The sequence below is a fragment of the Morchella importuna genome (assembly GCF_003444635.1).
Source record: "Morchella importuna strain M04M26 chromosome Unknown Morimp01GS053, whole genome shotgun sequence".
Taxonomy (NCBI): Eukaryota; Fungi; Ascomycota; class Pezizomycetes; order Pezizales; family Morchellaceae; genus Morchella; species Morchella importuna.
In genome coordinates, this window is record NW_025763450.1 from 5,644 (window position 1) to 145,144 (window position 139,501).

General features: G+C 46.5%; 30 protein-coding genes across 30 annotated transcripts; 16 read left to right on the forward strand and 14 right to left on the reverse strand.

The window, feature by feature from the left end:
* Nucleotides 1–8,617: 8,617 nt before the first annotated feature.
* On the forward strand, nucleotides 8,618–10,867 carry LAJ45_10921 (uncharacterized protein; the record flags this gene model as incomplete). Its single annotated transcript, XM_046120436.1, has 1 exon — nucleotides 8,618–10,867. The coding sequence occupies one exon, from the start codon at nucleotides 8,618–8,620 to the stop codon at nucleotides 10,865–10,867; it is 2,250 nt and encodes a 749-aa protein (XP_045966315.1).
* A 10,155-nt stretch (nucleotides 10,868–21,022) lies between these two features.
* On the forward strand, nucleotides 21,023–21,823 carry LAJ45_10922 (uncharacterized protein; the record flags this gene model as incomplete). The annotated part of the gene is made up of 2 exons (XM_046120437.1): nucleotides 21,023–21,172; nucleotides 21,224–21,823. 2 exons carry the CDS (start codon nucleotides 21,023–21,025, stop codon nucleotides 21,821–21,823), a joined length of 750 nt encoding a protein of 249 aa, XP_045966316.1.
* A 2,528-nt stretch (nucleotides 21,824–24,351) lies between these two features.
* Nucleotides 24,352–25,053, reverse strand: LAJ45_10923 (uncharacterized protein; the record flags this gene model as incomplete). The annotated part of the gene is made up of 1 exon (XM_046120438.1): nucleotides 24,352–25,053. The coding sequence occupies one exon, from the start codon at nucleotides 25,051–25,053 to the stop codon at nucleotides 24,352–24,354; it is 702 nt and encodes a 233-aa protein (XP_045966317.1).
* Nucleotides 25,054–28,629: 3,576 nt separating this feature from the next.
* Nucleotides 28,630–29,440, forward strand: LAJ45_10924 (uncharacterized protein; the record flags this gene model as incomplete). The annotated part of the gene is made up of 2 exons (XM_046120439.1): nucleotides 28,630–28,790; nucleotides 28,921–29,440. The coding sequence occupies 2 exons, from the start codon at nucleotides 28,630–28,632 to the stop codon at nucleotides 29,438–29,440; spliced, it is 681 nt and encodes a 226-aa protein (XP_045966318.1).
* Nucleotides 29,441–33,629: 4,189 nt separating this feature from the next.
* On the forward strand, nucleotides 33,630–38,829 carry LAJ45_10925 (uncharacterized protein; the record flags this gene model as incomplete). The annotated part of the gene is made up of 6 exons (XM_046120440.1): nucleotides 33,630–33,893; nucleotides 33,956–34,168; nucleotides 34,253–35,249; nucleotides 35,330–38,294; nucleotides 38,362–38,430; nucleotides 38,715–38,829. 6 exons carry the CDS (start codon nucleotides 33,630–33,632, stop codon nucleotides 38,827–38,829), a joined length of 4,623 nt encoding a protein of 1,540 aa, XP_045966319.1.
* A 2,186-nt stretch (nucleotides 38,830–41,015) lies between these two features.
* Nucleotides 41,016–41,853, reverse strand: LAJ45_10926 (uncharacterized protein; the record flags this gene model as incomplete). Its single annotated transcript, XM_046120441.1, has 4 exons — nucleotides 41,016–41,036; nucleotides 41,107–41,187; nucleotides 41,244–41,331; nucleotides 41,426–41,853. The coding sequence occupies 4 exons, from the start codon at nucleotides 41,851–41,853 to the stop codon at nucleotides 41,016–41,018; spliced, it is 618 nt and encodes a 205-aa protein (XP_045966320.1).
* A 3,923-nt stretch (nucleotides 41,854–45,776) lies between these two features.
* LAJ45_10927 (uncharacterized protein) lies at nucleotides 45,777–48,542 on the forward strand (the record flags this gene model as incomplete). Its single annotated transcript, XM_046120442.1, has 4 exons — nucleotides 45,777–46,070; nucleotides 46,170–46,750; nucleotides 46,825–48,041; nucleotides 48,088–48,542. The coding sequence occupies 4 exons, from the start codon at nucleotides 45,777–45,779 to the stop codon at nucleotides 48,540–48,542; spliced, it is 2,547 nt and encodes an 848-aa protein (XP_045966321.1).
* A 1,444-nt stretch (nucleotides 48,543–49,986) lies between these two features.
* On the forward strand, nucleotides 49,987–50,496 carry LAJ45_10928 (uncharacterized protein; the record flags this gene model as incomplete). The annotated part of the gene is made up of 2 exons (XM_046120443.1): nucleotides 49,987–50,315; nucleotides 50,382–50,496. 2 exons carry the CDS (start codon nucleotides 49,987–49,989, stop codon nucleotides 50,494–50,496), a joined length of 444 nt encoding a protein of 147 aa, XP_045966322.1.
* A 383-nt stretch (nucleotides 50,497–50,879) lies between these two features.
* Nucleotides 50,880–52,743, forward strand: LAJ45_10929 (uncharacterized protein; the record flags this gene model as incomplete). The annotated part of the gene is made up of 3 exons (XM_046120444.1): nucleotides 50,880–51,130; nucleotides 51,194–51,839; nucleotides 51,907–52,743. 3 exons carry the CDS (start codon nucleotides 50,880–50,882, stop codon nucleotides 52,741–52,743), a joined length of 1,734 nt encoding a protein of 577 aa, XP_045966323.1.
* A 2,402-nt stretch (nucleotides 52,744–55,145) lies between these two features.
* Nucleotides 55,146–56,217, forward strand: LAJ45_10930 (uncharacterized protein; the record flags this gene model as incomplete). The annotated part of the gene is made up of 4 exons (XM_046120445.1): nucleotides 55,146–55,567; nucleotides 55,635–55,797; nucleotides 55,892–56,115; nucleotides 56,175–56,217. 4 exons carry the CDS (start codon nucleotides 55,146–55,148, stop codon nucleotides 56,215–56,217), a joined length of 852 nt encoding a protein of 283 aa, XP_045966324.1.
* A 4,549-nt stretch (nucleotides 56,218–60,766) lies between these two features.
* On the reverse strand, nucleotides 60,767–61,685 carry LAJ45_10931 (uncharacterized protein; the record flags this gene model as incomplete). Its single annotated transcript, XM_046120446.1, has 2 exons — nucleotides 60,767–60,867; nucleotides 61,157–61,685. 2 exons carry the CDS (start codon nucleotides 61,683–61,685, stop codon nucleotides 60,767–60,769), a joined length of 630 nt encoding a protein of 209 aa, XP_045966325.1.
* An 8,014-nt stretch (nucleotides 61,686–69,699) lies between these two features.
* LAJ45_10932 (uncharacterized protein) lies at nucleotides 69,700–70,574 on the forward strand (the record flags this gene model as incomplete). The annotated part of the gene is made up of 2 exons (XM_046120447.1): nucleotides 69,700–70,265; nucleotides 70,346–70,574. 2 exons carry the CDS (start codon nucleotides 69,700–69,702, stop codon nucleotides 70,572–70,574), a joined length of 795 nt encoding a protein of 264 aa, XP_045966326.1.
* Nucleotides 70,575–72,036: 1,462 nt separating this feature from the next.
* On the forward strand, nucleotides 72,037–72,323 carry LAJ45_10933 (uncharacterized protein; the record flags this gene model as incomplete). Its single annotated transcript, XM_046120448.1, has 2 exons — nucleotides 72,037–72,262; nucleotides 72,319–72,323. The coding sequence occupies 2 exons, from the start codon at nucleotides 72,037–72,039 to the stop codon at nucleotides 72,321–72,323; spliced, it is 231 nt and encodes a 76-aa protein (XP_045966327.1).
* Nucleotides 72,324–78,106: 5,783 nt separating this feature from the next.
* On the reverse strand, nucleotides 78,107–81,679 carry LAJ45_10934 (uncharacterized protein; the record flags this gene model as incomplete). Its single annotated transcript, XM_046120449.1, has 2 exons — nucleotides 78,107–81,281; nucleotides 81,372–81,679. 2 exons carry the CDS (start codon nucleotides 81,677–81,679, stop codon nucleotides 78,107–78,109), a joined length of 3,483 nt encoding a protein of 1,160 aa, XP_045966328.1.
* Nucleotides 81,680–83,364: 1,685 nt separating this feature from the next.
* On the forward strand, nucleotides 83,365–86,964 carry LAJ45_10935 (uncharacterized protein; the record flags this gene model as incomplete). Its single annotated transcript, XM_046120450.1, has 9 exons — nucleotides 83,365–84,140; nucleotides 84,223–84,583; nucleotides 84,633–84,872; nucleotides 84,936–85,055; nucleotides 85,111–85,264; nucleotides 85,312–85,471; nucleotides 85,535–86,093; nucleotides 86,144–86,581; nucleotides 86,671–86,964. 9 exons carry the CDS (start codon nucleotides 83,365–83,367, stop codon nucleotides 86,962–86,964), a joined length of 3,102 nt encoding a protein of 1,033 aa, XP_045966329.1.
* A 1,974-nt stretch (nucleotides 86,965–88,938) lies between these two features.
* LAJ45_10936 (uncharacterized protein) lies at nucleotides 88,939–89,625 on the forward strand (the record flags this gene model as incomplete). Its single annotated transcript, XM_046120451.1, has 2 exons — nucleotides 88,939–89,149; nucleotides 89,219–89,625. The coding sequence occupies 2 exons, from the start codon at nucleotides 88,939–88,941 to the stop codon at nucleotides 89,623–89,625; spliced, it is 618 nt and encodes a 205-aa protein (XP_045966330.1).
* Nucleotides 89,626–90,277: 652 nt separating this feature from the next.
* On the forward strand, nucleotides 90,278–90,733 carry LAJ45_10937 (uncharacterized protein; the record flags this gene model as incomplete). The annotated part of the gene is made up of 1 exon (XM_046120452.1): nucleotides 90,278–90,733. One exon carries the CDS (start codon nucleotides 90,278–90,280, stop codon nucleotides 90,731–90,733), a length of 456 nt encoding a protein of 151 aa, XP_045966331.1.
* A 395-nt stretch (nucleotides 90,734–91,128) lies between these two features.
* Nucleotides 91,129–92,151, reverse strand: LAJ45_10938 (uncharacterized protein; the record flags this gene model as incomplete). Its single annotated transcript, XM_046120453.1, has 5 exons — nucleotides 91,129–91,180; nucleotides 91,246–91,538; nucleotides 91,606–91,821; nucleotides 91,881–91,996; nucleotides 92,052–92,151. The coding sequence occupies 5 exons, from the start codon at nucleotides 92,149–92,151 to the stop codon at nucleotides 91,129–91,131; spliced, it is 777 nt and encodes a 258-aa protein (XP_045966332.1).
* A 1,416-nt stretch (nucleotides 92,152–93,567) lies between these two features.
* LAJ45_10939 (uncharacterized protein) lies at nucleotides 93,568–95,955 on the reverse strand (the record flags this gene model as incomplete). The annotated part of the gene is made up of 4 exons (XM_046120454.1): nucleotides 93,568–94,510; nucleotides 94,571–94,966; nucleotides 95,014–95,112; nucleotides 95,162–95,955. The coding sequence occupies 4 exons, from the start codon at nucleotides 95,953–95,955 to the stop codon at nucleotides 93,568–93,570; spliced, it is 2,232 nt and encodes a 743-aa protein (XP_045966333.1).
* Nucleotides 95,956–97,123: 1,168 nt separating this feature from the next.
* On the forward strand, nucleotides 97,124–97,558 carry LAJ45_10940 (uncharacterized protein; the record flags this gene model as incomplete). Its single annotated transcript, XM_046120455.1, has 2 exons — nucleotides 97,124–97,415; nucleotides 97,479–97,558. The coding sequence occupies 2 exons, from the start codon at nucleotides 97,124–97,126 to the stop codon at nucleotides 97,556–97,558; spliced, it is 372 nt and encodes a 123-aa protein (XP_045966334.1).
* Nucleotides 97,559–102,776: 5,218 nt separating this feature from the next.
* LAJ45_10942 (uncharacterized protein) lies at nucleotides 102,777–103,431 on the reverse strand (the record flags this gene model as incomplete). The annotated part of the gene is made up of 3 exons (XM_046120456.1): nucleotides 102,777–103,105; nucleotides 103,161–103,214; nucleotides 103,272–103,431. 3 exons carry the CDS (start codon nucleotides 103,429–103,431, stop codon nucleotides 102,777–102,779), a joined length of 543 nt encoding a protein of 180 aa, XP_045966335.1.
* Nucleotides 103,432–107,369: 3,938 nt separating this feature from the next.
* On the reverse strand, nucleotides 107,370–107,808 carry LAJ45_10943 (uncharacterized protein; the record flags this gene model as incomplete). Its single annotated transcript, XM_046120457.1, has 3 exons — nucleotides 107,370–107,439; nucleotides 107,504–107,629; nucleotides 107,759–107,808. The coding sequence occupies 3 exons, from the start codon at nucleotides 107,806–107,808 to the stop codon at nucleotides 107,370–107,372; spliced, it is 246 nt and encodes an 81-aa protein (XP_045966336.1).
* A 1,086-nt stretch (nucleotides 107,809–108,894) lies between these two features.
* LAJ45_10944 (uncharacterized protein) lies at nucleotides 108,895–109,542 on the forward strand (the record flags this gene model as incomplete). Its single annotated transcript, XM_046120458.1, has 3 exons — nucleotides 108,895–109,090; nucleotides 109,149–109,317; nucleotides 109,377–109,542. 3 exons carry the CDS (start codon nucleotides 108,895–108,897, stop codon nucleotides 109,540–109,542), a joined length of 531 nt encoding a protein of 176 aa, XP_045966337.1.
* Nucleotides 109,543–112,050: 2,508 nt separating this feature from the next.
* LAJ45_10945 (uncharacterized protein) lies at nucleotides 112,051–114,036 on the reverse strand (the record flags this gene model as incomplete). Its single annotated transcript, XM_046120459.1, has 8 exons — nucleotides 112,051–112,263; nucleotides 112,342–112,669; nucleotides 112,732–112,826; nucleotides 112,896–112,986; nucleotides 113,064–113,145; nucleotides 113,207–113,374; nucleotides 113,683–113,692; nucleotides 114,004–114,036. 8 exons carry the CDS (start codon nucleotides 114,034–114,036, stop codon nucleotides 112,051–112,053), a joined length of 1,020 nt encoding a protein of 339 aa, XP_045966338.1.
* Nucleotides 114,037–115,435: 1,399 nt separating this feature from the next.
* On the forward strand, nucleotides 115,436–116,741 carry LAJ45_10946 (uncharacterized protein; the record flags this gene model as incomplete). Its single annotated transcript, XM_046120460.1, has 3 exons — nucleotides 115,436–115,491; nucleotides 115,616–116,319; nucleotides 116,428–116,741. 3 exons carry the CDS (start codon nucleotides 115,436–115,438, stop codon nucleotides 116,739–116,741), a joined length of 1,074 nt encoding a protein of 357 aa, XP_045966339.1.
* A 294-nt stretch (nucleotides 116,742–117,035) lies between these two features.
* On the reverse strand, nucleotides 117,036–119,174 carry LAJ45_10947 (uncharacterized protein; the record flags this gene model as incomplete). Its single annotated transcript, XM_046120461.1, has 12 exons — nucleotides 117,036–117,078; nucleotides 117,144–117,429; nucleotides 117,492–117,766; nucleotides 117,833–118,035; nucleotides 118,100–118,124; nucleotides 118,308–118,352; nucleotides 118,433–118,471; nucleotides 118,535–118,569; nucleotides 118,626–118,675; nucleotides 118,747–118,850; nucleotides 118,910–118,916; nucleotides 119,159–119,174. The coding sequence occupies 12 exons, from the start codon at nucleotides 119,172–119,174 to the stop codon at nucleotides 117,036–117,038; spliced, it is 1,128 nt and encodes a 375-aa protein (XP_045966340.1).
* A 7,435-nt stretch (nucleotides 119,175–126,609) lies between these two features.
* LAJ45_10948 (uncharacterized protein) lies at nucleotides 126,610–127,628 on the reverse strand (the record flags this gene model as incomplete). The annotated part of the gene is made up of 3 exons (XM_046120462.1): nucleotides 126,610–127,179; nucleotides 127,246–127,378; nucleotides 127,543–127,628. The coding sequence occupies 3 exons, from the start codon at nucleotides 127,626–127,628 to the stop codon at nucleotides 126,610–126,612; spliced, it is 789 nt and encodes a 262-aa protein (XP_045966341.1).
* A 4,452-nt stretch (nucleotides 127,629–132,080) lies between these two features.
* LAJ45_10949 (uncharacterized protein) lies at nucleotides 132,081–132,929 on the reverse strand (the record flags this gene model as incomplete). Its single annotated transcript, XM_046120463.1, has 1 exon — nucleotides 132,081–132,929. The coding sequence occupies one exon, from the start codon at nucleotides 132,927–132,929 to the stop codon at nucleotides 132,081–132,083; it is 849 nt and encodes a 282-aa protein (XP_045966342.1).
* Nucleotides 132,930–134,963: 2,034 nt separating this feature from the next.
* LAJ45_10950 (uncharacterized protein) lies at nucleotides 134,964–135,608 on the reverse strand (the record flags this gene model as incomplete). Its single annotated transcript, XM_046120464.1, has 3 exons — nucleotides 134,964–135,058; nucleotides 135,141–135,385; nucleotides 135,460–135,608. The coding sequence occupies 3 exons, from the start codon at nucleotides 135,606–135,608 to the stop codon at nucleotides 134,964–134,966; spliced, it is 489 nt and encodes a 162-aa protein (XP_045966343.1).
* A 1,636-nt stretch (nucleotides 135,609–137,244) lies between these two features.
* On the reverse strand, nucleotides 137,245–138,127 carry LAJ45_10951 (uncharacterized protein; the record flags this gene model as incomplete). The annotated part of the gene is made up of 4 exons (XM_046120465.1): nucleotides 137,245–137,378; nucleotides 137,444–137,626; nucleotides 137,693–137,943; nucleotides 138,015–138,127. The coding sequence occupies 4 exons, from the start codon at nucleotides 138,125–138,127 to the stop codon at nucleotides 137,245–137,247; spliced, it is 681 nt and encodes a 226-aa protein (XP_045966344.1).
* Nucleotides 138,128–139,501: the final 1,374 nt, after the last annotated feature.

Sequence of the window (139,501 nt, forward strand, 5' to 3'; positions counted from 1 at the left end):
TCTGCGAATATAAAGAATGGTTCATTGTTCAGTTGGATTTGTTCAATGATAGTAGATTGAGTTGATTGAGCTTGTTAGTTTTCGGCGAAATGTGGGGGGACAAAAATTCCCGTGGGTAGGAATCTCACAAAGCAGTAGTTCAGGACGCTTTGTTGGGACATGACGGATATCCTGGATCGGTTGGTGCAGGAGAGACTTGTGAAAGTCTTCTTTTCCTGCCTGCAGTGCTCGGTGGTATAGAGGGGCATCAGGGGGTTGTGTAAGCCAGGTTATGAGTGATTTGCTACGGTTAGGAAGATTGTTTCCCTTTGTTAAACAAGTTGTTTGGGAGGGATAAGAGTTCACAATTCAGGGACCATAGTGTCAATATCTTGCCGTACAAATAAATATGCGATAAGATTTTAGTATATTCTGCGGTCTACTGACACACAGGATCGTGTTTGCAAAAAATTTTGTCGGTGTTGTTAGGCTTGTAAGTTGATAAAATCATATATCAGAATTTAGTTTATGAGTATATTTGAAAATTTTCTTTGGATTTCAGGGTTAGCGGCTCTCAGACAAAACTAAGATGTTTCAAAAGAATTCAGTTTGTGGGTCGGAAAAAATAATCCAGTAAGATACCAAAAGTTATTCATTGGCTTAAAATTTTGAACAACCCTAATAAGGGGATATGTAAAATCAGACTGCAACAATACACAATATGGAATGTCGGTCATGGATCGTCACTCACATATTGGGTTTCAAGTATTGCGAATATCCTGGTCCGAGATTGAAATCTGAATTACTGTTAGAAAACACACCCGGGCGGTAAGCTGAAGACCAGAATCCGAGTCGGTGCAATAAAACACACCGGAGTCGAGGAGTCACGGTGCGATTCGTCCGATGCGGTAACCCAGAGGTCGGAATCCGAAATTCATGTATTCCATCGAAGCGGAGGATGGGGAAACTCGGCATCGTTAAATTTCGAGCTCCGTCATGATCGTGGGCTTAGGGCGGTGCAATCGGTACCATGCAGGCATCGATCGTGGTACCCGACCGGTGAGTGATGGCGCCGGAAGTGCTCCAGGACAGGCCGCCAAGACTCACAGGGAGTTACCCTACCCAACAGCCCCCAACCAACACCTACGCCCCTGCCATCACGACCACGACCCCCGGTACCTACATACTTGACGATGTTGATGGACTCGGGGCGGCCTATTTAATCGGTAGGCAAGGAATCGGGAATTGTGGGGCGACGGTTCCCGGGCAACCTCGAAATCCGGTCCGAGATTGCCCTACCAGATTAACAAGAACATCATTTCCACCAACCGTCACACATGGATAGCAACGATACAGAATACAGATTGTCGGTCATATATCGTCAGTTACATATTGTTTTGGAAGTGTTCTAAATAGTGCGGTTTGGGATTGAAATCCGAATTAGTTTGAGAAAAGACATCTGTGGCATGTAGTACGATTCGGCTAATTATGTAAACAGGAGGTAAGAATCAGGATTGTTTCAACATGGTAACCTATAGGTCAGAATCCGAATCAGTTTAAGAAAACCCACAAGAGATGAGGAGTGGGATTCGCCCGATGTGGTCGCCAAGACACACAAGGAGTTACCCTACCCAACAGCCCCCAACCACCACCCACGCCCCTGCCATCACGTCCACGACCCCCGGTACGTACATATTTGACGATGGCGATGGACTCAGGGCGTCCTGTTCGACCCATAGCCACGGAATCGGGAATTGTAGGGCGACGGTTCTTGGCCAACCTCGAAATCCGGTCCGAGATTGCCCTACCAGAATTGCTATTTTCCAGTTTCTGCTGGCTTTCCTACGTCCTTCTCTATCCGGATCCTTCTGTGTTTTCCTAGCTTTCCTTTCCAAGTTGTTGAAGACTGCCTTGGTTGATTTGAGTTCTGGTGCTCATGAATCTTTTCATTGGAGGTGTCCTTTGCTGCAGGATATGATTTGGTCAACTAGGTTATCGACATGCTCTAGAATGAGATCCCTCGATTGGGTTGTGCGGCCTCTGCTTTCCTATGCTTCTGGGGGGAGGTGGAGGTTGGATATGTTTCCTTCTAGTTTCCTACAGTCTATCTGGTGCCAGGGGCGTTTGTGTATCTGGGGTGGTTTTGCTATTCATAGTTTGATTATTGTCTTGCCATGGTCAAATCCTGCTCCATGTCTGTCGATATTCCATCGGATGTCGTGATCTAAAGCCGGTCCTTTGACTATGCCTCCGGCTATGATTGTTGGTCTGTTGTTGTTGTTGGGGAAGTGGGTGAAATCTCCTGGTTTGTTTAACAAGTTGAGTTTTTGTCGGTCAATCCATCTCTTGTTTTTTTTTGGTTGGGATTTTTCTGCTCTGGTTGTATTATTGTATTCGTGGGATTGGTGGCCATACCATAACTGGTAGGGGCAGTTGAAATCCCTATTACTAGGCAGTTTTGGATTGTTATGTTGGTTCGGGATATTTCAGCAAAGGGGCCGCTTCTCCCTAGAGAGTATATGTTGAGGATTTGGGTTTTTTGTTCTTGTATTTTAACGGTAATGGAAGCTATGAATTTGTCATTTGTAAAGTGGTGTTTTGGTTTTAGGTTCGCGTGCTTTCTAACTTAGGTTGCACACTTTGTACCTTGATTGCTTGCTGTGAATAGGTAAACGAGTGAGGATTCCGGTGGGTGCCGACCTTGTTAATCCATGGTACTTGTAACAAAGAAATAGTATGTTGGTGTCCTGTTCTGCTTCCTCCACTACTGACTTGGTTGTGAGCTCATTTTTCTGGCAGTTCAGTTGCTGGGCGATAGCCGTGGTCGTTTGGTTGTGGCTCATTAGGAGTTCTCCATCGTGGGATCTTCTTGTAGGGGGTCTTCTGCCGAAATGATGATGGGTACTGGTAGTGGATTTGGGTATATGTCTAGTCCGAGTTTGCTTGTAATGCGTGCCTTGGCTCGTTCTGGGCTGTTGATGTCTGTTGCTTTATTAGGAGCTTTGCAGTGGTAGCAATGGATGGGGGTATGTGTGCATCGGAGGCCTCCAGTGCATTCTGTGCTTGGGTGGTCTTTGGTTTAGTGTTCTTCGGTGCAGTGACCACATCTGCAATTAAGATGAGAGCAGTGTTCTTGTCTGTATCCATATCACAAGCATTTAGAGCATTGGGTTTCCAGATTGGCTCTGAGGTAGTTGTCGATTTTGCAGTTTCTGTCGAAGAAGGTTAGGTAGCGGAGCCCAAGGTTATCTTTGGTGAATTGTCTGGGAAGAGCAATAATCATTGAGGAGTGAAACTTACCGATTTTGGCTTCTGGTCTGGATAGCCATTTTGGGATTTGCGCCAGTTCGCAAGTATTACCGTAGTTGTTACTGATTTCCGATATCAGAAGTTGGCCTGCGTTGAATGCTTCACTTATCATGGTGGGGATGCCGTTGAGCATAAATCTTGACCATTTGAAATTAATTCGAATGTTGACAAAACGCTCTTTTAGTTCATTTAGGTGGACTCGATTTCTTTCTTATATACGAGTACCTTTGTGGCTGGGGTTGCAAATTTCAATTCCAGAATGATGTTGTTTTTGTTTGTTTTCTAGGCGGCAATTAGTTGGCAATTGGGGCCCTCGATTTTTGCGTTGATTTTGGTTCTAATATCCGAGGGGTGAGCGGTGATTCTTTGTTTGTTTCGATTATGATTTCACGGTTTATTGTGGTGATTTCTGGCTTGAATAGAGGGTACACTTTGGGTTTGATGTTCCTTTTTTTGGTGACCGTTGTGAATTCCGTGTCTGTGTTTTTGGCGGCAGTGGCTGAATAGGATTTCTAGGCAGGAGGGTTCAAGTGGGTTGGGTGGGTTAGGTTTACTGGTGTTTTGTCTTTGTTTCCGGTAGGGGTTTTGGGGTTGAGTGCACGGTTGAGTACCTGGACGGTTGCAGGTATGGGTGCAGTGGCAGGGGCAGGGGTAGGTGCATGAGTGGTGGGTCGGTTGAGGGGGAGGGAGGTCTGGTGTTGCATTCTGTATAGTTTTTCGGATTGTTTGTCTTGGTTTTTAGTCATTTCAAATAGCTGTTTCCCTAGTATGTGGACCGTGTATTTGAGGGCCTTGTTTTGTTGTAGTAGGAGTTCATTACTACTGTTAATCTTGTTGTTGGTTTGGTCGATTGAGTGTTTAAGTTGTTTAATTGTGATGGTCAGTGCATTTCTCACGACACAGGAGATGTAGTTTAAGTCCAGTCTGGTGTGAGTTTCTTCTAGAACGATGCTCGGGTGAATGTAGTCGAATCTGGTACATATGGTTTGGTGTATTGGGCAGGTTCTGCAAAGCCCGAGAAAGGTTCGTTGTTGGTGATTTGGGTCTGTTCGATAACGGTGGACTTGGTTTGTTGTGGGTTTTAGGTGGGTTGGGTTTGAGTTTCGGTGAAGCGGGAGGCTGCTGGAGTGCCTGGGGGGGGAGTGCCCATGAATCAGTAGCTAATTGAGGTTTGTTAGGACATAAGTGATTTCTCTGAGCGGATTGGGGCGGGGGAGACCTCTGATGGAATTCATTTCTGCAGCGAAGTTTGTGGAGGTGGTGGGATGGGAGTTCGTTGGCAATGCCAGTTTTTGTTGTAGTAGTCGCGAGATTGTTTATTCTCGGTTGACGGGTATTTGGTGAAGAGTAGGAGTTCATAACTGAGAATCAGAGCATGAATAACTTCGTGTACGAACAGATATGCGATAAGATACCAAAAGCTTATGCGATCTATTGACATACAGGATAGTATTCGAGTAAACGTCTTCTTGGAAGTGCGAGCCAAAAGTATTGTTGTTCGAAAGTTTTGGTGTTGCGAAGGACAGAAGACGTTGCATATCAAAAGAAAGGAGAGAAAGAGAAAGAGCGATGAGGGCGAAGCCTTATTATACCAGGGAAACCCCAGCGATAACAAATCTATAATGGCTCATACCTTTTGCGATCTACAGAACCCAAAAGCACCTCATAGAATCTTTCTGACTAATCCAACTCTTCGTAACCCAGCGTATTAACTAATCGATACATGAAAATAATTGGTGATTATGATAACAGATGATAGATGGTGATATATGGTGACAGATATTGAATACTGATGGTAGCACTGACCATTTGGCTTACCAAATCACTATTTGAGCGGATTGTGTTTTGCACCCTTCAAATTACATTTTGCGAGAACTGTGGCGGCCATGAGGCGGTGCTTCAAAACGGAGCCTTAGAATGTAGAGGCCTTACAGGTGGTTAGTAACCACTACAACTCGTACTATCATTCCACAAGCAATTGGAATTCTATGATACCTCTCAGAATGCAACATGCCCATCTGTCCTCATACACCAAACGTTTGAAGTGGCTTCATTACAATATTCTGTATTCGTTTCTAGATCTTCACGCAAAGTCCTCCTTCTGTACTTGAATCAATAATTTACTTTACTTTGCTCCTACGTTTCAGTTCCGCCTCGTCTTTTTACTTGTTCAAGCTCTTATTCTAACCTTATATGGAATTTTCACTACCTGTCCCAACCCGATCGTATTTGGAGTATAACGTGACCCGGCCTTGCCCCGTTAAAGTGGGGCTAGTAGGAACCTCGTTTGCTCAAAATCCCACTTATTCTTCTGCTTGTGATTCATTTCAGAATTCAGTGCTAGATATAATCTCTTAACAGAGTAAAAACCTATCGACATGGGATGCTAGAAAATTAGGTCATCAATATCTTGTCTATTATGCTTCGACAAGATTTGAACCTACAATCTCGTACAAACTCACAAATTTCCTAATACACAGAGATGAGACTACTGCAATTGAACTCACTCATAAATTGAAGAAACAAATCAAAAAAGGGTGGTTACCCAGTACCGTTGCTAGGCAGGATCGAGTGTTAAATCAAGATCGAGTGATAACATATGACCACCATACTATTAGGCGGGACTAACTATAAGCGGCTAGTTTCCACATCAAGACTGCCAGTATGAAACATATAATTTGAGCACTTTGACTATACGCGCTGGCCGGGTCTGAGACGAGAATGAAGTGGTTCAGGTCCAGATAATCAAACAAGTGACGCATACGTCACTTCCGCCAAAGTGACTCCTCCGCATTATAGTCTGCATCTCCAATAAAGAATGAGGGGTGTTGTCTTTGGCTAGTTAGATATACTCCTCCCGATGTCTACGAACAGTGTGTTGACCACCATTTCTAATTCCACTACATTCTGCGCTCTTGTACCAAAGACCAACGTAACTCTCATCGATATGCGATGTGTCCGACAAGGAGATAGTGTAGTGGCGTTGGAGGATTGCAAGCGGCATTGGCTACCTGCCACACTCTGGCTGCGGGACTACATTCCAGTCACCCCACCGTGTAATGACGCCAAAGACAGACACCATGAGAAAGACTGGCCCGCCTGTGTCCAACGGCGGCGATGGTGCCGACAACGTCACAGGTCTGGTGATGGGAGTCCATTTTATAGAGACTCGAACCAAGACGGCAGCACGCTTGACGAAGTGTGCAGGCTAGCTATAGATGTTGGGTGCGGATCGTGTAACTTTATCAACCGCATTGTGTACAATGATGCGATTACTGCCGTTTTTCATGGACCTCCTAGATGGCGGCGGGCGAGCGGGTCCTTCGAGTATGTGGTTAACTCGTCGTGCACGGGGTTACGAAGATGGCCGGAATTATCTTCAGCCATCTGATTGATCTAAGTTCTAGAGGTTACTCGTCGCGCTCTTCAAAGACGCCCTTACGAGTGAGAGGAGCCGTGTAAACAATTGAGAGCAACAGCCAGAGATCTCGGAAATTTGAGTCCAACCCCGAAAAAGGCCTTGGGACCAGATCTAGACATATACACTTGGATAGACACACTTGCACCAGAAAGGACACGCCAATCCCACCCGGCCCGCAACTGGCGTCGCATCCACCAGATCATCGGCACTTGACCAGGTGGCCAACCCAGAAAGAAAAAAAATAACCCCAGACCATTTCACCCATGGGAGCCGAACACTCATCCACACATGGAAGCTACAAGGCCCCGGCCCCATCATGGTCTCCCGACCATACCCCCTTAATCCACCACCACATTCACATGTAGAGTACATAAGGTATGTATGTACAGTACGATGCCAGCCGTGAGGGTCAGGCGCAGCGTCGCAACGCCCCCCGAACCATCACGGGTACCAGCACAGCAACCACAATTGATCCTTTGGAGAGCTGAATTTTTGTATAGTTGTTAAATAGTAGATAAATAACAATAATTTGACATTGAATATCATGTGTACCAACCTGCCGTGAAAAGGTTGTGGAAATCTGGTTGCGCGCGCGGCGTTGCAACGCCGCGCCTGACCCTCACGACTGGCATCGTACTGTAGCTTTCATGTGGTGAGACAGGAACTTGTGTAACCGCAGATCAATACCCGATCCTTGTCCCAGTCTTGGCTAGGATTAACGGCGGCCGTTTGATCATTGGTTTTCCAGATCCATCAACGAACTCGACGCCTCTGAGTGACCATGACCAACACGCTACGTGAAAATATGAGAAAGAGTCTATATCGCCGCGAACGCCAAAATGTATATCTCTCAGTTTTCCTTGTGATGAACCCTTACCTAGTCTCGCGATGGGGACGAGCTTGGCACATGTTGGTTGAGACGGAATGGAGAGATGTGGAGTATTGTATCCCTACGTCTGGCAATGCTGCCTACCCTATAACATAGGAATTAGATTTGTATGGGAGATCTATTATTTGATAAGAGAGATAACGGGATCTGTTAGTAAATCCACATATCAAATTTGCTTTTTTGGGGGTGGGCAGCATTTTTTGCCAGACGAAGGGATAAATCAGGCCGTTAGAATATTATTATTATACCTTCCCTCTTGGGATGACAACAACAACAACGACAACCCAACAACAGCGGCGTTTAAACAAAGTTGAGCTCAGTCCAGTACTGAAGAGCGTCGCTTACATGTCTCAGTCAGATCAGCAGCTAGAATCCAACCAAGTCCAGAGATAAGCGGGATAGAGACTAAATGTTGTTGACGTTGGTGGTGATAAATCTTATAGGGTTTCTCTCTAGTACTTGTAGAAATAGGTGCTGGCTGGCCGGCCAATAGGACACCTCCAATGTTTCTACACCACAATAATCTTAAATACCACCCCCTGCTGTAAATTATACCAGGATGTGTATAGATATACTCTACTATATAGATCGTGTCTCATCTTGTATAACCGCGCCACCCACCGCCACCGCTCAATCTGATTCCTGGGCAAAGAGAGTATTATTGATCATATAATATAATACCAAGTGGGATGCCTGAAAAACCCCGCCCCAGTTATAAGTTTGGTACTGCCGCCTAATCCTATCTCCACTCTCCCCTCTCTCTCTCTGTCTCTCTCTCTCTCTCTCTCTCTCTCTCTCTGCTTCACGACCAACACAACCACACAGCACTCCCGCCATATCTACACAGACAGTCCCCACATTGCCTCCATCTGGTTTCTTTCAAATATATATATATATATCTTCACCCGCGCACCGGCCATCGAGGCGGAACAGTAATACCCATCTCTGACGGTCCGCCCCTCCCATCACCCGCCAACAGAAAAGTACTAACCTCCACAGCGGCTCTAAGGATACCCCCCATGACTACCCTCACCATCGGCGCTGTTGCCCTATCTGCCCTCACCGCCGGCATCTTCCTCCGTAGCCCCACTCAGGAGAACCCAACAGTCACAAAGATCAGGCGCCACTACGAGTACCAAGCGCGCCAGGCGGCCGAAGACCGTGACCGAGAGCGGTGCGCAGCGAAGCTGGAGGAATCGCGGAGAAACCTGCAGGCGATGGAGGCGGAGCGGAAGCGGCAGGAGGCGGAAATAGAACGTGCTAGGGCGAGGGCAACACTCCTGGAGCGTAGGAGAGTGAAGGAGGAGCAGGACGCGGCTGCGGAGCGTGCTAGAGCGGTCGAGGCAGAAAGGTCGCGGCAGGAGTCGGAGGCGGTACGTGCAAGGATAAGGGCGGCGCGGGAGACGGCCGCGGAACACAACAGGATAAAGGCGGAGCGAAAGGCAGTCGAGGAGCGTACGAGGGTAACAGCGGAGCGTGAGAAAGCTATAGCGGAGAGAAGGGCCATGGAGGAGAGAAGGGCCATGGAGGAGGAAACCCGGCTGAAAGAGGAGGAAGCACGGCGGAAAGAGGTGGATGCGAGGATTGCGCTCCATAAACTAGAAAGGGAGACGCGGGAGCTCACTAGGAGACTGCAGCAGCTCGAGAAGATGGAGAAGGAGCAGAAGGAGGCAAAAGACCAACGAGACAAGAAGAAGCAGCAGGAAGCGGGCAGCGCGGTGTTTGGCCCGCTGCTGTGGCCCACTCGGGCCGAGTTCCAGGACGCCATGCAGAGGACTCAGTACGACCGCAATAACTTCCACTTTGCCATCGTCGGTAGGGCTGGCTCTGGAAAGTCGTCGCTCATCAATGCCTTCCGAAACCTGCGCAACAAGGACCCCGGCGCCGCAAAGGCGGGCACGACTGAGACGACCCTCGAGATTGGCCGCTACCCGGATCCTGGGACCGCACCGCCGCGCCAGTGGATGGTTTGGTACGATGTCCCGGGTGCCGGCACCCAGCGCATCCCCCACCACGACTACTTTGTCCGTCAGGGGCTGTTTGTGTTTGACCTAGTGGTCCTCGCAATCGGGGATAGGTTCGAGGAGATTGACGTGCGCATCATCGAGGACTGCGCGAGGTTCCAGATCCCGACCTTCATCGTGCGGTCCAAGGCGGATATGCACATCCTCAACTCGATGAAGGAGTACGGCGGCTATGTGCGGGTCGAGGACAACCCCGCTCTGTATGCAAAGTGTCGGGATGACTTCATCTTGGAGACTCAGAGGACGGTGAGTGAGGGGCTGGCAAGACAGAAACTCCCGGATCAGGAGGTCTACATCGTATCGAGGGATGTGCTGCAGCGCACGTACAACGGCGCCCTCCAGCGTCTCAAGATGCCGGACTGGGTCCAGCGGGACGTGGAGGTTATCCACGAGAGGCACTTCTCCAAGAAACTGATCGCTGCGGCTGCTGGGCGGCGGTGTGAGGCCGGCAGCAGCAGCGGGGGAGGAGAGAAAGGGAAAGGGTACGGCGGCCAGGCAAGAGCGGAGTCCGGGTCCCGGGGCCCATCGCAGACATCAGTCGCCACTACGCTTAACAGGGTGAGGGATACAGGTACGGGAGGAGGAGGAGGAGGAGGAGTAGGAGGTGGAGGAGGATTCGCCGGCGGTAACGTTAACGGTAACGGTAACGCCGTAGCCCGCACCGAGCCCGCCGGGCCCTCAAACCCCCCCACCTCTCCCCGCGCGAACCGGCAGCGCAGCCAGGCACCGCCACGGACATCGACACCCGCACCGGCGCAAAACAGAACAGCCCCCGCGGCGAACGAGCGCAACCCAGTACAACAACAAGCACACGCTGCCAAAGAAACCCCCCAACAGGTGCGCAAGATGATATACCCACGCGAGCCCACCGATTCAAAGGAGCTCTACGACGAGATGGTTCGCAATGATCCTGAAATGGCGAATATGCTCGTTTACAAGCCCCGCATGTTCAGCCCGACCGCTGGGATGCTCACATTCTATCCTCTTGCGCCTATCCCGTACCAGGTAACTGCCTTTGGAGGGACCCTGCGTATTGGGAACTACGAGGTGCGGCATGGAGGAGGGAAAAGAGTGGGAGGGAAGGAAAAAGGAGGACCAGCAGCGGCAGGACAAAATCGGGGCAGTGATCCGCCGGCACTTCTAGATGATGTCTCAGAGAGCGGTGGGAGCGTCGACAGTAGCGCGTTAGAGATAAATGCCAAACGCGGTCAGATGAGGAAGGGAAAGGGTAAGGGAGGCTACTAGAATCAAAAATTCCGAAAGCTCCAGCGGCGGTACAAGCACCAATCGGCGCCACACCCCCCCCCCCCTCTCTAAAGCTACTGTTTTACGCATTTTGATGCGCTTTTTCGTCCTTTCGCTCTTACTTTTTGTTAGTGTTTTGTTTTTTATCTTGGTCTCATGATTACTTGTTCTCCTTTATTTCCGATTATTGTTGCTCAAACAAATGTGTAAGCTCAGTACATTGCTAACAGCCTACCCTACGGGGTGCGAGCTCGTCCGTTTCCCCTGTGTATTGCTTGAGTTCGCGACGCCCCCAATAATTAATGCAGTAAGGATTGGGATTTGGACATGCCCTACCAGCTTTGTCGACCCCGCGGCCCTGTGTGGAGCGGACTGGGATCATCCTTGGTAAGCTCGAGTGGTGAGCGGTGCGCTTGAGCAGTTGCTGGTGGAGGTATTCGGTTTTTATATTAGCAGCTTTGGGTTTTAGTTTTTTACGTAAATTTCATTTTTCGTTGGAATTCTTCAGGGCCTAGCAGGTCCTAGGATATGCATGATAGGGAAAAGGAGGGCGACATGACCGGGGAAGGTTATATGTGCGTACGGTGTAGTGAGATTTCCGGTTAGTGCATAGCACCTACGAATAGGAGAAAACATACTTGGAAAGCGAAACAATTTGCAGTTGGGCGGGGAAGCCGCAAAGATTATTCTCTAATCATTGGTTGCTTCCCGGGGGAGAAGGTTGTTCTGTGGTTAAAACTGCTTGTTCGAAACGTTGCAACTAAAATCAATGAAATTAAGTCTCTCGCTCAACTTCCAGTCACAAATAATCCAAAGTCCGAAATAGTTCAAGTCCGAAGTCCCAAAGTCCCAATCGCATGTGCTCACGAGTTGTCCCTGTTATGGGAACATAAAACACTATTCTAAGTTGAGGAATAGTAAGGAGAACGAGTGACAGATGGTGATTCGGGTGCAGTCGGGTAACAGAAAAATAAGCATAGAAAGGTACAAGTAGTTTCCAGCCTTCGGCCGGTACTATATGTATAAGAATCAGTCCAATATACAGGCAATATGCTTTGCGACTTATTTCTCTTTTGCCTGTCAGTTGGGGCTCTCAGGCCGCTGTTTGGTCCTCGATATAATGGGGGTGCTATGATGGGACACGACCATGACTTCAATCAGGTGAAACAAAAAAAAAGAAATGAACGGGTTATGAAGGGACTTGTTCTGTTGGAAATAAAGAGTTTGTTTGATAATTTTTCTAAGTCTAAAAACTTAATAACTTCAAGGGGTCTTCTCGCTAGTAAAGATCTGCTGATGATGAGAGGCCAACCTGGGGCAAAACTGAGTTATTTATAGAGGTCTGGCATCCTCAGTCTTGTTCAGGTTCTTTTTTCTGAGGGCATTCTCTCTATCATTATTCAGGGGCGCAGCGACTATTTCCTTTGATGGGAGAGAAGAGTTGCTACCACCCCTCGGACGAACTTCTGTCCGAGTCAAATCACGCAATTTCTCCCAAAAACTGGTCAGGATCCTAAGAACTAACAGAAAGGGCCGACCAGACAGCAATTGCTCATTGAAATTGTTTAGAATAGATTTGGGTATTTGTAAAGTGAAGTTTTGCTTGAGCAGCTTGGGTCGCACTTTACTCTCCAAAGATGCACCAGGCTGAAATAGTAGGATTCTAACGGTTTGACTCTCCGATGGTTATTTTAGGGGTCCAAAACGTGTTTTTTGGAATTAGACCTCCTATCATGTCCGGAGCACCACCTGGATGATTTCTGTAATGCTAAAGCATATTCTTCAGATATCTGTTGTGGAGTTATTGCACCTGAAAGATTGACTCCCAATGTAAAATAATTTGGGTTTGGAGTTATCTGTAACGGTGGTCTATGGACGTAGGGACTATGGTGCCAAGGAATACAACCGAGATGAGAACGTGGCAATAGGTACTCAAGACTATGGACTATGGAGTGGCTCTATCTAGTATGACGACTAGTTGAACCCTATGGCGAGGCGTAGAACAAAGTAGTATTCATGGAGTAGATACAGGAGGTTCCGTGCAGAGAAGAGGAAAGGAAGGAAAACATGAAAAGGCACGAGACAACACCCCCTTATATATCCAACTCCTAGTCCGTTGATGACTAATATCTTGCGTAACGGAAACCGAAAGAACATAGCAGAAAACCCATTACAAATCATAGTCCAACTACGCGATTCCTTCTCTTCACAACCAAATCTATTACCTTAGCCGAAATATAATATTGCCGTTACAGACTACGCCCCCCTCTAAGGCCTACCTCCTGGTAGGCTTAGGTTTCCGTGGATAGCGTTCATGGAACCGTCGAACAATATCAGGAGAATGCTCAAGGTCCGATAGCGGTTGCCAAGAGGCATCATTGTATCCAGTATATCGTACCAGGTACTCAAAGCCACCCCGTCGTTTCCTAGAGTCCACAATATCCTCGACTTCCCATTCTTCCTCCCCTTCGATCTCAACTGGAGGTGGTGGTGACTGTTGTTGTCCAAGTAATGGGTTACCCGCCTCAGGTGATAACAATGAAACGTGGAATACTGGATGGATCTTCATGGAGCGGGGAAGTTCTAGTTCATAAGCATAGGGGTTGACGATTCGTTTGATGCTGTAAGAACCAATCCGTTTCCAATCAAACTTTTTGGAGGGTCGCTTTGTTAGGATATGGTGGGTTGACAAGAAAACTTTATCTCCTATATGATAACGAGGTGCAGGAGAACGATTTAGGTTAGCCGACTCCTCTTGTATCCTTTGCACCCGAAACATTTCACTCTTCAGACACTCCACCATGTCCTTCATCTCCTTTGCAATACTGTTGGCTTGATCTTCCGCTGTCGTTTTACCATGTTCCAAGGGACCAAAAGTCATCCTGGGATTTCTTCCCGAGTTGGCATAGAAAGGAGAGACTTTTGTTGTTTCCGAGATATGGTTATTTGTTGCAAACTCAGCCATTGCGAACAGCCGGGCCCAATCGTCTTGCTGGTAGGAGACATAGCTTCGGAGGTATTGTTCCATTATGGCATTGATCCTTTCAGTTTGTCCATCAGTTTGGGGGTGAAATGCAGTGGAGAATCGTGGAGATATTTCCAGGCGTTTGCAAAGTGACTTCCAAAATTCCGCGACAAATTGCGTTCCTCTATCGGACACAACCGTATCAGGTAGTCCATGTAATTTCCAAACGTTATCGATATATAGCCTTGCTACTTCCTTCGAATCCACCTCTTTAGTTGTTGGTATTAGGTGTCGCATTTTGGTTAGTCTATCAACAACAACTAGAATCGCATTGTAACCATCACTCTCCGGAAGGTCGGTAACAAAATCCATTGAGACATCCGTCCATGGTCCATCGGGTATTGGCATGGGACGAAGTACCCCATAAGGCGCATTACGTGGTGCATTGCTACGGACACACATATTGCAATTCCTAACATATCGATCGACATCTTTTCGCATTTGTGGCCAATAATATTCCCGACTTAAGAGTTCCAAGGTCTTTGCTCTACCCGGATGGCCTGCCGATGGTTTGTCATGATGTTCTTTCAGGAGTCTCAGCCGGAGGTCATTGTCCCTTGGTACGTAGAGTGCGCCTCGATAAAGTAGCCGACCGTTGTTGTCTTCAGTACATTCGGCAAGTGAAATTTTATTTGAATGACGAACGTCACTTCGAAGCATAACGAGGATCTCGTTTGGGAAACTATCAACTTGGTAAGCTTTTGAAAATAACTCCTCCACAGTGGACATTCCTTCAGCGGATTCATTTGATAAAGAACCCGCGAACAAATTTAGCTTTGTATCCAAATTTTTTCGCTTCAGAACCACTTGGCTCTGGTGCGTCAGCCGTTCATCCCCCTCTTTAGGTAGATCACCTGATCTTGTAGTCAATGCATCTGGTTTCGCTCCTTGTTTTCCTGGTCGGAATTGTATAACGAAATCGAAACGTGAAAGGAATTCAGACCAACGAGCTTGTCGGCGGTTTAGCAATTTTGTCGTCATAAAATACTCTAGATTTCGATGGTCGCTGAAAACTTCAATAGGGAATTGTGCTCCTTCCAAATGATGTCGCCACTCTTCAAAACATCGCACAATTGCTTGAAGTTCCTTGTCATAAATTTCATAGTTGCATTCCGCAGGGGAATGTTTCTTGGAAAAGAAAGCGACCGGATGTAAAACCCCTTCATCATCATGTTGCGATAGAATCCCTGCTGAAACATAGTCGGATGCATCGGTTTCCACTACAATCTTTCGATTAGGATCGAAATGGACTAGTATAGGTGCCGTTGTGAACATCTTTTTCAAGGTTTGAAATGCTTCCTCCCTTTCACCTGTCCATTCGAATTTAACATTTTTCTTTGTTAGGGCTGTAAGCGGGGCGACAATCTTTGAATATCCCAAAATAAATCGTCGATAAAAATTTGCAAATCCTAGAAATACTTGAACATCATGAAGATTTGTCGGTGTAGACTATTCTAGAACATCAATAACTTTCTTTGGATCCATTTTGTTGCCATTTGGGGTAAGGATCAGGCCGAGATACTTCGTTTCTTGAACCATAAATTCACATTTTTCAGGTTTGAGATGAACATGATTCTCATCAAGTACTTTTAGAACCTTTCGAATGTGATCTTTGTGCTCTGTGAGGGATTCGGAGTAGATGAGAATGTCATCTAAATAGGCCGTCACGAATTGATCCAAATAGGGGCGTAGGATATCATTAATCCAATGTTGGAACGTAGCAGGAGCATTCGCTAATCCAAAGGGCATCACCGTATATTCAAAATGTCCGTACCGAGTCCGGAATGCCGTTTTCCATTCATCTCTTTCCGCTATTCTGATTTGATTGTACCCCCAACGTAAATCTAACTTGGTGTAGTACTTTGCTCTTGACAATTTGGCCAAAGTTTCCTTCAATAACGGTAATGGATAACGATTCTTAATCGTAATTGCATTAAGGCCCCGATAGTCGACACATAAACGAAGAGTTCCATCGGCTTTCTTGACGAATAGGATAGGTGCCCCCGCTGGTGATTCACTATGACGGATAATTCCCTTAGGTAGGTTCTCTTGGAGGTAGTCCCAAAGTGCCTTCAACTCTGTTTGGGATAGGGCATATATTGGTCCCCATGGTGGTTGTTTTCCTTCTTCTAATACTATCTTCATATCATGGAACGGTCGATGTGGCGGAAGCGCTGAAGCATCATATTCTTCAAACATGTGGACATAGCGGTGGAACTCCTTCGGTATTAGTTGTTTAATGTCGATGGTAGGTTTCTCGATTGCTGAGACGGTAACGGTATGAGTTTTTGGTAGGGGAGTCGATATACCATGAACTGTAATTGCGGTTCCACTGAGCGAGCAATATTGACGGCAGCTTCCAGAGTCGAAAATAAGCAAATTTTGCTTTGGTCGAATTGTAACATCATGACGTCGCATCCAAGGTATCCCCATCACAATCGGATAATGTCCCAACTTGGTCACAAAACATGACGCAGTCTCTCGATGGCCATGAATGTCTAGCGAGATATCCACAATATGGGTAATCTTTCCTGACTTGATAGGTCTGCCGTCTATAACGTCTACCTGTCGGGGTATTTTGAGTGGGGTCATGGTGAGATTGTTGTGGCGTGCAACAGATTCATCGATGAAAGCATATCCTGATGCTCCGGTATCAATAAGGGCGTAGGTGGGTACGAAAGTATTTTTATTCTGGGAAATTGAACAAGTTACTACAAATTGGTTCCCATCCATTTCCTCCTCATATACCGAAAACCCAGAAATATGCATCCTAGAAAAATCCTTAAATGGTCCCTGGGCTAAGCCACTTAGTGCAGGGACAAATCTTTTGCCGACTCGTTATCGCTTCCGTCAATTTCCTCCACCCTCAACGCCGCTCCCCTCATCACCGGTCTCCTTGGTTGATTTCCAGTTGTCCTTGTTTGGGGACAATCCCTAACCATATGTCTGACTCCTCCGCAATAGAAACATCGGCCCTCAGCTAAGCGGGCATTTCTTTCGGCGGGGGTGGGGCGACGACGTCCCCCGGACAGATCCATCGGTACATCACCTCTCGGGCGGAATGAGGGATGGTTCTCAGGGGCAGGTGCATTGATAGCTGGGGCGGCAGCGCGAGGAATCGGGGCAGAATTCCCTGGTGGGGGGCGAGGGGTCGGAGCAGCAGTAGCATTCCAAGGCTTTTTATTTCCTCGCTTAGCTTCTGCCGCTCGTCGTCGATTATCTAACCGTTGCAAAAGTGTCGCGCAGGCATCTACTGTCGCAGGAGTTTCATGGTGTATCATCGATTCATCGAGTTCCGCATTAATACCCTCCATCAAAGACTCAATCCGAGAGACTTCATCCATCCCTGACTCGGCAGCATACCGTTGGAATTCGGCGAAGTAATCAGCAAAGGTCCTGTTTCGTTGACGGATGTTCCTAAGGTTCCTCCTAGCTGTACGCATTCGATCAGGATCCCCAAAAGCAGTATCTAAGATTTCATAAAACCGTAACATGGAAGGCAAAGCGATGCCTTCTTCTCCGACGTATTGTAAGAACTGATTGGTGGCGACACCCTTCAATCGGCTGAATGCATAGGATAATTTGGACTGTACTGTGGGGAAGCGGTCGGCATTTCCCAATAGCTTGATTTTCATCTGTTGCTTGAATAGGTGTAGTCTTTCTCGATCGCGATCTCCCCTAAATACTTCAGGGTCTGGGAGTTTTTCCGACCGTTGGGTGACCACTGGAACAGGTGGAACTGGAGGTACCGGTGGGGCATTATCTTCTCCAATTGGTTCTTCATCAGGGGCAACCACCTCAACAGCGACTCGTTGGGCCCTGGCAGCGGCTAGATCTCGTTCGAACATCTCCCTTGCATTTCCAGCCTCCCTCTCCACCTCCTGTAAGTCCGTTGCATACTGAGCAAGGCCATGTTGTGCTCGTTGAAGAAGTGCATAGGCTTCTATTCTGACATTGCCATCCACCTCTGGATGTTCTTGAAAGAAGGTCTGAAGGGCATCGCTTAGCTGTTGATAATCAATAGGGAGATGTGCCGCCATGGTAGACTATGGTGTTGTATTGGTTGGCAATAGAGGACGGAACTTGGTGTAGCGGGGGCCTATGGACGTAGGGACTATTATGGCAAGGAATACAACCGAGGCGAAGACGTAGCAATAGGTATTCGATACTGTGGACTATGGAGTGGCTCTGACTAGTATGACTAACTAGTTAAGCCCTATGACGAGGTGTAGAACAAAGTAGTATTCGTGGAATAAGTACAAGAAGTTCCGTGAAGAGAAAAGAAAAGGGAAGGAAAACATGAAAAGGCACGAGACAACACCCCTTTATATATCCAGGCTCTAGTCCATTGATCACTCATACCTCGCGTAACGGAAACCCAAAGAACATAACAGAAACCCCATTACAAATCCTAATACAACTGCGGAATACCTTCCCTCCACAATCCAATCGATCATCCTAGCTAACAGATAATATTGCCGTTACACTTCTTCGTCGGCGTGGGTGGAGGGGCAGCCGATGGGGGAGAAGATTCGGCCCCGGCGATGGTGCCGTTATTGGCTGCAGCTTGTCTCTGTAGGACGAATCTGTGTAGGGAGGAGGAGACAAAAGCTGTGTGAGGGCTGCCGCAGTTAGAGCATTTGGATTGGGAGACATCGCAGCAATCCATTGTTGATGAGTTGTATCTTTGGCAGCTGGGGACGGGGCGTCGGTGTTTTGCTTTTGTATGGGAGAGAGTGCAGTAGGGGCAGGTCGGGAGTTCTTGTTTGCATCCTTTGATAACATGTCCAAGTTTGTAGCAGTGGGAGCATTGGGTTCCTGCTGAGGCTGACCACATGATGGCACAGTAGCGTAGCTGGGGCAAGAAGCGTATGGTTGTACCGATGTCGGCAGCTTCAGAGCGGGTAACAGTGATAACGATGGTGGAGGAGGTTTTGGCGTTGCGGATTGCGTCATTAGCGACGAGGAATCTGCACGATGAAGGGGTGATTCCTGTGGCTAGGCGGACGGCTTCAGGGAAAGCATCCTGTAGCGTGGATTTGTCACGAATGCGGTATAGGGGGACACCATGTACTGCGATGTCGGTGGTGTCTGGCACGGGGCGGAAGGAGGTGTAGGGGTTGTCGGGGGTGGGGATCTTTTGGTTGAGTATGGCAGTGAAGCTATCGTAGAAGGGAGCGAAGATGGTATTCGAGAGTGTCGGGGCGGCAAGGACAGTTACTGTTCCTTTGGCGTTGACGGTAACTGAGAGGGCGGTGGCAGGGGCGACGAGAGCCTGCCTTGCTAAGAACTATCCCAAAAGGATGGGGAGTTCAGCTGTGAGGCGGTCAGAGTCAGGGACGAGGGTGGGTGTGGCCTTAGTGCCGAAGAAGCGGTGTTTGTATGTCGGGGAAGGCATGTTCTTTGGTGGGGATCGTGTAGCCTTTCCGTTCCTTTTTCCGCGCTGTCTTTGCGGTCTGGTTGGGTGTGCAGGTGGTGTTACCGCTGATCTGGCGGCATTGGCGTAGGAGGAGGGTCTGGGGTTGAGGAGGGTAGGGTGGGGGGTGGTAGTTGCTCTTGGGGTTGGGGGGGAGCGGGGGAGGCAGCGGGAGCTGGGGCATTACGGAGCTGGGAGTTAATGCTATCGAGGCGGTTGAGGATGCGGGGGTCGGGCGAGCGCTGGTGGCGGCGGACCTCCTCTTGGAGGTCTTCGTGGTCCTGTTGGAGGGAGGCGGTGTCGCCTATCATAGTAGCGTTTTGTTTGGCGATGCCGCACAGGAGGGTGATGACGAGTCTGGTTTCGTCCGAGATGTTTGGGTGGCCAGGATGGCAATGGTGAGGGTGGAGAGGGCGGTGTTGTTGGCTACGCCTACAAGATCTTGGTCGAGAATACCAATACCAAGGGCGTCCAGGGCCTTGGTCATGTTGGGGGTGGGGCTTGGCATTTTCAAGCCTGAGTTTTACAGAGTTTTGGTGGGGAATGTTGGTTGCTACGCAAGGTTTTGGAGGTTATTTTCAAAAAATAAATAAATAGCGGAAGAGAAGGATGTACTGCTTTGGTTTAGTTGTGTATCATTATATCTTTTACTAAGTCCGCCAAGCATTAGGTGTGGCTAGTATTGCGGCAGTGCCTCTCTGGCCTGTCACGGACTAGGCTACCTATGCTTGGTGAGTTCATAAAACATGATGTACGATACAGTCGTTCACAGGGTGAGGACGAACACTGGGTGTAGACGAACAAGGATTTTCGGACAAATAGAAAGATCACTTGGGCAGCTTGGCTGTTTCTTGCCATATTGAGAACCCTGGTTCGTCTTTACCTTGTGTTCGTTCTCACCCATGAACGACTATACTTGTAGTTAGTAAACAATAAGACATCTTGAGCATCATATATGAACCGTGCCAAAACGCACAGTAGTGCGTAACATTGGCCCGACTCACCCGGAATCTTCTTAACCAATCATATTTCACCCTTTCATATTTCAAGATTTAGAAATTCGAACGTAGCCCCTCTCCCTACCCCCCATTCAGATTCTGAATCTGGAGCGTTGTCATCCAAATTTTATTACTCTAGATTTCATCCAAACCGCTTTGACCTGAGCGTGGTGTGAGATGTGGCGCATGACAACGGAGGTAGGCGCCACATCGAATGTGCTCAACGCATCACAAAACTGGAGGTACCCTCTGCCATCCTCCATCATCAACAGGCGGCTGATCGCTCCGTTACAAGATGCCGGATCCACTCTTACCTTTCGAAGATGAACGACTTCCGATAATCTCCCACCATGATTGTTGGCATCAGCATATCCAAGGTACGGATATGAATCAGAAGTGGAAAAATGTCAAGGTGTTGGATAGAGGAACATATGGCATGCTACGACTTGTAGAAGGAGATGATGGTAGTATTCGGCCAGTTAAAGAAATCTCTGTCACAACGCCAAACATAATCGGATGTCGAGAGTTGCATGCTTTAATCAACTTAAAACAGGTATCCTCCCTGTGACAGGATCTGAGCTCGGGAGACATCGGCGATTTATAGCCCTACCAGCTTGACGTAGATATAGACTGATATTTCTCCGGTTTGCCAGTATCCAGACCACTTTGTTCAATTTCACGGATGGTAGGATGATCATGACTCAATCTATTTCACAATGGAATACATTGAACAGGGAGATTTAATGGCCCTTGTCGAACGACAAAGGCTATCGGAAGAAGAAGGAAAAAGTATTGGGCAACAGCTTGTTGAAGGGTTGGACATTATGCCCAGCAACTATCTCTGTCATCGTGATCTCAAGCCGGTGGTGATACCTTTCAAGCCAAAGATCTATCGAAGAGTGCTAACCCAGTCATAGAATATCATTGTAGTCTCTTCATCTGCGGGGCTTCTACGTGTCAAGCTGGCTGACTTCGGCTCCGCAAAGTCCGCAGTTGGCACACGATTGCGGACAGAACTTGGTACAGAGGGGTATATTGCAACAGAGGTCCTCAACTATGGCGATTCAGATACCTCGACTTACACATTTAAAGCTGACCTCTGGTCGCTCGGTTGCGTACTTCTTTATGTGCTCACAAACAAGCTGCTGTTGAGAAGATACAGGCCGTATTTCCGGTATACTACTGGGGTTGTACCGTTTCCGCGTCAGGAGCTAGATGAAAATGATATTTGTGAACTGGGTATCCAGTTCATAACCGAACTTATGACTCCCGAGCCTGAGAAAAGGCTTAGCGCCAGTCAGGCATTGGTACATACCTGGTTTGTTGGAGGTGGGTCAAGAAGTGGAGGACTTGATGAGGAACTCCAGCGCAACATACAATGTGAATGTGAGTCTCTGTGGATCGCGTTGTTTATTGTGTTCTTGTTACCTAAGCTCACCATCGACTTCACAACTTGTAGTACCGGCGCTTTCCCGAAGCGAACCAGAAACGCCGGTATCTTTGCGCCCCCCAGATAGCCGGGTTCTTTTAACTACCAAATGCGGCAGAACTGGGTATGATAGGAATCCTGGCGGAAATGGATCCTCCCATAGTCTTCTTATCACAAGCGCAACGACAGCACCGGAGGGAACAGGAACAATTCCAGCGTCAAAAGAGGCCAAAGATAACACAGGGGAGAAAAGGGGACAAGAGGCCCCCGGCGGAGAAAAGCCAAGGTTGATAATTCTGCAATTTATCCTTTATCGTGTACGCCCCTCAAACCACTGAAAGACTAGCCCCTTACAGGAAAAAAAGGAGGCGGGAGACTCTACTAGTTCCGGGCATAAAAGATTTTTTTACTTTCCCACCAAAGCGAATTGGGTAAATGAATCAACTGATTCATTTCTGCAGGGCGTGTAGTGGAAATGCATGAGGGATTCATTTTCACAGCTAGAAATATATTTTTTCGATTCATTTACTTCTTTGTCTCTTTTTTAAGTTTTTTTCCGGTGCCTTTTTGATGTCTTTTCCCCCGCTAGTATACGGCGCCAGAAAAATCTTTTCTAGTATCTTTTCTTGTGCCTTTCCGGATGCTCTTCCTCTGCCTTTTCTTGACTGCGAGTATGAAATGGATAGTGCCTTTTTTAATGCCTTTTCCGATACCTATTCTGATAGTGCCTCAGCTCGGCCTGCCAGGACCAGGGAGGTCATTTCTAATCACTCCTTTGATGTGTTTTTTGATATCTTTTGTCGGGCTGCGCCGGGTATTAGAAGTGGCTTTCTTATGCCTTTTCTTTTGCCATTTCTTATAAGGAATCCTCCTACCTGTACCGGCGAGTAGCTTGCTGCTCTTGATGGTCTTTTGATACTGCCTTTTTACTGCTATTCTTAATGTCGTTCTTCGGGCTGCGCCTAGACTAGAAATCTCTTTTCTAATTCCTTTTTCAAATTCCTTTTTCTGATGCGTTTTCTGACGCCTTTTTAATACCTTTTCTAATGCCGTTTCGGATGCCGTCTCTGATGCCTCTCCACATGCTATGGTCAGGTATCAGGACTCCCCTCCCGATATCACCTCTGACGTATCGTCTGATGCAAGAGTTTGCTCCCGGACTACATTTCTAGCGTTGATTCACTCTAATACACCAAAGATACAGAGCGTAGTATATTACTTATCAATAGCGTAAGTGATAAGACGTGGACTGTCTAATCGCAGTACCCCAAGTTCAACCCCAAACCATCTTTTATTGCATTTCGAGTGAAAATCAGGATGATTTTAGCAGCATTTTTCGTGTGCATTTGACAGTGCTAAAGAAATCTCCTACTATATAAAAGGCTAGAACGAGAAAAATTTCGCAAATGGAGGCCGCTCATTGGCCAATTGTTGAAAGAAGTCCGGTCCACTACCTCCTTAGTGATCAAAGAACTGACTGTAGGGAAGCCCGGCCCGCTGCCTGTAGAGTGATCAAAGAACTGACTGTGGGGAACGCTCTCTTGCAGCCCGGCTCGCTACCTACCTGTTGAGTGATCAAAGAACTGACTGTAGGGAACGCTCTTGCAACCCGGCCCGCTACCTGAACCAATGCGATCGGTTTTGGGGTGGGACAGAACAGGGCCTCGTATAAAGATTTTATCGAACTAAAGGTTGCCCTGTTTGCACCCCCCAATCTAAAGACGCCCCATCACCGTTCGACTAGTGCTATGACCTTATTAAACAATTACGTACATATCTCATGCACCACAATTTTCTGGCGTGGAAAACAGTTCACGATGTGCATGTTGCACGTGAATTGCACTTGCAGCCATGACGATACATACTAGACTAAGCTAGTCGTCGCAAGATCTCGATCTCCTAACATCGGATCCGAGGAGTCTCCCACACTTCTACAATGGTAACGGCGGAGGGAGAAATTCTATTTTAAGAATACGTATATTAATATTTATGATGCACAGCAAGGAAGGGCCAATCATATGCTATCACTCGGTCATTGATCGTCACTCGCCGGTCGCTCCTCCCTGCAGGCGTGAATTAGAGGCCTACGATCGAAGCTGAAAGAATTTTCTTGGTGTAAAATAAGAAAATTTGTTTGATAATCGTGGTTGATGACAAGGGCAAGGAACCAGGTAGCTAGGCTAAAACATGTTGAGATTCCATTGGGCTAGAATCTACAACCCTTCCAAACTGCCCGTTACAGCTAATACATGTTCATACATATCGGCAGACTATAGACATGACTTTGGGGCATGTTTCCCATATCCGGCCGAGTCAGCACGATATTAAGATTTGGGGACTTGCAGTTGTAACTGTTAATTAAGGTAGGTAGCTTTTACCACATTTACGGAAAGTCTAATTTGGAAATAGAGGTTCATCTTATCGCAGTTTTTCAAGATAGAATTTATTTTGTCCTCAACTAAAGACAGAAATTCCGAAAACAGAGACAACAAGGAACGCGGAGAGCAGTGACATAAGCTAAAGATGGGGAGAAGCAACAGAGTCCTCCCCCCCCCACATTTTTCATCTTTCCACAAATTGCAAAGGCTCCGAAATTAGGGGAAACGTCCCCTACTCTTAAACACGAGTGTCCCTCAATGTTTGCTTGTCGATCTTGATTTTGATGTACTCCGTCCCGCTGAATACATAGACCTGATCGTCTTTGCCTGGTACAGGCATACACGCATCGACCGTAGAGAATCCCGCTTCCTTCAAGGTTGGCCAGTTCTCCTCAATATTTCCCTGCGCATGTCGACTCTCAACAAGGGTCTCGGGGTCAATTCTGCACCGAACGTAGTTCGCCCCACGGAACAAGTACCACTGGTTGGGATGTCCGGGGACCTCCATGGTTGCATCAACGGTCCTAAAGCCAGAGTCTGCCAGCACTGGCCATTGACTTTCAATTTCGTATGGACCGGTGTCATAAGGAGTGTCGGATAGTGAAGACATGTCTAGTTTGCACCGTAGGTATTTTCCGCCGGAGAAGAAGTATAGCTGATCTTCCTTTCCGGGTACACGCATCGCGGCATCAATGGTGGTAAAGCCGGCGTTCTTGATGGTAGACCAAGTCTGTATATCACGAGCGACGCGGTGCCCGGTCATGCTGTCTTTAAGCGTAGCTGCATCAACGTGAATTCGAATGTACTGCGAGCCGCGGAAGACATAGGACTGGTCGCTCTTTCCCGGGACAGGAGCAACGGCATCAACACGGGTGAATCCCGCCTCAGTGATTGAGGGCCACTGGTTTGCAATCTTCGTGGGAGGGTTGGTAGGGGCCATTTCGAGCGCGTCTATTGCAGGTTAATGAGATTCTCTTACATACTAGAATGTGAGCAGGGCTTACTCTAGGTTTTGAGGTGGTGGTATTCTGTGGTCTGAGCAGTGACAGAGAGTTTGCTTCGATGACTTTAATTTACGGTCTAGTTAGTTCTGATCATGCAGGTATATCGCTTTCATTGCAAATGTTTACTCACTCAAGGTAGAGCAGGGTGGAGAGGTAGGACAAGAACGAAATGATAAGATCAGGAGGGGGTAATTGTATACTCTGAAGATGATAGTAGAGAAGGCGGAGAAAAGAGCTGGGTGGTTTGACATTATCCTACACTGGTGGGCAGGTGCCCTTTTATAACCCCCAGAACGCAAAGTAGCGGCTTCCCCCGGGAGAGAATTCATGATAGAGGGGTGAGGGGTTGGGCGAGACCGAGGTATGACGAGCCAATTGTACAATCGCCCATGAACCGGAATTCCAACTTAAGACCTACATCAATTTGCTAGTAATCGCCATGTGAGTGGGAGGATCAATCTGTGCATGGTGCACCTGATAATAAATCGATTCCCCGAGTCATATCCAGCTAATATTCTTTTGTACGATCGCCACATGCATTTAGCATATCATGCATGCATCTGAGAATTTGGGGGAAATCAAAGAGAGAAAGAAATATGAGTGCGCCTCCTGGTGTCTTGCTGGAAATATCAAGATCGAAGCATAGTTAGCTGAATCCTTCCATTCTTTCTCTGTGACAGAGGTCCAGTCGAGGGAATGATATTCGTGCATGAGCAGCCAAAAAACTAACTGTTAATCGTATATATCAGTTACTCACCAAGGCCTGGTTTGGCGATATCGATAACAACTAGTGCCTAAGAGCACTAGAGCGCGCTCTCGTTCGTTCCCGGAATTCACAACCTTTTGCCCAAGAAACGGGGTGGTGATATTCAGTATACTAGCTGTGATTGGATTGTGACGCTGCCGGAAAGAGAATAAACTCGTTCAAAAAACGAAAAGATCTGCTGAAGGAGGGTGGCGAGCGTTACATTCACACTCAAGAGATTTACGGAGTGGGGGTTAGGTTTATCGGTAGAGGACTTATGAGATTTTGCTTGACCGGTTTAGTCGCTCCAAATAGCACCCGGCCTTACTCGCCTCGAGCTGTTCGAGGTTTAGCTAACCACTGATGAGTGGCATATAGCTCAGTGGATTTGATATTTCTGATGGGGACATTGGATGTGTTCCCTACATTTTCATACCAGTATTGCAATAAAATATGACTTTGACGAATCTAAATATAGTAATTATCTGCCTCCAGTTAGCTCGAGCACCCCGAGGCATCTGTCTCTGCTCGCCTCGAGCAGCCTCATGGACCACACTATTTGAGAAGGTTAACTGGGAATCAATCCGTGTTTTACTAATATTGTCACATGTACAGCACGTATGCAGCGCAAAAGATGCTTTCGTCCTAAATCTCTTGATCCTTGTGCATATCAAACGACGATCTCCATGAACCATCTAGCTCACCCCTAGGCCAGAAGCATTATGCGCACTGGCATTGTCTATAGTCGGCAACTCTACTATGGTGGGAAATGTATCGTGATCATGCATCGGCAAATGCATCCCCTCCTTTCAATAGGAATACATGTAATACATCTATGTAATGCATCAAATAATGCACCAGTCCCACTTTACGATTTTACTAATTACCTTAGTCGAGGCATACAAGTATTTATGTATCAGTCAATTACATGTAATCAGCCAATTCGTTAGTTAATAAATTAGTAAATTCGTTAGTCACTTAGACAGACAATTCGTCGGTCAATTGGGCAGTCAATTCCTCAGCAAATATTAAGGTGTTCTGCATTTCTATGGTGTAAAAACAAAATACAATGTCGGGGCCGGGATCGAACTTGTACTATTGTGCTTAACTGCCGCACGACTTACTACCTAAGCTGTCAGTTGCTATATTGAGGTATTATATCAGCCACAGGATAGCGGATAAAGTTTTTATCAAGTCCGAAATTGGGAGGGATGTCAAATACCTTGTCGGGCAGCAGATCTCAACACACAACGATATGACAACGTAAAGAACACATTCACTGACGAGTTTTGTCCAGAAAGGTCGTCCGAGAACACTTTAACGTATGTATTTACTCTATAGAACTCCCACCAACACATCTGCTAACACACCTACCAACACGTGACATATACACCGACCTGCCCGATTAACACATTAAACGACGACGTTACCTATAACCTACCAATTACGCCAGCCGGACAGTGTTTAAAATTTTCCAGACGATATCCATAGGGCGGATGAACGACGATCATGTTTAGCGGTTAAGGTTAGTAAAATGATCCGTTAATGTGTTCTTGGACGATTTTCCTAAAGGCTTTCTGGACAAAACTCGTCAGTAAATATGTCCTTAGTAGAGAATCATCAGTAAAGTATATAATCTATAGTGCATCGATAATGTATCGACCATACGACCCCACACAACTCGCAACGGTTTCCACATCAATTGATGCATTTACTTGCCGGGCTTAATTACATGGGCATTGCATCACTTGATGCATTTACCGCCGTGGTAGAGCAAGTTGTTATATTTATCCATTGAGGTCTTGTCATAGGTCAATAATGCTACAGCAGTATGAATGGAAGCTTAATATCGAGGCTCGCATTGTGAGGGGATTTTTGGAATGGAACACTCATGTATGGAGCGTTCTCAGTTCTAGCTCGGTAATAACGAATCAACTAGCGGGTACGTATTTACTTAATAAGATGCATATATATGCTGCCCAGCTCAGACATGCGATTGTGTCTGCCGATGTCACAGAAATGGGCGTAGGTACCTACGCTAGACCGACAGCGCATGATCTACTTACCTAATTTAAATAACCTTTGCTTTTTCCCAGCGCGAGAGGAATATAACATACAGTTTTTCCGGAATTATACCCCTCGTTTTGAGTGACCCGAGGAATTTGGTCTACGCCGTCATCCTTCAAAGATGCGTACATGATGGAAGCGAATTACGTATGGATATAGAGTAGATATATATGTGAAGAGACCAGCTAGTGGATGACATGATTTTGCTCACCACCTCTAATCAAGTAATATCATGTTCCCAGTGACTTGTCTTGTGTGTGTCTGCACGTAAAAGTACGCTATTTAGGTCGCAATTGACCGCAAGTGTCATAATACATACTCAATCGCGGTAGCTGCATCTAACAGTTGGTCTCTAAATACCGTAAAGACTTGATAGCTAGGTGGGCCCGGGCCTTAGCCAAATGTATAGGGTGAATAACAGTGGAGAAACGTAAAGCAACCAATCGGAGAGCTCGGATTCAATCGATAACTCCGGGCTCGCCTATCGTGCTTTTAGTAGTACATACATGTAGAGTACTTACTTGCTTGCACGTTAACACGCCCGCGCGTTTAAGTAGGTATATGCTCCTTTATGGTTCAAGTACATACATGTTAATTGTCCCTCCCTCAGTGACCAATTGGCCAATGATACAAGAGCCCGCAACCCCCCACCCCAACCCCCTCCCTCCTCATCACTCATCGCTTGAAGTTAGAAACAACGATGTCCCTCCACCACCTCCCAAATGAGCTGCTCCTCCACATCGCCGACTACCTCACACCTGGTTCCCGCTCTTCTCTCCTCGCCATCAGCCACTTACTCTGCACACTCCTTACCCCCTACTCATCCAATGGGCCCTCAAGCCATCCCCAGCGAGGACAGTAGTACTTGATCCCACACCCCCTCCTCCGGGCCGTATAGTTCAACTCTCCCTGCCTTGCCCGCACCGTCCTTACACACGCTCCCCCATCTCTATATCGGCGGGCCCTCTCCCACGCGCTACAAGCGGGATAGCCTCGAGACCGCTCGCGTTCTCATTGCCCATGATGGGAGCCTCCCTACCAAAAGTCATCTCGGTCTCGCCATAGGCAATGGCAGCTTCTCAGTCGCATTCCTCCTCATGAAACACGGTACCGGCCTGCTTGACTGCACAACCGGCGTGTACCTCAATAGGACTGGAATCCCGCTCATCCCGCAAGCGGCATGTTACGGCGATGAGCGGTTGATGCGGGAGTTTCTCGATCGAGGAATCGACGTGAACACGCAGTGTTGGCGGCGGTGCACCGCGCTGACCATAGCCGCCGAGTACGGGCATGTGGTGTGTGTTCGGCTCTTGCTAGAGAGGGGTGCGGACATGACGGTGGTAGATAGGGATGGGCGGGCAGCATGGAATATGGCGGCGGATGGGAAGTACGAACAGGTATTGAAGTTGTTGAGGGGCACGGGGGCGGAGAAGGTTGTAGTTCAGAGATCTCACTTACTCGACCCGTTTCCAATCCCCCCCCTGGCCAACGCCGCGGTCCCCCGTGCATGAATATATTGATGGTGATGATATTGAGCGCATTGTGCACAGGGAGTTTTGGGAGTCTCGTAGAGAATATCTCATTCAGGACTAGCTCGGCTCAGTGAGGCCAGTTGTGCGTGCGTGTAGTTTCTTGCTGTTACGTGTATGAATACTTATATATATATCTCAGTGCAGCGTAAGGAGTGGAAATATTCGGCGCCGATTATGCTGTATGTAGGGATACGCTGCGAGTCGATGGACTACTTTTCATCCAACTTAGCATAGAACATCTATTCGTCGTAGTATAACTGAACTAGACCTGCAATGCATATGTTCGCCTGTTGACCTTCCTTCACTACACGGTGATAGCCTGTCATTTATGAATCCGGTTAATTGATGCTTGTAATGAGGCGGAGTTGCTATATTTTGCGAACTGCAAGTAATCTGAAACAGAATACTAGGGAGCTTCTGCAGTGAGACAGTGTTATATCGGGTGCGACTACAGGACCGGGAAAACTTCAATTTTTTGATTGGACGTGATAGGTGGAAACTTCGAGGTGGAGCCCAAGTAAGTGATGGATCGCGTATTTTTTGGTTTGGAAGCCTTCGGAAAAAAAGCCTTGGTGGTTAATGGCATTGTCTGGTCGATCTTGTGCGTAATTTCTGGTGGGCAACGAAGCTGTGATTGATAGATGATCTTATTGCGATAACGAGCTTTTGGCAGCTAGGATCGAACAGAGTTCTTAACCATATATACTTAGTAAAGCCACCACTAGACCGGCAACAGGCACCGCGCCAGGTGTTGAGCCCAAAAGGAAGGGTACTGCACCTCTGTTCATGATATACAGCGCGGTAATTGCCCTCTCAGGGACGTATTTCGATTGGGCGAGTTCCTTCCTGTTGGCAGGCAGCACGGAAAACCTTTCGCAATGACTCACTGAACTCGGTATGTGAGCATCCTGATGACATGCAGCGCGGTAAATACCCTCGTAATATCAGGCACCATGCTGGAACAACGCAGTTCAGTCATCAGCAATCACTCGCAATCCACTATACCTCCGCGCACTTGCAACTCCCCAAACGTGCAAACCAATTCGCAGGAGCCTCGACCACATATGAAATAAAACAAGGTCAAACACCTCTCGAATAGCGGGTGATGAGAGTTGCCAAAAAGAAATCAATCCTGCTTAATTACCAGCGATCACTCGCAATCTGTACAGGTAAAAGTCTATAATACCATCTGGATACTTAACTGCTGAGTATTTCCATGCATGTATGTGCTTATACCCATTCTAGACATCTCTTCGCCACTTTTTAGGACCACATATCTGACGAATGGTGCAATCGATGAATCCCCAAAACTTATCTAATGCGGCACCCTTTACATGTATTTCGCGAGCTTAGGCATCCTGCTGTGAGGTGACGAGGTCACGTAGTAAAAAATCGCAATTGTCCAGTATAAACTTCAATCTGCAGTTTATACATTTAGAAATTGAGGAAGATAGCCGAAAAGGAATTGTAGTGTTTCGAGACACTACCAGACATGTAAATGCATCTTTTAATGCATATTTTTTATGTAGGTAAACTCGTCCGAAAGTCGTACTTTAAATGTGTTACCTTTAATATGCATGGAAATGCATTAATAATGGAATAATGAATCTTTTAATACATCAATTAATGCATCAATTGATACATTAAAAGTACGCATTTACCTGTTACCCATAGCAGTAATAAAAACAAAAAGTGAGCGTGGGGGATTTGAACTAGAGCCAATCTCTCAACTACTCAATGCCCTATCTACTACACCATGGATGAGAATGGTATCTTATCATTTGTAGAATTAATGAATGGAGGATGATGAGGAAAGTACATTACAATGTCGTTGATTGATCGTCTAAAATGAATACCAAAGTCGTATGTGATCCAAAAGTGTAAAATAAGGACCCATAAATCGTCCATTAATCGTTTTAAGATCGTTTCCTGAGCACCTTCCGAGTAAAAGCATCAAATAATGCATCAGTTGATGCATTTGCAAGTCACACGCCGAGTAAATGCATCATTTGTGCCCTTTCCTCGTCGTTTTTGTATGGGCAATGTGCATTAACATGTCTGGTAGAGAGACGGTTGGGCTATTCTAAGCGAGCGCAGAGAAGAAAAAACTCTTCCTCCCTAGTAAAGCTTACCCTCGAGGGTATTCTAAACACAGTAGGAAGCTCTAACAGTTTTGATACCTATAATCCCTACATTAAAACTTCTAATCACGTAGTACTATTATATACCATACTTATAGTCAAGATATCATGAGATTTAAAATAAATAAAGTATACTACATCCGAATCTAAAAGGTAGAGAAATTTAGGCGTTGATGAAGCTCACGGTAAAAAATAAAGTTTTGTGTTGAGTATAGAAATAGTACCTCTAGGCTTGAGTACTCTAAGGCCTACCTTTATCTCTATATCCAAGTGTTGTAAAAGCGTCGACATTGTTGGAGACGAGCCCCCCCAAATCTTCCGAACCCGGATCCACAACCTTACGGGCCCACCATGATTTGATATCAGAGATCGTCACAACTATACTATTTCAATACTAGTAACTACTTGTATAATGAGACTGAACGCTGTCGTGCAGAGTCTTGACGAAACCGTGATAGGACACGATCCAGCAGAAGCGTGGCTGGATCGAGTCATGCAACCTGTCACCTAGCATAACCGGCTTAAAGCCAGACTTTGTCTCGTAACTAATCTATCATCTCATCATCCATCCATAACCTATCGAGCAAAGGCCAATATCACAAACAGCCTGAAAACGCCAATCACTTTTTTTTGCCGATCCCCTTTTTCCTACACCTCGTGCCCATGGCAGAAAAGGTCTAATACTTTCGTTGTACCGGGTGTTGAGGGTAAGTGATTAGAATCTGATAAGTATTTGTCTTATCAGATTCTGATCACCTTTCGCCATGAGGCATAAGCAGCCGGTCAGAGCAACCCCTCAACTCCTTCACCCCATCAACTTTCAACAACGCAACACTTGTCCAGAAATAATGTTCTTTTGTAAAATTGGTCTAATTATGGTTGCAAACATTCAAATAAAAGGGGGTTTAAAATAAATAAGAACTAGCTAGACTATAACCTCTCGAAAAAAACAGGTGTGAAATAATACCTTTCTGCCAAGACCGAGCCTAATTTGGTAAGTACTATTACCTGATTGGGACCACCAGAACTGATTAATTAGGGATTATTACCTGATTAGGACTAGTTCTGGGTTTGAAAAGAATATGAGGGTTGATTTTGACTGTCCGGCACTGTAGGTACATGCAGATCCGTCAGCCCGATCATCCTTATCAGTACTCACAAATCCGACGTGAAAACACATACCCAGATACAGTCACGCCTACAATCCAACCTTATAGACCAACCAGCTGTCACGAAATTACATACCTACTCTAGGTAATTGTGGCTTGTATGTAGTGAATGAGAGGTTTATGCTACAGCGCCGGACAGTCAAAATCAACCCTCATGTTCTTTTCAAGCCAGAAACTAGTCCTAATCGGGTAATAATGATCATCTAATTATCCAAATATGGTAAGAATTATCCCAAATTAATGTGGCCGCCTTGGCATAAAGCTATTAAAGTTATTATTTCACACCTATGTTTTTTCGGGCAGATTGCACCAAATGTTTGAGAGGTCATAGTGCAGCCAGTTCTTAATTATTTTAAATCCCCTTTTATGCGGATGTTTACAACCATGATTAGACCCATTTTACAAAAGAACATTATTTCTGGACAAGTGTTGCGTTGTTGAAAGTCGATGGGGTGAAGGGGAGTCGGTGGTTGCTCTGGCCGGCTGGTTTTGGCTGTCCGACACCGTACCAGTGAGCGTTCACTGCGTGACACACGCACTTATGTACCTACTCGTATTTCTCTGACGTTTGTGGACGCGACTGATATTGCATGCCATACAAAAATACGCCAAGCTCATGATTTTGGGTGTATGCAATAATGGCCCAGTTCAAAAACGTCAGCGAAATACTAGTACACACATCCTTCACGAATCATGTGGGCATAGCTTTCGAACACGTATAATCGATTCCTATTAGTCCAGCGTGGGCATAAAAGCTCCTGAATCAGACTGCTCAGCAGGACCTCTAGCTCACCATTTTTCTCATCCGCGCGCATCACAAGCCGGATATATCGCCTTTCCACCACTTTACATTTACTCATGGCTCGTTCAATGTTTGAGGCCGACAAGTTCAAACTATCGACAGACTTCTATAACGATTATGTGGTTCACTTGACAAGTGAACGCAAGGTATTAGCCACGTGGAAGAGGGACAAAAGTCTTGGTATTGGCGCCTCGGGTGTTGTTTGGCGTGAGAAGGACGATAAAGGACAATTGAGAGCGGTAAAATCGATGCTCCGCGACAAGGTGTTATCCCCAAATAGTCTCGCTCATGAGCTTGCAGCTTTAATCAGGCTGAGAGATGTAAGCGCTCCTACGATCATCATCGCATGATCTGGTCTCATCTGATAATTGTATAAATCAAGCGTGACAATTTATTTGTGAAATTCTTGGGCTGGTATGAGAATAATAATAGCGTATATCTTGCAATGGAGTATGTGGGGTGCGGCGATCTGAGTCAATACATTGCAGATCGTGAAAAGGCGATAGCCGGCGCAAAGACGATCACTAGGCAAATCCTTGAGGGGCTTTCAATACTGCATGGGGAGGGAATCTGTCACCGGGACTTGAAGCCCCAGGTATTCACCCCCTCTTGACCTTTCGTCCGCTCACCGGAAATATCTAGGCTCGACGCTGATATATAACTGACAAAAAATTATTAGAATATCCTTGTTGCTTCACGGATTCCCCTTCGTATCAAGATCGCCGATTTCGGGACTTCAAAGCGAGCAGAAAACACCGTGTTGAGAACCAAGCTTGGCACTCCTGCCTATAGCGCCCCAGAGTTGATGGGTTCTTCAATGACTGAATTCACGAACGCCTTGGACATCTGGTCGCTAGGTATTCTTGTGCACGAGGTCTTGACATCGAAAAGACCATTCTTTGACCAGGCTGCATTTGGTGACGATTCTGAAGATATATCGGGGTTGGCGTCTTTTAGTACGACAAAGAGTTCGAGTCAAGCTGTGGACTCTCCTCTCCTCTTCGGATATTATTATGGGAAGATTGAGTTCCCTGTCGAAGACCTGGAAACATCGGGGGCAAGCCCAGAGGCGATACGCTTTGTGCGGGGGTTGCTGGCCGCGCGGCCAGAGGATCGCCCTACTGCGTCGGCAGCTTTAAGAGATGTGTGGCTTTATATCGATCAGCCTGAGTATGGCCACATGCATAGTTGGCTTGAAGCTCTGGAAAGCGAGCTCTCTGTGCTAGGAATTGATTTGAGGTTGCAGGAGGACCAGAAGCAAAAGCTCTGGGAGGGAGGTGATGAGGTGGATATCATGCAATTGATGTCAGATTTGGAGAGGAAGGCTTATTCCTCCTTACTGGAACAAGCCGTCGCAAAGGGATTAACCTTACTTGTACCAATGCTCTTGAGATCACAAAACTACCAACAGGAGCGCATGGGTCGCCTTTCCCTGGAACATCTCTTCCACAAGGCGGTCAAGGCAAGAAGAACAGCCATGATCCAGCTTTTGCAGTCCAAAGGAGCAGATATTTGTGCCCTTCTTGAAGGGAAATCAGCGCTGTACTGCGCGGCCGAGCGCGGGGATACCGAAATCGCAAAGGTCCTTCTGGAACTTGGTCTCGACAACGACGCCAAAACAAATACTCGGGACCACGAAACAGCATTACAAGTGGCCGCTCTCTATGGACACCTTGGTGTGGTTCAACTACTCCTAAGTCATAAGGCCGACGTGAATGCTACCGGGTATCCCCCAACAGGCTAACAGCAATACAAGCGGCTGCTTCTTCCGGGAATATCGACATTGTAGAACTGATGTTGCATCACGGAGCGGATATCAATGGCCCACTGTATCATGAGGAAGGCCGTACAGCACTGCAGGCCGCTGCTCAATTTGGAAACGATGCCAAGATAGTAAAGCTCTTGTTAGAACGCGGGGCAGAGATCAACGCGAATCCAAGTCAGCACTTTGGTCGAACGGCGTTGCAGGCCGCTTGTGAGATTGGTAGTATTGAGATGGTGGGATTGCTGTTACATGAAGGGGCCAATGTCAATGCCGAGCCAGCCACCCGTGGTGGCCGAACAGCATTGCAGGCGGCATGTGAAGGCGGGCATTTGGCTGTGGTCAAGATACTCCTAGAACATGGGGCCAACGTCTCCGCAGAGCCGTCGTCGGAGGCCGGGGTAGCAGCATTGGAAGCAGCGGCGGGCAGTGGAAGTCTCGACATCATGAATCTGCTCCTGGGGAATGGAGTCAAGCCTACTTGTTTTACTTTAACAGCTGCAGCTCGAGGTGGCCACATGGATATTGTCAAGTTCCTTCTAGACATGGGAATTGATCGTGGCGTCGAAGCAGACTACAAGGGCGGTCTTATTCCAACCCCCATGCAAGCAGCGTCGCGAGCTGGCCATCTTGATATGGTTAAGATGCTGTTTTCTCATGGGTTCAGTTGCTGCGAACCAGCAAAAGAATATGGTCGAACGGCCTTGCAAGCCGCAGCGGAGGGTGGCCATATCCGTATTGCAAGGTTCCTAGTGGTAAACGGGGCATCTGTGCATGAGAACGGCAGCTCCTTTGGTGGAAGAGCAGCGATCCAAGCTGCAGCTGAGAGAGGGCACGCCGAGATGGTCAGCTTCCTTTTAGGACACGGTGCTAGTGTCAATACTGCTCAGGGATATTTGAGCGGCCCGTCACCAATACAGGCGGCTGTCGAGAACGGGCATGTCGAGGTTATAAACGTACTCCTAGCCAACAAAGTAGATCTCACTTGGGATTGTGTGGTCACTCCGGGTGCTCCCTCCCGCAAGATACTACAGATTGCTGCTGGGAGTGGATATATTGGCATCGTGGAGCTCCTCCTGGGAACTGGGCTTGATATTAATTATCCAGATAACGCGTATAATCCGTCAGTACTGCAATTAGCGGCCGAAAAGGGGGATATCTCCATGGTTAGGTTCCTATTGAGTAAGGGGGCAGACCCTTCTCCAAATATCCCCATCCATGCCAGCACTGGTCTAGTGTCGCCATTGAAGGCCGCCGTCATCTGTGAACTCTCCAACGTTAACAAAGGCAGGCACATGGACCTAATAAATCTACTCCTCGACCATGGTGCTGCTGTTAACAGTGCCAGCAGTCTCCCTCTTTCAAACCCGTCCGCGCTCCATCTAGCTGTTCGGGGTGGACACATAGAGCTAGTCAGAATTCTGCTGAAGCGAGGGGCCGAGGTCAATACCCTGATCCCATTTAGTGCCGAACAGACAGCGTTGGAAGCTGCAGTTGAAGGCGGCCATGTCGAAACTGTCAAACTCCTTCTCCAGAACGGCGCACGCCCGAACAACCCTCAGGCAGGCTCGATAGACAATTTCCGACCGTCGGCGCTACTTTTGGCAGTTTTGGGCGAGTCCCTAGACCTCGCAAAGTTACTTTTGCAAAAGGGCGCCTCTGTCAAATCGTCAACCCCTACACTCGGGACACCTCTCGCAGCTGCCACTAGACTTGGAAACACTGAGATGATCAAGCTCCTTCTTTCCTTTCACGCCGATATCAATGATATGTATAGTGGTGATCCTATGGGAACATGGATCACAGCATTAGAGGTTGCAGCTTCAGCGGGTAATATCGAGATCGTCAGACTACTCTTAGCGAACGGGGCCGATGCAAGGCTCCCAGCCCTAGGCTATGGGAGTCAACCATTACAAACGGCGGCCCGAGGTGGACATCGCGATATCCTGGATCTACTTTTGCAAAATGGAGCGGACATAAACGCGAGTCCATGTAACACTTCTGGCCGCACGGCACTACAGGCTGCAGCCGAGTATGGAAATCGTGATATCGTGGAATTCCTTTTGGAAAGAATGGCTGATGTTAATGCTGAACCCGGATCAGGGGGTGGTCGCACAGCATTACAGGCTGCAGCTGGGGGTGGACATCTTGAGATTGTAGAAATCCTCTTGCAGAGAAAGGCTGACGTCAACGCGGAGGCTGCACAGAGGGAAGGTCGGACTGCGTTGCAGGCAGCAGCTGAGGCTGGACATCTCGATATTGTGAAATTGCTCCTGCAGTGTGGGGCAAATTTCAAGGCGAGAGCGAGTGGTGGCTCTGGGACTCTCAGCGTGTTGCAAGCAGCTGCTGCAGGTGGAAATATCGAGATCTTCAACCTAGTCTCTGATTTGCATAGTGATTTCGACGCGGAGGTTAGTGTGAATGCCGACGAGGATCCGACTCGTGTAGGCTCACGAACCGCGCTACAAGCAGCAGCTGGGGGTGGACATACAGAGATGGTGAAGCATCTACTCACTCTAGGTGCTCATATCAACGCTCCAGCAGCGCTCACATCTGGTCGCACTGCATTGCAAGCCGCGGCGGGGAATGGTCATATCAAAACAGTGGAGCTACTTTTACAATACGGTGCTGATATTAACGCCCCAGGCTCTGCTGTCGGCGGTGGTCAAATGGCATTACAAGCTGCAGTTGATGGGGGGCATGTCGAGATTGTGAAAATCCTCCTACATCACGGAGCAGATGTTAATATTGAGCCATCAACGTCTGATAATCGAAGCGTCTTGTCGATAGCTAAGTACAATCGCCACGATGAACTTGTGGATATTCTTACAAGGTCTGGAGCCCGGGACGATGATCGCAATGTTAAGATGGACCTCCCCTCGTGGTTCAGTGATCAACCGAAAATCCTGGACATCCACACAGATTTAGAAACGCAGGCCAATGCAGTCCTGGATATAAAGTAAGATACTAAAGATCGCTTGAACTGGGTGTTATACAACGGTAGCTAACTATTCGGTTATCTATAGACCCGCCTCCAGTGTTCCAGATCTCGGTATCAATCGCAAACACACTACTTGGCCCCGATCTCTCTTCTCGTTCTCCGTGAATGTGGTAGGCACTTTATTAGCAATATTTATCTTGTTTTCAACTATATCGAATTTCTTTTGTGAATTTTCTATTTGATGGGTATCTATTTTGTATGTATATATTTGAGGAGAGATTTACAACAGAGCTGCATACAAGTACATATACATTAGGTTAAGACACCTCGATATTATTTCTACCCCAATGCTGTTGTGAATACAATACATGGTCCTCCTGGTGGTATCAAGCAGGTAATTTGACACTCACATGTTGATGCTCATGCGCATTACTGTAGCTACCGCATTGATATCTACAGTGGTGATGATCCGCTGATCGCGGCTAGGAATAACGTGGACCATATTCTCATGTTGTTCCAGTCTCAGATGCCGCCCATGCAATCAGTAGACTAGGCTTGAGTACATATGAAGTCCCACTTATAGCATAAATATTTAAATGAACATTCGAAGCTGCTCCACGATTAGGGCACGTCACTATCGAGACTGGTAAGTTTTATCATTGATTCTCGCTGGTTCATGCGGAGTCACTCGATGTTGAAATTGTTGGTGCGAGCCTAGGAGCAAAGTCTACTTGTCAATATCGCTGATCATGTGTTTTGTTATCTTTGCGGAACCCTGGAGATCTTTTGCCCTCAGGTATCCTTGGATTGTTGTCCGGTTTATAAACTGTTACAGGAACTAAGGAGCACTGTTCTAAGAGGCTTAGAACAGTGAGGAATACGAGTGACGGGTTGTGATGTGAGGACGGTCGGGTAACGAAAGGACAAGCATAGAAAGGTATCGGGTAGTGTGGGGGCACGCGGTGTCACCACGCTAGTCCCATACTATTATGACGGCCCGCTTACTGTTGGGTGTCTCACCCGAAATAGAATAGGAAGCGGAGCTTACGGCTGTAGGCTGTTCTACTTAGAGAAGTAGGTCTAGGATAATAGTGTGGTACAGCCCGATGACTGGCAATTGCAAGGTTCATGGTTACGTGTCTGAATTAGAATGGAGGGCGGAACTATGCGGGGGCGCTTTTCTATCTGGGTTATCTTCGGGAGCATTATCTTATTCTATTATCGTTGTGTCAGTTAGTATTAGAAAGCGGGCCTTGGCATAGGTTCCAACATGTATAAATAGGGCAGGATTCTGCGAAGGCTTGAGGGTATCATCAACCACCAAGTCAAGGGAATCCGGTTTACAATATCATCAAGTTTAAACGCTACAGAATTATCGCTTAGCACTGGCAATTTCCCCAAACATAAACTAGCTAGAGTTATGCTGTAGACGCTTATGTACGCCCGGGTCTCGTATCCTGGCGGACTCCAACCAGACTTGCATAGGATTGTAGCGATACACACGAGCTCACCATATATATTCCCCTTTCCCAGTTAAGCATTGAGAACTCATCCACAAAATATATTCGACGCATCTTTGACCCCGACCAGATCATGCGGTCAGTCACCCGATAAATATCATAAAATAAACAGCACCAAGGCAACTATGCTGCGCCTTTATAAGCGCGAGCGATTTATTCTGCTGTCAATCTATCCAGATAATTTACCCACAACCAGTACCTGAACCTTGACACATTTACCTGCACTTTTATCCACGATCAAATATCCAATTTACTTCATAGCCTTTAAGCTGCATACTATCAGTGACTTGAAAAAAATGACCAACTTTGGTAGGGTTAGGGTTTTTGTAGGCATCTATAACGTAGTAGGGAAAACTGTGCAGCTGTCCAATTTCCCTAGCTACAACTTTGCTAATGTATTTCCCTGCACAACTTTTCCATGAAGAGAAAGTCAATCCCCCCATACAAGATCTTAGAACTCCTCCACTTTTGATACACATTTCACATACAATATTTGGTGATCAATAGATGCATCTATCAACGGCTTTTCTGATTCATTCACAGGTACTGATGGGCACGAGACAAGACGAGACCACTTTGCACCAAGTCTTGTCTTCTCTTGTCTCGTCCCATGATGGTCTCGGGAGTCTCGAGACCAGAGGCAAGTCTCGAGACGAATCTCGAGACCAATGTAAGCTAAACTCAATCTGGATTTGGGGTAGGGATTTGTACCTCAATCCGTTCATCTTCACTTCCGGAAGTTCTTGGCAAGAAATGGTGGATAGAATTTGGGGCCGGATGCACACCCTATTTTTTTCAAGAGCCTACGGGTGAGGAAGTCCTAGTATGAGGAAGCCTAAACATTAGGAAGTACCCTCGTTTTGGACCATTGAAACATTACTCGGAGGTCTCGAGACATATCTCGAGATTTCGGAAATAGTTCTCGAGACATCTCGTCTTGTCCCAGGGTGGTCTCGTCAAGTCTCGAGACAAAGTCTTGGGGCTGCGAGTCTCGTGCCCATCATTATTCACATGGCTAGCTATAAGAGGCCCCAAGATACGCGTAGGAAATGACAGCTCTAGGTAATGACATTCCAGAACGCGCATCCACGACCTTTACATCTCGAGCGCTTGGTAGGGAACACCAATTCCATAGGGCAGATGCAGTCACAGACTATTATATTGGACCTCTGTCAAACATGCCGAGATATACGGAACCCATTATGTATCTCCACTGTAATCAACTCCGGAAGATTTTCATCTATGGCGTCTTCTGGTCAGCAAATCCTGCATCAAATCAATCCTCAAAGTGGCTAACCTCGAGATCTCACCTTATCCACAATGTGGGCTCTACAAAGCGGGCACCTTCCCTCAGGCCCAGAACTTCCAGTTCTCATCTTGCTGCTGCACGCCTAATTAAAACTCAACGACCGCCGCTACAGGCTCCAGTAGGAATTTCTATACTCACTCCACATAGTGCGAGATGTTTACACGGCATCACCAGCGTATCTGCCGCGCGGACACAACATATCACGCAGTCACCTCCCAGTGGCGAGCTGATATCCTCCGTGACTCCCAATATCATGGTTAGCTGATATAGAGGCAACCGCGCTACTTGCGCGACCAATTCTCTCGATCAGGTTGACAAACCATCCCATCCTTTGGGGCGGCCTACTAGTATTCATTGATGAAGTCGGCCCTGTTCTTTCGGGTGGCTGCTGCTCCCCGAGACTGTTTTCAGCCATATATTGACGCTGTCTCAGTTCTGCCTGGCGGAAAGGTTCCTGTAATCGGCGTAGCTCCTTTTCCCTCTCCACTTGCCTCTCCCTCTCTTTTCGCGCTTCTTCGGCCGCAGCTGCACGTCTCCTGTGCTCCTCCTCCTCCTTGGCTGCATCTATTTCGCGCTTGCAGTTGAATATCATTCTCAAGACGAGCAGAGACACGACCGATATCCACAACACACCCTTGGCACCAAAGATAATCCAGGCAAAGATTGTGAGGAGGAAGCTGGTGATAAAGAGGACGAGAATTACTAGGCCGACTCCGACGGATATGAGCATCAAAATGCAGGGTATCATGATGAATATATTTGATGTGGTACGAAAAAAGAGTGGTACGTGATGAGTGTGGGGCTCTTGGATCTGGAACATACTGTGGGTAATGCGTTGATATATTAACTGATGGAGGGCCTAAATGAGGCACACACGATGACTGCGCAAGGGTTAGGGTTAAGGACTGACTTTTGTAGTGACCAAATGTTTATATCCTTGCTCGTGGCTATCGCCAAGATATCAAGGGATTTGGGGGTGGGGGGGTAGATCAAGGCACCTGACCTGCATAATTATAAGCAGACATTGTTTGATGACAGCTAATACGTAGCCACATGATGCTACTGCCAGTAAATCTATTTTGTATAGGGTGATATATGGCCTAACACACGGCGCTTTTGTAATCAGAAGTCACGATACCTCACTGATCTTCTTGCGCACTGCAATACGTGCAGCCAAGCTGACCAACACGCGATACGGGTTCAGATAGACACCATGTGTTTTGGAAGGCACGGTATTCTTGGGTGACAAAGGTTCTCGTGATTTTCTCATAGCAACCAGCAGGAATTACCTACAAGACTAATTCTCAAAGTCGGCAACCGAGACCCATACCTAGGAGATATGTTCTATCAATCATCAGCTCTCTGATCATATTACTACCTTCTTTATATATTTTGTGGTCGTAGAGTTATAGTCGTTTCATGACCCATATGTCCTGGTACACTCTACCAACTATTGAAATGAATCAAAAAATGAATCTTATACTCACGTAAAACTTTGGTGTGAAATGAATCATCGGAAATGTGTTTAGTAGTTGAACTGTCTTTACTAAGGAAATGAATCTTTTTACTATAGGGAAGTGAATCCCGAAATGAATCTTAAGTCTCATATGTTACTTTAATAAACACATTACTACCAATCAAAACTTATATATAAATTATATAAAAGATAAAAATAAAAATAATAAAAAAAGACTTGGTTAGGGATTGAACCTGGAGAACAGTGGTTACACAGTCTACATCTTATCACCTACCCCATTGATTGATATATTAAGCTTCGTACGTTCCTCATAAACCATATTTACTGTAGAAAAATCACAGGAAAAGGCACAGGAAAAGGCACATAAGAAAAGGCATTAAAAAAGGCACTTTGAGATGACGACGCGCACTTGTACAAAATAGGTAGTACATAAGCGGTGCAACTCTGGAAATGAATTAAGAAAATGGCTTTTCGGCGATGGAAATGAATCTTTTCTGCCTTTTCCACAAGCGTCCCCGGGAAATGAATCAATTGATTCGTTTCCCAAAATCGGTTTGGTGGGAAAGGCATCAAAAGATTCATTTCCATGGCTGGTAGAGACAGCCACTCTGCAAAGGTGTTCGTGATTCTGATTTCGGAGTGAGACATTTCTCCACATGTAACCGTGGCCGCATATACCAAGAGAAGACCAATGGTGTCAGGAACCAATGAAGAATAAAGATCGATGGCCTACTTCTATATAGTCACGAACTATATTATATACTAGATTTTTCGTTGTTTTCAATCCGAGCATTAATATCAACATTACGGGTACGTCACACTGCGCACTGATATTAAAACCAAATCACGAACACTTTTGCAGAGTGGCTGTATGTACAAAAGCACAGGAACTTTTGTCACCCAACAATACCATAGCATTGTTTCAGAACTTTAACTACCCTTAAATAAGGTATATGAAACAGGTATCGAAGGGCAGGATATCTTGAGACCGGAAAGGAGACAAAATTTCCCGAGTTGGGCTTAGTCCGGGCCGATTTTCTTATAACTGCTCCGATGCTCAGAGTGTAAACCGTGTGGCTTACATGCACTTATTTAATTAATGTAGATATGGTATAATATACGTCTTATACGGTGCATACAATAACTCTTGATATAGCGGCCCCTGCCACAACTCAGTTATACGCTAAACGTTATAGAGAGTTGCGGGTGTATGCGCACTCACTGTATTCAGCAGGGCGATAGGCCCGACAGCCTGGTAAACTACACACAGCTAGCTTCGGAGATAGGTTGACCAAAGCAGCATACGTTACCATCCTCTCGGCGGTCAGGCAAAATTAGTATCTATTAGGTTTGCCGAGAAGGTGCGTATGATAGAAGTCAACATCTTATCACTAGGTGTCAAGAAACAAAGAAACCGCCCTGACGTCTCCACTCTTACGTTCCTATCACTCGGCCTTCCATGTATACGTATATATGTAGTTAATCCAGCAGATGCTAATTGGGCCGGCCGCCGAGGGGTAGTGCACCCGGGATATCGCTCTCGATGATCACGTTTACCCTGTCCTCCCCTCTAGCTCTTCAGCTTGAGACAAAATCAGTCTTATATTTCTTGGTACTGATATCCCCGAACAGTGCGCCCCTGTCCGATTATTGACCGCCCACTATTCATTCACAGGGTATCACTCGGTCATGGATAGTCACTCGTAAAGGCTCTAAGACGAATCCCGGACACACGCGCGCCGATCCACTTGATTCCGTAGACAAACTGGACTGCCTATAACCGATAGATAATAACGAGAGCTTAGATGTGGTTGAGCCCAAGCCTCAAACGCACCTTCTATTCAGCATCTGGAGGCTATCATAGATTATTTAAACCGTGCTTTTTCACAAATACGCAATCGGCTATTATAATCCCAGCGTCTCCCAAGTCTCTCTGGGGCTATCTTATCGAGAGAATTTCAATCTACTTTAAGAAGAATGTATTATATTAACATGAATCGTTGACAGTAGCTTCTCAACCAGCACGATTCTCCGAGTGTAATGGTAGTTAATTAAATGTCAATCTCCATATTTTTCCTGCTAAAACACGCCAAATCTAGCTCAAAGTGACAACCTTTCTACTTTCCTACCTCAGATGATATATTGAGACAATCCCCCAATCGGCAAGAAGCTACATAGGTGGCTCTTAATTCGTGGATTAACATTTCGAGTTTTTGATAGAGTTTGCCATTAAGACCTGGTAGAAACTCAAGGTCTCGATTAGTAAATTTTCGGAGATCTAGATCGAGCGTACTAAGGAGGTGAATTTTCTCTTACAAGACTCTCAAGAGATCCTCCCCTGTTGTTAAATTGCTACAAACTGTTCTTCGGAGCTACATCATTCTCCTTCACATCACAAAACAAACCGCCGCTTGTGCAAACGCCAGCCGTAACAGCAAACTTGGCAAGTGTCCCTTCTATTATCGAGAGAAGTAATATCAGCTCGTGATTCGCTAAATTTCACTTGTCTGCATTGTTCATGTGCAAGTCTTGGCCTGTCTACAACATTAGTTGTAGGCTTGTGGTATGGATTACAAATCTTCGTCATCAATCATCAGCAGTCTCAAGCCTTGTCACTGGATATTCCTTCATAACAACCCCACAAGCCTCGTTTAGACTAGCACTCGTCCCTAACCAGTCTTTACTTTCTGTTGTAACACGGTGGGGGTGGTTGGAGGACTGTGTGTGATCCCTTGCGGTCTTCTTTTACATTCGGTGGCTTGTTTCGCATTACTACTCTTCCCGCCAGTATTCCCCACTCCAGAGATTCCTTGAGGCCCAGGCCGTAAAAGTGATCATCATGTACCCTCCCTCAAGACAATGTGACTATCAATCCCCAATTTTGACCGTTGTACTGATATCCAGACTTCTGGCAGCTGCGAGATCTTTACTCCCTTTGTGCACTAACACTATCTATGCTCTCCCGCCCTTACATCGGCAACTCACTCAAACACAATGGTCTGCATCGATATATATCCTCATCTCAACCCAGGCAGCACTCCCAGTTTACATATTTTGGTGAGCAGTCTACTGCATACAACCTCTATCAAACCTATCTACAGATACCAATTTCTTACAATTACCTGTCTGAGAGAGAAGCCTCGTCACGATTCCAGCAGAGGCATTAAGGGTATAATCACCACATGTCACTCGGAATGCTGACATCAGCCCCCCTTGGCGGTGTGGCTTGGCGCTCCCGTGGCACGCGAGGCGCGACAATCACCCAGAAGCAGCAGCTGCCAACGCGAGAACAGAGCGCCCGACAGGACACTGGCAGCACAGATCGCGACATCAGCAGCAGCAGCACCAGCACCACCGTCCACAGCGAATCCACACGCCCTGACGAAGAAGAAGAAGAAAAAGTAGAAGGAGAAGATTCTAAAGAAGAAGAAGAGGAAGTCTCTAACTTTGACTCCACAATGCCTCCTTTCCGCGATGACCACATTCTCGTAGCTCTCCCCCCTCCTCCTCTTGCTGCTTCATTCTGTTCCCCAATCCCCCCAAATCCCCCCAATACCCCCCAATGGCTGACCCTCTCCCCCTCCCAGATAATATACCCCGGCTCGCAGACCACCCTTGCACAGCTCGGGCTGCCCGAATCCTTCACCCCCGCAAAGGTGCGGATACCCAGTCGCATGTTCCCCGGCATCGAGGAGGGCACATGGACAGCGACAAAGATCCGTGAAGCGCGCGAGGGCGAGAAGGAGGATCTCATCGCCAAGCAGAAGGCCGCAATGGGGTCGATTCCCGAGGACGACGAGGGCGATGACGACGAGGACGACGACGTCGATGAGGAGATGGACGATGGCACAGAGACGAAGGCGACGTCGGTCGATGGTGCCGCAACAGAGGGGATTGCCACCGTGGCAAAGGACACTCCTACAGAGGGCGCGCCCCCCGCGACAGAGACATCGACATCGGTGCCAAAGAAGGAGGAGTCGGCGACGCCAAAGAAGACAGATGCCGCTGCAGTTGAGGGGGAGGAGGCTGAGGTGGAGGGCGACGAGGATGAGGATGAGGACATGGGCGAGGACGGGGTCTATGTCGAGGATGAAGACGATGAGGAGGGCGCAGTCTGGTGCATGAAGGAGGGGAAAGTGGTCGATTGGGGGTGTTTCTTTGCGCTCTTGTGGGTTCTCTCCATCTTCACCATCATCACCGCTGGCTCGCGATTGAGATACTAACTTGCACATATATATATAGACAACATGTCCACGAGACCATCAACCCCACATTCCACACACCCATCCTCATGCTCTACCCCCCCAACTTTGACGACCGCGACAAAGAGCTCCTCACCCAGTTTGTCTTTGAGAAGCTCAAGGCCCCCGGCTTCGCCATCATGGACGCCTCCCTTGCCGTCCTCTGGGCCTACGGAGTCTCCACCGCCACCGTCGTCGATGTTGGCTACGAAAAGACCGACATCACCCCCGTCGTCGATTTCATTGTGCAGGAGCGGGCCCGCACGACTGTCTCTGGCTGGGGCGGCGACTCCATGACGAAGCACCTTGCGAAGCTGCTCCCACACATGAAGGCCGAAGAGGTCGAGCAGCTGAAACGCTCCCCCATCTGCGAGATCCTGTCCTCGGGCACCGTTCTGCCGACAGCTGGCTCTGTCAATGCGGCCATCGCGGCGGGCGAGAAGAACAGGAAGGTGACAGATCTCGACAACATGGATCTCGACGTCGAGGACGAGGACGGGAGCTTCAACGTTGCTGCCATCGTCGCCTCCGGAAAGACGCGCGAGTTTCTGGCCAAGAAGGAGAAGGAGAAGCGCGGAGAGTTTGAGAGGAGACTCCCAAACAGGGAGAGGGAGCACAACACCTTCTGGCTGGTTGAGAAGAAGAAGCCTGGTGAGGAGGGTGTGGTCATCATCGAGGAACCTCTGTCGGCCGTCGCTACCACGGCGCCGTTGCTGCCGCTCCCCGAGAAAGCCGTGGAGCCTGCTGCACCAGCTCCCGCGGAACCGGAGGTGCCAGCTGCAGAGCCCGCGACCGCGACTGCGAGCGCGGCCGAGGGGGAGGATAAGCCTATTACGGATGCACCCCCTGCAGCGCCTGCCGCAGACGCAGCTGCACCTGCCGAGGGAGCTCCTGCAGCACCCCAAGAAGCAAGCGCGACTGCCCCCGCTGCCGCCACTGCAGCCCCCGCTGAAGATGATGCCGAGCGCAAAAACAAGGAAAAGGAAAAGCGCAAGGAGGAGCGGAGAGCCGCAGCCGGTGGACTCCCACCACTCGCTGAGGACGAGCAGTACCGCGAGGTCGAGGTCGGCATCGAACGTTTCCAGGCCGCCGAATGTGGCATCCTCCACGAGATTGCCGACAACCTCTGGCGCGTCATGTCAAGAGTCGAAGACGTCTCTACACGGTCTGAGCTCTGGCAGAGCCTGATTGTGGTGGGCAACGGATCCAAAGTCAGAGGTACATATCCCCCACACCCTCCCTATATTAAGCTAACACCCCGCAGGTTTCAAGGACGCCCTCCTGTCCACCATTCAGGGAAAATACCACATCTCCCCCTCCTCAAACACCATCTTCACCTCCGAGCTTCCCTCCGGCCTCTCGACCCCCATGGCCACCGGTGCGTCCACCCCCAATCCCCAAAACCCCATGGGAGGCCCCTCGCAGCCCAACCCGCTCCTCGTTGCGGCCACAACCCACGCCTCGCAGAACCCGTACATGCAGCAGCAGCACCACCACAACGCCGGCCACGGGTACAGCCAGACACCGACAACCATCAAGTACGTCAAGGCGCCCGAGTACTTTCCCGAGTGGAAGGACGCGGGCTTCGAGGAGGTTGGGTTCTTGGGTGCGCAGGTGGCCGCAAAGGTCCTCTTTGTGGTTGACCAGGGCGCGAGTCAGGGCTTCTTGACAAGGGTAGAGTATAATGAGGGGGGCCCGTCGGCGATACATAATGTCTAGTGCATACGTGTATTTCTTTTAGTGTTTTTGTCGTTGCATTACTTTATTTTTTTTTTCAACTCTAGAGCTCTGGCGCAGGGGTAGACTCTGGGCGTGATAATTATATCCTGTGTTTTCTGGCTTTGTGTGGAAATGATTGCGGCAACGGTGCATTTGAGATATATACTCACTGGAAGCATGAAGATTCCACCCTCCTCCTCTAGTATAGGTACGAGCCTGGACAAAGGCAGAGGGTAGGCAGGTTCAGAAACAATTCTTGAAAAATAAAGTTTATAGCCCTCGTTATCCATGCACTCTTACTTGACAATTCCCAGCACTCTACAAGATGTAGTAAGCGCAAGTAAATGATCAATATATAATTTGTTTCGCACATTTCCTCGATTACAACCATCTCCCGTGTTTGTAACCTCCCCACGTGATAACTACTCGTGATATCTGCGTCCTTCAACATTGCAAGTACGCTTCAGTTTTGTCACTCAAGGTTTTCAAATCTCTCTGATCTGTGGTACTCGTGGTACTCTGCACTTGTTTAAGAATAGATTTTTACACGACTTTGTTTTCCAGGTGATTACTACGAAGCGACTTGCGCAGAGCTATTTTAATCGCAGACCAGGTTCCTACGTCCCCACGATGTCAAGCAGAAAGCACTGTCTTATTCCAACAGCATCTAAAATTACTCCCACCTCAGTATGTCGCAGTTTCCCCTCCACAGCGACCTAATCAAAAATTTCTTTAAACTAGTAGCATTACTCTTCCCTCGCATTTTCCGGCCAACTCAGTGGTGGTGAGAGCACTTGACTCCCGTCTTTCGTCTGTCTAGTACTATCCGTCTTGCAAATCCGTCTTGCAAATCCTGTGTATAAATACACCTCGTAGCCGTTTGCCTGAATATTATCAGACGGTTCTGGCCCATTGGCACATGCACCCATATCAGCCACTGGCGGCGTATACGAGTAGACATGCGCACGTTTGATGATATGGAGGGCTTGCAGGCAAAGCTGTTTGCCCATTGACAAAAGGGTGTCGTTTGATCGTCGAGAGGCACAAGGCGTATTAGGTGACTTCCAAACTATCCCCGAGATCAAGGCTCAGTAGGTAAATGGTGGATATACATCCCACCACCACCATCTCCATACGCCCCCCCTTCCTATCACCAATCACCGAGTGACAGCCCATGACCCTCACCACCACCCCAGATCCATGCACGCACCGGAACACACGGAATCCCTCTCGACAAATCACCCGCAGATGCCCCTCTTCGATCATGGAACAGCCGGCACCGGTGCAGGATCCTCTCGGCGATAAGTCCCCGGGCACCTACGCAATCATGATACGCACCCCGGGCGCTCACTCGAGTATATCCATATGTACACGCCCGCCCGCTGTCTGTCTAATGCTGCCACACGAGACTAGCTAAACACCACACTCGCACAGCACACACAAAATGTCAACACCAGCAGCAGAACCCCCAACAACACTCACCCCACCACCCCCTGCCCGCCGCCGCAGCCCCTTCACGCCCGCGCCCCCCATCTACTCGCCCCCGCCCGTGTACACGCCCAGCGCAGCACCGACCGTGCCCTTCGTGGTGGTGGAGGACCCGCCGCCGTACTCGCCAAAGCAGGACCGCGACGACGCGAGCGCGCGCCGTGGTGTAAAGCGTGGGGAGGGGAGGGTGTGTGGGGTGAAGAGGGTGAATCTGGTCGCGATATTGGCGCTGCTGGTAGCGGCGGCGGTGATTGCGGGGGGCGTGTATGGGTATCAGCATCGTGGGTGAGTGGTGGGATCTATGAGAGAGATGGGGGGGAGAGGGCTAATATCTATGTGTGCGGGTGATAGGTCCTCGAGCAGCGACAACAGCACAGACACGATCATTGTGCCGGACATGTCGGGCCCGGGCGTGGACAGCGTGGACGGGATGGGCAACACATATGTGGGCACGGTGGGGAGGTGATGTATAGATCTAGATATTGGAGGGGAGATGTTTACTCGGTGTTTGAATATGGAGTTTTTTGTAATGGGCGGGCCTGGACTGGGCTGTTTTTCTTTGTGAATAGTTGGCTGTAATGACTGTAGAATATCTCAACATCACAGAGATGAACAAGAAGAATATAAAGAAGGGTCTTGGTGTTGAATGTCTATCTGCGGGTCCGTTCTGCGGGTGCACTGGTCTAGCTAGAAACAAAATCGCGTAAATGATCACAGACACCCGCCCGCTGCCCCACTCACGACAGGAACAGCCCGCCAGCTACGGACAGGCCAATGATCGCTCTGCCCGCCTAACCTACACCCCAACTCACGCCCGCAACCTCCACCCTTACTCTCCTCCCTCACAGAATGGGCATCCCGCACCTCTACACACATCTCCGCCCCTACGCCCACCCCGAGACCTTCCCGCCGAGTCCCCCCGCGCCGCCCACGCCCCTCTTCATCGACGGCCCGGGCCTCGCGCACCACGTCTACCAGCTGGCGCTCTGCAGCACCCCGCAGGCGTCGGGCAACCCGTGGGATGCAGCGCTGAGCTACAGCACCTTCCAGACCGCGCTCATCCGCTACCTCGACGAGCTCTCCGCCGCGCAGCTGCACATGTAAGCCCGCTCACCCGCTCACCCGCCCGCCCTCCCTCCACTGACACCTCCCGCGCCCCGCAGCCGCAAGATCTACTTCGACGGGCACCTCCCCGCCTCCAAGCGCCCCACGCGGCACTCCCGCCTCGACGACGCCCTCCGCCGCCTCAAGTCCTACCACTCGCTGCACGCACACTCCCTCCCCACCCGCGCCACCCCTCCACCGCCCTCCGCACCCGCGTTCACACAGCACGCAGTCTGCACCCCGCGCACAACCCCGCTCTCCGCGCCCCCGTTCATCCTCTCCGCCACCATCGACGCCCTCACCTCCCACGCCACCTACACCTCCACCGTGTCCACCGTCCCCGCCGAGGCCGAATCCTACTGCGCGCGCGACGCCATCAACACCGGCGGCATCGTGCTGACAGGCGACTCCGACCTCCTCCTCTTCGCCGCTGCACCACAGCAGCAGCAGCAGAACAACGGCTGGGGCGTAATCATGTTCCGCGACGTGACACTGACGTTCCCAGGCGCCGTGTGCGTCGTGTTCCGGCCGTGCGCGATCGCGGGCACGCTCGGCGTTGACCTGGCGTTTCTGGGGTATCTGTTGCAGGCGGACCCGCACGCGACGTTTCCCGTGCTGCAGCAGCGCGTCAGGAGGATCGAGGAGCGGAAGCGCAGTGGGGTGGCGGTGGGCGAGTATGGGAAGGGCTGGCGGGAGTTTAGGGCGGTTTATGAGCTGCCTGGAGAGGGGGAGGGAGGAGAGGGTGGGGGTGGGGTGGAGCCTAGGATTGCAGAGTTGTTGGATTCGAGGGGGCGGGGAGAGGAAGGGCAGGGGAAGGGGCAGGCGGGAGGATGTGGCTGCCGTTTCTGTGGGAGGATCCGGGGAGGGGAGTGCGTGGGACGCGGGGAGGGCGGTGAGGGCGGGTGCGTATGGGCTTGTGTTTAAGGAGGGTGTCATGGAGGTGTGTCGCCGCGGGCAGAGGATCTCGGAGGCGTTTATACGCTCTATGGAGTCGGCGGGGGTGTTGAAGAGGTTGGTTAGGGGTGGAGAGGACCACTGGTGGGTCAGGACGATAGTGGAGGATGTCGTTGGCGTGTATGAAGACCGCGGGCAGACACCGCCGGAAAGGAGTCTCTTGGAGGGACTGGCGTATATGCTCTCGGCATCATCATCACCAACAGCAGTCGCAGAACGGTCAGGACCGCGGAGGTGGACGTGGGAGAAGGTGCAGGTGTTTGCGATGGCGCAGGCAGCGTGGTACTCGCTGCTCGTGTTGAAGGAGGTGTTGGCTGCCACGGGGAAGGACCAGTTCGAGGCTTTCCCTAGCGTAGCAGAGTGTATAGATGGCAGCCGGTTCCTGGACGGAGTGACATTAGCTGGGGAGAACGAGAAAAAGGTGGTGAGAGAGGTGATGGCGGCGTATTATGCCCGCATACGAAACGCTGATGACGGGGAAGACATAGACATAGACACACCAGGGAACGGAAACGGGAAACGGTCGAGTAGTCGGGAACTGCTCGCTGGGGCCAGCAGCGAGAAGAAGAAGAAGAAACGGGGGAAAGGCAAGAAGCTGGGCGAGAGTTCGAATACTGTAGATACTGGGAATATCTTTGAGGTTTTGGCGGACTAATTGTAGATTTAGGAAGCTACACTTAGAACAAGGAGTGCACGGGTATGTGCGCGGAATTAGTGACTCCTCAGCTTGTCTCTTTGAATTCTGTGATCTTTATTCTCTGCCATATGCATCAGCATCTCTTTGAAGGATCCATCGTCGCTCAGTCCGTATATTCTCTGCCATACACATCAAACCCTCTTAGAAGGATCCATCTTCGATCGCCCGGGACTCTGCAGTCTATCACCAATCAAAAGCGTGCTGGGAAACATCTATATTCTACTACATAATCACTTCTTGCTATTCTGTGAGAGAATCAAACACTCGACCGAGCACTCGAGCCACACATACAAAACACAACGTCGATGACTCCTCAGCCTAGTTCTTTCTGTGGTCGCCATTCTCCTCCATATACATCGGCCGACCCCTCTTAGAAGGATACATCGTTGCCCAAAACACCACAGCCTCCCATCAATCAAACTATGCTGAGACGTCAACCTCCAAATCGTAAATCGAAGATCTATGGTTACCGGAGACTGATCCGCAGCCTACCATAAATCAAACCGCGCTGGAAGGCTCTTACTCATCCGTGTCGAGAGAACTACAGAGTCCTCAGGCCATCCATACAAGGCGTATAATCGCATGCACATAGCCCATATATGCGAGCGAAGAGAGAGGGGAACGCTTCATAGAAACGCCATCAAACATATCGAGGTCTATTCTCTGCCATAAACATCAACTGGCCCCCGTTAGAAGGATCCATCACCGCCCAAGACTCCGTAACCTATCAAAAATCAAATAGTGCTGAAACACATCTAAATTCTAACAGTCAGCTTTTTCCGTTCCACGAGAGAAAGTACCTGAACCCATATACAAGGCACATAACTGCCCGTTGACAGTCCATGTGAGCATACAAATTGCCGCGGAATATGAGGCTATGCATACATCCTTCTGCCAGCACCCGTTCAAATATTGAATTAACATTTAGTGCTGGCTAAACGGTGCTACCACTCACACTCAACCACCAATTAATCATTATTGATGCCTTTTCCTACAGAATGGCCATCTAACACTGTTGTTCGATCCCCAACACGCGGCTGATACGCCAAGAGCAGGAATCCGAGTGATATATTATGATTCGGAAATTTCCGTCCAATGTGTCAATGATAGTTTGAGGAGTATTGTAAATCGCCGATACAAGATGTTTCATGCGAGTTGTAAATGTTCCGGCAAATTTCGTAGTTGTACACGATAATACGTGCAAGACCTGCCGGGTCCCTGATCGGCCTCATCCAGGTTCCACTGAAAACGAGCACATGTTCAATGACAGAGTGCTCAGCCGGATCGACAGCGGACCCCACATACCCCCACCCCAGGCCTACAGGCTCGAACAAGAGTATCGGATTCGTGGTAGTCGAATAAAGGGCTTTTTGCTCGCCGTGTCCGTGTAATCAGAGTTATCCTAGTCCAGTCGAATTTTTAGCTTCGCCGTCGATCTTGATCTATCGGCCAGCCACAAAGATCTGAGCGAAATACGACCGCGAGTGATATTCCATGTTTTCTTTACCACCCAGTATTAGCTGTATGAGGCAATAAAAGTCAGTTGGTTACCTGATTAGGATGATAGTAGGCTGTACAGGTGCCCAGGGCAGAATTCGGAACTTTGGTTTTATGTGACTTATCGGAACCCTTTCGCACTGTCTTTCTATGTGTTGCAAAGCTCTGAGGACGGATTATTGCATAATATTATTGGACACGTATACACGGGGAGCTAGATATCCACCCACAACCCCGCCAAGCAACTTGCACGTATCACACCGCCGACACCGTCGACCCACCTACCCAACCAACTAACTCCCAGCATAGCTACTCGATACAAGGCCCCCTTCATGTTCCTGGGTGTGGGGCAGGGTTTTTTTTGGGGGGGTGAATTATTGGGGTAGATCCGGATTTTATACATACCTAGCTATGTAAGAATGGCCCATCCAAGTTATCGAGTCTTTCTAGTACACTCATCTAACTGGAAGTTCCAACCCAAAACTATATCACCAGGGTTCTCATACACAAGTAGACATACTTGTAAAACCGATCGACCGAGTCCTCGGATTCATACCTCTAGACGTGTTTCATCTTGACCTTCAGGAGGGGATGCTCAGTCTCGAAGCATACTTATTTGTGCCCACTACAGCGAGAAATATATGTATACAAGACACTGTGCAAGGTAGAGGTGCAACAGTCATGTCATCTTTACTTTACACGATGCACTCACCCTTCCGGGGTATATGTACGCCATAAATGACTACTCAGCCTCGAACTGGGGCAATACTCTAGTCGCCCTATGCCTGAATTGATATATATATATCGACTCCTTGCCACCCTTTAGCCCTCGTTCAACCTCTGGTGGGTCGCTAATTTCATCCATGGCTCTTCCAGTCAGCATTGGCGATGCGATACTGTGTACTCAACTCCTCATTAATTTCTACAAGGACTACAGAGGGTTCCCCTCCTCCCATAATAGCCTGTGTAATAGATTGAGGACAGCCGACATAACACTCAAATCTCTTACTGAGTCCATTACTGCCGAGGATTCGCACACGGAGCCGACGTTGGCTGGGCCCATAACTCAAGACCAAGCCTCATTAATTAGATGTAAGTCGCTCTACGACAATATCCGAGTTTTACTCGATAAATACGATCCCTCCCAAGAGACATCGAGCAAAAGTAAACCGGTCATCACGAAGGCCAAGTGGGCCGCCTGCAAACAAAGGTCCATCAAGGCTTTACTTGACGAGCTCGAGAATGAAATGGGGCCTCTTGAAAAGCAAAAGAACCTTTCCAATGCGTAAGCTGATTTTCCCATCTCTAATTAATCAACTGATGGATGATGACCTACTGGGTGCGACCATCAGCCAGCTCAACCAAGAAACCAACGCTATAGTGAGGCGTAATATGGACGGCAACACCATTTTCAGGGACCCATCCGCTCGAAATCTTGACTTCGAGGGTGTCATTTTTACCGACGCGTTAGATAGACGTATGGCTCTCCCTTTCGAATATTGCGCTACTTGGGAGGTAATCGTTACCCATTCACAATCTTCTTAAGCAGTACATCGCTTCTCAAGTAGTGTCGTATATCGTTGCTAAACCTCATACTCATGATATGTAGCAATTTTATGGTCACCTCAAGCTAAGTTTTTTGTCCTTGCCTGGAGAAAGATGGGTAAATGATGGGAGATTCGAAATCTACGACGAGCAGAATAAATTAGCTTTATCGAGCGAGCAGTGGAACACCGCCATCAAGCCGGGGATGGTAATATCAATGACAATGCTGTTACATGTACCTTCAAAAGAGCACCAAGAGGGCGAAAGATGTCCTTTCTGCCAAAGCTGGTGCGTCAGGTTCAACAACAAAGGTAGAAATATATGGTTAGTAATAGCTTTCCTAATAGTGGTTACATCTATGTTAATCAGGCTGTGGTTGAACCTATCTGACTCGAGTATTCCTGGATTAAGTTTCGAATGTATGAGGTGGTTTCCGGTTTCACCAGCCCAATTTATTCAGCTTGGAGTCATCAAAAACACCATGAAAATGAGGGTTATTAAGAAAAACCTTGGAAAAGATTTGAGTATTCCATGGCGCACATCGGGCGATAATGACTTCCACGATATAAAAGCCCTTCGCCGTTTCAACCTTATTTTTGATATGAATACCTTAATGTAAGTCTTCGATCCTTTATGAGACCATACCTCAAGGGAGTATAGTACTACTATATATAAAAGAAACATGAAATTTTTGACTATTTAATTTGATGATAAATAATAGGGGGTAAGCGCCTTCTCATAGTAATCCTCAGAGCGGTCGATAACTCATTATTCGGGAATTCAACAGTGAGCGAGTGAGTCAGGCCTATTACGAAAACAGTCGCTTAGCTACAAGGCGCGAGATGAACGAAGGTGCGTTTTTTAATCAAGAATAACGTGGAGGAATATATGACAGCGTACTGCTAGATACTTATTAGCTAACTTTCATCCGTACGTCTTTATCTTCCCAGATCGTAAGTCCATCCTACCCATTAAACCTTAATTACTCTGATCATGACTGACGAAGCTTCACATTTTAGTAAGGTGAGCCCGCTATTTGGCTTGAGTCATACTTGGTACTTTACCTCGAGAAAATCTCTAATCCATCGTGAAGACCTACCCTTGAGTATTGGTGGCATAGCACGACCTCACCTTCCTCGGCCTTAATTTCAGTTCCATGATCATATAAAAGATTAGGGCTACTATCAACTCATGGATCTTGTCTAGAAAAGAGCTCCCTGGGTTGGCCAGGAGCTCAATGGTAGCGATGCTCTCCTTATTGTATTTGATGATTTTCCCATGAAGTCAGAGATATTTATAGATATCGAGTATTACTGTATAGCCACACATAAGTGTCGATATGTATATCTAGCAAAACCGTCAGCACAACCAAATCCTTATTTTGGGGAGCCACATAACAGATAAACTCCAAACCTTCCTAATGCTTAGAGAATCTTGGCGGGGCCCAGAATTAGTTGTGCAGCCATTTCTCCCATCAATTAGAGGCTTTACAGTGCGGTAGTGAACCGGTGGGGCCTCGTTGCGTTGCCATGCAGGTACCTTTTAATTTGCTAGATCGACACCAATGTGTAAATCATCTCGATTCTCATCAGCGCCCCGTACAGATCACGAACCGAAATAGATGGACTTCCACATCATTCATTCAAGGCATTGAGTAATGGAAGCAAAATCTACGTCTAAGGCGTATCAACTACAGCTTATCCTAATACTTGTGCGCTCTTTTATGTGCTAATTGCCATTTATATGCAATCCGCTCTCTCTATAATAATATTAGAATTTTGAGTCTATTCTCTAGGAGTGTGATCTAATTTTTAAAGTCATGACTTGAGTGTTTCTGACGGAAACCAAATGTTCTGCACCCCGACGTAAGTATGTTCCTAAACCGTAGTTTAACGAGATGTTTATAATTATTGCAATACTTTTATACGACTATCACTTACAATTGTACATATACGTACATTACTTTCTCGGCAAAGATTTATGATTTGTAATTTAATTTATATTCTAAAACATTCATTGATTACAAGATCTAGATTAAAGGTAGAAACAAACTAGAATGAAATCGCAAATTCAAAGGAAACTAAATACTAACTTCTACGAAGTACCGAAATCAGATCTTCGGCCCCATCAGTCCTGGGTGTGTGGATCTGCCCATCGGTTGACTGTATATCCCATATACGCAATACCCAATCCCCAAATAGCTTGATCCTTGACGGAAAAACCCTTTTCTCATGCTCCCGTATCATGCCAAGACAGTTATCCCGGTTACCCCCAACGCTCCTGAACCTAGAGAACAAGTTGGCAAGTGTCTTTTTGATGTCTTTAAACCTGTCCCCACCCAGAGGATTACTTCCTTTCGGATGAGGGTCATTAGAACCTGACCCATGACTCCCGCTTCTTTCATTATCCGGCTCTTTCACCTGGTTGATAAGATCTGAAAACTCTGCTAAGGAGCCCGAAATTGTTGTTTCTATTTCGGAGATACTCTGCGATCTGGGACTAGCGATGGGGATAGTTGACTGCATTGTTGTAATTACTGCGCGTATACTGTAGCTTGCACCAATATCAAAATAAGGGTATTAGGGTATGTGGAATTAAGTAGGAAGAAGGATGTCTGTACGCATATTTATACAACAAAATCATGTATAAATGCTGTAGAAGTCCACATTTACCCCAGAGCCAATACATCATTTATATTTGAGTAGCTTTCCTCCTAACTATATCTCATGACTCCGTTCTTAGCTGTCGGTGGGATTTAATTGGACCTCTGCCTATGACGTTATTGAAAACAAAACCAACATAATAGAATAGCTAGCTAGCCAGGGAGAGTTGTCACGCACTAGTGGTGGTCAACAGATTGATTTGGGTGTGCTATAATAAATTATTATCTTGTAATCCCTTGTGACCTTATGAAAATAGTAAGGTAGCAATGAAATCAGGTTGTCTCATGATCTATCACTCGAGTCGCATGGGTTAGGGTTTGTAGTATGGCTCGGTGGACTTGGCGGACCAGATGTTCATTGCGAAGGTGTGCGTGTAGGCCGTACAGGTATTTTATGAGATGAAGGCTCTTTAACTATGGTGCGAGAGGCTTTGGGGGCGACCTTGTCATCCCTGTTCACACCAGTTCAGTATTATAGCCCTTACAGCCATAAAGTCGAGTTAAAGGTGAGGCTCCTCAATGTTTGCTTCCCAAAGCCAATGAAGGAATTGACTAAAGTGGTATGTACAGGGTTGACGGAGTCGCCCTCTACTCCCTCTTGCACCATAGTTGAAAATAGTTATTTGTACATAAACACAAAAAAACCATGGCTTTGCCGGCCTCCGTCCCCGAAAGGTCGAAACGTGGAGACCGGCAATGAAATCATGCTTCCACTTCAAAACCTTATTAAAGTATAATACCGGGAGAACCAGGGGACTCGGGAGAGATTTGATGTGCTGCAAGCAATGTTAATTTTGGCCGATCCTCTATCAAGATAAGCCAGAACTTGACATTCTATCAAGAAGGGGTTGGAAAAAATAAAATCATCTGAAATTCAGAATTCAGAATTCTTTGGGAATAAAAACCGAGACTTCGCATTTGTAAGTGAAGCAAGAAACACAAAATTACATGAGAAACCTTCACGCACCACCCAGTTACCCGTATATAATACATTAATCCCACCTCCTACAAATCACGCTCAACTCAAATTTACATATGTGTCTAGTCAATTTACCTCTGAGCCCTTCTGTCCCGCAAAAGCCTCCCCACAGTATCCGTAATAGAAGATAACAGATCATTAATCTACTCTAACCCGATAGATTGTGGCTGATTAGCCTTATGTTCAGCTATGACTAAAGAACTTACCAGCTTGAGAGCTTCCATCTCTTTCGTCATGGTATGATTCAGCAAGTCCACACCCGCAATTCTATCCTACTCAAGCCAGCTTAGCTACGTCAAAGCCTAAACCCACACTCCTTTATAAGTTGCATATCATCTATCGGTGCATCCTCTGTCTTCCGGCGGTTTGGTCTCTTAACATTGAACCTCCCGTCTTGAGAAAACCTATAGCGTATTATATTCAGCTTTGCATCCAATACCCGCACGATCTTCATATGGTTTTCAAATTTAACAACGATTTCGGGGCCCACTGATTGTGAACATTGATGATGTAAAATCTCTCGATAATTCTCGTGATATCGTCCTGAAGGCGCCCGTGGAATCGAAGGCGACATTGATATCTTTGACTCTGTCCTCGGTGGTCGACATCAGAACTTTCGATGGCTCTAGGGCATTTTTTCGAATCAGTCGATAAACTGCTGAAGGCTCCATCGACCTTTGAAAATCAGTGAGACCACATCTGAATGAAAGGCCGCTCCACCCATAGGGGAGATTGTTCCCTCCCCTTCTTTGTATGAGCTCTCGTGGGTGTCATCCTTGTTTTGCATTTTGTTTGTGATCACAGATATTAAAGTACGCGCCGATATTCCTGAGGAATAGAATGTACTTATAGCCAGCGATTATGGTTGTTGCGTACTCCACAGGTTCTTTTTCATTCAGGTAAAAGACACGCGTATCTCGATCTGGCCTCTTTAAAGTACAAAAAAACCAAATTCAAGAGGACATGTATATACATATATCTTAGTAACTACTAAGTGTAGTATCAATAAGTGTCTCGACAACGATAGTAAAAGATTCCTCCCTAGATCCCCCTTGTCATACACAGTTGATGTATTGTGGAATGAAACATAACTTGTTAAGTATTATAGCATCGTAATTCACAGACTGCAAATCTTTAAGCCCTAATTTCACTATATCATACGTACGTACTCACAGTCATCTCAGTAGAATAAGTTGGCAAGCGTCCTTTAAATGCCTCTAAATCTGTGCCCACCCAAAGGATTACTTCCTTTCGGGTGAGGGTCACTAGAGACTGATCCATGACTCCGGCTCCTTTCATCATCTGGCTCTTCCAAGGGTGAGCTTCTCGTTGCTCCCCGTCTGCCACTCAATATGGTCGCGGTATCCAGAGTTGTCGAAACCGTTCTGCGAGCTGGGGGCTAGAAAGAATTATACTCATATCAGACTCTACCCCACATCACATCAAAACACAGTTAACAAACTACTACTCACCACTTGGTTGATAAGATCTGAAAACTCTGCTAACGAGCTTGAAATTATTGCGTTTATTTCGGAGATAGTTTGTGAGTCGGTACTGGTGATTGTATTGGCGTAGAGGGAAGAGATCGTTGACCTTCAACCTCACGATGGACATGAATGTGTCCTACTGCAGTACACCTCTTAGACCACGTGATGCACTCCCCCCCCCCCCCCTTTTTTTATATTGACCGAATGCCCCGTTTGAGGGGTTATACTGTGCATACGAGATAAACTGCTCCTCGATGCCTCGAACTTCTGCGGCATAATCATATACCACATCTTTAATGTCCTGATCAATCACGGTAATCGATAGGTGTTGTGTGAATGCATTGATTCCCGCCAACATTCCCTTGAATGTATGAATTTGGCCAATTGGATCCAGAGGCACCGTGATTATCAATCTCCCCCTTACCATATAGGTAATGCAAGGCCTGCCAGGCCTTCTTGAGGGCAACAAGTGTTCGTAGTGCGCTAGCACATGGATAATGTTCATACAGTCATATTTCCAATTACCCCCATAGCACTTGAGTTTGGGGGGTGAGTCGGCAAGTTCTGACTGAATGACTTCAAACTCTGGCCCGCGCTCTTTCGATTTGTTAAGAAAGTTAACAAACTTTCTCAACGAGCCTGAGAATCTGGAGGTGATATCTCGGCGAGTCTGGGAGTGGCTTATACCGCCAATGCCAGTGCTATCAATGATGGGGGTTGTGGCGTGCATTGTGGTAATCAGGGGAAGCGCTGAGGTTGAGAAGGGCCTGGAGGCAGAAAACCCTTTTCTTCTGGGTAATCACAGCGGCGGCCTCTACAGAGATTCTGGAGTCCCCGGGTATATATGGCTTTCCAACCTTTCCACGATATCGGAAACCCTTATTGGGGATCGAGCTGACCAGCCTTGATTTGAGACCTTAGCAATCCCTTCGTTCGCGCCCGCGATTCATATAGAATAGCCAAGTTGATATTCAAAATCCTAACTGCTACAGGAGTGAATACCCTCTAGGAGTGGAAAGAGCTGTTGAAAAAGAGGTCACTAACTGTGACTTCGAGCTTAAAGAGGTTCGTGGAGCGTGGGTTAGGTGTGCAAGAGTCGATAAAAGTCGCTTAAACTCCCCCAATAGCGTTTATAGTCAAAACGAACGAAGGGATAAGTGTGGCAGTTGGTATCGAACGAGGGATAAGAGTAGCAGCTCGCACCGAACGAAGGGATAAGTATTTGCGCCGGCCTATGGATGGGAATTGATGTAGCCATTGCTACTTCGAGGGTCACTATAATGGGAACGACTTAGGTTAGCTGTAATGAGCTAATGAATTAATTATGAGACATATGATAGGGAGGTCTTACACATGAGTATCCATGTTTTTGTACTCTTGAGTATATCTTAGAGCACAGAATGCTCTGTGCTATAACTCTGAGGCAGCATTCGAGTGTCCTTGAGAATTATAGTAGCAATTGCTACTTCGAGGGTCACTATAATAAGAATGAATGTTAGACATGAAACTGTGAGACATATCAGAACAGAGAGGGATCTTACTCATGAGTATCCATGTTGATATTAAGGTTGTTATTTTTTGACTAACTAGTCAGGTGGGTTTGACCGATGGGTATTGCCCCGGCGGGCATGGCTCCGAGGTGTATTGCTCCGGCGGGCATGGCTCCGAGGCGTATTGCTCCAAGAGGCCAACCCCTCCAGGAATGCATCAAGGAAGATGATTGAGAGGTGTAGTTGAGGTTTCTGATGTATAGAGAGATTTAAGAAGGAGTCTAGGAACTATTCACACGGTATATAAACCAGCAAATCCTGGAAGCACCGTAGAATAAATTTTATTTCTGTCAGTGAGCAAAATAGTGACAACACGTGCTCAAATACATTGGAAAAACTTTTTAGGGATGATTATAGAAAGGTATTTCTTCTGGTGTTCTGTATCATCTAAGCCATAGTGTTATGACCTTCATGATACACGCCTTCGTTTTTAAAACCGACTTGTATAGAATGCCGTGGAATGCCTCGAGTTAGAATAATCTGCATGCCGCCACCACTGAAATCTAACAAATCACAACAGAAAAGATTTTAGTCATCTCTGATTCAATGGCGGACGAACCGATGGAACTAGCAAAATTTTCACTTCCTTTATCTTCCTTTGTATTAGTTCTTTCAAGAACGATCAGCGATCCCATTCTCTGATGACCCTCAAGTTGTTACGTGAATTGCAAACGTAGTTCTTGAATGTTATAGTCGCTAATCATATCTACATCTAGTATGAATGGGCAGAGTCTACAGAACCAATGCCCATAATATAATGAGTAATCAAAAAAGAAATGTATCACAATATCTCACTCGGTATAATCAGGGTTAGGGTTCGCGCAGATACCATTGTTTGTTCCTCCACTGATCGCATTCAACCATCATATTCAACCCCGGTGATAGGATTGTTCATTCTTTAGATAGAACTTATGACCTACCTATATGTGGGCAAACACGACCAAAGAAATGTGTTGTCCAGCCCATTATGCCCCATCAGGAGGTATAAATCCACGACTCAGGACCAGCTATCCCTGCCAACTCAGTTGATTCGATCGATGGATTGGGATCATGAAATAGATATATCGACGGGAAAAACATAGTACAGATGGCTAAAAGCTGTTTTAGCCCGATACTCTACAGATCTATCTGCTGGATTCACCGGTGGTGGGATCGGTGGTGGTCGGTATCATTTTCACCCTCAAACTTGATATCTGCACGAACAAGAGTCATTTATCCTTCCCAGTTCTTATCACCGCGCCGAGGCTGCTAGTGGCGTACTCTCATAAGGCACTATATTCCTTAGGTGTCATCACGGGAAAGAATTTGCATAGATTATTCCGAACCCTGGAGGCACGAGACCCAGAGAAAGGTGTGATCTGTGCTGAGTTTTTGATTCCGTAAAGAAAAATTAAACAAAGGCCGTCTTTTCGCGGTTTTCGCAATATAGTATGGGTTCCTAGCCAGAACTTCCTCTATTTATCTTGTTTTCTTCCACCCTTCAGTTCCAACAAGCTAAGTCCGAGATTCTGTCGCGCGGAGCCTATATGCCATATATGATCCCCGGGTTTTTAAGAGCAGTTTAATCCTTGAGGAGATCAACAGCTTGATTACTGATCTCAGCAATGGTTCAGAGTCGATCACGATGGACTTGAACAGGTAGTATATGTGTATGCTTGGGTGCTTATGTGTTCCAGCCGCTTTTCGGTTTCGGTAACAGACTTGTCTCGTCTACCCTCAGATGTAATGACATTGGTATGGACTCATGGAGTTTGGAATAGCCACTTGATGTCATTATGGTTGATATCTCATGAGGTGGGTGATCGTGGCTAACAAATAGTCAGTTTGGTTTATCAATGGATTAACAGCAATAACAGCCAGTTTGATTTTCACCATAATCGAGTGAGATCCTGTGAAGTTCCTCTGGTGCTAAGACGCCAAGAAAGCGCGTCAATACTAGATGGTGCATAGAGTGCCTTATCACCAGAAAGCATCATAGGTGCCCGAATTTCCGTCGACCCGAAATTCTTGATGATTATCACAGATGTCCGGTGGTGCACGAAACGACCTGAGAGTACTTGGTTATACATATGAAGCTTAAAGGTTCAGTAATAATCTTTTTCTTTCTGCTATTTCAAATTTCAATTCTTGTAATGCAGGGTTAGTATCACTGATATCTCATCTCCTGGAGCTTGTACCCCTTTACTGGAGTGGGCCCAGTCCATCTCAGGAGTCGCCAGCATCATCATAAAATTCGCATTATTCGCACTCCTTGCCGCGGAGATATCGATAGTGTCAGCTACTTGCACAGTTGCTGGATAATACCATTCTTGGCGCATCCGTCCATAAGCATTGAGACCCGGAAACCATTCAAAAGAAAGAACCGTATTCTCCTGTGAGGTATCACTGCCAGACCGAGCATATGAACTGGGACTCCACTCCAGAGCTGTTATATGGTGAGATAAAAAATACCTCTCGAACCCCTCCCTTCCGCCCCGCCATATATAGCTGCCAATGCCAAGTATAGGATATTACTCTACCTACAGTACCGTACGGAGCCGCGATCCAATATGCAGGCAGGCACATGCGTAGCTTACCACTCTAGATGTTTGCTTTAAGGGCGTTGTTTGCTATCGTTCTGCCATTCTAAGCGTGTTAATAATTGCAGTACTAATCCCTCTTGGCCAGCTTAGCTAACCACACACCCCCACCTCATTTCCTAGCCCGCAGCCACATCTATCGGGTGGCTTTCGCCCTGACCATCCCCAGGATTTAAGATTTGAAAACCAGAATCTTGTACCCCGATAACGGCCAGCCGCCTACTATGCGCTGAATAACAACCGTTGATAATGCGTTCATTTCCTCCTGCCAAGAGCCTTGGCCTTTTCTACTGTCCTTCCCAACCGGGCATGATCTGCGCATTCAGCGAGGAATAGCGGTCGACCCTTTGCGGCCAGTGTCTAAGATCACCATACCATCTCGATTTCTCGACGTATGTAGCTAGTCTCCCTGAGCCTCGTCGACGGGCTGGGCCCCCGCGAATTCTGTTTCGCCGCTGACCCGTGGGGAGTTTAGTACGTAGGCAGGTAGCCTAGTCCCTGCCAGGAAGCTTGGCTGTTATCAGATCTAATCGCGTCGCCGAGTGAGGGGCTGTGAAGTCAGGTCAGTGGATGTCTTACCAGTGTTCGCGTAGATTTTGGATCCCCGAGACATTTTGAGGGGGAGGGTGTTAAATCACGCAAGTTATTATTTGGTTAGGGGTTTGGTTTGAGAAAATAGAGTGCCTACCATATCTGGACGGATGGAAGAGCGCACGGTGGTGCGCACTGGTCTGTGTTAGTGTACTTGTTGGGTATAAGCGTCAATTGAACCACTATTGGGTGTGGGTTACTTGTCTTGATGCGTCAAATTGGATGACTGTTGTTCTCATGAACAGAACAGCTTAAAACATTGTTTAGTTAACCATGATTTCGCCTTGACCAAAAATATCGCCAGCACTGTATATTATCTTTAGGCAGCAGCATGCAGCGTATACGTAGAGTAGAGGGAATCCTTGTATCATACCCGAGATGACCATGTTCACGCTGATCATCAGCGAATTTAGACTTGACTTGAACTCCTATGACGGCGGAAGATGCCATCGGTCTGGAAGTAATCCAGTACCCCTCACGGATAATTGAAAACACGAATACGGGGAAGTTCGAAACCTTCTGGGAGAGATGACCGGAGCGAGTGATATTCCATGAACCATTCGGCGCGATTACTCTACCCTCCCGTGGGGAGTTGACACGCGGCAATAAACGACAACAACGTTCAAGCAGCTGGATAAATGGCACCGATACTTTATCAGTGGTATTGGTTGGTACTTCCAGAACACGCGACATAGAATAAGGTTTGGGCGATGAGACCGGCCGGTCAGTCCTCCAGATGTAGGAACCCTACAATGCATTGATAGTGGTCCAGCCAACCATTCAGAAGACAGGACAGCCAACCATGCAGAAGACAGGACATCTCCCCTGATTCGCCTGCTGTAAATAACGAGATGGACCCCAGCAAATCGGCGAAGCCCCCGGAGGTCGGGTTGAATCGCACCGGTCGGAATCCGAATACATAGCCCATCTCGCAGCATCGGTCCGTGCTCGGGAGAGCCAGATCCGTCAGTCAGCAGATGGTATTATGGCTCACAGTGTTCGAGGGCGGTTTTATTGATTTGATTGATTGATTGATTGATTGATTGATTGATTGATTGATTGGAGAGGAAGAAGGGAGGAGACGCGACGTTGTGGGTGCGTGAACCGAAGGCTTGCTGGTAAACGTACGTACATACGTACTCTACAGCCTGCACTGCTGCACAGCTACAGCGGTGTGTAAGGGTATGTAGGTAACGGGAACCAGTGCACCACTCATACCGTACCCTACATGTATCCATCGGCCATATTATTATCAGCACTTGAGGGACAGAGAGAAGAGGCTCTTCCTTGTGCAACAATAACAATAACAAATACTGATATGTATTATTATGCCCGTGGGGGGTTCACGATAGTTTCAGCCTCACAAGCCCTGTCTGTGCCTGCCCTACTTTAAGTGGCACAATTAAGCTGTGTCGGTAATGTCACGATATATTCATCTTCAGATATTATTGCAATTTAATAATGAATCCCACATATATGCAGACTTCCTCATCTCGTCCGCCCGCACTTCCCCGCCCCTCCCCCAGAAACAAACGTTTCTCTCCCCTTGAGTTCTTCATGCTTACAGATATAACTATCCTCCGCACACCATCATCTTAGACATTTTGCTGTCTTAATTCGTCTATCTATTCCTGTATTTACCCGGATGACTGGGACGTGGGTTTAGCAAAAAAGGCTTGTCACGCATAGACATCTTGGCACACCCTTAACCGAAACGTCAAAGGGGCGGTGAGTTGCATGAAACTTGACTCAGACGGGGCAAGAGCAGCAGGGGCCAAGAATGAGATTCAACTTCACTGGCAGCAGCAGCAGTAGTAGCAGCAGCAGCTTGGGGATAGGGAAAGAAAACTCACGAGAATTAAGTTGGCCATGATGGATCGAATCTGGTCAAGAGGACGTACGCCATCGGGAGAAACAACAGCAACCGCCAACAGAGAGGACTGGTTGGACGAGAGGAACCCTCCTCCTTCTCCAGATCTAGATCTACCCACCACAGCCTCGCAAAAAAACAAAATCCTTAGGCCCCCAACTAGGTGCTTATTCACCCCACAGCTGACCAGTCATGTCACGCATCTCCGAGGTCACCGGCGAGAAAGAAAACACAACAGAAAATGCCGGCGGATGAACCGGTACGCGGGATACGGAGGGAGAGAGGCGAGGTAACTCGCAGAGTATCGCAAAGAAAATTCGTGATCAGTGAACAAAGTAATATCAGGAAAACCATTATTACTCCTCTCCATTCCAGGATCATCTAATCTATCGGGAATGTATGTAATAAACAGGGCTTTGAGAAGATAATCATTCTGAAGAGAAATAAAAAATCAATAAATCATGCCACTTTCATCTATCATTTGGAAGAGTATAAAGGCTCAACTTCTTGGCCGGATAGATGTTCGAGTGGTTTGTCCCAATTTGATCCAAGACAACGAATATCGCATCGCAAGCGCCCTTCGAGGCAAACCAACTCTCTGGCCGGTTTAGGAGAAAATGCCAACTTTTCTGCTTGATGACTGACAGTGAATACCAAGCCATAGCAACAACCACAGCATCTACAAGACTACTAACTAGTAGTTACACTCCTCAAAGCTCAGACGAAATAGCCATCTTCACCGCGGCTACAGGAGCACAAGAGCACAACCGCGAGGATATTTCATGCGGAGCGACGGCGGTATTTCGGAAGGGGGGAGAGGGATAAAAAAATAAAAAAGGAGAAATTTGTTTCGTAGGATTGTGACCACGGGGAGACGCCCGCCGCCAATCTAAGTTCGACTGAGGGCGAGTGAGACAACTCTGTTCTGATTGCAATTGCTTACTGGCTGGGATAGAGGAGGGAGGTACGGTTTCCGTCCATTTCCGTATGGAAAAGCATGTACCCCACCGCGTGGGACCGGAGAAGAAGGCATGCGCAGGGAAAAAGCAATGGCCGCAGAAGGGGGGGAGGAACATCAATCGGTCATCAAGTGAAGAGATTTTGTGTGAGGAGGAGGGGGGAGGCAAAATGCGGCAAATGATACTCGCTCGCCGAGTGAGGCAAATCAATCTCACGATGAGCGGTGGGGAGAAAAAAAAAAGATTCTGCACAAATCAATGATTAACTGACTGACAGGTTGACAGCACGAAATGCTAATGAGAATAGCGTAGTGATTTTCCTTTTTTTGCTTTCTTTCTTGGTTGGCCATTAATTGTAGGAGCAAAAGGTCTCATTTCAATACATGTCTTGGAAGGAGCCTCGTGCAGTTGATAGCAACTGGAAAAGGGTCTTATATTCCGTGCATACATGAGATGTACCTAATTACTGCTGTTAATGGCTTTCTTGAGCATGACTGGATGTTACTATTCGTAGGAATCCGGGGGTGGACTTGACAAGGGGGAAATAATAATTCAGAGAGACCTCGGCCGGAAGGGACTAGATACTGGTACCCACCTCTGGAGCTAGAGTACCTCTACAGAAAAAACAGGTGGGGGAGTAGAAAGGAAGCGAGCGGAAACCACCAGTTAGACTGCTTCCTCATTAGTTAAATATGTCAGTGGTTACCGATCGGCGACGCAGGCAGGGGGCCTGGTCCTGTTAAGCAGATGGGGACTACCACTTTTCCCCTGAGACATACAATTGCTCTAACAACCACAATTAGCACTACCACCACCACATGAGAGTGTTCACAAAAGATGGGAGATTGAGCTTTTACCCTTTTTTCTTGTGGCTAAGTAAGTCTAGCATGACGATGCCTTACATCTGATCTATCCGGTAGCGCCCCTCCATTGAATTTCCCTCGTGAGCTATGAGGCTCCTATCAGACATGAGCCTTTATTAAATAGGGACGGGTATCCCCCCCATCCATGATGATCATTAATACAAACAATCAGTCCATACACACTCGGTACCACTACTCCAACTTCATTCCTTCGCAGAAACACCACAGTCCTTACTCGATCGATATTACAATCAAGATACTCACATTTACATACTATTATACACTCGAAATTTACTAGATATAACCCCCAACCAACCACCACCACCACCACAATGAAGTTCTCAATCGTCCTCCTTGCTTCTCTCACCTCCCTCAGTTCCGCCTGCATCTACCCCCGCGCCGGCGAAGCCACCTTCACCTACGAGGGTGCCGGCGGACCGCTCGTCTGGCACCACCTCAACGCCACCACCAACGGTGCCTGTGCCCAGGGAAAGACCCAATCCCCCATCAACGTCGACACCAAATCCGACATTGGAACCGCCGTCTCCACCAAGCTCTCATACCCCGCCCAGGCCAGCTTCACCTCGGAGAACAACGGACACACCCTCCAGTACTCGCCGCCCAAGAATGCGAACTTCACGGCCACCCTCGGTGGGAAACAGTACCAGCTGCTGCAGTTCCACTTCCACACCCCCAGTGAGCACAGATTGAACAAGGAGCACTTCCCGCTCGAGGTCCACTTTGTCCATCAGAATGCGGCGGATAAGTCGTTGGCTGTAGTGGGTGTGTTCTTTGATGTGGCGAGAGGACCTGGAGATGGGTTCTTGATGGGTGTTCAGGCGGGACTCAAGGATGTGGAGGAGAAGGGAGATGAAGGAACTGCAAACATTCACCTTGGGTATGTTTTTATTTTGCTTAATTTTTTTTTTTTTTTTACCTATATGTGGAATTTGATTGGCTAATTGGTTATGCATATAGATCGATCACCAAGAAGGTCGCAAAGTCAACAGTGTACAACTACAAGGGATCCCTCACCACCCCGCCATGCACGGAGGAGATCAACTGGTTCGTCGTCCAGGAGCCATTGCACGTCTCGATTGAGCAGTACAATCAGATGAAGAAGATCATGAAGTACAACTCCAGATTCACCCAGAACGAGCTGAACCACAAGGAGAACATCATCGAGGACTCCTGCGGCGCCATCTAAACAACCTCGAACATGCACCCTTTTTTTCCCTTCTTTCGTAGTACAATAACCATATATATTTCTTTTTTTCTGGATTTTTTATATTTTCTTTTGTGGGGGGTGTGTGGATAAAAAAGGTATGGGACGGGATGGGAATGGGACGGGATGAGACGTGTATGATATGTAGTAACTTTAACGTACAATACTTGTGAAGACGGGGGAAGACGGGACTGGAAGGGGGGGCGCATCTTTGATTTTTTTTTTCCTTTTGTCCTTTTTTTTTTGTTTATGTTTTTCGATTATTTTTTACGGATACCTACCATACTATGCATTGCACTATAGACTACATGCTGCTCCACTGATTTATTTTTCCTTTGTGTGTTTCTCTATATACATAGTGTGAATGAATTGGTATAAAATCTTCTCAGCTTTATATTACACATGCACTTTACTCGACGTTTACCTAATTAATCATCCCCAGACCTTACAAAGCTTCCCCCCACCAAATTACGGTTGATATCTGATGATGATAAAGATACTGATGGCTAAACCGGATGGCCAACCAGCCACCAGCCATCCAGCCAGTCAGTCAGCCAGGGTGGAACATGAGCAATAAGGCTTTTGCCCATGCACGTAAGCGGAAGCCGTTTCACATCCCTCGCAAGAGGGATCTACCATGTTTAAACTGACTACAGCTCACTCCTTTAGGACTTTAGGTGCAATCACAGTAACACAGTACATGCACACACCGCAACCCCACGATATGCTATGTAAAGAAAGGTACACTCACTCACGGGGTGAAGGCGGATCCTGTCTGACGGCGGTCAGGGATTTGAGGCCAATAATAGAGTTAGGGTATGGATGCTAAGGGCAAATTACTGCAAACAGAACCATCAGACAGGACCCGCCGTCAGTAGGTGAGCGACTGTGCATGTACTTATCATTCCACCGCAACTCGTAACGGTACGTTCCAGAGCAGTTTCTTGGCGCGCATATAGAAATATCCAGACGCCTCAAAAAAAAGGTGTTCCGCGATCACTCCCCCCCCCCCCCCACGAATTGGCAAAGCCCAGCGGGAATTCACGGGGGCCATGGTGTAACGTAGCCGAGGCAGAGGTTTCTCTAGTCTTGATGGCTCTCCAACTCTACCAACGGTAACTTCCATCTTGCAGGGCTGCTCAAAAGTGACAAGTAGGGATTTCCATGTCTAGCGCCGTGGTCCTCCGTTGGGCTGGGGTTGGGTTTGGTTGCAGTGTCCAGGACCAAGTCTCGGCATGCCTAGCTACATGTATGGATGGATGAAGGATGGGATACGGTGGTCTCGGCATCGGTATGGGAGGAGTAGTCAATTAGGGGGGAGGGGGGGGGACTTGACTTGCAAGGTAGCCGAGGTCGTCGGGTAGCCGGGGATTGAGTATGTAGGTGTTTTGGCCCTATGGAGGTGCTTTGCTTACCAGTTTCTTGATGGAGTCGAAAGGATGGCATGGATGATGGGGATATGGATGGGTGGGTGGGTGGGCTAACATCGCCAAGGCCTCAACGGCTGAGATTAAGCTCGGGCGCTGCTCCGGTGTGGTGTGGAGGGTCGGTCCATGAAGATGATTTAGATGGGGGTGTCTTGAGTCTTGAGTCTGGTCAATTGGGGTTGGCAAAGATGCTTAGCTTCGAGACAGTGGTGTTTGCGTGGATTGGCGTGCTTGGGTTATCAGGTTGGAGGTTAGAGAGGTCTGGAGTTGTTGATACAGGCAGACTGACAGACAGACAGGATAATATCAACAACCCTCATTAATCGATATCAATGCAATGCCCATCCCTCATAACCCCATGGTAAAGATCCTCGCCATATATTAAAATCCCACTCAAAAGAGTAATATCAATTCAATTCCCCCAAACTCCCATGTAAGTCGCATATACTACCCTTCCACTCAATTTATATCTGCCAAGCCCACCGTCTACTCCTCTGCAAATTGAATACCTCTCGGGGACTACCTTAGCCAACCCGCCGACATTGACGTTGAAACAAACTATCGGCAACAGGCAAACAAAATCTAAAAACCCGCAGCTTCAGGGCCCAGCAGTGGCGGCCGCGTCAGCGCCGGACGCTTAGCTAGTGCGCAGGGCTCCCGCTGTGGGTGTTGGCGAGGACACGTGCTGGAGCCAAAGGGATGGATTTGATCAGAGGTGTTTCTCTGGTCCACTGAATTTTTTTGATATCGGCCTCCGGAACGCCTTGTGAGGGTTCTTGGGGAGTGGTGCTCCACCATATGTGCAACGCCTCTGATGCGATATCAAAATGAGGCTCTTGGAGATCCACTTGGAGATCCACTTGATATGGCTTGAGAGGATCGAAGAGCTAGTGAGAGGGTATGGACGGCACCGCTAATCTTTCACGATCGTACTACTCGCCACTTCAAACTGCTTGGGTTCGAGTATTGTTTTCTCCCCGTGAATTAGACTCCTAGCTAATCTGGCCTCGTTTCAGGGCATCTTATACGGTACTTTCCAAAAGTCTGGTTGACGCCGGAACTTTCCGGTGTTGGTCCTGGGTGTTTATGAAGGTTGGGTCTGAGCTTTCATGTGTCAGAGTGCTCTTTCAGAACGAATATAGGTTATTTAACTCCATATATCAACTGACGAGAGGCGAGTTTACATTGGCTGTATGAATTGCCCTCCTATAGTTCAGACATCCGATTTTGTCCGAGATACACATGCATGACTAAGACACACTCCTTCACAGTCCCTCACTCGACACCATGCAGACTCAAAAAAAAAAAGGCGAGACATCCGAGAACGGCTACATAAGCCACCACCATAATATCTATTTAACCACCAGAGACCTTACGTAGATGGCGCAGTCAAAGTGGAGCTCTCTCTCCAACCGGCTGGAGCAGCCACCCGAACGCCTCACTCCCTGGGGAAATGGCGGAAAGGCGATTTGAATATCTAGCTAGTGCACTAAAGCTATGGGAGGGAGTCCATCTTTTTGGAATTGTTATGTAGCGGTGAAGAGAGGTCGAGGTGTTAATGATTTAGGTACTATTAATCATTTCTCCCTCCCTGAGGCCGAGGATGCCAAGTGCTTGGCCATATGCTGGTGGCCACGATACCGGGTTAGGATAGCTACCTACCTTGGTCCACCTTAACTTGCGGGCTGGGCGTCCGAGATCTTGGTACACGCAGCGCACTCTCTTACTGGACGTTAAACAAAGCGCAGAATCGGGAATCGAGTTGGGCGTTGGTTAACGTTGTCGATCGATGCTGTGGTTGGGGTTGGGTTGGCTGCATATTGCAATCTGGCAGTATGTAAGTGCTTTATGGTAGAAATGCACGTAGGTATCCTGGTAATGCCGAACCCGGGTTTTGAGCATTTACATATAAGGGGAAAATGTGGTTTTCTACTAATTTTCTCACCCACCCCTACTTTTTGCTTGGCGTGGTGTTTACTCTGGGTTTGGTTGGATGTAGCTGGGATGCCCCCTTTCTTGGCGGGGGGCCCTCTACTAAGCAGTTGGAGAGGGTGTAATTATTCCCTTAAGCGATTGGATCAAGAGAACTATGTCTGCTCTGTTGCATTCTGGGGCCCGTATCACCCGGGGGCGTTCCTGGATCTGCGTGATAGACGGCCACGAACTACTACAACATGCACCTCTACAGCTAAGCATAATTCTTTTTCGGCTGGATCGTGGTCGCATCCTACATATTGGCGACTCCTGCAGTGCAGACGCTGTTGCTTGGAGATTTATGTGTCCTTCATCATTCGCAGCATTATTGGGTCATTTTCGTATGGTTAGGCTAGATCATGTCAGTATTGGGGCCGTTCCATGAGCAACAAGAGACTGATACTCATTCAATTTGCCGGTCATTCACGATTAAAGTCGATCCATGTATAGGGTTATGGTACTCTTTTGCCGTATGTATAATAAGTGGTGGTTAACCTACTACAGTTGAAGCCAGAGGAAATCCAAAGCCTTTCTAGTCGGGTAGGATATCAAATGTAAGGGGATGGTAAAAGGAAAACTTGATGCGTTGCGACCTACTCAAGTATATACGTACTTATAGCAAGTCTCGGTAGGTTGGTTGCTATAACTGGGATACTTTTCTTCTCCATCTCGGCTTTTTTGAGTCACCTTCCCTTATTTGATGCGCAACTATTCTCCATTATTATGCTGTTATGTGGAAAGCGGATTATCTTTGAGAGCTATGAATTGAACTGAAGGATTCCTGAGGCTACATAATGAAAAGACCAAAAGCGAAGGCCAACTTATTCTCAATGGGCAATATGTAACGTATAAGAACTATAATAACCACATACCTTCGGGGCCCAATTTCATCACGATATCCAAGGACCATATTCATGACACGTACCGCAAACACAGAAATAAAGAGTCGTCGACAAACTACAACTTCGTACATACATGTAGCGATCACCGACATAGGAAACGTCTCTCGTGATCACTTTTTTTGTTTTTTTGTTTAATTCATTAATTGCATTCTCGTGATCACTTGATCTGAAGGGAGAATCCACATGTAGCCCACGATTAGTAATAGCTCCAGGAAAACTTCATTTTCTATATCCTTGATATCTTTTGAATCCTACAAACCAAATGTATATTTCATGTGGTTTAGCCAATGGAGAAAGTTGGCAAGATCTCGGCTGAGACCAGAACTACTTCTAAAATTGAGCCCTAACCCATGGAAACGAGTGATATATTATGATCGTAAAACACCGACACTACTCACGCGGTGGCCCATACTAACTACTAGGCAGCCTTTCAACAACAGCAGTGGAGTACCTTTAGTTCTTTAATTAAGGCAAGTAACATGAGAACACTTTGGGTGCATCACGCGCAAGCAAGTGATCGTCTGTGAACTATACTGGGGGGAAATTAAGCCTCCATATTTAACTCTTCCACAGATCTATCAAGCATCCTAAACAAATTGAGCCACTTAAAGACCTTTCTCTTAAATAGATATATAATTAAAACCTTTTATAAATTCGAAAAATTAAGACCAACATGTGGTCGAGGCTACTTGCGCTCGTTTCTGTGCTGCAAAAAAGAAAAAAAAACGTCTCGCTCGAGCGTGTACACTCCTACTACCGCCGCCTTCCTCTAGCGCCTCTTAACAACTACGTGTGGATAACTTGATATCACCGATAACGACTACACTTCGCCACAAGCCCTCATATAAAACCATCATCGATCGTCACTTCCCTGTGGTATCAGCCTTTGCCTGTCAACCATCTACCTCAGGAGATTATACAGCAGGCTTGTTTCCCACTTACATATCAGTTTATCCACAGGATCCGTTTATTTAAAACGGTTTCTTTCCCTCCTGTACTCATTAGACAAACTTTGATCGGTTATCTCGTCGGCCAAAACGTAGCGGGGGGCTGTGAGAATTGGAAGACATTGGTTCTCCTATCAGGTTTCGGAGGGTTTCAAATATGTAAAAATGCATAAATCATTCAGTTAACCCTCTCGATCTTTCGATCGGAGCTTGTAGTACGTTGCCCTTCAGTTTATTATAAACCAATCCCAAGTAGGTTGAGCTAGAGCATCGCCGATGATCATCAAGAGACTCTTGTCAGCACTTTATATATAATTGAAGAACTCGAGCTAGAGCTACTATAAGTAAATAGCATAACATCAATTATTTCATCCACTTTTATGTTCTCTCTATAGCTTTAGCGAAAATCACACCTCTCGCGTGATTCAGGCCACGCGAGTGATAATCTATGATCTTATAATTTGATACAGCTCCCTCTCCGTAGACGCACCTCCCTCCATAAGCGGGACGTAGTTCATTTATGATCTATGTGGTGACAACCTTATAAACCAAATTATTTAAAGCTCACTCAACTATTTAGAAAACGAAACTACTAACGCAGAGCTTTCTAATTACGATGAGGGAGCCGGTGTTCAGAAAGCACTCTCTCGATCAGAATAAAGGCAAAAGTATTTTTAGAATTTCTTTCCCCACGGAGACCTAGACAAACGTCATTGGAGGTCAAATTCTTTAATCCAGGACGGCATACCAGATCGAGGCGGTTTATGGATTTTACAATAATTTGACATAGATAGGAGCCTTCGAACTTGTTCTTAGCTTCACCTAGGCAGCGATTCGAAGCCTTCAAAGACATTTTTTGGTGGAGTTTGAAGATGAAAAGAGTGGTTGAGGTTATGTTGCAAAGGCGCACACACAATGCAAATACTTGCATGGCCAAGTGCCACCTTAATGGGTATCCGACCAATAGTAGGCCCTCACAGGCAATCACAGTCCAAAATAGGATTCTCTGTAGAGTACTTGCATATATTGAACCCGCGGTACATGTAGCCTCAAATTCTTAGACAACTAAAGTTCTAGAGTATTGGTCAATTGGAGATATTGGCTAGAGAGGTAAATGCATGGGTCACGTGAGAAGGTAAGGGGTGGCTCTGCTTGGTATTTAGCTGCGATTCCTTCTTTCCCCTCTTTTTCTCACCAACTACACTCAAGCACTTAAGACTTGATATCAACGTTAACCCAAACAACATATCTATATATGCCAGTCGCCTATATAACTCTCGGGCTCGCCCCTAAGATAACCAACAGGCACTTAAGTCAACTATTCCATTATGGTGTCCAGCAAGCAAAATGCGAAGGTCTACTCCGATAGGGTGACTCCTGTACCTCTTCTTCTCACGCAAGACGAAGTACGACGTTTATTATCCTGGCCCTGGTCCAACTACTAGTCACTGCCCCCTGCCATGGCCCCCCTACCCCTGCACACTTCGCTGACTCCTCTACTAGCATCATGCACAGGAAATGAACTATCCTTCATATAACAAAGCCTGATGACTACATGTAGGAACCAAAGACAACGTGGTGGAGTGGTTAACACGTTCGCCTGCTATTACAACTCCTTGAAAGAGGCATGTAAAGTTCAGCGGATGCCTTCGGGCGCGCAAGTTCGAATCTTGTCGTTGTCGATTCATTTTTTTGCCCTCTTGATGGATGGAAGGCATATACATAGTGGTATGGATGATGGATGTGTGCCCAGTCGATGTCTCTGTGGTGATTGAAGCCTTGAATTTACTACGTGGCCAGATATCGAGAGTATCACCTACATACAATACTGGTACTGTAGTTTCAATTACGCCTGTATTATTTTGATGGTCTTGAGAGTAAGAGCTCTTACCAAGAGCTTCGTTGGGTGCAACTGCGCCTTATACCTACCGGTATACCATTAAAAATTAATATCTTATTTAGCCAATGCGGCCCAGAATCGCCTTAACACGTACACTACAGGAAACCACGGACTTTATCACAGGAACGAAGGTAGATACAGCCCACTTCATATCAAGGCCTAGGTGTAACTAGGTCTATACATTACACATCCATCAGTATGTCTCACTTCCTCCATGTCGTAAATAAATACTAAATAACAAGATAAATAAAAATAAAAATAAAGAAAATAAAACAACACTCCCGAGACGCTAATATGCCAAACACCCCAACCCCCCGCGCAGCAAATAGGGTATATATAAAAATAAAATTTGGCGGGAACTTTTTTAATTCACCGCGCCCGCTTCCGATGTCAAGCTCAATATACCATCGCGGTCAGATAGATCACCCTGGATACTACCCTCTGTATGGCTTCCGGTCCTACTGTTGCCTTTAATGCCACATTCTGTGTCGGCACTTTTACTACTGCTGGCTCTACTACTAGAGTTCCTGTTAGGCCCTGCGATGCTAATATTTCGTTCTAGCAGCCGCACCGCATCGCTTCCACTAGTGCCGCATCTGACGGCTTCCAAGCTGGCACCTGTGAGCCTTGTTGTAGAAGGGATGCTACTGCTGCTCCCCCAACGCCCTAGGCCGATGCGTGTGACATCAGGGAGACCTAGCCCGCCGCCGCTGCTACCCGTCTCCCCCCACACTGCACTTGGCCCGTCCCCAAGGTCACCGCTGGCACTGGCGATGGGTGAGACAACTACATCGATACGAGAAATTCCGGATGTAGAAGAGGTGCTTTTGTGTGACAATTCGAGGCCAAGGGAAGGGCGTTGGAGCCGTGGTTGCAGACCGAGAAAGCGGCCAATTTCTTCCTCCTTTCGGACTTCAACGTCAGAGTCAGAGTCATCATCGTCGGTAATGGCGAATGCTCTATCACTCCATGCACCGGATGAAGCGGTTGGGGAACGAGCTCTATTTCTGATCGAAGCAATTTCTCGTTCCACATCTAGGTGCGTATCATTATCCAAGCTTTGGTCCTGGAATTCCGGTACGGGAGTCTGCTGGCCATCGCCGGCTTCTTCAGTAGCTTCTGGTGTGGCAGCACGATCTTCTTTGCCTTCATTTTCATCTGCTGTGCGAGCACTCCATGATTCTCCAAAATGGGTTTCGACGACGTGGCGGACGACTGGCCAACCATAGGCATTGGCGAACATACGGCGGACAATCATGTTGTTATGTGCGTCTGGCTCTAGACTAACCAAGACTTTCCTCCATGCCATATCTGCGTGGTAAGCTCGAGCGATCTTTTCCTCGACTTTCATAATGTTGTCCTTATCAATGCTAGGAGAGGGGGGTGGAGGGCAATCGCTAGCGGAGTAAACACGATCATGAAAAATTGTTCGAGGGCGGGATGAAGGATCAATGAGAAATTCCACAGATGGGAGAGGAGGGTTGAGCACGTGGTTTGCAGCTTCGAGCAAGGTAGTCCGTGGAGGTGCATTGGGGACCGAGTCCAGATCTGGTGGTTGTGGGAAACTGGGAGTAGTCTTAATCTTATTTCTCTTCTTAGAAGATGAGGAAGAGGAGTCATCGTCATGGGGATTTGTTTGTGAACGGCGGTAAATTTTAGACGATTTAGAGTCAGAGCCCTTACTTTTACTCGAGGCACTGGGACGGAACAATGTCATGAGAGTAGTAAGTGCATTTGGAGTGCTAGAGCCTTTGGCGGAGGAGGAACGTTCCGTTGAAGAAGACCCCAACTCAGCCTTAGATTCCCGTGTTGTGGGCTCGCTAGTTAGTGGCGCCTCCGTGATGGGATTATCATCATCATCATCACTCGTGAGAATGAGGGGGCTTTTCCCTCCTTGTTCTTTCCCCATCTTGCCTTTATCTCGAAATGCTGGGGAGACAGGGCTGGTGGTTGTACTATCGGTCCTACTTTTGGTGGAGGTTGGGGAGTATACACTTCCACGCGGACTAGTGCTTCCGCTATTTATAAGTTGGCCCCAACCCCAACCAACAAGACTTTGAACAGCACTATTCTCTCTTCGTGCTTTCTCAACCTTTCCAAGGCCTTTCCAGTCTAGAAACAGCAAGCAACTTGTTCGTAACGGGACGATTCCATCATTGACAACATTTGCGTAGACGGTTCTATTGCGGAACTTCTTCAACACTTCATGTGCTGGCCCAGTCGGCAAAATCCTCAACAAGGGCTTGCTTGTATCTGTTGGGCGTGCCGCTACCGCTGGTTTTGCCGTGAAGGCTGAGAATGCACTCGGCGCGCGCCAGGTCAATCCTAAGTCTTGCCCTGTACGGCCGACAAGACCAAAATCAAGTGCAAATTTGACATACATCGGATTTTCGTTACTAAGGCCTAGAAACGGAGTCGCTAAAGCGACAAAAGAGATGGGTTTTATATCCGTAAAGAAGTTGGGAGAGTGTGCATGAATATATGCAATAGCATAAGTTTGCACCAAACCACCGAGGGAGTGTCCAATAAAAGAGATAGATGTAATTTTATACGGTGACACATCATCATCTCTGTCATGGTCAGCCAAAGAAGCAAGCTGAGCGAACGGCGTCAAATGTGGATGATGGTGTGTAGGTCGTTTACTCAGCTTGTTAGGGCCAGAGCGGGGCGGGGGGGAGGTGCTGGGGTGTACAAGGTGAAGGACATAGCGGGCAAGACGACGGCCGAGATATTTTATCCCTCGTTCAGTGCGGCAGACATTATCATGAAATCCTCTGACAATCACTTGCTCTCGATCCTCTTCCTCCTCTTCCTCCTCAGCTTCGCTATCGGTTAGTATCTTACCACTTTCCGCGCGTTCCCTCCGTCGTCTTTCCCGCCAAGCAATGTCGCCTTTTCGTGCTTCCTCGTCAATTGCCTCCTTCATGAATAACATGTCTGCACCAGTGTTACTGTGGAGGCCGTGCGTGAGGATGACAAGATGCACCTTCTTTGTCTTTCTTTTCTTCTTCCTTCGCCGCCTTTCTTTGGCTTCATCTTGATCTTCTGGATCTAGGTATTCACCATTCTGCATACGCCAGTCTTCTTCCCGGTTCCAACTTGGGAAAGGCGGGGTGTTCCACAAATCCTGTGTATCCTGAGTTTTGACCTTCAAAGCTCGACTGTAGATATCACTATTAGACCGGTCACTATCTGTTGAGCCTGCAGTTTGGGGTCGTGGTCCCGGAAGAGTACTGTAGTTTAAACTCTTCTCATCTCGACCTAATATAACCTCAAATCCAACCTGTGCGGTAGCAGAAAAAATGGTCTGACTGATAACCTCCACAATCCACGTTACGCTCTTACGTTGTAGTTTTGTGTCTACACTGGTGAGGGTAGATTGCTGGCCGCCCTGTTCAAAGGCTCTACGTGTATGGGTGGAGGGATTGGGTGTCGTCTCGCCTTCCCGGCGGACATTATTGAGTGCATCTTCGATGAGATCTGAGGGGATTGGAAGCGTCGCATAAAATGAGGAGCCGGCCTTAAGCTGTGGCTCAAATCTAAGTATTTCGGACGAGGATTAGTGTTTGGCTCAACCCATAAAACATGGGCCGCACACCGAAAGATAAGAAATAAAACTTGACACTCACACAGGAATACCTCCTTCACCAACCAGCACCGGATTTCGGTCATCCTCTTGGGCTAACTCCTCCTTCCGACCTTCGGTGCCTGGGGTGCTCGAACTCCATGGCTCAAACTCCTGACGCCGAACCGAAACGTAGAGAGTATACGGACCGTGTAAGTACGCGGCACGTAGGGGTAGCGACGCAGTATTCTTTATCCGGAGATGCAGCGCAGAAGGCGGAGGAAGAACACGGTCAACAGATGGTGTATAGGTAATTGTATATCGGTGGATTTCGCCAATTTTACTGACACCGGTAGTGTGCAAGAGCAGCATGGCTGCAGTGCTGCTTGTGGGATTATCCGAGGTAGGGGGTATAGAGTTATTCCATGCAGCCGAACTGAGAAGACAGGGGCCAAGCTACTGTTGTTTTCAGGAGAAAGGTGGGTTGATATTGATGCCGAGAGGGTTTATAGTGGGCGTATGGGTTGTATGATAGGTGAACAGATTGAATGGGATGAAAGGGAGGCTTGGTGTTGAGAAAAAGGTACTTAACACGGTCACACACGTTTATTTCAGCCTCACAAATATTTGATCCTTTCCGGGTCAAGTTCAATGGTAAATGCGCACATACTGGCCAATCAAAATCAAAGAACCCGCACTGACCCATTTGGAAGTCATCTTTCTATTCTACATACAGTCGCACCCCGCTATGCCGCCGTACGGGATAGCAAATTGATTTTGCGGTAGAAAAATTTAATTCTCAAGGGATCCGGCATATTGAGTTCCGTCATAGCGAGGTGCAACTGTAGTGGAAATGCTAATTTTGTCCGGATGAGACATCATTCGCCATTGATTCAACAGAATGATTACATAAAAAAGTCACGATAAATTTGATGAAGCCGTTGACCTGCATGAGACAGACAGCTCTTTTGAGTGTTAAGTGGGGGGGTATTCGGGAATGTGATATCGTGTGTCAGAATCATGCCATCAGATTAGACAACAGTTATCAATCAAATCTGGACAGGGATCATGCAGACCCATGAACAATATACATAACCATGATCTGATACGTGCTTCTGAGGTTAGGATACGTACCTTCAGGGAAGAAATTTCAGGAGGTAGATAGATACAGCAAGTAGTACGTATACCTACAGGAGATTTCTGTATCTACGAACATAAGTGAGAGAGCGCCAGATTGAGATTGAGAACAGCTTTGTGGAGGTGGAATTAACAGCCGGCCAATCTGATAAGGCACTGATCCGCAGCTCACATATTTTGCTTGTTCACATGTGGTTAGTAGGGTTGCTGCCAAAAAAAAAGCCCATGTAGAGTAACCACTCACTCCATGCATCTCATGAGACACGATGATGATGGTTATGCATATGGAGAGAGAAAAAATACGTCTTCAGTCTCTCTTCTCCCCGTCCCGCAACACGTCCATATCATCGTGGATGGACTTCTCCACTCTATTACCGACGTCCTATATGTATTCAACCGGCCATCGGTAAAACTATAGAGTGCTCTTCATACCGGTAAACATTAGGGAAGTATATACTTACATACATGTGTGTAGATAGAGTTCATACCATGAACCTACATGTAATCCCTCCAGATTCCAGTCATTCATCCCTTCATACACCCCTCTTCACACCCCCTCTATCTGCAGTGGGTGCCCCATCTCGATCTCGGAATCGTGCCTGGATAGTAGATACATTACCGCGGTAGTAATCCTCCTTGGGATTCTTCCTAGTGTTCTAAAGGACCTATCGCAAGTGCCGAGTGTCACCTGCTTCCCTTAATTCTCTACATTTCTTCCCCCCCGCCCATATTCCTGATTGTCTAGTCACACCCCACCCCCCCCCCCCCCCCAAAACCCCCCATATGGAAAGGAGCGGTCTCACCAAACACCTTGCGTAAATAATATTACAATTTGGTTGGACCAACGAAAGAATTTTGTTCCCTCCTTTGCAGGTCACTCTTGTTCTTCACAACCCATCAGTCCCCACTAAGGTAGCTGCATGTCTTCACAACAGGTTCAGAGCTGGCCTGCGTCGCTTTCGGGGGTTACTGAGGATGTTGAACTCCAATCCTTATCCCCAACTAGGTCCTTCCCGCCGCTTCAACCGCTACGCCAGAAAACACCTCAAGCCGGATCTGCAGTAAGTGTCCCCCCTGTCCCTGCCTTTCCGGTCACTACTTTTGGTCCCCCCACAAATAAGGGTCCTCGTACCCATTCTAATACATCATACGCCCCATCTCCACTGCAGCCTGAGTCGTCCTCCCAACCTGAAGGATCTCAAACCCCACTTATAGATGGCTCAGAGTCTGCCCACCCTTCATCCGTTCAACATCCTACGCCGCCGCCGTCCTCGTCTCTAAACATCTCGACCCTCCTAAATACCCCAATGAAGCCGGCGCAGTTCCCTCTATTGCGCTCATCGCCGGCAGCTGGCACCGGGAGCTATGGAGCTTTGCCTATTACTGGTGGCGGTGAGAGCAGCTATGCTGGAAGTTCACTTTCGACTTCAACGGCGTCGGGGGAGCACGATGGAAAGGATAGCGACCAAGAAAATGAGGGGCGCGGACTATTGGAGGAGCCTGCAATAAAGGGACGAAGTAAAAGAAAGGCAAACGTCACAACTTCCGCGGCTTTAGCACATGATCCGGCCCCGGAGGGTAAGAATGTCGTTACAGGGTTCCATGGTATTGATGGAGCAGAAGAAGAAGAAGGCGCCACCGTCGAGAGCGACGGGGAAGATGAAGAGGACGAAAACGATCCGATAGATAACTCACCGTAAGTTTGAGCGCGTTTATCTTATACCTCTGCATGGCCTTACTTGCTCGATGCACTGCGGGCGAGTGCTGACGCATCACAGGTACCCTGAAGTCCGCGCTTCAGTACCAGCCACTGACGACCTGTCGCTCTCCATTAATACGCCACGCATGTGGACTCTCTCGATCTTGTTTTCGCTTGTTGGCTCGTCTACGAACTTGTTTTTCTCGCTACGATATCCGTCAATCTCAATAACACCTGTTATAGCGCTTCTTTTTGCGCATCCACTGGGAAAGATATGGGACCAACTGTTTCCGGAGCCTGACGCTTCCGCCTGGGATGGGGAGAAAGGAAAGTTGGGCAAATTAAGACTATGGCTGGGGCAAGGACGATGGAACCGGAAAGAGCATTGCTGCGTATACATATCTAGCAATGTCTCATTCGGGTTCGCATTTGCTACAGATGTGAGTTTAAAGATTTTGTGACCGAGACAGTTGGGTTGACTCTCTGCAGGTCATAGTCGAGCAGACAAAATTCTACAAGCAGGATCTTGGGATTTGGTACCAGATTCTGCTTACTCTATCGACTCAGATCCTCGGATACACCTTTGCAGGGCTCACGCGACAGTGGCTGGTCTACCCCGGTGGGATGATCTGGCCGGGAACACTCATGTCCACTGCGATGTTCACAACACTACACGGCGAGGAAAATAAGCCTGCAAATGGGTGGAAAATCTCTCGGTGGAAGTTTTTTGTCAGCCTCCGTGTTATCTGATCATCTGATTCTAGATGATCGACAACTAACCTATTATTGTAGATTGTGGTGTTTATTGGCGCATTTACCTGGTACTTTGTTCCGGGGCTCTTGATGCCAGCACTCAGTTATTTCAATGTGGTCACCTGGTTCGCACCGAAGAGTGTGGTCGTTGCTAACCTGGTACAATTTTCTCCTTGATCACTTGAATGATGGATACTGATTTAGTAAAAATCAGTTTGGGGTGGCATCGGGCCTGGGAATGTTCCCCTTGACCTTTGATTGGGCGCAAATTTCGTACATTGGATCACCCTTGATGACGCCCTTTTGGGCTGCTGCCAATGTCATCGCTGGTCTGATCATCGTCATATGGATAATCGCTCCAGTATTATGTTTGTAACCAATGGTTGAAGTTGTTATCTTTGCTGACCAATTACAGATTACTCGAACGTTTTATATTCAGGCTTCATGCCGATTCTTTCTAGTGTAGTCTTCGACAACACTGGTAACGCCTATGATGTGACCAAGGTTTTAACAGCAGACTACAAATTCGACGAAGCGGCTTACAAGGAATACAGTCGTTTGTTTATGCCCATCACGTGACTACCCGCCGACTGTTTCAAAACAGATAAGGTTATCAGATTATCTGACACTCTTGATAGATATGTATTGTCTTACGGCCTTCAATTCGCAGCATTGACTGCACTGGTTACACATACCTTCTGTTGGCACGGGAAAGATATCTGGAGACAATGGGGACGTGTAAGACGCGAGTATAATGCAACAAGGAACGCATCATCTCCATCGAATACTTCAGGAGTCTACGCGCCTATACCAGAGCCCAGGAGTCGTACTAGTAGAAGAACAAGACGGAGGAGAAGCAGCTTGAGCGAGCAGGAATGGGATGAAGTCATGGACCGTGAAGATGTGCATATGCGTCTCATGCGGCGATATGAGGAAGCCCCTACGGCCTGGTATTTGATCACTTTCGTTACCATGACGGCAGTCGGGATGTTCGTCGTCGAGTACTACCCCATATACTTGCCTTGGTATGGGCTGTTGCTGGCGTTGGGTGTATGCACGGTGTTTTTTATTCCGATTGGAATTGTCATGGCGATTACGAATCAGCAGAGCAGTTTGTTTTTGGTCTGTCAGTTGATTTGCGGTACGCTATTTCCAGGTTTACCAGTTGCGAATATGGTCTTCGTTACATACGGTTATGTAAGTGCATCTCCCACCCCGGCGAATGTGCAATAACTTACAGATAGCAGATAACATCTACTCAAGGTTTAAAGTTCGCCTCTGACTTAAAACTCGGGCACTACATGAAAATCCCACCCCGCCTCCTGTTCAGCGTGCAGATGGTCGCAACTCTAGTCTCTTCACTAACCCAGATTGGTGTCTTGAACTGGATGTTCCGCAATATCTCTGGAATCTGCACCCCAGAAGCCATGCACGGTTTTACATGCCCTATTGCACGTGTTCACTTCAATGGTAGTATTCTCTGGGGTGTCATAGGGCCACAGAGATTCTTCGGCGCCAAGGAACTTTATAGACCGCTTGTGTGGGCATTCGTTATTGGGGCCGTAGCACCCCCAATGTTGTGGGCAGTTTGGAAGTGGACCGGAGGCAAGAAAGGAAATTGGGCTTGGCTACGGAAAGTCAGTTTACCGGTAGCATTTGGAAGTCTAAGTTGGATTCCACCAGCCGTACGTCATCACTATCCCTTCCCCTCCCCCCAAAGAAAGATTGGTCCATATCTAATTACATATGAAACCTGCTCTGACATATAAAATAGACCGGTCTAAACTTTTCTGCCTGGGCAATCGTTTGCTTCATATTTAACAATTACCTCCGTCGTCACGCTAATGCCTGGTGGGGTAAATACACCATGACATTATCCGCTGCTCTTGATGCCAGTCTTGCTTTTGGCCTCGTGGTTATATTCTTCGGATTCGTTTATCCAGGCTGGATGGATGGTTTCAAATGGTGGGGGACGGAGATCTACAAGGGTGGATGTGATTGGCAGGCGTGTTCATTCTTGGATCCAAAGGGAGAGAACGGAGGAAAGTTTGGGCCGAAGGCTTGGTAGCAATATCTCGTAGACTGGAGTAGTGGGGCCTTTCGTTTGTTTTTTATTAGCGTTATCGTCGTTCATTAACATTTGGGACTCGTTGGAGCTTTGGGATTGGAGTATTAGAAGTCATGGAAGAACCGGAGTTTAAGTCTAACAAATCTATAATTTTCTTTGTCAGTTTTGTTGGGTGATTTCGGTATTATTTTTTTTTATTTTTTTTATAGTTGTGTTCCGAGTATTATGTCTTTTTTATATATTTATTATCTCTTCATGATTCCTTTTTCAAATAGAGCGGGCAAGGATAACGCTTCTCGAGAGCTGGAGGCGAAATGATAAATCTGCTGATCTCACGACCATCAGAAATCTCTCCCGTCAGATAATCGGTCTCTGAGTCGATTTTTGCGAGTGATGATTCGTGGCTTCGATCTTTTCTTGTTTACTTGACGCCTCGCTATAGTAGACATCTCTCATCGGCGCCTTGCATCTACTACCTGTCAGTGTCTAACTTCTCATAGGAAGGGACTTACCTACATACAGCTTACCCTCAAAAGAACCAGAAAATGCAAGTAACGGAAACAGGGATTATTTGTATGAGAGAACGACGCCACTCCATACAAATTATCCTTGCTCTGAGCAACTGCATTTTCTGGTCCTTACGCTGGTAAGCGTGTACATAAAGTACATGCACCCCTGCCCAAGTTCTTTACCCCTTCATTGGGGGATCTAGATCCGTCTATGTACGTGCCGGCGCCCGCATATCCCTCAGAAGTCTGCACCGCACTGCCCTAAGAACAACCGTTATTTATTTATAGATTTCCCTGTGATGTGCACATAATAGGAACCCGCATATCCTCCGGCGCAAGGTGTAGAGTAGAAGATTCGGTGAGTGGACTCCAGAACACGGGTGATGTGCGTTGAAAGCTAGGGGAAAGAAAGGGGAGGAATAGATACTGATCTGGCCCGAAATCGGAAATTCCCTTTGTCAATCTTCGAATTCGCCGATATAAAGTATATTCCGGGAAGCCTTCCATGCCATGCCATGCTGATCGTGCGTGTTGTTGCGATATCAAGGAAATTTGGTTAGCTAGACCCTGCATGACGCTGATCGACCGTGTCTCGGCAGTGTCAGTGTTTGTGTGTGGGGTAATGATTATGATGCATGTTGGGTTGCTTGGTATGTATACGTACCGGGTAATGATGTCATGCACAGTTTTTTTTGCGAAGCAAACAAAAAATGAAACCAACAAACAAAACCACGCATAGAACTTTTTTTCTATCCCTTTCAGGTCTTGTGGCTCACCACACAAAACTCACAGGCTAGCTGGAAGCGGCTTTCGGCGGTGCAAAACTGACCCACTTGTCACGCAAAATTAGCCTAAAAGGTGGTGGTGTATATCATTTATCGTTAAATTCCTGTCTATCACCACAAAAAGTTGTGAATCGCGGGAACAGACGAAGGGATGATACAGCTTTCGATCCTGGCGATCACGTGCTCTACCCTCCTTTGATTTGAAGATCTCGAATAATGATATGCATAGGAAGACCACTTACAATCCTCACCGTGCACCGACCGCCTACCGCGCCTACCTGATCCCCACCAGGGCAAAAGTCTACTCTAAATCGATCATCCCTAGAGCCTGAATGGCGGTTATGCATAAACTGACGGCCCATCAGCGCCGTAGTGCCCTGCCAAGGCTGGTGCTGATCGTCGTTTCACCGATTCTCACTCGCGATTCCACGTGATCCGTGACCATGACATCATCATGACCGCCAGCCGGCATGCCGATCAGAACTTGGAAATCGATCCCGAAACCTGACTTTTCGACGTCGGAGGGGTCTTGGTGAAATTTCTGGGGTGAGGGGAGAAACGAATAAAAGGGTCCTGGCCTGCCCCTGTGGTGTGTGATGTTCATAACCATCCCTTGCTAAACACACACCACAAAATAACAATCTATATCTTCTTATATACACCTCTAAAGAAAAACAACCATGTCGAGCTACAACAACCAGAACAGCAACAATATGGTGCCCGGAAACGCGGGATACACAAACACCACTGCCCCCGGGTCAACGACCACCACTACCACTTCCTCTACCACCATGCCTACCACCATGCACGGTGCTGGCGGTGGCACCAACGCTGGAGCCACAACTGGCCGCAAGTTGGAAGGAGTCATGAGCGGACTTCACGGAGCTGGAGGTAATCCAATCCATCTCAAGATTCTCAGTCCAATTCATAGTTTAGTTACTGACATGCTGCTTTTTACAGAGCAAATCCGCGGCCAGTTTAACATGGCTGTCGACACTGCCATGCGAGACCGTGAGGGTCAGGCCAGAAACCAAGGCATCATCAACCGCGGCCGCGAAGAGATGGCCACCGGCCGCGTCATCGAGAACCCCGAGAAACACAGATACCCCCACGGCACCTACCCCTCCGGAAACGTTGGCACTGGTGCCGGTGTGAACTCTGGAAACACCATGGCTGGTACTGGTGCCGGAACGATGAACACAGCGCCGGGCTACAGGAGAGGCAGCTTGACCGAGGACTCATACGGTGCGCCTGGGCCGACCAACGCCCATAAGCACCCCGGACCAGGACACACTGGTGGTGGACCGGCCATCGGTGGCGGACATTATGTCGCTGATGAGACTAGGAGGGGATCTGCGGGATATTAGAGAGGTTTAGGGAGGGGGGAGCTGTAAGATAAACTGGGGCTGGGCCTTCTGGCGTTTTTCTTGTTGTGATATCTCTGTTTCTCTTTTTCCTTTTTCCTTTTCGGTTTCAATTTGGAGATGAGTGTACTATGAATGAAATTTTTCATCTTATAAACTGGGTTGCAATTGTGATGCTTGGGAATTTGAATGAAAATGGTTTAGAAACTTGAGGTTACGGCAAAGTCCTTGGTGATGCTATGTTTTTGATCGATCGTGAACATTAAACATTCATGAAATCTATGGCCGAGAAGATCTAGGAGGAACCATACAATCTGTGGTGCCAGGCCATATAATAAACTCTTGTCAGACTGCAAGGATGTGAATGGGAGTACCGGGAATCAGTATTCTCCCTGTAATGTCAGGGTTAGGTTTTCTTCAATGTCCATATAGGGTCACAAAAGATTGCAAAATCGAAAGCTAGACATTACAAACGGACATAGTGTAAATACATATGTTGGCGGATACAAGCTTTATAAGGACATTGATAGGATTTTTACTAGATAGATATTGATATCGTTGAATCCCAATATAACTAAAAACCCCGTGGACATGCATATGCATATGCATGTAAAAGTCTGGACCGGCAAGTGCAATTATCAATACAAGCTCCAGCATGACCATACATAAGCCGAACCACCAAACCTACACCTCAAACACCCCACTTATACCAACTCCTCCTCACCCTCCACCACCAACCCCGGGCCCCTCCTCTCCTCCTGCTCCCGCTTCCAAGTCCGGAAAATCTATTCTCCTCCGCCCCCCACCTATCCGCCGACCCAGCCGCCGCATTCCTCATCTCGATCCACTCCTCGACCGCGGTGATGCCCGCAGTCAGCTCGGCCCTTCTTCGGCCCTTGATGGTATTTGCCTGGATGCGCCACGCGACGTAGGCACCGAGGCCGACACAGAGAACGAACTCGAAGAGGAGGATGCATTTAAGGGCGATGCAGGACTTTGTTTGGATGAAGTCGATGGCCGCGATGGGGCCTTGGGGACACATGTATTTCATGGTGAGGTGAAGTGGTGCTTCCTGATTTGTGTCGATGTCTGCTTGTTGAGAACTTGGTGATTGGTAACAGTGGGAGTCTCGCCGAGGGTTCGGAGGGAAAAGGTACTACAGATATATGCATTCTTCTATGCATAGAATTGGTCATATTGCAATACAGATTTACTATGGCTGTTACTGGGTTTACGGTTTGAATCATTACCGGATGAGAGGATCATTGAATCCCAGGACATAACCCACTTATAAAGCTAGTTGTCACGATAATTCTTTGATAACCCACCACCGATCCAATTTAATGCAATTCACCTATCGAGAACAAAGAACTGGACTTGCTTATGTTTATTGAAGCCCTTTTAACTAAGGACGTAAAATAAGTAATATAAGATTCTCACTGAGCATGAGACCGACTCCCAGACCTATAGCGACCTTCCTGCCCGGATCATTGCTTAATCCGTCATCTACGCTGCAGCGTTCAGGTGTTCCTGCAGATAGTTTACAACCTGCTTATATCTAACCCACCACCGCAACATTAGCACCCATAACAACCCTCCAAAGAAGAACATGAACAAACTTACCCCCTCTCATACTCCTTCACATTCCCCTCATCACTCAAGTTAGCTCTGGCCGCCATCCACCCATGCGGCATAGTCGGATACGTCTCAACGACAGCCGCGTTCCTCACGGCCTCGACCTTAGAGTTCTTAAGGGCCTCTGCACTCCCAGCGATCGCCTCCGCAGGCTCATCCTTGGATGCAAGTATCATATGCGGGATTGTCACACCCTTTGCGTCCTCCGCATCAAACTGTCCTGGGTGAACTTGGATTGTCACTTTGAAAGGTGTGTCTTCACCAGACATGAGCACCGCGACCTGTAAGTTGTCAGTTCCATGCATAGTTTACCAACTATGTACTTTAACTAAGGGCACGTATACACACCTTTCCGCCCCAGCAGAAGCCGACGGCTGCGATGCTTTCAATGGACTTATATTGTTCCTTGAGCGCAGGAAGAAACACCTTGGTGTTTTCTATGCCCTTCTGAAAGTCGGCCCAATCATGGACAAAGGCTTTAATGATAGCCCACTTCTCGGGGGTATCTGGGGGGTAAAGGGTGTGGTCGAGGATGTTGCCCATGAAGTAGTCGGGCATCACAACCTGTCACATCGTCAATTCATCTCGATGAACGACCACGGCCTATAAAAGAGAATGCCTACGAGATAATCTCCAGAGGCAGCAATGATATCGGCGCCTTGCTGGATCTGGGGGGAGTAGCTGAAGATGTCAAATAATGACAGGACGGCAAATTTGGCATTTTTGTTGCCGGTAACATCTGGATTTTGTTAAAAATTGACCGTCAAGCGGTATTGGGATTGGGAGTGACGGACAGGTTCTAAGGCCGCCAATTTCGGCGAAGGTTCCTTTGAGAGTGTAGTCCTTGGCGACAATTGGAGGGACGGTGCAGCATGCTTTAGAGTGCGTCGACATTATTTTAATGACCTGGATGGTGGGATGTGAAATATAAACTTTGCGATGAAGTTGAAGATGAAGATGAAGATAAGATAGAGAGAGAGGTATGAAAGGGGACGCTCGAGTTCTGGATTGGTTTCTGCCGAGATGTGGTAGTGAGTGAGCTTCACTTTATACTCGGGGAGGGCACCCCCAGTAATCCATCTGGTCAGGTGACTAGCTAGCAAGCTCAAGCTTGAGGCGCGTGAAGACAGGTAGGGATCTCTTATCTCCGTATCCTTTACACAAACTCCATAACATCCTAAACCCCATACTCTGCATAAACTCCATATAGTTATATTTTCTTTTCCTACATATACACATAAAATTCTAGTAAAACCGGGTCGAACGGCAACTGGATCATTCAGAGAGTCGTTCAATTGAAGAAAGCATCGCATGGGGGCTTGGGAGTTGGTTGGTTAAGTTGTTTATCTTTAGGCCGTATATAGAGTAAAGGTACATGTATTGCACGAGATAACCCCCATACTTCCCCATGGCAATAATGAAGTGGCACTGCGGCGGCGCAACAAACCGCCGGTGAAAAATAATACCGTGGCATAGACGTATTTCAACCCGTATATGATCAACCCGCTCTATCCGGGAGCGAAGCCAGTCCTACATCATGGCGTCAGGATCGTATTAATTTCCCGCCGTTATCAGCACCACAGTTTTATCGTTAGAAGGGAATGTGGTAGTCTGTGTAAACATGTTAGATCGAATCATTTGCCAGCGTTAAATGATCGTGAAGATGGTTTCTCGATGTGCCAAGACTTAGTACCAGCTAAATAGTAGTCACGCATGTTACCGCAAATTATTGAACAGACAGTTTGGCTCTGATCTTGCCAACGTCCGTAATTCAGGAGCTCATACACGATGCTATTTCTCCCAGTTGTATCTAATATACATAATATACAACATATTTCCAAATGGAAGGAGGTGACGTTGACCTCATGGCTTTTTTATATGGGCTAGGGTTTCTTTTCGGGTAACACACCGCGTAGGTACCAGGGGGTATAGCCACTTCGATGTCTCAGCCAACTTCAATGCCAGCTATTTACTCTATGTATTCCGGCGCAGGCATTCTACTACGCCATATATCTTACCAACTAAAGAGAAAACGGAAGGAATAGTTGTATTAACACGCGATAATCGTACGATAGAAACGGAAAGCTTCAAAGAAGAGTAACGAGAACCGACTTAGCTAGGGCTTATGAGATAAAGATTTCAAATGAGTACATTTCCAAACCACGAAAGAAGTTAGACATGCTCCGCTTCTAATACATATATCTACTACCATAAATCACGAACCATGCCTCATATGCCCTGCATAGCAAAAAGTGACAATAATCTCTCCTATGGACAAAAGAAATAAACTAAATACATTTCCAAAGTACTCTATGAAGTGGCTTTCGGCTTATGGACTTGCATGATCCTCTGCTTCGCCTCCTCATCCCCCTTAGATACTTCCCACATATCAACTAATCTCGTATTTCGTGCCATTTGTACCACTACAAACCATTTAATATCAGCCCATTGATGTTTTGTAGACTGTTTCAGCTCCGTCATTGCCATTTGCTTCTCTATCTCACGGCCCCTTTCCACAGAATTTATGAAATTTGTCGTTTGTTCTTTATGCGACGTTGCGAGTTTGGCCGCTATCTGTTCCTGGGTTTGATAAAGGGCATTTAACTGCTCCGCCTGAGTCTCGTTGAACTTGTCCATCAACGACTTCTGTCTTGCTTCCTTATTTGGCCTTCCCTTCAAAAATGTCTGGAGCTCAAACCAATATTCGTCTTCTTCTGAAGCTTGCTTGGTAGTGAGTGCTTCCCGTTCTTCTGCGAAGCAAGCATTCAGTTCTTCCTCCTCCCTCTTTTGACTTTTCCCCACTGTTGCAATATCTTCAAAGAACCTTTTCTCACTCTCACTTTCACGGTTGCTAAACTGAATCTCTTGCTCTTCCTTCTCTTTCTGATGTCTGCCCCGCATGATTCCCCATTGCTTCTGATGCAGCACCAACAACGCCTTCTCCGCGCTTTCAAACTCAGAAGAGACCCTCTCCAGCCACTTCTCCTGTAATTCTCTTCTCTTTCTGGCCTCTCTGCGAGCAGCTTGTGCAGCGGCGATTCTGTCAGCTTCCGCCCGTCGCTCCTGAATCTCTTGCTCCCGCTGCTCCATTCTCGCGTTTGCTTGACGTTCTGCCTCCTCGCGCGCTCGTGCGGCGCGGTTGAGAGCAACCTGTTCTAGACGGGCTACGCGGCGGACGGCTGCTTCTTCACCTGTGCAAGCACATGTTTTCCAAACCGAGCCACAGATGTAACAAAAATGTGCACCGCATTTGCTGCCCCCCGATCTGTTAGTAGGTCTACTCATGTCGCTACTCAATTCATGCAATCCTTACCAGGTAATATGATTACATCCCTGTGTCCTCTCAACCATTGTTCTACACTGGTAACATCTTATCCAACCTTGCCTTTCTCCCTCCTCTAGCGTCAACATGAGATCGAAGTCCTCGGGACAGTCTGCTTGGGCGGGATGGGCTGTTCCTCTACATGTACCACACACACTATCATTGCACGAGCCGCATATAATCCGACCGGTACCGCACGGTGGGATCCACGCCGAACATGTGGGATATGGGCAATAGACTCGATCTGCAGCTGGGATGGCGTATTCTTTCGCCTTTGCCTTGTAGGCCTGGCGGTCTTGCTTATTGAGGGCCTTTTCGATGGTTTTTTGCGGTATGTCTTGAATACAGCAGCGCGGAGGCCAGAGAGACTCGTCCTGCATTGCAGTCCTGGGTAGATAAGTATGCGTGCGCAGAGAGGTAAAGGATAGCAATACCTGATGAGGGTCTCGAGGCAGACATAACAGTATCTGTGCTGGCATCCTAACTTCACTAGCTTCTTATTCTTATGATCGTCGAGGCAGGATGAACATTCACTAATATCACGTCATTATCTCTTCGATAAAATAAAACAAAGAAGCTTACCTTTCCGCGGTGCCTAAGCTCTTCTTCCAAAACCTTTTAACCTGCTCCACCCTTGGCGAAACTGGCATTGAAACAACAGTACAATCGTTTGCTGGCAATGGTGAAAAATATGGTGAATAAATAAGTGAAGCACTCCCGGAGATGTTGTATTTTGGCAACTCTCTTCTGCTTTTTGACTTCTTTGAACCAGTAGAGGACATCGAATCTGCTACGGAGCGTAAATCCGTTATAGAGCGTGGGCTTACGGGACTTTCAAGCTCTGATATAGGCCTGCTAATAGAGCCCACAGATATCCTCAATGAGTTTCTCTGTGGCAACGGGGCTTTGTTGACTGGTGTGATGGTATCTGAGACGAGTTCGGGGGCATGATCTGCTGGGTTACTTCTTGAACATTCCCCCACTTCTGACTTTACTGAGGTTTCTTCTTCTTCTTCTTTCTGATCCTTCTCATTTTTTATAGTTTCGAGTACACCTTCAAGAGCTTCAGCCCACTCTTTGAATAGCATATTGTTAAGATGAGAGCTATCATCGACAGACCAGATGAGCTCGGGTGGTGGTGGATATTGCTTCCACCATTTTTCGGGACTAAGGTCTTCGGCTGATAGAAGCGTCAGATCAAGGCCAGGGATATTTTCGAGGTCGAGGTAGGTGTCGCTGTATGTGATTGACGTAGCATGATCCTCTTGGTCTGGTTGGTGGGTTACTGTGGTGATGTCGATAACTTCGATCTCTTTACCTTTATCAACAGCAACCGGGGCACTCTGTGTGACTAAAGTCGTCGTAGTTGTAGCCATCTCGAACTGTGTATTCTTTCGGTAATAAGAATAGAGCAGGAGAAATAAAGATACTATGCAAGTTAGAGTCACAAAAATGATAACGAACATTATGGAGTTCGGGCGGTAGCTGTGAGGTATATGAACCAGCTTGAAAATGATGAGCGAAATACCAGCTCACAACCGTGCATAGCCATTATCGATAGCCGCAAGGAAACAAAAGTCTGTAGCTAGGTAGGGCATGCCCTGGAATGGAACAAATGATTGGCTATTTTTTCTATTCGATGAGCAATGCGCCGTTTCTGCCTTGGCTGCCAGGAAACTTGATGGAACACACATATAGTTACACAAGCCAGGGAAAACCGTTATGGTTGCTGTTTTGTACAACATTTTCAAGGCTCCTGATGACTAAAGCCCGTGATGGATCCAAGCTGTTTACCGTAATAAGTAGCGAGATATGAACCAATTTCACCAGACTGGCCGGACTTTTATGTTAGGGTATAAATAGAAGCGACATCAACAACAGAACTGTGGATAACTCTTGACCCCCATTCCAGTCAAGAGCAGAGGCGAAGTCCTGGTTTAATCAGTAGATGCAATCCACGTGGGTTGGGGTGAAGGGCTGGACGGTAGGTAAGGCAGAGATGGGGCCTGGGTTTTGTGTTACCGCTCGGATTTAGCCGCACCATTAGGGTTACACTGGTTACACAAGGACCATTGTGAGGCTCTGTATACATAGACCATAAGGGAAATTACCGAGATCGAGAATAATGTACTCAAGCTTGAATACTAGCGCGGGAGTATGTACTCTTTTACCACGAAAAGAACCAGTTTCTCAAGGCAAGGATTACTTGTATGGCCATGGGGTGGCGGCGATCTCTCATACAAACTATCCCTATTTCCGTCACTGGCATTTTCTGGTTCTTTTCGTGGTAAACGAGTACATGTACCTACATCATGTAGTCACGCGTTAAGAAAGTAACATTTATAAGTGTCTCTTGGCACGGTGTGAATATACACGCTAACCCTTTACATCGTAAGCCCCCAACCCTTAATCCCACCTGCCTGTCGATCATTTACACTGCCTTGCCAGTTACCCCACATCACAACTCTACGAGTCTAGATACATAGCCACAAAACCCCCTCTCAAGTGCATCTCAAGCTCAGAATTAACAAAACAAACAAGATAATGTCCTTCCTCAATAACCTAATTTCGGACTTCCGCGAAGCCAAAGCTGCAGCACAAGCTCATAATATGGCATCCTACGAGCCACCTTCCACCAGTGGCATGAGCGCAACTGCTGAGGGCCCTGTGGAGGATTCACATACACAGACAAGTGGTAAACCGGTCTCTGAGAGGTACATCCCTCCACCGCCTCCTAAGAATCTGCCGCACGGATGGACGGCAAGATATGATGAAAAGGAGGGTGGGTTCTTGTATTCTAAAGGGGTGGATACCAGCTCCGAGCAACGGGACTTTCGTAAGTGCATATATGGGATTTCTCCGGCGACCTGATAAAGTAACTGATACGTCCTCATTCTAGCTACTGAGAAGAACACCGAGGGATCTACGGTTACAGTTACTGGAGAGACTACGGAGCAGGTTACAGCGAAGCCCGCGTGATTCCGATCTCTCACTTTTTTTTTCCATTTTGGAGCGGGCGAAGATCAAGGCTGGACCTACATAGCTAGTTCGTTGTCGAATATATCCTAATCTCTTCTCGTCGATAGTGACCCAAGGCACCAAGGGTTATCTATGTGTTCCAAGGATCATGACTCGCCCGTTGAACCTGATATTTGGCGAAGCTTGTACAAGGTCCCACAAGCTCTGCGAGGATACACAATCGTTCCACCTATATGCTGTAGGTAGTACTCGAATCGCCTCTAAAACCCCTCGTGGCTTTCAAAAACAAAAAAGGAAGCTTAGAAAAGAACACGTACCCCGCGGGAGCACCTTAGACATAACGCGCTAAATCGGCGCCTTGTCTGCCTACCTTACCATCCAACCCACACTGATTCTGCCTGGTGGAGATAACAAGACATCAAAGGTATAGCCCGATGTAAAGATGCTCGATCGACATACGATTTCCTCCAAACCCTATAAGTTAATTCATACAAGCTTTGGCTGTATGTTAATGTCACAATTCACAGTTAATCACTCGGCCCTTCACTGCACACATATTTTAATAGCCCCCAATATCTGGAACTCACAATTCATCTTCCCAGGGGCAACTATTAAGCCCGAATTCCAACCCACCAATACAATACATTCTCAGGGTGCATCACTACGTGTTCACTGTTATCCGCAAATACAACATTACAATCTATCTTTTTGGCTAATTGTTGACCAATGGTGAATAGGACTCCACCAGCTCTACCCCTACTTACGCGTGCTACACGCTGTATCTTTTTAAGTTTTCTGATTTGTGCCTATAATTATCAAGAATAATAAAATATTCCGCGATCACACTCACGGGAAGCTTGATCTCGTAATCCCGCAAAAACAAGGCTACCATACAATGAAGTCATTGAGCGTTTATCGTGAGCTGTACCTCCAAATTACATATATAAACAGAAATCGAGGAATTCTGACTGGGTAAGCTAGACCTGGAGAACCGAAACAGTCGATGACGTAGCAATCCAATGCCATATTTCTTTGGTTATCTGCTCAGGTTTATTTGGCTTAGCCGGTTTAATTACAGTGGAAATCAATTCCGCCTGGCTAGACATTGGGAACAGAATCCCCACCCCGCAGTACATTCAATGCAGTCAATTTTCTCCTCACCTGGCCCCACCAGATGCGATATCTTAGCTTCAGGTTCAGGACCCCAAAAGTGTAATTCCATAGAACTCGAGTTGCTAAATATAATTACCAAATATTGGGGAAGTTTTTTCGGGAAAATCCTTCTCGGCCAACTTGAGACAGCATTATTTGTGTTCTGGCCATCAACCCTATAATTTTTGGTTCAAAAAATATCCTTATTGCTCTTCGGTACATACGCGGTTGGTCAAATAATTTTCTGGACGTACAAATTACTCTGGTTTTGGATCCGCCAAAAACTTTATCGAGGGCACTGAAGGCTAAGAAAAAGTATTAAGAATGATAAGAATATACGTATGATTAGAATTACGTATTCCGATAACATAAGTATAAACCATACTCACTGTACTGCACTTTTTATTAATGAATTAAAAAAAAAAAAAAATACTGCACTTTTTATGATTAGATTGGTTAACTCTTAGGTTCCATGAGGGTGTAATGTTTCACTGAAAGTCCATATAAATGAAATGTGAATAGACCAATTTGGTGTTTTTCTGTAGGAAGCTGATGGTGGTTTATTGCAAAACAGCTGGATAAGAGAAGCCATAAATGGGAACGAAATACTGACGAGAATGTATAGAATTTTTGATATTCCTGGCTATGGATGGCGAACACGCAAGAGTGGCCTTTGCCTACGCGGAAGGATCAGATTAATTAAACTAACAATATACCTCATATCAAGATAAGCTTAAACACTCCTTCCCGCTATATATTAGAAATTCAAATTCAAAATTTTGGGCAAAACTTCATAGAACCGGCCGCGGACCCGGCTGTTTCCGCTATATAAATATACATGTCCACACACACCTATAGGCACACACACAAAAAGCTTTTACCTCTCGAGTGCTGATACAGGCTTAAACCCCATCGTAGGTACCATAGTGAGTAATAGAATATTCATGCATCTCTTGATGTCCTTGTTCTTCTCCAATTTCAAGGATCTGGTATAATCAAGTGAGGCAGTGCGATACCGCTAACAGTAAGGCTGAAATAAAGGCATCTACATGTGCATGTACATGTAAAGTATCAGAAATGGGGGTAAATCTGATATCGCATCAGTACGGTATTGTGAGAATGTGCCCATTTATCTCCGTATTTTAACGGTGTATACGATAGTGTTACGGCAGTGTTCAGGCATTTCCAAAGACTACGGTAATCGCTTTATCCATATTTCCACCACTGTAGTAACAATAGTCTATGGAATAGCCATACAAGGACAATCGCGCAAATCAACAGTTTACCGCCAAATCAATTTGGGTGAAATTAGTAGAACTGCCCAAACAGTACTAGCCCCACTTAGGTTCACTGTTAACCAGCGTACGATTCTAGCGTTGACCCACTATTCGTGTGCTATGCCTCTGTAAGACGTCACTAAGCACCATTAGTGAAATACACCGATAGGTACATGTATGTGTCTTGGAGGATGAAAACTGGTCCGAGTGATCATTTGTGATCACTTTCCCAGCTTTTAACCGGCAACTATGAACATCTTGGATTTTTTAAACAGGAGAGCAAGCGATAATTCATTGATGAATAGCTATATACGGTTCACTTGAGATTGCGCTGCAATGAACCAAAACCACAAGATAAGAGAAATCCCATTAATCCCCCTCTGCTACACCAATCAGAAAGTTTGCTAACATTAAGATTAAAAAAGAAGACAGAAAGAAGAATCTCTCAACCCGTGCGAGATTTTCTGCCATGGGTATATGTTTCGCTAATTAAAGACACCTTACAATCCTCCTCAGTTTTGGGTACCATACTCCAGACAATCGAACCCAATAAAGACAAACTGAGAATTACTGATTATAGACTTCGGAAGATTAATTCTTCTCGAGCTCTCCAGCAGTAGTATTAATAGTCGGGATACCTGCATCGGAAGTGGAGGCGGGAACACTGGGGGTGGCAGCAACGGCAGGGGTGGCTTCAGCTCCGACTACAAGCTCAGAGACGACAGGAGCCGCGGCAGGGGCCGTAGAAGAATCAGTCGTAGCCTCCGTAGCTGGAGCTGATGTAGGACTGGTAGCACTAGCCAAACTAGGCTCCTCAACGGCCTTGGTAGCAGTGGCAGTCTCCGGGGCTGCAGTAACAGCAGCAGAAGCAGTAGTTGGCTCTTCGGGAGCGGCAGCAGGGCTTGGAACGACCTCGGTGACATTTTCCTTATCGGTATTGTCCTTATCGGTGTTTAGTTTATCTGCGTTGTCCTTGTCGGTGTTGTTTTTATCGGTATTGTCTTTAGCGGTGTCATCTTTAACGACATCACTTTTTGCGGCGTCATCGTTGGCAGCGTCACCTCCACTAATGTTCTCTTTGGATGCATCTTCATCCTTTTTCAAAGGTTCGCCGGTCCCGCCGTAGGCTGCAGGGATAGTGGTAGATCCCATGCTCTTAGACAGCTCTGCACCATAAGAAAGCATGATGAGCTTCTTGAAGGTTTCCTTTGCGACAAGGGCTCTCATAGTGGTGTACATCCAGCTCATAAGAAGCGGAACGTTGACAAAGAACTTCTTATCGAGAAGCTCCGGGTAGAATTGCTGAAAGATTTCGATGGTTTTCTTCGAAGCGGTTTTGACTTCGGCAGGGCTACGGAAGAAAGAAACACGGAGATAATCGTGGACCTGGATTGTCTTGTACGGGTCGATGGTTGCCTTTACGGGGTCGTAGTCAGGAATGGGCTCTTTGGCAGAGGCAAGGTCGAGGAGTTCGATAGAGCGCTCCATGAGGTCAACCCTCCAACGGAGGAACCTTAGAAAGGAGACGTTAGATGGTGACCTTGCAGCAGTTGAAAGTGGAACTGAGAAACTTACTCCTGGACATCACCGAATGTTTTCGCAAAGTCTTTGACATTTCCATAGATGTTCCAGGTGACAACGACCTTCTTCTCATTTTCTCCATCTTTGACTTTTTCTGTAGTGATATATCCCAAATCGTAATACTTGGCTTCATCCCAGGTACCGATGACTTTACCATCCCCATCAAAGAACTGCCTGCGCCACTCCAGGGTTTCCTTAAGCTGCTTAAGAGTCAATTCCTTGTCACCCTTGTTTGCCCTCAAGAACTTCTGCAAGATGATCTTGGTAAGGAAGTCGTCCTTATTAGGCGAGAGAGTGATTCCCCAGATCTTGTGGGGGGGCTGTTCTGAGAGGATCGAGGCAAGCTCGGTATGAAGCACACTAAGCGGGTGATCTTCAGAAAGAGCAGGCCAGGTTGGAGTTGCAGTAGTCATTTTTGCCTATGAACGTTTCTGTGGTTAGCTGGCACAGCAAATCAGGCAAAAGGTAAAGAATACTATGGGGGGTGACTTACGGAGGGACGAATGTGATCAATTGATAAATTCGTCGGGAGTTGAAGATGGAGATGATTACTCCAATGTTTGTAGAGATGGTGGTGTTTTTTCTCTGTTTTTGCTTGCGTGTGTTCTCGTATTTTTGAAGTAAGCGATGATAGGAGGCAGAGTTTTGTAGAAGGAAGGGGGAAGGAAGCAAGGGACGGCGATAAAATTAAGCGAAGAGGCGTAAAGCTCAGGCCATTTCACGTCACGCCACATAATTTCCCCTAACCCTGTACATAGGTCCTGCAAATGCGAATACATGAGGTACTGAGGGCCTATTCAACAAATTACTGTTATATAAAGTGACAAACACAGTATCATTGCAAGGGACATTATGAGGATGTGAAACCGCGAGTTTTTACAAAGTAGGTTGATCCCAGATATCACTGTCTTATACGTTTATTTTGATTCAGGTACCGATCTCTACTTTCAGGCACCAATTTCTTACTCATCTGTTATCGATAACACATGTGCAATTATTTGAGCCTCCTTTCTTATGTAACCTACATGTAGGTACATGTACGATAATGGAAAGTGTAACCACATGTATGTTAGGGATATACGCTAGATTGAAAGTTTATAAACTCTATTTGATCTGCATTGATTTAATATGTATCTACGATATACATCCACATATCACCCATTAGGACCCCTTCCCGCCCAACCCCAACAAACTCACACTCAACCCATTTAACAGCTGCTCTCTGCAACAGTAATATTCACTGCGACACAACCCTCTGCCTCCAAAGTTCCTGCACCATCCCAGTACAATTGCCAAGTTCCCTGGACCTTGCTCTCATCGACTTTACAGGCCTTCCAGCTTCCACTGATTCCATTTACCGCGAAAAGGCCGCCTTCCTGAGTGATTCCGGTGGTGACAGCACCGGTGGGGACGGCCGCGGAATGTGGGACTGTGAACCCAATGGGCTTTGACTCGGTAGGATAGACATAAAGACGCTGGCTACCAGTGGGGGAGCTGTGGAAGGACTGGAAGGATGCACCGTCGCCGCCGGAGGTCACTATGATGTGTTAGTTTATGAGCTAGGTTAAAATGAGCAATCTGAGGAAGCTTACAGTCAAGAGACTCCGAGTAAGTAGAATACTTAATATTTCCGATGTATGCGGAGCCTTGATTAATTGTTAGTTGGTTATTCTGGCAACTAGATTAGCCGTGAGGTTACTTACTGTTGGCATACATCAATGTGGGGTAAATGAGCCCGTCCAATCCCGTGCTGGTGGAAGTAAGGGTAAACTTGGCTGGGAGGGCGTCGCGCTTCTCGATGGCAGCGCCAGAAACCATAGTAGTAAGGGCTGCGGCAAGAACGGTGGTCATGGTGAACTTCATCTTGAATGATTGGATTTCTGGAAAGGAAATTAAAGCGAGTGAATTGATTTTGATGTGATGAGAATGAACTGATGGTGGTGAAGCAGGCTTATGATGGGAGCTCCATGGAGGTTATTATAGGGGTTGACAAGACTATGGAGAAGTATCCGATTTAGATATTGGACATCGTCATTATTGAGTTCGTATCTCTCCGGAAATCCCGGATGGCAATGAATAGTAGGCACGGCTCCGACATAATCAAGCCTACCTACGCTCAGCATGGACTTGAGGTACTTGATTAATTAACCAAACTAACGGCTCTATCAACCAGGATAAAAATAATCAAATTGATGCACCACTTATTAATTCTACCATACCCAAACCTCGCAGTTGGGTTGTTAGTGAGCATAATCCATGCTTGGATTAGTTTATTCCGTATCCAATAGAGTAAAGCCTAGCTTGTAGTATCTACCGGCCTTATCCGACGTCAGCTAGGTTCAGGCTCTCAACACAATATACAAATTTACCATACCCGGGTTTTTCCCCAACCTGACGTAGGTGGGAGACAGCCAAAATATTCCATGATCCAAACAAAACAAGGGACCATGCATCATGCAACCAAGTTTAGAAACGCCACTATGTACCACGGATGTGGGGACAGCCGATGTCGATCAATTGGTAGAAAGCCTTCCAGAACCAGCCATTTCTCGGATTTCGGCTCTCCTTTCTACACCTTTAACCTCTTGGGTGGCGGGTTGAGTTCAGCCTGAGTTCAATCGATTTGATGCTTATTCTTACCATTCGCTCGCTAAATGTGTGGTATTCATTGGAAGGGGTGAGAGATGCTGTTTTACCGACCAGTGGCCAATATCATGCTATAGCACAGAGAAACAGCTACCAATCAGTAAAAGATGACAACGTTATGTCGTTTACTGAACACCTGCGGGAAGAGCTTATGATCAATTTTGGGTTGCACAGCGCTGGCAATACTGGAGAAATATCAGACTCAATTGATCATGAGCTCTCAGCCCGTATGCTCATTCCGAGAGAGCCGGTTTTAAAATAAGAGTTATCTTGGGTGTGTACTTAGGAATAGCTCCGGAAGCTCGCGGGGTTCTTCCCGGCATATATCGGGAACTCTCAAAATTGGATTGACAGGTCAGTTCGCTCACGAGATTTCTGGCCTTGCATATTGCCGCAATAAAAATAGTTCGTCATCTCATATTCAAGACTATATAATCTAATTGCCATATTACAGGTTCTGTCGAAATCACTACCAATGGCGAACGAGGCTTCTCCCCTTAAATCCTGGGCTGCTATGTACTTGATAGGGAGAGACCTCCGAAAGGAAAGAAAGCTAATGAATTTAAGATATTCTCGCTAGTTCTAGTTTTTCATTAAAGCAGATGGGCAGAGATATGAAGATTTAGTTTTCCAAGTATCACCATATCCGGATACTGATTGAAGGATTCATTGACACCTCAACTAGATCGATGATTAAGGATGGTCCCAAGGTGGTTTGATGTCTTTGTAACGACTAAAGGCCCGTTTAGCATCCAAAACGGAGCTCTGGACTCTGTATACCTGAAACACCGTTCTGGCGAAAACTTCGTTCCCAGGGAATTTTGTTGTGTTTGACGACTCATTTTGCGGGTCAGAAAAAAAATCTCAGATCATGAAATTTCGAAAACGAGGTTTCCAAACTCAGACCACCACAACCGTCCTTGGCTCGTTGTGTAGGAAAACCATCACCACCAAAGCCCCTAAATAGTACATTCCTTTTAAATTTCTCCCCCCCCCCCCCCCCAAACCCTCCCCTCCCTACTAACGGAGGTTAAGCAAAACGGAGGTTAAGCAAAACGGAGTTTTCTACAGTCTCGGCTCCCAAGAAGGCTCTAAGGCATTAGCTAGGTTTCCTGGGATAGTATACGGAACCGGCCGTGTCAGCAGTACCTCGGTTCAACGCTTAACTTCCTGTGAAGAACTCTTCGGCGTTTATACCGTAGCAATGATGGAAGTAGCTTAATTGAAATATCAAACTGGAGCAAAGTTAATCCCGTATTCGACTAGATCAGGATCGCCCAAGCGTGTCATAGGATATCACTCGAATTATCTTCTTTGTCTTTCTAATTCCTTTTAGTGAGTAGTACTGTGGTTTGCTGTATCCTGAGGTCTGTGTTGCAATTCTTAACTTGCATTAGCTCGATCCTGTCTTTATTCTATTGACGGGGACTTTTACATCTCAATCCTGCAATACTACATGTAGTCTGCATCCTAAGGTTGATAAACAGGTAAAACATCCACGTGATCATGGCAGTGTGGTGGAGAGGTTAACACGTCAGCCTGCTATACAGTTGAGCTGATACCTTCGGGTTCGCGAGTTCGAACCTCGTCGCTGTCGTCTTTTTTGTTTACTTAGTGTTCAGGAGGGTTCTGGAAAGCCCCCTCCGCCCCCGTCCCTAATGTACGCAGGTCCAATCCATGTACTGCATGTACAACAAATTCTGATCACCTTTTGTCCGCGAACGCTTCCGATTACAATAATTTGTTGTCACTGCTATCCGGGGGGCTGACAGAACCAGAAGTACATACAGTACCAAAAGGGGTATGGATTCGCTATGTTATTCCCGTTAATGCGCTAGTAATTCAGTAAGAATACGACATTGCTACAGTATTCTTTTTGTAATGCCGGTTTAATTCCACCGAATCCCGTAGTCATACAGTACTGATTTAACCCCGTTTTTTCGCACTGTAGATTTGCATAATTCGAGTGATTATACATGACCCAAGCCACAGAGTAATGGAGAACAGCTATGACACAACATACATAACACCAATGCCCCTTATTCAGTATCTCTTGAACACCTGGCCGCTGATAGACGCACAATGAGCTACGTGTACGCATCTTTCCAGGTACGTCAATCTCTAATATCTATTGCCAGTACCGCGATTCTCGGCCTCGGTGTATCCAATACTTTAAGTATTTAATTCTTCTCCTATACAAAGAACACAACGGACGGAGGATAGTTTCATCAATCAAAATAAGGTTGTCTTTCAAGGTACGAAGAGATAATTCGCCGATTAATAGCTCGTATCTCTTGCTCTTTCCTGCAAAAGCTTGATAGTTTCTTCTACTCAACTTGTTTATGGCTCTTAGACCCACAATATATATACCGCAAAATCTGAGAAATTTCGTTGCGCTGCAACAGGGATATTCTACACCAAAAGTTGCATATAACTTGCATTTTGACGTCCAAAGGCTGCCTCTGGTTGGCCTATACCCCTGCTGCAGCGCAACGAAATTTCTCAGATTTTGCGAAACTAAACCCCCAAATTCACCCAGGAACTTCGTGCGCGCATGTGTCCGACGTATATGCGAGTATGGCCAATGACCTCTGTGTTGCTTGCCATCTGAGATTTACGTAAACACTCTCGGACTCTGCCGGGTTTACGGACAATATTCCTTCTTGGTGAATTAGTAGCCGTGTGATATCGATACGAAAGAAAGTTAAGATATCCTAGACCAGACGGGCCCTGAGCACGGACCGCGAGTGACGGAGGCACGCGACCTTCCGCAAATTATGCGCCTCCGAGATCTCGTCGGCTGTCAAACCGTTGGGGCGTTGGCGGTTTCCATGCGGGGTGTTCAGCTCATATTCCCTACCTAGCTCATGTGAGTACTGGGAGGCCTTCCCTAGGGCCTCTGCTTCCTAGAGCCATACCGTACTTATCATCGTGAAATTTTCTGTTATGAGAAATGGGAAGAATTGTGCCAATTTACTTGTACCTAGCTTTAGGGGAATCTTGATGATACATTCTCGCCACATTGTCAAGTCAGCTTCACAGGTTTCTGCGATTCACCCCTTAAAACACAGTCGAATCGATCCCGAATCTCAGCGAAGCTCTTCTGTTTCTATACAATTCCGGATACGAGCCATGGCTATGGGCACCCCAAAGAGTCATTCCAAGCGACGCAAAGTTGTGAAGTCAAAACCAGCTTCAGCAATACGGTACGGTACGATGACCGTGCTGAAAATCCCCTTATTAGCTAGTGTCAAGAATAAACAACCACTCACGCAACCAACCTACATACCAAGTCTTCGAGCCGTGGGCTGAACCTAGCTTGAGATCCGATGGTACTCGGTCGTCATAATAATTGCACTTGCAATTACCTAAGCTTGCACTTTCAGGTTCCTTGATTCCTGGTCGGGTTGGCTGGCTATTTTTGTCTCGCGTATTCGCTCAGTCGGGAGATCATCTCAGCTCGATCTCGGCTGAATCTAGTTCCGAATGGTGTAGAGGCACGAATTAGACTATTTTCTAGCTGCTTTTAGAGTAAAGAGGGTACCCTAGAGTACAGGCTTTGCACACCTCTGGGACTCTCCAACACGGCTTCATGTGCCGTTACCGCGGCACCTTTTTTTCTAGAACAAGAGAAGCTGTTTAAGCAAGACATGCATGGGGTTCTATTTTGGTCTAACGCCTGCTGTTGTCTTGGCTAACGCAATGTGTACCGGCCCCGGGCCGTGATCGGCCCTAGAACTTACTTAGCTCGGCTACCTAAAGAGTACAGTACGGCGTAGGGATACCTACATTTCTAGCTGTAGGTACGAAGTTTGAACCCCCAACCACCGGCCTTCCCCGCGCGAATCCTTCGGTATTCCACCCGGCCCCCACATCGAGCTGAATGCTTGTTCTATTGTATTTTCCGATTGGAGTGGTAGATGGGAGAACCTTGGTGGATCTGACCGTTGATAGAGTAATAACGCATGTCTTGAAGGGTTAGGGGGGAGCTTAACGCGAGGTCTCAAGCTAGGGCGAGGGGCGAAGGGGTTTTGGTATAATTCTCTATTCAGTTGGTTCTGACGAGACGTTATGGTAGGTACTCGAGTGAGTGGAGTAGTACATACTAATTTAGTCTCTTTTTATATAGCTATCAGCTGACATGACTACACCTTTGAACGAATAAACAATGGTTCGATCTATGTTCGTATAAGCTACATGCTACGCGGAATAAATACCTATTATTAGAACATGCTACTATACCTCGGGTAGAGTATAGTACCAGGCACTCTACTTAAGCTTGTATTGCCAAGCGTAAGAAAGGTCACTCGACCAGATCTTAATACGGAGAGTATGGCCAATTAGTATTCAAGTACCCTCGAGTACTGCCCCCCTGGCTCACCAAACGTCACTGCACGGTAAGTAGTACGAGCCTTCCGTATTTGGCTAAATCTGTGTGTGTATTCCATGGTACGAGGGACTGTGCATACGATGCGATATTATTATCATATCCAACACGAATATAGCATTAACTATGAGGAGGACAGGTACTATACAGAAGTCTTTATATACAGCCCTTCCCACCGTCTTTCTTCTCTCCTCACCAGCAGCTTCTCCACCTTCGCTCTACATCAATCCTCAACAGCTTCACTCGCTTTACCAACAAACACTTTCGTTCAATCCACGATACCAATAATCAAAATGCAGTACACTCTCCTCAGCACTCTCCTCATCGCCGCCACCGCTGCCGCGCAGACCACCTACCGTGTTGTCGCTGAGACCAGCACCGGTACCTATCTCAACACTAACTTCTACCAGATCTCTTGGGTCAACCAGGGAACTAGTTCTCTCTATGCTGGTGATGCAAAGTTCAACCAGGCTGCTGAGCCGTACGTTGGTAAGTAATATCTTCAGATATCAATTGGCTCTATAGTGCAATACTGACAAGTTTATAGTGAACATCTCCGACGATGGTTACTTGAGCTTCCTCTCATGGCACACGGAGCGTTACCAGCTCTTCTATGTCAATGGGGAAACCACTGGGCCCGTCAAGGTCGACATGTGGCAGGGGATCCCGCAGAATGCAACCCAGAAGGGATTCACCATCGATGATGGCTACCTTGGGTGAGTTTTCATGCCAAATTTCTGTTCCTGCTCTTTAAACAATGCTAACAGTAGAATAGGGTTGCGGGTGACGGCAGCAAGTGGTCTTTGTGCCCTACCGAGACTGGTGGAAGGACCTACCAGTTGTGGTATGTCGATGGCGATGCGGCATCAGCCGATTGTGTGAGCACCAAGCTTAAGATGCAGGCTTACGGCTCTGCACCTCAGCTTAAACTCAGACAGTAGTTTCCAATATGAGATGGAAGAGTGATCGGTGGAAGAGGAGTGGGGAGAAGGTGGGATATAAGGAAGGGGTAGAATGTATAAAAGGCGGTCAAGATTTATTGAGACTAAGTGAATGTCTGTCATTATAATTATTCTTTTCGATAGCTAGATTAGTTTACAATAGAGGGCATCATTACGCTGCCATATAATCCTTATATTGCTGCTAGGTTGCGAGTGATAGGTGGTGAATATGGCGCCAAGAAACTCGTATTTGCTTCGGGAAAATTTAAAAAACAATGACACTCATAGGACATGCATCAACCTAAAAGATGTAGGAGGAGGTTGGGTACTATATTTATTTTGGTGTCCATATACTATTCGCACTACAGCGCGCGCCCGTATACCTATACCTACATGTACTTGTGCGTGTGTGCGTGCGCACGGTGCTCTGTGCTCGCAGCAGGTCTGGAATACCCGAAATATAACAGCATGCAAGACTCTGGTGTATTCTCACTTCTACTCCAATAATAATTCTAGATTAAGGCCTACATTTTCGGGTATTTATTACCTGTCGTGAGTACTACTCTCTTAAATTTAAACCTCCGAACCCGGTAGTTTATTGAGAACATTAGTAAGCTACATACCCATATCCGACAAAACGTTGATTCATCGAAGGATTAAGGTCTCACAGTTGCCAGTGTCCTCAACATGCACACCGTTATCCGTACATATGAGACATGGCGTGTCTAAGACTGCAAAAACGTTGGCGGGTGGCTGTCATAGGTATAGTATGTACTCTATGCAAGATATCATTCATGTTTTTGGAACCGGTCATTTTCTGGCAGTTTTTGGTTGTACAGGGCCTAGGGTCTCACATAGCACGTTAATGCTCCAAATCTTCGCCGGTCAACCTTTTTCTTTTTCTTTTTTGTTTCCTTTTTCTTCTTGATTCTAGAATTCAGTCATATTCTTCTTTTTGAGATCATCCAATGTTCGCGCATGCCCACGTGCATGGTGCTGTTTAAATATCCCTTGCTCCTGCATTCTTATTTTTTGAGCACTTGACGTTCCTAACGTAAGATCTGATATTATTTCGATAGAAACTTTAGGAGTAAATGAACGACTTCTCTTTTTTGATAGATCAGTATCTGTGTAATATATATAGGGAGTGTATGCGTGATGGCAGTCCAGTCAATCGGGGTCATGTAAAAGCCAGTATCGCCGTTCTCGTGGAGGCTTATGAGACAGATATGCCACCTGAATTAAGCATTAGTTTCATATGTAGTTAGAACTTTCCGTAGGTTTCATTTATCTGATAATAGAGATACGTGTAATAGATAAGCACTTTGGTACCGCGCGCAGAGGAGCAATTGCCGAAAGTAAGATCTACAAGTTTCGAGTTCGCAGACAGTTGGGCAGTGATCTTTCTACTTTTTTTTTCTAGATAACACTTACACTAGGTTTTTCATATGAGAAGATAAATTACAGCTAGGTACTAAACTGGTCTGGCAATTGTATGCTTTATCTCCCTGAAAAGAAATTCGGTGGCATGTACATACATAGAGAGAACGAGTGATAGACTGTGAACAACACTTGACGTCGATCCTGCATGCATGATAATCGGCTAACGGCGCGTCAAAACCCACCAATCTAACCACTTTGCACACACTACACAGGTTAGATACCTTACATAATTATTCACGATGTCCAATGACATGAGAGATGCTCGATTATTTGTTATTGTTAGTCAATGCGATTGCACAAATCTATACCCCCACGTAAGACAACGTAGCATCTACGTACCCGCGACCAGCAACAAGAACCCGAATATGCAGCTGCAAGTCTTTGGTGTATTTTTGACTTCTACTCCAATGGAAATTGCAGATTAGGACGTGCATTTTCGGGTTCTTGTTGCTGGTCGCGAGTATAGAGGGATAACATCCATACTCTATTTCCGAACACCCCCGAGTGGTGGCCGTTGTGAAGGTGATTAGAGACTTTCGTTCGCGGGTAGGCCGTTGATATGTTGATTTATATTTTGAGTTAGCCACTCGAGTAAGGAGAGAAATATTCTTTTTTTTACAACGCTTTGCGCGGATAATCGGACCGCGTGTACGTGAGGATAAGCTTTCCCCCCTTGCTTCTTCTTCTTTTTTTCTTTCTTTCCGTTTCAGTCATAACAAATCACCTTACCCCCAATCCCCGCCTGCACCTGACCAGTTGCATCACTTGTCCAAGATCCACGACATCAATCCCACGTTCTGGGCCACTGGTACAGCAGAGGTCCTCTACCAACTTCTGAATCAACGATGGTTACAGACTTCGCCAAAATTAAAACTAACATGCTCGGGAAAGAATTTTCTATATGGGTATCCATTCTACTTCTATAGCTATGTAGTTATCTCCCCTTGGGTATGCTTAAAATTTTAGAAACCAAATGACCGACCATTATGCAACGTGAAAGACGAAAAAGTAAAAGCCCGAATAAGAAAGAGAAATTTAGCTCTTAGTTTTTAGGAACAAGGTTGCCTAAACAGAGTAATCATATCCACCATTAGGAACAATGTTCCAAAATTCTTCAATGATCTCTTTTTGGCCACTTGGAGCACCGCGGACAGCCATGTACCTACGACCGTCGACTGCTGGAGTCCACCCACCAGGGTTCGTGTCAACCACGAGACCGCCGGCTTCGGTGAGAATAAGCCATCCCGCAGCGACATCCCACGCCCAGCATCCACCCTCCTGCTTCATATTAGCTAATGAAAAAAGCAAACAACGGAGGTGTTCGTCACGGAAGGTTGGAACAAAAAAGAAACTTACCCAGTACAAGTCAATGTTTCCAGCTGCAACAGCGCAGAAGTTCAAGGCAGCAGATCCCATGCTTCTAAGAGAATGAACCATCTTGCCACCTTCTTCGGGGCCAGCAGCAAGCTTGGCGAAGGTTTCGTACTTGATTCTCCAATTATGACCCTGGCGGTCACTGCCCCATTCAATGGCTACAAGTGCCTTTGAAAGTCCTTCAAGCGGCGAAGGGTAGGTCTTGCGAGGAAGACGAATCTTGTGGGGGGTTGGGGTGGCGCCATTGGTAGCGCCATTGGCACGAACAGGCATGCTAAGGTAGGAGCCCTGATTCTTGATAGCAGTGTACCTGTGATGCGGCATTAGATAAAGGGCGGAAAAAATCAGATGAATGCTTTATTCACAACTTACATGTGAGTGGTATAGGGGTTGTAAACAACACCGACAATTGGCATTTTGTAGACGCAAAGAGCCAGAGAAATGCACACATTTGGGAATGTGTGAACCTGAAAACGTACATGTAGTTAGCACGAAAGGCGCCGAATTAGAAGATAATTGGTAGAGAAAGTACTTACGAAGTTGACTGTTCCATCAATGGGGTCACAGATGAAAGTGGGTTTATCTGTGAGCTTCTTTCCAGGAACATAGCTTTCCTCTCCAAGAAAACTAGGTTTTATCAGCTCCATGAAACGACCCAAAGAAGTGGGTGCACTCGTGAGGCTTCAATTGCAATGGAAACATACTCGTAGCTAGGATATTTCTCCTTGAGCTTTCCAAGGACAAATTTTTCAACGGCTTGATCAGTTTCTGTGACCAAATCGGCAGCTGAAATTACAGTGTAAGCAGCTATTCATCACCAATTGAATCAGCCGAGATGGAAACTTACAGTTCTTTTTGGTTGAAGTTGTGCTGACCAGCGGATTGGCATTGGTGATCATATCTCCAGCGAGGTGAGCAACCTCGATGAGAAAGTCGTGAACCTCTTGGTGGTTGATTTCGTCTGCCATTTTGCGAATTTTCCGAGAGCTGGTAGGAAGGATCTGAATTATAAGGTCTAGTGGAAAAGGTAAGCTTTGAAACTTGTGATAGAACTATGGGTCGACGATGAGAGAAATCTTTTCGAAAGGTCGGAGGTATTTGTGACATATAAATACATCCACAGCTCCTGCCAAGCCCAGGGTATTCCTTCTTAACCAGGGGTAAAACAACTTGCACATACCAGGGACACTGCACAAGTGGGGCATTTTATAAGGCACAAAATGAACAACCAATAAGGAGGCACAGAAGGAGAAGGAAGCGGGAAGTTGAATGGAGTGCTACAGCAAAAGAGGTAGAAAAACAGCCAAGGAATATTATGCTTACTTTGTTTGATCTGTGGCGTTCAATTAAGGTGCGGCTCTACAGAGGCTCTGCTATGGCGTATTCAGTTTAAAGTTTCGTGTCTGTCGATGGATGGAGCAACACAGCTAGCTGGCCGGTGACCTGTGTTTTCTCGAATTTGGCGATTTTTGACAACTAGATCTATAGACTTATATAACAAAGATTTCAACAATAACAATCGCTCGATGAAGCTCCAGGAGGAAGCTTTTAGGTTCTTCTCCTGAGGTGGGGTCCCTCTCATGTTCAGGGGGTGTGTGGAGGGGTTCTGCTAGCGGGGTCATCAGCGGGGTCAGTGGAGCCTACTTGGTAGGTATATGCAGCAGTATCTAGGTACATGTTGTATAGTTACAAGTATCGATAGAACCTGGATATTAGTTATTCCGGGATTCGAAACTCCCTTCCCCCCTTCTATGTAGAGCTGTCCCCGATGACACTCGATGTCCGTCGGTTATCGATTTTACGAGATGCAATCGGAGATTCATTAAGTCACATTCAAAATTTACATCAACTACGGCAGTTTCTAAAGAGTTTATCTCACGTCGGGGAAGGTGTGTAGAAGGAAGATCTAGACAACTCATGGCGTCTTTGTGCAGTACTGTACGTACGTTTTGTGTCTATATGGAACTCAGGGTTGACTGACGTAACTTTGCGTTAGTCTCGCCCGCAATTGCATGCAGGAGCGAAAAATGAGACATGGTCATTCGCAAATCTAACGGCGCCCTGCGATATCAAAGATAACACGTGCTTAAAGGCGCTTTCTATCACAACTTTTGCTGGTGTCTCGGTGAATCTATCTCCGTGCCTTTCCCCTCCTCCTCCTTTTTTCGCCTCCTTTTTTCGCCTCCTTGCCCCCATCGATCCCGATAACCTACCTATCTACATACGCGAGTATCAACCTATCACCATACCTACCCACAGTACTCACCGAGAATGGAACAGTATCAGGGGAATTAAAGAAAGAGGCGTTCAGATACGCGTATACGAAACATCATGTGCTGTCAGTCAACCGGGTTCTCTCGGGAAAATTCATCACCTACCCGGCATGTTGCATTTTGATTTTACGTCAACATCAGCAAGTGGGAAAGTGAGATTGCGATGTGTGTTGATAAGGGAGATCCGGTAGATGAAGAAACGGATTGGCCCTGGCCCAAACCACGTTGTTGGTGGCTTTCAACCCTAGCCCAGTACATGTAGGTTGGTACAGGACCGTACTCTACAGCGGACCAACCAACAGAAACAATTTCTGAGAGGACATGGCCAAAACAATTGGTACAACCGGTGTTGGACCCTCCGATATTACTGCTGCATGCAAGTGCTGGAGAGCAACGGGTATGCACGGAAACCAGCGGGTTGGGTTCCTCTATGTAGACGGGTTACCAAGAGATGTCGACAAGGCATGGACGGAGGCCGAAGACAGTTCAGACTTGATCATATGGGTCAAAACAACAAACTCAACACCGTCAACATAGCCAAATTATTCATTACCCAAGCGAAAATCAATACTACAATTATTGTTTATTTGTGCACAGTTAATCTGTGGAATTTATAATCTAGGAGCGCCGAGGCTTTCCCCGCAACATGACCCGGCCGCCCCTCCAGATGACGCCATCCATCTACCTCGGTCCGGTGTGACCTTAGGTACTTCAAAAAGTCGAGAGAGGAGAGCTGCCAATTCTCGATAGCTCTTAGCCAGTCAATTGAACAGATACCCTACCTATTCGAAACGCCTCAAACAATGAAAGCTATCACCATCGAAAAAGTCGAGGGAAAGCCCGGCAAAGTTTACTACCCGTACGTAAACCGTTTATTTGGCTAAAAGACAATCTGTCAATCATTGCCCCAAACACTTCCTCTGATCGTTACCTCTTGATAAAGAGGGTTTTTTGAAAACCAATACTTACGAACCGATATCCAGGCTCAAACTAATTGACCTCCCTATATCGACTCCTAAGCCTACGGAAGTCACAGTAAAGCTTCTGGCAGCCGCCCTAAACCACCGAGACCACTTCATTCGTCAACATCTCTATCCCGGAATCTCATTTGATTCTATTCCCCTCCTCGCGGACGGCGCCGGAATAGTGACCTCTACTGGCAGCGCCGTACCCACTTCCTGGCTTGGAAAGCGCGTCGTTCTCGCTCCCGGTCGCGGATGGGACTCTGACCCTGCCGGCCCCGAAAGTGACGTCTATGCCATTCTCGGTGGGACCAAACACGCCCCCACTGGTACCCTTCAGGAATACATCAGTGTTCCCGTCTCGGAGGTGGAAGAAGCTCCTCTCCATCTCGATGCCGTCGAGTCAGCCGCAATACCACTCTGTGGGCTAACCGCTTTCCGCGCGGTCTTCACGAAGGGTCAGGTGCAGGCCGGTCAGAATGTACTCATCACAGGTATTGGCGGGGGTGTTGCGTTGATGGCGCTCGCATTCTGCTGCGCAAAGGGCGCGGTGGTGTTTGTGACTAGCGGGTCCGGGGATAAGCTGGTCGCCGCGAAGGAGCTCGGGGCGAGTGCGGGAGTGAGTTACAAGAGTACGGCGTGGGAAAAGGATCTCAAGGGTCTTTTGCCGAGGAGTAGGCCGTATTTGGATGTAGTTATTGATGGTGCCGGAGGAGATGTTGCTGGTGAGTTATTCATGTTTTCTTTCCTTTTGGCGGAAAAAGGATTGTGGTGATACATAGGTGCGTGGGGGTGCAACGCGCAGTGAATTTTTAGCTAATTCGGGAGGACAGCACGAACTGTACCGTTGCTTAAACGCGGTGGCAAGATCGTCTCATACGGAATGACACTTGCCCCCCAAACCCCCTTCACGATGTCAGCCGTGCTAAAAAATATTGACCTCATGGGTTCAACTATGGGCTCCCGCAAGGAATTCGGAGACATGGTTGAGTTTGTCCGCGACAAGCAGCTCAGACCCGTCATCTCAAAAGTGGCAGACGGCATTTCAATCGACAGCCTTGAGCCTCTGTTCGAGGATATGAAGGAGGGGAGACAATTTGGGAAGCTCGTTGTCAAGATTGCGCCGGAGGATACAGCAAAGTTGTAATTATTTTCTTTTGACTAACTATCTTTGTGCTTATGTGCATAACTGCGTTGTTTGCCTATTTTGTTCATATCATTTGAATCATCACTTTTACCATCACAAGACCCAAAAATTGGCATGAAATGCAGGCATGACATGGCATGGCATAGTTTTCATTTATTATGATAATCGAACACGGCTTTCGGTGGTTCGATATTGACAACACTCGCTCGCTCGCTAGTAGGTACGTGGTGCGGATCATACAAATAAGAATAAAGAACAGAAACCAAAAAACCAAAGAAGACGTGAAAAGGATGTTTATTCGTCACAGTTCAAAGGCTTTCGTGCAGTGTAGTAGTACCTATAATCTCGTTAGAAAATCTACCAGCATTTATGTGGTAAGAGAAGGAGGAGGATGAGGCTTACTGTTTTCCGTAGGCGTGTATCTTCCTGTTCTTTATTTCCCCATTAATCTTCCTCAACAGTTCGTTGACATCTTCCACCTCCATTCCAAGCACTCTTGTCAAGTACGCCATCCCCAACGCCTCAAACCCAGTCTCCGCAGCCAACGTGAAGAATGCGCCAATCTCTTTCAACTTTGGGTCTGCGGGCCATGTCCCTAGTGGCAGTTTCATCATCTTTACTCGGATTTCCTCGAAACCGCACGCCTCGAGTATGGGCGCGATGTGAGATGCGATTCCGAACGGGCGGCCTATGGTACAGGTGCACGTTAGTATGGGTGAAAGCAAAAAGTGAGAAAACCAGAGAACATACCGGACTTGTCGGCAGCCTTATTGACGAGATTGTAGTACTTGTACATGCCGAGGTCCTTGTGATAAGTGCCGTCGTCGCTGTAGAGGTGGAATTCATACTCTGTAATGTCGACCCAACCACCTGGTTTGGTAGTTCTGAATGCCTCCTTCAAGAGGAAGTTCCAATCCTTGATAGCACCATTGAGATTCCGGATATGAACCAGGTCGAAGTGGTTCTTGGGCCATGTCCACTCCTGTTCGGCGTCATCGATTTGAAACTCAACGTTTGGTGGGACCCTTGAAAGAATGGGTTAGCTACATGCATCTACCTGACCCAGTTGTGTTCAACGATTTCAGTCTTACCAATTGGGTTGAATAGGGCTAAGATCTGTCCCGATGACTTTCGCAGAAGGATACTTCTCGCCAGCATCAATCGCCCAAATACCGGTACCGGTGCCGATATCCAATATCATTTGTGGGTCTTTGGGGATAGGAGCGGTTAATAGCTCCCCATCCAACATCAAAAGATTTATATGGTGGAAAATATCAAGACGGTCTTGTTCAGCCTGCAAACTAGTAAGTAACTAAACGGTATAAAAATATATGGGCCTTAGGCAAAACAGCCCGTACCTCATCGTTGGGGGCCAAGTATTTTCTGCATTTTGAGTTCTGTGTTAGCTCTTTTTATTTTCCATTTTTATGACATATTAGACAAAGAAAATCCGATGCGTTGGTGTCCGGGTTTATCAACCCAGTCCTTCGGTAATGGGTCATTTTCCGGCCCAGAAAACCACCCAAAACACCATTTCGCTCCAAAAAAGGAAAAAGAAAAACTCACCCATCCTTGTAGGCGTGATACCTCCGACCATTTTCAAAACGATATCTGTCAGGGGGAAAAAAAGTTGTCAGATCATTTTCTTCTTACAAAACGGAGCCCAAGAAAAGGCGCAAAAAGCAGCTTACTCATAGATTGAAGATGCAAGCGACTCGGTAGAAATCTCACTACAATTATTTTCCCGTATTTAGTTGGTGTCATAAGTTTAGTAAATAATAGCAGCTACTCACGATTCAGCTACCGAATCGAATGCCGAGTCGTTGGCCTAAAACATGCGAGTTAGTATTGGTACAAAATAATAACTCCCATAATGTTACTTACAGTCTCATCGACGGAGATATGGCCATCGCTAGCGCTGTCTGACATTTTATCTTTTGGCGAATTATGAGATTTCGGAGGTTTGCAGATTATTGTGATAGCACTGGTAAACTGAGATATATACCTTTGCGCCTGAGTGGTGGTGGGTTGGTTGGTTGGTTGGTTTGTCGGCTGGTGTGCGGTTTTATTAGAGGACAATTCAGGAGAGCTTTATATCCTCTAGGCAGGCTGGCAACTGTTAACAGTGGGTCCATTAATTTACTACCACCCACCACTCAACGGCTTACCCCGCGCCTATGCACTTAGTAGTCGAATATAGGAGGGATTGAACCTATTAAGAGCAAAGCAAGTGGGGGTTAGATTGGCGCGCCACGTGAGCAGATGGATTCAGAGATTCCAAAAGCTTCTGCTTAAACGCCAGGAGCAGAGATATTATCACCAGAAACCCCTCTGTCGTCCGCGGCAGGAGTGTGTGCGAGGGAGTACACAAGACGAAAAAAACACGCTGCACCCCCAGGGCGTGTGGGTACAAGTACATATATGTATATGCATGGTTATCGTAGTACTCCAGGGTACAGCGGTGGGTATTAAGTCATCGGACGGCCTAGCCACAATTTTGCCTGCAAACGCGTATTTTGGTGGCGTTCTGTCTGATCACTTATTACCCACCGCTGTACATAGAGTAAAAGTCATAGAGTAGTAGAATATATAGAGTAGCGATATATTATAAGTATACCGGTGTATATGTAAATTCTTTGTTGTCCGGCCAGGTTCTTTGAAGATGCGTGTGGGGTCTGGATCAGAATTTTGCACAAATTTTTCGTTTTTGTGGGGCTTGCTTGTGTGCACTTGCTAGGTATATCCCCACCGTATAAATCCTCAATCTGGGGTTTCTAGGGGTGTTCGGCGATGTAGGCACACGGAGCAGATACATAAGTAAATATGTACATACCCCCAGTACTTGTACCCGGGGCGCCCAGAACTGATCATGAGCGAACAAGTTGATTTGCTCCATAAAACCTTACATATAACACCAAACCTTTCAACCTTCGGCCAACGCGGGTCTGACTTCGCTAGTGCTCTCTGCTCTAACCATCAAGCATTAAAACCCTTTGTGCAAAGAAGGATGGCTTATATATCACCCGAGTCTCACAGACACACTGTTCCGGGGTTCTCTAAAACTAGACAGTTGTCGAACGCCCTAGGGTAGCGCAAACAACCTAGTTGCCCAGACCACCAACTGTTTGATATGTATTCGGTCCGACGATAGCTCGATGTATGGCCGCATAGAAGGCACAGGGAACTTCCCAGCAGACCAGCTAAGCGATGGAGAACCAGAATCGTGGCAAATAACAACCCATAGCAAGGGGCGAGTTCGATTGATTTTCCCGAGTTACCCTCGGACGACACATCACATTATTCGCCCTGGCCAGTCTGTATCTGTGATACTCGAGGGCCCATTCCACCATCTCTCTGGGTAACGTATACTCTATACTCATCACCCTCTACCCCGAAATAATTGCGATCTCAATATGGTATTTGCCTTGCTAACTTGGGCTCGGCTGGGAAATCCTCACTCGTTATATCTTCCTTGATCAAGAGAGCAGCTGAACGCCATCGCTCTAGAGTGCGTACATACATGCCTAGATGCACAATTTGGAATCTGCCGATGCAAGTTTTCTCGGACAGCTGAGCTTCCGTCCTTTGGTAGTAGAGCACTCTACAGGCTAGAACAGGTTGCAAATGGGCAGCAAGTACCTACTTGTATCTTCCTGACGTTTGTAAAAGGAACCGCTATTGCATACCATACTAAATTGTGGAATTGGCGCGTATTTTTATGGTATGCAATAGTGGTTCCTTTTAAAAACGTCAGGAAGATACGAGTACTTTACTCCAAGTTGCTGCATACAGTACTGTAACTAACTCTCGGTTGAAAACTCCAATAGGGAGCAAGTTTGAGTGATGGGTGTGAAAGGGCCGATTAACTTGCATCCATCTCTACATCTGAGGTCCTTTTTCTTTGGAAGAGCTTAGCTGAAGGAATGGAAGCGCAAAAATTGGGTTTCAACTCCCCAAAGACTCAAACCCCGGGTAAAATGATGCACTGATTGGTTCGTTGCATATTCCATCACTTTCACACTCGATATCGATTTGAGTTCGCCGGTACCGGTAACAGGCTGACCGCCTTTTTTTTTTTTTTTACCCAGGTATACTGCGGCGCCAAATTCCGTGCCGCAGTCGCTAGAGTATGTTATACCGCACGTATCGCGTACATCCTTGCTTCCATAAGATGGGAATGGCGGTACATACTAGGTCAAAGAGAGTTTCGCTTTCAATTGGTCGGTAATCCTCTCCCGAAGAACCGGCTGATGGTACTGTTTTGTCTACTGAAAACTATTACCTGGGATTGAAAAAAACAAATCATGGCACTGGCGGTTATGAACTTTTGGGTAGAGAAGGGTTCACTTCCCGAGCGGATCGAGAGACAGCGCAACCGCAACAAGCGAGCCTTGGAGTGGATGTGGCTTTCCCCACCTGTTCGCACATGATACGGCGCTGTCCCCATTTCCTTGAAGACTGGGGACGGGTCATGCCAATATATCATCCTAGCAGCGGTCATTCTGTGTAACCATCACTTCTATCGGTATCAGGACAGATCTCACTTTGTGGGTCCCGGTAAACCAAAACCAGTGGTGTGTATTTAAAAAACCCAAAGGTAAGCACATACAGCACTCTAGAGTACTTCAAGAGCAGACGCCCCTCCGGCAATCCAATAAGACTATTATGTAAGCGTATGGGGATTAACTTAAAAGCTTGCGTCCAAGTGTGACTTGTACTCTACACCAAATACATAGCCATGGCCTGAGAAATGGGACTGAGAAATACCTTCCGGTAATTGTACTCCATCAGGATTAGATCTACCGTGATCTTGAAATCTATCATGAACAGATGGGTGGGGAAATGAGGAATACTCCTCCGAGGTTGTTATATTTAGCTCCATATACTGATACTCTACTGGCCTTTGGGCGTTTGTACGGTATATACAGTACCAAAAAAGCGGGTGGATCTAGTACTATATCTGGCAAAATATCATAGTGTTACGGTATTGTTGCGGTATTGCTACGGTATAATATTTAGGATTCCGATTTAATTCGGAAGTTTTGCACAATTCCGTATTGGTACAGTACCTATCTATTACATCCCCATTTTTCGTACTGTATACACATACTGTACATATATAATAGAGAGTTTAAGCCACCAGATATTTCTGGCAAGAACAAAAAAGATCAGCGTAAAAGATTACCGATCCTGCGTTAGTTTGCCAAAAAGTCGGGTGGCTTAAACTCTCTAATGCTTATCTCCCTTTATACTAAGCATACGATTCTTCCAGACTCTCTCTCGACAGTGCAACATAGAAAAACAGATCAGTTACTCAAACAAGTCTAATTAGTCATCAAACGATTGTTCCTATAAGATCCTGTTTTGATCACGGTTGGTTGATAGCTACAACCCTAACCCATAGGGTTAGGGTCTCTGTTTCAATTTCGTGCTGTTTTTTTTTTTTTTTTTGGTTTAATTCGTGCTGCTTTTTCAGTTGGGGTAACAGTATTTTAGGTGCTTCTTTAGATGGAATAAACTGATAATTTTCATGTAGGTGATAGACGTAATACATTGAGATATGATTAATATTTAATATACTGGCACTGATTTATATATGGGAGGGTTGGTAATGGCGCACACGATAGATCTAGAAAGTCCTATTCATGCCCATATAGTGCACTCTTCTATATTTAGTCTGTTGATCAAAAATGTTTCAATAAGTCAAAAAGCAGCACAGTGAATATAAATATAAGCATGCACATACTATGTGCTTGATTAGTAGATATTAGAGAATTAGAACAAGGAGAAGTAGTAAGTTGGTATTAGTTGCTTCTTTGTAATTGATCTTTATATTACTAACATAGAGGACTCGACGAAAATGATCTATAAAAGTTGAACCTGTGGAGGCGCTAATTTGATATTTAAGCATGAGATATCACTCACCTCGTGATACACCGCGCGTTAATTTTTTTTTTTTTTTTTGTTTAATTCATTAATTGCATCCGCGCGTTAATTAAGCAATACGGCTCTAAACATAGATACCAGTCGGCTCGTACTGTTATAGTCGATAAATACAAGTATAGAGTCACTTCACTTCTTTTTTCCTTATTCTAGTATTATACTTCCAATAGAGTGGCTTGGGTACATATTAAGCATGCATGGAGGCGTATTTACATGTATTCATAATTACGATAGAGAGTTGGAGGCCGGCCATTATACGTGGTGTAAATATTACAAGTTGATTGCGTTTCCTGGTATATGAGTGTGACGTGGTTATCCTTTCACAAAGTATCACTCGCAATCCAAAAGTCGAATGTCAAAGGCCGAACATGCAACAACTAGCAGTGACAGCTACATGTAGGTAATAACAATTCCCATGGTGCTTTGTCACTAGCGTTGCCAAGAGGTACATAAGGCAGCAGCATATATAAGCTTAACGCATCCGCCAGCCTGGCCGCTCATGCATGGGCCGGCCGCGTGCACGCCACAAAGAGAAAGTGGAGTCGTTGACCACCGATCGATGACTCATGCTAGAAGTGTAATATTGTAATTTTCAGTTGATAGATCGATTATTCACATGCAAGACATATAGCCTTCCAATTCTCAGAAACAATTCATGACAAGTGGTGGTCTAGGACCATGTTGAAAAGTGGCATTTTTGGTGTAAAATGGTTGCCTTCCGATGATTTACGGCCTAGAACTACATGTAACTACATGTATACATACATCGTGCCTGGGGGTGCCGGAAAGTGATCATGATGCAACGATCAAATAGTCCATATTTCTCAACAACCAAACCAGCTAACAGAATGTGGAGCGAATCTATGGTAATTTAGAGGCTGGAGATCATATATGTAGTTATGGTAAGAGTTGATGCGGGTGGCTGTTGATTCTCCTTTTATTACTATCTCTTAATTGTAACAAGTTGTCCTTTTGCAGGCTAAAACCCCCAAATGAATGACCTGAAAAATTGCAGACTCTATTCTAGCGACTTATTTATCATGCGTATGACTAAAATATTTATCCTTCTTAAGCATTGTGTTGTGTTAAAAGTTGAAGTTCTGAGTACCTTTCGGCGTTGCTAGGTCACTTTCCGGTACTCCTGGGTACAACGTAAATTCTTTGTATGTTTACTCGAATTACCACGCTATCGTGACAAGCCTTTTCTTTCCTCCCTGCTTTTATCTCCCCAATGATCGCGAGGGGAAATATTTCACGGCATCTCTTTATATAACTCGATCAAGTAACTTTTAGCGCCCCTCCACTAAAAGCTTTGCTGGATCGTTAACGGACGACTATAAAGAAGCCAGATATATCACGCGATCGAGAAAGACGGTTACCGTTTGCTAGCTGCTAGTATGTACCTTTGGCAACATTAACAATATCCAGTCTTAAGTACCTCTAATCTACCAGACTTCTGAGCTGCGCCCTAACGTATTCTCTACCGTGACACAGATCACTCTTTTTTCTTCACCACTGGGTCATTTCCCCATCCCTGAGCGCCTTAACCGTTACCAGATACCCGCCGTCTTGACAGCTCTCTATCGATCGAGCACGAGGTTAATAACAAAACACGTCAGAATATGTTGAACCACCGTGCTGCTGCTCATGTCGATGCTGTGACATCCTATGTGCATAAACTCTAAGAGTTTCATTGATATCACTATTAATTAGCTCATACCTTATATCGAACGGGCGATTTCCCCTCCCATTTCATGCATCCAACTCTATGTTATTACTGCAGGACAGAGCCAATAGGTTAGTGTCAATATATTAACCTACGGTATTAATTAACTGGTGTCACCTATATAATGCTTATATATAAGACACAGATAACACAGTTGAGTGTAACTTAAGGAGGCTACGGGGAGATAGCTAGCTTTCTCCACACACGGGCACGATCCCACGACGTTTTTTCCCCAGACATGCAAGAGTTTACCTTTCTCTGAGCTACAGAACATCAATTTATCAACAACCCCGGCTCCTTCACCTCTCATGATCAACTCTTAGGTGACTGCCCCAAATACAAAACAAACAGAAAGAAATACATATGGTGCGCACACTCTTAAAGGTGATATGGCGGCATACAGAAGTGGAACAATTGTGGCTGCAATAGGGCCTCATGGGCCAATAAGAGGGCCCATTTCTAGCATTACTGCCACGGATCAGTCAGGTTTGCTTTTCTGGGGGTATAAATGGGTATAATACTGTTCCACTTTGTTCAGTCTTGGCACATTTTACATACAAAAATACACAATTTCAACTTCCTAAGGCTTTACAACACAGACAGATATTAAAATTCTGGAAAAATAGAACGAAAGTTCATCACTATAACTATACTTCTATTTCTCCTCTTTTTTGATATCTTTTTTGGTGGTGAAGTTATAAGCGATTGACTTTCCGTCACTTTGGGTTACCTTTAAGATTGGGCGCGCCATACTATTCCACCTGGAAGAACGAGAATTTGGAAATAGGTTAAGGTAATGAACTACAGCATCGCTACACATAAATCGTGTCTAGTATACTATCATTTACCAAATAACGATCCACAAAGCTAGCCATTTTTTGAAACTAGAACTGACGGAATCTCAGGGCTGACTATCATGATGTTATTGAAATTATGGAGCATCACCGGCGAATCAGTTTCGCACCAGAGATTTCTCCAGAGACAAATGTAAAGTGATCTATGGTTTACAGCTATGGTAGCATATCATTGCGATTACCTGAGGTTTTATGCATAGATATAGAAATATATTAAGCTATGATAAAAGTCATAGCTAATTGGATCCTGCACCGACTGAATTTTGACGACAACGGCGGCGGTTTTAAGGTTTCCGAATCACTAATGATCACCCATTGACCAAGCGAAGCACGTTTTGTAGAAACACCCATCACTAGACAAACAACAGCGCACATGAGAAACTCCTTATCTCCGATATTCTTCAGACGTCGACTGGGGTAGCTAGCTAGGTATGTGCAACCAACCAAAATGCCGCGAGAATCTCAATCATCTTAGCTCCGCCCAGTAGTTAGTAGCTAGCAGATCATGTCCCGGATGGATCACCCCCACAAAGCTTCCAGAACTCTGAGCACTGTTCGCCATGGTAAAAATAACACTGGAACCCTCAACCCCCATCCCTATCATCCCTAAATTAGCCAGTAATTACTTCTTACGTAGACCAGGCAATAGAGCTAACTAGACTAGCTAAGGCATACATAACGAGCAGACCCGAAATGACAACGCCCCATACAAATTACGGCAACGACCGCACGCCACTACCGTTTACATCAGGACATGATTAGCCCAACCCAGCCCTACATACCCAAGATTAGAAGGCTTAATGTGTTGCCCACCACGTTGTTAAATGTACAGGAGATCCATACGGGTGATCGATCACTGGGCCCGCGTCGCGGGCTCTGTGCGTGCAGAATGCCAAGAGATGTTCAGGGGCAGGAATCTCTCCTGGGGCCGAGTGAGACAGTGTCTAGCTCATTTTACGTGGTTTCGTTGCTGCCCATCTTTTTGACAGCTAGGCAGCAGCAGCAGATGCAGATGGCAGATGGCAGATGCACTTGAACTTGAATTTGATGTTGGACTCGACCTTGATTTTAAGGCCCCAAAAAATAAAAATAAAAATAAAAACTATCGACAAAGAAGTAAAAAGATTTTTGAAAGAGGGTGTTTTGTGCTGAGCACCAAAGAAGGAATAAAAAAAAAAATGGAAGGAAGGATCGAAGAGAAAGAAAAAAGAAGAAAAATAAGAACACCAAGATATCCCAGCCCCATCTATGTAAATGCAAGTCTATATAAAAAATAAACAAAGCCAAAAGACCCCCCCAGCCCGGCTTGCGATCGAACTAGAGTAGTAAGTAGGCCAGAAGCGACTTAAACAACCGGAGCATCAACATCCGCCTCCTCCTCAGAAGCGCACTCCGGCCTCTTGACATACGCAATATCGTCGAGCACAAAGGCCGCCGGGTTGCCCTCCCTGGTGCTGTTATCAAAGCTCTGCCACACCGCAACTGACACATCTACCAGGTCCTCAAAGTCACCAATGTGTGCCAACTCAACCTTCTCCGCCGCCGCCGTAGCATTCAGAGCTCCATTCTGCGTATGGAGATAGTAAACGTCGGTTGAAGTGTCTGCCCTCGTAACCCCAATCTCCACCAGCAGTGTCTGTGTCGTGTTTGCGGTAGTTGCCTCCTTAGCCGTGAATGCAAAGAACGAAACAGACGTTAGGTCGAACGAGAACCCACGGTCCTCAGAGCCGAAGGAAACGAGCCCGTACGAGCGGGAGAGGATGGCGTTGGGGGCGCTGCCAATGCTACGAAGCTCAGTGCTGTTGGCTGGGTATGAGACGTTGGAGAAGTATTGCCAGCCGGCGGAGCCAGAGAATTTGAAGTCTTGGTACTCGAGTGGGAGGGCAGAGACACCGTCGGTTTCGAGGTCATCGAACTGGTAGGGCATGTTAGTATGGGTTGGGTTATAAATGGTGAAATGTAGATGAGAAAAGGAACTTACATTCATGACGCCGGCCTCGCCAGTGGGGCAGGGAACACCACGGGTGCTGGTCGCTATGGTAGTGGATGTAGAGGTCACAGTAGTCCTTACAGTGGTTGTGATGGTTGTGGTGACCTCGGTGGAGGTTGGCACTCTACGGTTGTGTCAGATTAATTAATCGGACCAATATAATATGATCAGAGGCAGGGAGTTGGTAGCAATGGGGCAATGGGGCAATGGGGCAATGGGGCAATGGGGCAATGGGGCAATGGGGCAATGGGGCAATGGGGCAATGGGTAATAACAAGGATTTACTTACGGGTGATAATCAGATGTAGCCAGAGCACCACCAATCAACATGGCAGTTGAAGCCGCCAGGAGCTGTGTGTAGTATGAGAAAAGCATCTTGTAAAGGATAACTGGCGAAGAATTGAAGATGGTTGTAAGGAATGTGAGGCTTGATTAGCTAGCAAGAGATACCAGTTTGATAGTTTGAAGCGAGGAAGGGGTGAGGGATGGGAGGATATTCGTTCTTCTTATATATTCCGCCCTTCCAGCTGATCCTCATGCTCGGTACCAGACTTGTCTAACTCGTCTACAAACCTGAAATTGTATCGGGCAGCGCAATGCAGCTGGTACCATGGCCAAGGGAAGGGTACCCGCACCACGTATTACCCCATGGGTTCACTTCACCAAGCACCCGGCCTTCTAGACAGACCCAAATGCTTCTCGACCTACACATGTGTGTACCTACCTGGAAAAACTAAACAAGCTGACTGCTTTACTTCCCGTGCTCGGCTATGTAGCTAGGAAATGCCGCGTTTTCGCTTTTCTTTGCGCAGATACGAGGATTTCCTTGCCACGTTACTAACCTTCCGATTACCTGCCCTGGCTTGGGTATAGTTAATCAATTGAGTCTCCGCATCCATACGCCGAGGACCAGTTTCTGGCTGAATTCCAATATACATACTTACATGCTCACAGGACTGTATGTAGTATGTATCCAGGTACGTGTACGTTCTTTTGCTTTGACTCCTCAGCACTGGGCGGTATATGTGTGATTGATCTCCAATGGGCAATTCTGACTGCGCCGGCCGCGGGGAGGGGAAATTGGGGAAATGAAGAGGAAATGCAAATCAATCATTCTATTCTCAGACCCATATCCCGCGGTTTTCGTTGTCAGGTCGTAAGTTGTGATTCAGTTGAAATAAGTGAAATTGCGATGCGCAATAGGTGGAAACATTCATGTAGAGTTAGAGCAGCATGGACAGCGCCTGATCGTAAGATGGTAAGTACATGTAGGCGCCATGTATGTACTTTCATATAATGCACAATATACATAATATGAATGTATCTCGTCATCATCACCACCCTTTCTCATCGAAAGTGCCGACAGTCGGGATTTTTTTTTTGTTCTCTCCTCGCGATTCCACTGGGCGCTCGGAGAGAGAAAAGAGGGGACGTGCTGCAATTGTCTTACAATTGAACCGACACACCCTACCAAGGTTTTTTCTCGAAGGCGTGGACATCTCCTACTCGTTACTCGTTACGGATCCCGTTCCTGTACTGGCATGTACGTAAAGTCGTACCTGAGCTGAGGCTGGAACAAGAAAAGCAAACGTGCAGGAGCATATGTGGCGTTGCTCTGCTTTATAGGTTGATGGCGTCAGATGGGGGGCTTGCATCCGATGGATGGATGCTTGTGCCTGCAGGTTTTTTTCTTTTCGGTGCCTGCATAGAAAGCAGGTACTATGCAGTTCAGCCCTCAGGTACTCGTATTTCTCTGATGTTTGTGGACGCGACTGATATTGCATGCCATACAAAAATACGCCAAGCTCATGATTTTGGGTGCATGCAATAATGGCCCAGTTCAAAAACGTCAGAGAAATACTAGTACAAGAGTACTCTACGTGCCGGTTGCGATCTCAATGGAGATGGACGGTTACGAGCGATAAGCTTAAGGAGAGCTCAACTACAATTGCAATGTAGGCATCTTGATAGTGTTTGTTTTATCGATAGCGATAATATATTTATAATATCAGAGAGCTCAGTACAATATAGGTACTCTACTCTGAATATTTTAGGCGCCTTGTTTGGCTAGGCTAGAGTACAAGAGCGCTCATGTACTCTAGAGTACCGGCACCGCGGCAGGGTACATATGATGCTTTTGTTGTAGAAACCCACTTTGGTACTAGTGCCCATTCAAGTACAAGGCCCTGGGATTAAGTGAGTGAATGGATCCACACCAGTCAACACCCCATTTAGTTTACTCACTTAATGCCAGAGCCTTGTACATATGCAGTTAGCAGGAAGCAGAACCACCAACCAGATCAGCTAGGGAAAAGTTTTTTCGATGTTTGCATAAGTCGCGCTCTTGGAAGATACGTGCAAGGAAGTCTCTTTTCCACAAGGTAGGTATGCGCTCTGCACACAAGAGTGATGTGGAACCTATCTCATAGGCGGATGAACCGAGGATGAAAAATAGAGTGTCTCTTCTCATATTGGGGCCGGCCGTTCATGCGCTCACCCAATCGCAACTGGGTATTTCTCTTTCGTAATTTTGTTCGTTCTGTTACAATAGGCTCGGTTAGGTGTACGGGTAGCCGTGGTACACAGAAGTGTGTATGGTCTTTGGAGTATGTAAGTACATGTATCCTAGGTAACCAACTCGATGGTGAAGAGGGGCTAGAGAGAGCTAGAGCCAGAGACGAAGGATTCTCCCCTCCAATATATATAGCTGCCACGAAAACACCTCTCATCAAAAACTTATCTCCCTTTATAACTGCAATTCGGAGTAGCGACAGCGAAATTCGTATTCCATGGCTGTATTGCAAAAGTAGAAGGAACAAGCTCCTTTTATCATCAAAGACATCTACATGGCGCATCTTGCCTTGACACAGTAATAAGAGCAGCGCAGAAAACAATAACACCTGCCATGACACAAAGTGTTCCCTTGAATTCAACAGCCTGGCTTCCTGCCATACCAATCCGCCAAACACTCTGCATCCAAGTATCATATAGCAACAGCACAACTGACAGTCACGCCGAAGTCAGTCCGTCCAGCGCCGGCCCGAACACCAGAACTACTCGCTCGAGTCCGCAGCTCCGCCTTCCATCAAGCTGAGCCCAACTGAATCCATGGACGGGGTGCCGGTGGTCGAAACGTTACTATCTGATGCTTGAGCTGAGAGACGGCCTGAATATGCACGTGGTAGGAAGCACCTCCAGCCAATTGAAGGTTTCAAATTAAAGGAACCGGATTGGAGGAATATTTAAGGGCTCCAAACAGCCAACCACAAGAGAACAACTAAAATAGGAGGGGCCTAGGAGAAGAACAAGAAAAGATGCAAGGCAAGACACGAATCAATCGAACATATAAACAAAATATGAAGACAATATCTGAAGGCTTAAATGGTTAGGTATTGCCTACAGCGCTGTCAATCTGCTTTTCTTCTCCTCGTTTCAGCGCGCATGCTAAAAGATGAAGATAGTTAGGCTAAGTGTTCTCTTAATAGATTTATCTTAAAATTGGATATGGAGCTTATTGATATTTATTTTGTCATTGGCATCCTGTTTATGCTGGAGCGAGTGATCGACTATGATTAAAACCCCTTCGTCGCGGATTAAAACCAAAAGATTCTCATAAATATATATTTATAGCTATTACTTAATAAATTAATAGTAACTTAGTTAACAGGTTTGGAACTATTAGTTATTAACATCTGTTTTTTATAATTTTAGGCCCAGCCAAAGACACAACATACATGTACACAGAACAGTACTCTTTGCAAAGTTACATGCAAGAAACGCCACGGTTAGAGTGATCGGTAGTGGCTGGTTAGGTTTCTTTTTTGGAAAGCTGCACTATCAGTAGTCGAGCCGACTGAATGTTACGGGGATTGAGGCTCAATATCGATCTGCCCAATCTGGAGGGGATATATCCCTAGTCTAATTAAGTTCGTTATCCTTGAGGCTTTGCGCTATTGGACATTTATGCATAAATGCGCTTCCGGGATATCTCCGGCCCAATTAAATCGACAGAGTGATGGCTGGTGATGCTGATGCATTGAAGTGGGTATAGATCTTCATGTACATGTACCGGGTGTTGAGGGTAAGTGATCAGAATCTGATAAGTGAATGTTACGGTGAATAGGCGTATTTGTCCTATCAGATTCTGATCACTTTTCGCTACACCCTAGTACGGGTCCTTGTACTAAAAAGTTCCTAGATCAAGTATTACATGGTATTTATACATGTTATAAGACTGGACGGGCATAATTATAAGCACTAACCTGGTCATACAGTCTGCATCCCAGCGACACGGTACGATACATATACGTAGTACGAAGGTAACTATTTGCGGTTCAACATGTTTTTTCATTCCAATAGCCGTAATACTAGACCAGCTCGAACCATATGTACCAAGGTATGTAAAAGAAAAGAACCTGTAATCAAAATTTTGGATAGACAACAGACTTTTTTTTGGTGGTCATTGACCGTATATGCATGAAATCAAAGAAAGACATGAAACATTGCGATATAAACATTGCGAAAAATAAACATTTCAGAAGGAAAGGCATAGGGGTAAGAACAACGAGGGGAGTCCTGCTACCCTTCGGATCGACATGAAAATATAGAAAGACCAAAAAGAAAAATGAGAGTAGTTTCAAACTTGCGGCTCAACCCCATAGCTATGAGGGAGAAAATGAAAGAATAGAAAACGAGAATCGCTTTGGAACCACCACCTTCCACAAATTGCAAACATCCCCAAAATCCCCAACGCACTGAATCAGGACCATCCGGTGGCCCTGCATCCATCCATTTAGCATATAAGCTAAATCTACTCTCATGAAGGGCCTATCGCTGATGATCGTGGAAGATGTCTTTGGGGTTGACTCCAGCGCTGGGGTCGTTATGGAGCTGGTTAATGCCGGGTCTGACCCCGAGGCAGACCTGAATATGGCGGGCCCCCATGGTATCCCATTGGCACTGCGGAAAGCTCGGCTCCGGGCTCATATCCATGATACGTGTTGTTGTAATATATTGCTTGGGGCCGTCGTCTAGAGAGATGTCCATAGACATATCCATATCAATAAGCGGCGTCTGCAGTAATTTGGTATAACCACCCCATTGATCTATGCCCATAGCATGGGGAACAATAGAAGCCGGCTCTGTAAAGTTATCCTGTAGGGGGTAGCCAGTTGCTATAAAATCGATAGGTGATCCAGAGAAATCAAAGTCATTCCATACGGGTTGACCATTATCATTACCGAGTGCTACTGGCTCCTCAGAATTGACCTCCGGGGAAGGGTCAACCTCATGGAAACCGGTGGCTTCGGGGGTAGGTTCGGTTTCCCATTCGAATTCGCCATCGACCTCGGCCTCGCTGCCGTAATTATCGTCATCATCAGAGGCGGAGGGCTCTTCAGAACAGTCTTCTGGGGAAGAGCTAGGCCGGTTATAGAAGCTAGAAGTTTGGACAGTGCTAGAACGGACAGGGCATTCCACCAACTGCAAGGAGGCGCCGGTAGTACTTGCGATAGAAATTCTATTGGGATGAGCTAGCTCTGCGTAGGTCCCGTTCTGTATTGAGTGGCTATATTTAAGGTTCCTGTGCTGGTGGCCGGTGGTGCTGGCGTTCGGTTCGTTGGAGTGGTTCGATTTCTGTGAGGTAGGTCCAGTTGCTGGAGGAGAGATAATGGCCATTTCATAATCGTATACATATTTTCCGTTTTCATCAAACAAGAGGTGATCCCAACCTCCCCTGCAGGCTTTTAACTTCTCCACAAGGTCAAGGAGAACTTGCGAGGCTGGTTCTTCAAGTATAACTCCTTTGCATGCAAGACCGGCCTCATGCCTGGCTTTTTCATAGTTGAATCCAAACCGCTTCCCGCACCGAGAACAATGCAGGTGCTTTATATGACATCTGAATATGTGCCGTCTTAACCATATAAAGTATCAGTAAAATCGATCGGTTAGTATATCGTATTTCATAGAGAGAATACTTTAGAAGTTTTAGAGTTTTATGACGAAGACGTTTGCATATGTGGTTTGGGTTGCTATGATTCCCTCTGAGCGGGCAAAGGTACGTACGCGTAACAACCATTGATCAGTTGCTGTTATAGATGCACCGCGCGGGTATCTAGTTTGATTGTATATATAGTCAATTCATTAGTAGCGTAAAAACTATTGAATAAAAACTTCATTCAAAGGTATACTTACCTAGAGAAAGTCCGCGTATATCGGTATTACAAATGAAAGAAGCTTAAGATCAATCGACCGAGATTAAGCTGGAAAGAGAAAGATAGAAGATGGTTGATGACAAAAACTACGCATAGGTACATGCCTCATTTATATATAAAATCTAGCCTCATCAAAGACCTTACGCCGGCGTACATAGTAATATCTAAAGTATTTCTAGTATGGTAGTACTACCTGGCTAGAGACTTGAAAAATTTGAAAAATGTGATGCGTTCCGCGTTCCTACGGCCATGAACGTGATCAATTTGGCGTACTGAACCCAATTTGACTAGTCATAATGTGCGTACCTGAGAGCTCCGCTATTTGCTAATTATAATCTTTAACGAGCGTACCTACTATAGCTCTGTTCTCAATTGTTTCTAGATGTGATAGAACTACTAGTGCTGTACTTGTGCTGAAACCGAGTGTTGTCTTTCCGTCTCGTGTGCAGCAATAATTGACTGATTGACCCCACCGGTTGGATACGAGAAAAAACTCACCACGATCAGCTTATGAGGAATATTGGTCGAGTGGATCTCACATAAAGCGCAATGGATAATAAGTCAATGTGCCGCGCGGAATTTCCACTTTCATTCTCACGATCACCACTGTCATTTTGGCCCGTACATGACTGACGTTCTTCTGGAACGCCCGGATGAACGCTGGTTTTCAAGCATAGAAAATGACTTAATCGTAGCATATATATATATACTTATCTTCTTTTACTTTGTTAGAGCCGATCATATCAGGTTTTATTCCAATCGCAATCTCAAATTTAGCGAGGTTCGATGTTGTCAACATGAATCCTTCCGCAAGTACGCACGCTTATAAACGTCTAAATGGGCCCAGCCATGTACGAGTGATATTTCATGATGTAGGGGCGCCAATGGGACCCAACGTGCGACATGCATGCCCTTGATTATTCAACTAGCCAATGACAAAGCCGATCCGACCTAGCCCATGGCTCCGATTTCCAGTATAATCATGATAAAAAAATAAGCGGAAAATGACACTTTTTCTCGCCACAGCTGTCGCATATTGCAATACCAACTCCCACATTCACCATGGCCCTCAAGCTTCAATTTTTGTCAAGCCCGCAGACGTTTAATCTCGCAAACAGTATATCTCTTTTAGACTCCATTTTTAAATTTCTCCATTTCTCCAGATCTCACTAATAGCTAGCTAGAAGCCAAGCAAAACGGTTTTTTTTTTTTTTTTTTTTTTTTTTACAAGCCGGCCAGGTTGTCCCGAGGGCCCTTGCTGTTTTCCGTGCAGTGAGTTAGCTCTAACTCTGGGTTCCGTATCTGAGTTTATATAGCCCCTCACTTTGATGATACACCCAGTGCATGTAAATCTGAAATTACTCTTATATATTTAATTATGCTCCATTGATCTGTCAAATTGTAAAGCGCGCATGTTTTAATGACATAAAGAAATAAATTCAACTTTGTAATATAAATAGTGGATGTTACTCAAATGAGCGCTACTCTCCACCACGTTTTACTCCCAAATGCCGTCGACCCATACAGCCTCAGGCAAGCTTGCATCTATGGCGTCTTCATCAAGATCTTCGTCTTCAGTCGAACTGAGAGGCTCTGTAAGAGGTGATATAAAAATATTCCTAATTAGCATGCTCTTAGATATATGAGGGAATGTGGAGAGTATATGAGAGCTAACCTTTGTGATAGTCGTAAACTACTTGCCCGTCTATGAACAAGACATCTTTGATGCCTTGAAAGCTTTTGAGTCTTAAGCTCAATTTAAGGTCATTGAGCAGGTTGATGGCTTTCTGTGGCACTTCCGGTTCTCTATCCTTCCCCTTACAATATTTGCCTCCCTTATGGCGGCCCATATCATAGCCGAGGCGCAAATGGCAATTATCACACCTGTCTTGTCTGATGTGGATCCTTTGTATGTGTCGGCTATAGATACACGGGTTTATCAGTTAGTAATTTAACCATAACTATATAAGGCTAGGATATGTAGTACTACTTACGTGATACACTTGAGGGTTTGAAACCGTTTCCCGAAACAATCCTTGTGAGGAATCTCACCAATTTTTGAATAGTAAACAAGATATGGGCAAGGAAAGGTCGAAGCAGTAGATTCCCCAACACATGCAGGTTCTGAATTCTCCATAACCATCTCGATAAGGTTTACGGAACCTTTTGTAGATGTCTATTAAGCTAGGCTTCCAGGGTTTTTTGCTCAGAACTGTTTTTGGTACCAGATATATTGCTGTTACCTGATATAGTAATATGTGTATAATTTGAAGTGTTGATATCGTTTTAATTATGTGCATCAATCTAATACCGTCTGATAGTACTAAAGACCAGCTCAAGAAAGTGTAAGTGTATATTTTCCCAGGCTTGCCAGCAGTTTGTTTTATAAGTGAGATTGTTGATGCTCTTCGGTGATCATGATTAACTGTAAGAATGCCGGCCTAGACATATATATATATACATGTACCTACCTGTTATAAATATCGAAGCGTCCAGTTCATGAGCTGCAGATCTAGATACCGCGTCCAGCTCTCAGCGTGCATCTGAAAGAATCAAATATCCGCGGGGAATTAAACTAAAAATTAGTCTTAATCTTCATGAATAACCAACTGAATTTGTCTGCGTACCGGATTAATTGCGTGAATGCCGGCACATATAGCTCGTGGATTGAAGCCGGGCACTAGTCCATGACTAAAGTGAGTCCATTATTACAAGAATTGTGTTGGCTAAAATTCGATCCTCTTATATAATCTATAACTATTTCTATAAGAATTGCAAGTTATATCTATACACTATAGTAGCTTATAGGCTAGGTTGGAATTAAGCAAGATCCTAACAAAATTTATCATGGGACGCTAACTCGTTTCAAATATCTGAATTTAGTAAAACATATGTATAATCCTGGTACTATATGTTAACAAGCTACGTGGTGGCCGATTAATTGGTCAATTGCTCATGGGCCGCCCAACTAGCAATCATTCCGATTGGCCGCCTATATGCAAGTATATAGAGATAATATAACTAAACGACCATGAGAAACACTTCTGTCCGTTGGGCCGTCCGGCTCGTTTAAACTAATTGGGAACGGAATCAAGTTGTGGTGGACGAACGTTCGGGCTCTCGGAAAGAGACGATGTATCGCGATGCTATGTATCAAATTCTGGTGCTAGCGCCAGGAGACGATGAGTGGATGTTCAGTTACTCAGTTCCTGTGTCATGTTTCAATATTGGGTTAATTTACACTAGTCATATTTGGTCTGACAGCTAGCCTAGTTGCTAAGGGATTCTGTTTAGTTTTAATTTGGTGATCATTGCAATCGAGTAACTAACTTGGAGCGCCAAAACTAGATCGAGACCGTGCTCCTCAAGTTATCATCGTCGAACGACCTATCCCTCACGATGAAGATTTGAAGTCACGAATGGCTAACTTCCTCGGCCTCACAAATTTATATGCTGTGATATATAGATATACGAGTGATTATATGATTGTGGGTGGTCTGCTGGATGTTTTGAAACAAGTAATAATAGGTAGATTCATTTAGACTAGACTAAATTATAAAACAAAGGAAATACATATCCCCATACGTGGGCTAATTGCAATGAAAGCGACAAATTTGACAAATTAAAGAGACGCACAAACAACCCCCACTGCAGGCTGATAAACCACACTCTCACACATCAAAACATTCGACAAAAACAGAGCCTGCATAAAATGTCGATTCATGAACGAAAACCTGCGTTCCCTATTTGCAATGAGAAGACTACCTGAGCTCAGGATATCAAGAGCGAATATGATAAGGATGCGTCACTATCTGCTCAAACGGTAGCGGAGATTCCAGTTCTCCACAAGTCCAATCCGACCAGTAGTTTTCCTCCAGCTCCACGAATCTTGTGGGGGCCCCAAGTTGAAGACCTAGAATATTAATGGTGTTAGACGTTATGTTTACGGGTTCTGAAAAGGAAAAGGGTTAAACAGACCGGCAAGGGCTGGAACTAGATATAGGTCGGGTTCACGACCAGGTTCTAGCTGCGTACAATGTGGTAATAGCCCGGATTCTAGGGGTGTAGAGCCAACGGAATCCCCTGGTGTTCCGTTGTACATCTCGATGTCTTCTAACTCGTGCTCGCCGTCCTCGCTGCTAACGTCGTCCATCACTTCATCTAGGTTTTTCACAGCGTCAGTATCAATTTTATGGCAGGTTATAAGAAATTAAAGGGTGCACTTACTGCCTCTTTTCTGCTTATAGCCATGGAGTTTTTTACCAGCAGCAAGTAAAATGCCCTTAATCTGGTCCATGCTCTTAGATTGGTCGATCTTGGACACAATGATGGAATGATCCGTAGTGATTTTGAGCTGTTGTTGTAGTTTTCTTTTACAGCTGTACGTAGAATGGCGCGTGAGTTCATAGGCTTTACCAAATCCCAGGCCGCAGTCCCCGCATCGCAGAGATGGAAAATGTTTTCTCTTCAAATGATTTCTACAGAAATTATGAGATTAGAGCTGTTAAGAATATTAATGTAAAACACAGATGTAATTACTGGATCTTACTTCTGGGTTTTCAGACTGCTCGATATTCCTTTACCGCACATAAGACAAGGAGTCTTTATAACATTCTTTCCGCAGGTCTTGTTGGTCTCAATGGCCTTGTGACCGATTGCCATTGTATGAATTGGGTGTGGGTTAAATCTTGGATTCTTTAATTTCTAATAGACTAGTGAATGACCGAGATATACGATATCGACGTATGCAGCTACTAAACACATAAATTAGTTTAAAGAAGAAAAAAGACAAAGATATCAGACGGGTCATGTAGACTAGAACCATACCAATATATCACAGGAAGTGGTAGTGGTGATCGATCTATTCAAGTTTATCCTCTAGTCTGCATATGTATGAGGGGCCCGACAAGATATATAAAGTGAAGGAAGGATTTTGACTTAAAGTCCAATTCTCTCCCCTCTCAACTCAGTAGTACGACCCTAGAAAATATGATAAACCGAACACATGAGAAAAGAAAAAAGAGCTCAGCGTCCCACAATTTGAACTTAGTCCCCAAAGTAGTCGTTGTGAAACAACTTGTCGACTGAGCTCTCAGAATACCTATCTCTTTCAGCCATACCCGACTCCTCGAGTTTCGAGACTAATATTGTCGAGGGCTCATATGATCAACAAAATCAGTTAAAGAAAAAAAGAAAAAAGGGTGTTACCCGAAATAGTTGAAAATATTTTTTCTCCTGAGAGCTCCAAGTTTGAGTCTTTCTAACTGTACATACAGGAAGTTAGCTTAATCACATGACGTTATACAAAGCACACAGATAAGCGACAATCAATTAACCGGCAAGATCAAAAATAAGGACAATGTAAATGTATGAGTAGAGATGCGATAGTTTGGTTGTATATTCCCTGTGTCCTCATGTATCATACATATGTGCTATCTAACCTTTGTTTCATAAGTGAAGAGCTTAAGTAGAATTGTAGCAGATTACCTAGTCGAAGATTCAGTCAGGTGCATGCCTACTAGATAAAATTCTTTCTGTCCACACACGCGCGTGCATGTACGCAAACTAGGGCTCTGAGAGCTCTAAGAATTTCTCAAATTTAACTATGTATCACCTGGATAGACGTTGAAGAACCACAAAACAACTCAAAAAAGAATTTGAGAACTTATTGCGTGCCAACATAGGTCACAACCTATGCGGCCTCAGCTTGTGCTACATTCCTTTCGGCGTCCTTCCCCACCAACCGCACTTTGTGGATGATTAATAAATCTGTTCTAAGAAGCGCCTAGGCATTCTTTAAGAAAAAACAGCAAAATATATCTAGTAGGTACGCTTGGGGGCTCCTGCGCGTATTTTCTTAAGAAAGAATAGCGATATGTAATATCCGGTAGTTATGGTTATATAATTATGGGGCTATTTGGAGTATGTGACGACATACATATTGAATTACTGTGACCCTGCTGTTAACAGTCCACTGTGTTAACGCTGAATATAACATGGTCCGCGACATTCGCCCTCGAAACCCCACCCAAACAA